A 144,179-nucleotide genomic window follows, 5' to 3' on the forward strand; every position below is an offset into this window, starting at 1 on the left:
GGCCAATCAACATAAGGACTGGGTGTTCTAATGAATGCAACCACAATGCAATGGACTTAATGGCGGAGAGGCTTTTCTTTGCTGTCTATGAAAAAGTAAGGAAATTTCACTAGAACAGCCAACGTTTACTGACTGCTCCCTAGGTGCCAGGGAATGAATTACTTCTAAAATGGGATAACATGGATACTATTATCAGTCTCCATTAAACAAAAAAGTATACCGAGCTTTAGAGATTAAATGCCCTTCCCAGGACCACACACGAGGAAAGTGAGAATGCACACCCAGCCAGCTGACTTCAAAGCCCTCATGCATAGTTACTAATTTATAATTGGTGAAAACTTAGAGAAGCGATTCAAGGTGTACAAGAATGTTATTTTAGGGAAGGCAGGCATGTGGTTTGAGAAAGAAGGTCATTTCTTATCAATGAAACATCTTGAGCACAGCCTTGATGTTATTGGGTTAATTGCATCTCAAATGAGTGAATGCAATCACTCGGGACAGTGTCTGATTCATACACACTCAATACATGTTAGTTATGGTATCAGTTCGGATCGCAGATAACAGAAAACCTGTAAACAATGGCCTAAATGAGTGAGGGTTTGGTCTCTGAAAACAGAAGTCCTCGGCTGTTAGAGGGGCTCAAGGAAATCATTAAAGATAGGGGTGCCTCAGGCTTCTTTCTCCATCATTCTCAGTGGTCACAAGATGGCTGCTGCAGCTCCAGGCATTGCATACACATTTTAGGCAGAGAGAAGAGCTAAGGAGGAAAGGCAAAAGCCTTCTCCTGGTAAGGTTTTGCCTTTTTGTTTGGTAGGTGACTCCCTCCCACAGGCATTGCTACCTACCTCTCAATAGATGCTCAACAGGCTGCAGGAGCAAATATTTCAGTTGGACACACTGCCACCCAGAACAAAATCGGTTTCTGTTAATTGGGAGAGAAGGAGGAATGGGTATTGTGTAGGTATCCAACAATATCCACCCAGGCTATTACTTCAATTAAAAGGCAAGCCTAAGGGACTAAAAGATGGAAGGTGCGGAGAGGTTGGTAGGTGAGAAACACAGAAGAGAATGCCTTACATTTTAAAGTTATTTTACCTTGGCAGAGTCTCTTGCTTCTGTTCTCTGCTTTCTAATCTCCCAAACCCCATCTCATTCCAGGCACTAACCACTTCTCGCCCAAGTAATCATGGTCCTCTTTTAACAGGAATCTTCCCTCTGCTCCTTTTCCTTTAAAACTGTTATGAAGTGAATCTCCCTGGCAACGTGGAATATGACTCCCGGGGAGGAATGTAGAACCGGCATCGTGGGATGGAGAACATCTTCTTGACCAAAAGGGGGATGTGAAAGGAAATGAAATAAGCTTCAGTGGCAGAGAGATTCCAAAACGAGCCGAGAGATCACTCTGGTGGGCACTCTTACGCACACTTTAGACAACCTTTTTTAGGTTCTAAAGAATTGGGGTAGCTGGTGGTGGATACCTGAAACTATTAAACTACAACCCAGAACCCATGAATCTCGAAGACAGTTGTATAAAAATGTAGCTTATGAGGGGTGACAGTGGGATTGGGAATGCCATAAGGACCAAACTCCACTTTGTCTAGTTTATGGATGGATGTGTAGAAAAGTAGGGGAAGCAAACAAACAGACAAAGGTACCTAGTGTTCTTTTTTACTTCAATTGCTCTTTTTCACTCTAATTATTATTCTTGTTATTTTTGTGTGTGTGCTAATGAAGGTGTCAGGGATTGATTTAGGTGATGAATGTACAACTATGTAATGGTACTGTAAACAATCGAAAGTACAATTTGTTTTGTATGACTGCGTGGTATGTGAATATATCTCAATAAAATGATGATTAAAAAAAAAAAACTGTTATGGACACTGCACCAGATAAATATTAAGAAAACTCTTCTTTATTATATCACATCCCTTCTCATAACCCTTGTACAGATTCCCCTTGCCTAGGACAAGACCTAAGCCCCTTAGATTACTATTTATGGTCTTCTGGAATCTGGTTGCTTCTTACCCATCCACATGTTTCTCCCTCTTTTCCCCTGCATGAATTGTGGACTGCACTCAAACTGGTCTGCTCATTTCCCTAGATAGAATTTGTGCCTTCCTGACACCATGTCTTTATTCAAGACATTATCAGTGCTGAGAAAGCCTTCTCCACCCTCATAAAAACTTCCCTTGAAGGCACAACTAACATCTCAGTGCACCTAAGAAGCCTTATCAAACCACTGAGCTTTGTAATTTTCATGTCCTCTGATCACAAAGGTACCAAAGTTCTGACATTCATCCAGGACAAATCCTACAAGCTTCTCCAGTCCCTACATTCACCAGGCATAAGTTCACCTTTAGAGTATTTGACAATATGGAGCTCAAAAAAGGAATGGCAAGATGTGTATACAGGACAACTACCTACATTTAATTTTCAACAAAGCAATTTGCTCTCAAAACTCAGTCTCAAACAGAATTGTAGGGAACACTGGAAGTAGCTTATTATATGAGCACAACCTTGATACCAAAACTGGAAAAGAACTTTACAAGAAAGGAAAAATTACAGACAAATCTCTCTCATGAACTTAGATGCCAAAATCCTACACAAAATATTAGCAAATGAAATCCAGAGATCTAGAAAAAGGACAATACATCCCAACTGATTAGGGTTTGTTCAGAATGCAAAGTTGGTTTAAATTCAAAATTGAATCAATGTAATTCACCAAATAAACAGAGAAATAGAAAAGTCAAAAGATCATTTCAATACATACAGAGAGAGCATTTAACAAAATTAAATTCCTATTCATCATTTAAAATAAATATCTCTTAGCAAACTAGGAATCAAAGGGAATCCTTTAATCTTAAATTTTTTATACTTCAAAAACCACAGCAAAAATCATACTCAATGGTGAAATGTTGAAAGCTTTTCTGTAGAAATAGGAAATGAGGCAATGATGCTATTGTTACTTCTATTCAACATTATACTGGAGGTCTTAACCAGGGCAATAAAGCAAGAAAAAGAAATAAAAGCATATGGAAATACAAGAATATAAAAAGCAAAAAGAATTACACTGTCATTATCTGTAGGAAACATGAGATGATGTATGCAAGAAATCTAAAAGAATTACCAACTATTAGAATCAATAAATGGATTTAGCAAGAATGCTGGATACAAGATTAATTTACAAAAATCAACAGCATTTTCATGTACCAGCAGCAAACAAATACAAAAACCAACAAAAATAATAAAAATAAATAATTCACACTTGTAAAAATAAACATTAAGTAGGAATAAATCTAACAAAATACTTGAAAGAGCAATATACTGAAAACTACAAAACATTACTAAAAAACTTCAAAGAGAATCCAAATAAATGGAGGGATATATCATATTCTTGGGGCAGAAGACCCAACATTGTAAAGGTGTCCATTTTTACTCAAATTAACCTACAGATTTAGTTTAATCCCAGTCTCAGTCTCAGTAGTTCCCTCCTCAAAATTCACAAAAACTGATTCTAAAATCCTAATGGAAGTGAAAGGGCCTAGGCAAGAATAGCCTAGGCAATTTGAAGAAAAAGAACAGGATGGGGGATTTATACTACCAGATGTCAAAACTTTTCTAACACTTTAGAAATTAAGACAGTGTAGTATTGGCAATAGGACAGACAAATTGCCCCATGGAACTAAGAGTCCAGAAATATAAATACATATATCCCCTTATTTATGACAAAGATGACCCTGAAGTGCAGTGAGGAAAGAATGGCATTTTCAGTAAATGTTGCTGGGTCAACTGAATACCCATATAGGGGGGAAAAGTGTCTATCTTGACATCTATTTCGTATCATACAGAAAATCAATTTTATGCAGATTGCAGATTTAAATGTAAAAGGCAAAACAATAAAACTTTCAGAGGAAAACATCTTTATGACCTAGGAATAGGCAAAGATTTCTCAAACAGGACACAAAAAGCCCTAACCATGAAGGAAAAAAACTGACAGATTGAACTATATTAAAATTATAAACTTCCATTCATCAAAAGACAACATTAAGAGAGTTAAAAGTCATCCCACAGAGTGAGAAAAAAAATGTCTGGAATATTCTATCCAACCACGACTGGTATCCAAAATAAAGAACTTCTACAAACCACTAAGAGAAAGTCAGCCAGCCAGTGGGAAGGTAAATTAGTAGAACCACTTTGAAAAACTGGATATTATCTATGATGACCCAGCATCTCTATACTCCTAAGTATAGAAATGAGTTCTGGTTTTTTGTGTTTTTTTTTAATCTGGATGCCAGTTACATGGGATGTGTTCATTTTGTGAAGAATTCCATAAGCTATATTCTTGGGAAATTAGGTACTTCTTTCATGTATCTTATGCTTCAATAAAAGTTTTGAAAAGGAATAGCATCACAGACCTCAAGGATTTATATTTATGGTTCAGCAGAATTACAAATTATTACTTCTATTACCTGTACTTGAACTTATGATCTCTCAATAAGATGCAAAACCATGAGTAATAAATTGAAAATATTCACCATACTTATGGTCTAATGTAGAATAGTGCTTACGTTTGAGGCTTTTGTGACAGAATGCTTGGAACTGAAACTCATCGCTGCCATTTGCTGTGTGACGTTGGGCAAGTTACTCAGCCTTTCTAGGCCTCTTGATTCCTCATTTGTAAAATGGATATGCTAATAATGGCACTTCAGTTACAGGGCTGTGTGAGCATTCAATAAACTAATAAATGTAAAGTGTTCGCTATTAACATTAATGTTTGTTTAATAAATTTTTATCGTTTCTTTACTCTGTTCAAAGCATAGAAGTGATTCTCACAGAGGGGAACTAAAGAAGAGAAAACCATAAAGTCCTGTGAACTGTAAGCTCCCTGAGAGCCTGGGGCAGGGATCCACACATGCTCCAGGGCCAATACATCTCACTGTTATTGCTCAGATGGCATTTAGGATTGGTACTTTCATTTAAATTACATCTTGAGAATGGAGAACCATAAACCCACATTTGATTTGTGAACTGGAAAGAGGTCTAACAGCAATGGCCCAAGAGCCTGGAGGTGGGAGACCCAGAAGACCTTGAAAAGTAAGTTAAAATAATGTGGGCATGCAGTCCCCAGGCTAGCATGATGCTTACAGCCCACAAGACCCAGGCTAATGAACTCAAGAGCTACGTGCAAAAACAATTTAAACAATACTACTTAGTCTTCTGGGCTTGGAGAAAATGGTCATGAGATACAGTTATGAAAAACGAAACTCTGAATGACCATGACTATTCTGACTACCTTTTCTAGATTAAGTCCCCTTTAACAACAAGCAGTATGCAGAACTCATTCACTGCGCCAAAGGCCAATCTCCCCTCAAGGGTCTGCGTTCTATTGATCCCTCTGTTCTTGGTGCAAACTCCCTCTACCCAAACTAAACGAAACCCACTTACTTTGAATGCACTATTGCCATGGTTTCAAAATTTGGAAAGCTCTTGGCATTAAATTTTGAGAGAAGTGATGGATGACTGACCAATTGATAGAACTCCTCAATTCAACATCAACAAAAAGATCCCAGGGCTCTACAGCCCCTCAGGTCTATGACTCCTAGTCTGAAAGACCCGAACCCAGACTGGTGGAGCTTAGTGGGCTGGGCTATTATTTTAATGGTTATGCTTTGTTTCTGGAAAGGCTTAATAGTTCACCTAAGGAAAACCAGCCACTGAACAATTGGTGTCACGTCAAAAGGAATGCCTCTCCTGATACCGGAAAGGATTCTTATAACCAGGGAAGGCTGAGGTGGTGAGTACACAGGTCTTTCTTAGGTTTCGCCAATTGCTCCTTTAAGGTATTTTAAGGGACAGGAGAAAGCTTCCCGCAGGTAGGCATCGGCTCCGCTCCAGCTGCACTCCCGGTCACGTGCAAGAAAAGGCTGGCTCCCCTTTCCCGCCCGCGGGAGGAACTGAGGAACCCGAAGGCCGCGCCTCCTAAGCCCCGCCCCTTCAGTGGGGCCCCACCCCCTTTCCGTGGGGCCCCGCCCAGAAGCTCCGCGTCTGTTCTCGGCCAGGGTACCGAGGCCGGGGGGCGGGGCTCACCCCTTGTCCTCCGGGACCGTCAGCTCCGCCAATCAGGGAGCGCCCTGTTGGCCGTCCGCGGCCACCCGCGCCACTCCCCCTCCCGCCGGCCTCGGCGGCCCAGAATCCAAGATGGCGGGGTTCAGGCGGCGGGGTTCACCGGCTGGAGTTCGGCCGTTGTTTTGCGCCTTGCTGCTCTCGCTCAGTCGCTTCGTCGGGGGCGACGGCGTGGGAGGCGAACCCCGAGCCGCCGGCGCCCCGGGCAAACAGGCGGCGCCGCCACATCGCCGTTTCGAGTACAAATACAGCTTTAAGGGGCCGCACCTGGTGCACAGCGACGGAACCGTGCCCTTCTGGGCCCACGCGGGGAGTAAGTCGGGGCAGGGGGCGGGTGGCCTGGGTCCCCTCCCCTGCAGTCCTTCCGCCGGTTCCTCTTCACCTTCTCTATACGGATAATTCTGGTGTTCTGAGGGCCCCATTCCAGGCGCTGCACATCATCTGGGGACCCTTCTCAGCAGCCCTTCTGTCTGCAAGGTTCCCTTCGCCTGCACCGAGGGTCTACCCACTCCCCAGTTGTCTACCTCCCCCGCTTCCTCCTGTGCTCCCTTCTTTGATCTCGTGGACTCTTTCTGTTTGATCTAGAGGTGTTTTGTTACTTCTACACTTCCAAGTTCTCACTCAAACCCAGTTCTAGGCATCATGTTTCACTCTAACGCCACGTCTCTAGGGGAAACGCCCCCACCCCCATCCCCAGTCTTCCCGTTAGATTTGTTCTAGCAATCCCTCTCCTTTCCCGCTTACCCCGGGCCCTCCCTGCTTGATTTTCTCCAGTGTTGGCAATGGTTAGTGCTCCGGTTTGTATATGATATCCCCTGACAGCTTCAGAGATGGCATATGTTGGTTTTAGAGTAACTTTTAAGTCTTTTTATGTCAGAAGAACAGTCTTATTAAACTGTTGGAAGGATTGCTTAAATTTGCTTCCCTCAGTGACTTAGTGTGTTTGTATTAACACATTATGTAACTTTATAGACACACTTGTCCCTTTATTCAGTAGGAGAAGGAATTTTTTTGGTATTTATTGTTTCTGAACCCAAGGCTAAAAATAGCATTATATCTTCAGATCTTTTTTTGAAAAATTAAAATAACCTGTATGCCACATTTTCATTCATACTGTTGTCTCACACACTTACAGATGAGAGAGCTTTGCTGAAGCATTTGCTTACATGAACAAAAACATATCTATACGTTTTAGTGCTGATGTGTCACTGCTGACTAAGGAACCAGCCATAAGCATTCCGCCTGCCATAAGCTCTGGTCACAGACTCTCAGATTCACCCTCTGAAACAAGTGGCAAATGTCTTTACTTGGGGGGAGAAGCTGTGACTTTGAATTCCATGTTCAAGTGTAACTAAGTAATTGTTTATGTAAGGTTTTATGCACATCATTTTAGATTGTCCTATGCTTGAACAAGCTGTTCCATTTCTAGCAAGTGACTGCTGAATAGGAAGCGCACTTTTAGGAAGGACCATTTCACTGAAATTAATGTGTAATTAAAAGGTATAAATTTCAATTTGACTTAATGACTAAGTAATTAAGTATTTGAATTAGAGTGTTATTTATTATGTGCCCACTCTCTGTGAGGGGTGTTGCTGGGCAGTTATCAAGGTTACATTGTTCGTGATACACAAAGTTAATACAAAGGCTACTAAACCCAGGTTTTGGTTATTTTTTTTTTTCCCCTTTTGGAATGATGATCAATATTTTAGTAGAGGTGATGAATTTGTTCACGTTTTTCACTGGGGCACTTCTCCAGTGCATGTCCGTTCTTTTCCTCTCACACACATTGATTAGGAATTTAACCAACTACTCAAATTAGTTACCTTAACTTTCTTTACAGGGCCTATAACCAACTAAGTCTGCAGCAGAAATGTTAGAAAAAGGTACCCTGGTGAATTAAACTTGTGTCGCAAGAATGAATTTGAAATAAAGGGATTAGTATTTAGCCATATCTTCTGACTGATCTTGGGAATCACAGTGTGGCTATCTCCCTTGTTTTCATTGTCACCATGATTTTTAGTCTTACTATTCTTTTAACTCGGTCATTTTTTCCCTTGTCATTTTGCCCTGAGATCCATTATTTGAAGCAGTTTAAAAATAGAGAAGTTTAAGATCTAGTATAAACATGACTCTTTACATTTGTCCCCAAATTGAGACCAAATCTATGGTATTTCTCTTTCTTAACTCTAATGTCCTTTTGTACTGTCACATACATCCTTGGGTCCATAAGGGCAAAAAATGATAACTACTTGTAACCCTTTATGGCTTTCAAAGCTCTTTCACTTTTATTATCTGATTTGGTCCTTAGTAGGCAAGGGAGTTGTAATCTGCTTTATAGATGAAAAAAACTGATGTTCAGAAAGGTTAAGGTTCTTGGAAAAGGTTACATAGCTAGTGATGTCAACAGAATAGAACTCAGACCTAGGTCTTCTGATTCTATGACCAGTGCTCTTTCCATGCTGCCCCCTCCCAAGCCTGTAGTGTTTGAAAGTGATGGTGACAGCAGTGGCTGATCTTAATAAAAATCTCAAATTTTGTATCAGTTTTTTTCCCCTACCTGCAAAGCAAAGTACAGTTGTTTATTTCCCAGCATTGATGTTAGAACTGGTTAATATCCAAGAGGTTTTTCTAAAATTGTTCACATTTCAGGCCTGTTAGACACTTTAATGATTATCTAGTCAAATAATAGAAATAGCTAACATTTATTGACACATTTATATGCACTTCTGTAGGCCCTTTTATGCCAGTGAGGTTATTAGGACACTTAGAGAAATGGAGTAACTTGCCTGAGATCAAACATCCAGTAAGTGGGGAAGCTGGGACTTGAACCTAGACTAGGGATTCAAACCTCCTTTTTAGGGATCACTGTTCTCTTTGAAATCAGCTGAAGATCAAGAAATGTTCACTGATTTGAAATTCTTTTGGCCCTCTCCCTAGAAGAATGTATATATGCACAAACTTTTGCCTATAATGTTGGGGTCTTTATGGAAGTGATTGAGCCCAGCCCCTTCATTTTACAGGTGAACATATGATGAAACCAAGAGAGTAAGAAAATTATTTGCTCAAAGTCTCATAGCTGACTGGAGACTAGGATTAAGTCTCTTGATTCCTAGTAGTGTGTTCTTTTCAGACTGGTTGAACTTTCAACATTTGTAAACATTTGTAAATGTAAAATACATTGCAACTTTTGAAAAATAATATGCAAATTATTTTTGAGATTTTTTAAAAGAATATTATGAGAATCAAATAGTTGGTTTGCCTTTTGAGCCATAACCTCCTTTCCTCTGCCCTTGAATTTTTAGTATATGGTAGCAGTTTTCATCTTTTTGCAGAGATATTTCCTTGTTCAAAAGATAAGGGGGAAGGGGTATTAGAAATCCCTAAAATTTAAAAATTGGAACTGCTAACATGAATTTCTTCCTAATAAAATGATTTAACAGGTTATTGAGTTAAAATTAAAACTCTATAGGTATCTGTAGCAGTTTAGTAAAGATTTATTGAATTTTACCTAATTATAACTTAAAGCTTTTTTCCTCTGATTTTTTGTTTTAGATGCTATTCCAAGTTCAGATCAAATTCGAATAGCCCCATCTTTAAAAAGCCAAAGAGGATCAGTGTGGACAAAGACAAAAGCAGCCTTTGAGAACTGGGAAGTTGAGGTGACATTTCGAGTGACTGGAAGAGGTCGGATTGGAGCTGATGGGCTGGTATGATAATTTCTTCAACTTGAAAATTTTCGATAAATGCATATACCATTAGCATCTAAATGTTCCTTGTTGTATATTTACAGGCAATTTGGTATACAGAAAATCAAGGCTTGGAGGGTCCTGTGTTTGGATCAGCTGATATGTGGAATGGTGTTGGAATCTTTTTTGATTCTTTTGACAATGATGGAAAGGTATACTTAATTGTTAGGACTGCTATTCACTTTAATACATCTGCCAGCAAAATTCGGCTATGGGAAATATAGCTTATTTAGCCCTTTGGTTGGTTTAATAGTAAAGAACTCCCCATATGTTAAATATGATGGTTGGTCTTTATAAAGCTCGGCATTTATAAATTTAAAGCTATGAGTACATGATTTATCATATACCAACTTGAGACCATAACGGAACCGGAACTCTGAGAACCTTGCAGTGTCCTCCCCACCTCCCCCACCCCATATCTGCTTAGTAATTTTGATGGTTAAGTGTGAATGTAGGCAGTGAAACCAGTAGTGTTTAGCAGACTATAACAGTTTGCTTTCATTAGAATGCCCATGTGTATTTTTTACTACTAGCTCACATATTAATTATCTTTTTATATATTGATCACTTTTTGATCAGACCAATTTCTCTGATGATCTCATGTAAAACAAAACATACTTACATTTTGGAAACAAAATACCTTGTACTTTAGCAGCCTTAAAATTGATGATTTTTGCTTCAGTTGATTGTTGTTTCTCTTCTGCTTTTCAGAGGTCATTATTAGCAATTTAAAGGAGAACTTTAAATTAATAACTTCTTGAACGCCGAGGTCATGTCACGTTTCTGTAAACCCTATGGTTGTGTCATGTTCACAGTGTGTCCTCAGATATATATATTGAGGTTCATTATTCAAGGATGTGGTACATTAAGAGTTTACTACGTTTTTTTTTTTTTTTTTAAATAGAAATGTCTTCTATTGGTATTATTAAAAAAAAATTTTGAATCCTCAAATTTTAGAGACAAGATCTTACAGCACATCCAGAATGATCTGGACTTTAAAATCAGTACATTTCTTTTTATTTTTAGAAAAATAATCCTGCTATAGTAATTATAGGCAACAATGGACAAATCCAGTATGACCACCAAAAGTAAGTGTGTGTTTTTATACCTTATTCCTAATTTCAGTTTTTCTTTGGAAACCTCATGAAATATTACTGCTACTAATCTGAACTCTTTCCAAATGAAATAAGGTTTCATTTTTACTTGAGATGTTTTTTGTAATTTAGTAGAAAGGTCTTGTTTTAATGTGTTTCAGTTTTAGAGTTCTTATTGTGGACCACCTCACATTTTTACCGTATTAATGTGTTGTTTTCTGTAACCTAAACTTATATGATTGGGGGGGAGGTTTATAGAATGTTCCTGGCTTTCAGTGATGCCACTGGTCATATGCTTTTGCATCTTTATTAAAAGGGAGCATTCAAAAATAAAGTTCAGAGCCTTGACCAAACTGATGGATAAGCAGTTGATGCCACCTCATTCTCCTTAGTATTGTTTTATTTAAAGACCATCAGTGGGTTTCAGCTCTTCTCATGTGTTTGCTTTATTTATATGTGTATGAGTTATGCGCCTACATTATTTGGTTTTTACATGTTTATGGTGAGAGAAATTACCTCTTAGTCAGTCAGTGAACTGTAAGAAAAATTACTTAACCATGCCCTATTACTGTTTCCTACTCAAGTGGTTTCCAGTCCTTGTAGTTCATCACAGCTTCCTGTGGAGCTTTTAAAATAGACACACCTAGGCCACCTCCTTTTGATTCTGCTTCAGTTGGTTTGGAGTGGGATTGAGGAGTCTGCATTTTTTTAAAGCCCCAGGAGTAGTTCTGGTCTGTCCCAGGGTAAGAGCAAATGCCCTGGGCACAGGTCCAATATTATAGCACTCTCCTCACCCTTAGTGCCTGGCAATGCTGGGCTGCTCATGCTATCCAGGGTTCTGCAAAGAGTCAGGCAGAATTTGCATGTCAACTTTGTGCCTTCTGAATAAATAACTTGAACTATCCCAAGACTTTGTTATAACTTAATAATATTTTAATCTTCCTGAACATTGATCATTTTAAAAAATGATTTTTTTTAATATTACAAAGCCTTCTTGAGTTTGTTGTTTGTTTTCCTTTCCTTCATACTATAGTGATGGTGCTAATCAAGCTTTAGCAAGTTGCCAGAGGGACTTTCGTAATAAACCCTATCCTGTGCGAGCAAAGATAATATATTACCAAAAAACATTGACGGTAAGTAACATGCATTTGGAGATAATTACATGAGCAATATTTTAGTATGATTTTTCATTTTGAATTCTTGATAGAAGTTAGATATACTTAAATCTGGATATTCTTCATTGTGTCATCAGTATTGCCAAAAGAGAGCGTAAGTGGCTTTAAAGCTTAGTGTAAATGGTCGTCTGTTTTAAATCCTTGCCAGTAAGTTTGCATTTAGTCAGTAAATGTTTAAGCACCTTGCTATATGCCAGGCATTAGGTAGATATCCAATAAGCCTTTAAGAATGCAAATATGCATAAGGTAAAAGTCATTCCCTCAAAGAGCTTAAATGAAAGAGATGTCCAAGTAACATTACTGTACTATGTAATGACTGCTATAACATAGATACCAATTAGGGATCATGGATTAGACTCCTGAAACTCTGCCTTGTGGGAATGGGGAAGGTCAGGAGCATTTTTTCAGATGAGCTTTATACTTGACGGAAGAGTAGGGATTTCCTGGATGAGGGGTACATATTCCATGCAGAGATGATAGGCATAAGGACTTGAGAGAAATTGAAGTATTTGGAAAGGCAAATAGTTTGGTCTGGCTGGAGCATAGAGGAGATTAGTGGGAAGTGAGGTTGAAAGTAATAGGTCTTGAACAGCTTCCTGTAGTGTTTCCTATGAGGAACTGTTAAAAGAGTTTCAAGCAGGAAAGTGAAATTATAAGATTTGCAATTTGGGAAAATGAGTTAGGCAACAGTATTCTTATAATGGTATTTGTGAAAGGAGCAAAGGATAGCATAAAATAGATTCCTTGCATCTTAATGGACCATGCCCTGTGCTTGGTAATTTATATGCAGTTTCTCGTTTAATATTTCCAAAAGCCCTGTGAGTTATACATCCTCATTTTATACATGGAGAAATCAAATATGGGAGATTTTAAGTAACTTGGATGGTTACTATTTAAGTACCAAATAAGTAACAGATCTGCAGTTTGATCCAGCTCTGTCTTAACTGTAAGACCCTAACTGTGGTCTGAACTAAGGTAGGACAGAGGAAGGGAGAAACTGCAGGACTTAATACCAGTTTGCTTTGGGGGCAGAGGGTGAAGGCAGAGGTGGAGTCAAGATTGGTTCCTGAATCTATGGCTAATTGGACCACTAACTGGTACCATTAACTGTGAAGGGGAAATAGCAGAAAAGCAGCACACTTGTTGATGCTTGTTTGGGGGGAGGATAATGAGTTCAGTTGTAGACAAATTGAGTTCAGGGTAACATTTCGGTGGATGTATCTATCTGGCAGTTTAAATAACCAAGCCTGCGAATGCAGTGTGAACTTTGTTTTTTAAAGGCACTACCAACACCTGGTGAGATGATAACTTACAAGTAAAAAATACTGTGTATGAATTTTTCTTTCCCTTAAATCATGAGCTAGCCTTATACTCCTGTGGATAAAACTATGAAAAAGGCAATTCTTTGAGAAACTTCATAGTGGCTCAGTCTTAAATTCCAAACTAATTTAGAGATCTTGGATTTAAGTTTCAATGTAGTTGTTATCCATCCTGGACTGTTTCATTAGGTCATTGTTAAGTCATGCTTACGGCACAAACCATGGCAAATCTCGATACACACTTGGGCTCATAGATTGCATTGAGCTTGCCCACACAGTGCAGCACGGTGATGCTTTGAGCCTGCCAGCATCTCCCAAACAATAGTTCTGCAAAATGTTTGCCCCAAAGGAGTTCCATTGTCAGTGAGATTGGACACCCCATGACTATTAGCATATGAAAGATTCTGGGAAGTCCTGCAATAAAGAAGCCCTTACTTAACTTCACATATTTCAGGCTTACTTGACCATGTAGTTCTTTTTGAACCTAATACCTAAGAATATACTGTAGAGTTAGTGTTCTGAAAAACACATTTTAGAGATACTTGGCTGGACACATGAATGTGACTTAATGATTTTAACCATTGGACATTTGTTCCATCTCTTGTCCCTTCCTGTGATAGTCTCTGCTTTTCTCTCTACCTGGCAGAATGGTACTCACCTTCCAACACCCTAGTTCAGATGCCTTTTCCCAGATATCTTGAATGTCAGCTCATATCATCTGTTTCCCCTAAACTCTTAGAATATTTTATTTCTCTACTGCTTATTTTGACTTTAAAGTATGTTGTCTTGAACTGCTGGTTAACTATGTGTCTATATGGCTTCTCTCATCATATGATTAGAGATTTGTCAGTACAGGCATTGTATCCTGTGGTCCTCAGAGTGCCTACGTTGCCCATGTGTTGGGTGCTCAAGAAATGTTTTTTGAATGAGTACTTATATCCTCAGATTTCCTCCCAGTCATTTCCCCACTGGAGTTCAAAACAAAGTAAGGGGAGGTTGAAAGCAAGAAGAGCTATTGGTGGAGGAAATGTAATCACAGCAAGAAATTTTAAATATTACAAATACAGTGTTTAACAATGCATTGAACCTATGAAATGATTAAGGAATGTCATTGGTGATCTCATAAATAAGAACCCTGATATTAACTATATCTAGGTTTTACAGTTAAAGTTCTAACATTCCTCCAAACTCATAGTATAATGAATATTTTATTTATTTATTTGTTGATTTATTATGAATTAGAATTAGAAAGTAAAGACTCCTGATAGCTTTTCAGATTGTTAGGATTCAAGGAAAAGAAATTGAACGTTTGAAAGTTTTTTTTTTTTTTTAATTCAGTTTTGTTGAGTTATATTCACATATCGTACAGTCATCTGAGGTGTACAATCAGCTGTTCATAGTACCATCATATAGTTGTGCATTTATCACCCCAGTCTATTTTTTGAACATTTTCCTTATACCAGAAAAAAAGTAAAAATAAGAAAAAAAATTAAAGTAAAAAAAAAACACCCAAATCACCACCCCACCCTATTTTTCATTTAGTTTTTGTCCCCAATTTTCTACTCATCCATTCGTACACTGTATAAAGGGAGTGTGATCCACAAGATTTTCCCAATCACACTGTCACCCCTTGTAAGCTACATTGCTATACAATAGTCTTCAAGAGTCAAGGCTACTGGGTTGCAGTTTGATAGTTTCAGGTATTTACTTCTAGCTATTCCAGTGCATTAAAACCTAAAAAGGATTATCTATATAGTGTGTAAGAATGCCCACCAAAATGACCTCTCGACTGCATTTGGAATATCTCAGCCACTGAAACTATTTTGTTTCATTAGTTGAAAGGTTTTTTGGTATTGGAATTAGAATGTGATTAACAACACTTTTTTTAATACTCAAAGGCCAGTGTCTTACTGATTGTTAATTCTGATTTGAAAGACTATGTAGCAGAGGACTAATTACACAAGATATAGACATTGCTGATCAGAGGAAACAGAAATATTAGGTAAAAATGACAAGCAACTTAATAAATTTGATAGTTCACATGTTGCCATCCTACAGTATACAGAAATAACTCTTCATATTGACAGGAATTTTATTCTCTTGCCAAGAAGTTGGACAATGCACTATAACATCTTACCTGTGTGACTTAATGTGAACTATCACTGATAAAATTTTGAATCTGAAGTAATGATAGAAATGCCCTTCCTCTAGTGTCATGTACCTACTCCTTTTGTTTCCACTCCTTATCTCAGTGGCTTTTACTTAGGGTGAGGCTAGTGATTGGGTTCTTAGAAATTAAAGGCATTGACGAGGCTAGCTTACCTCTTGACTGAGATAATGAAGAGCATCCATTATCAGGTGGCTTCCTTGCTTTCCTAGAATTGCAAGATTCTATTAAAAAATTTAGAATCATTACTTCAAATACACATTCTGGAGAGTAGTAACTTATATATCTTTTTAGTTTTGTCATATTCTGCCTTTTTTGTCAATATGACATGTCACCTTTGCTGTCTGCTAACTTGTGACAGTCCATTACTCCACTAATTTAATAAAGAGGAGCTCAGTACTTTTGAGGCAGTCTATTCCATTCTCAATCGGGTGTAGTTAAAATTGTAAATTTAACCTTTTGGTTTTATTTCTGTCTCTGAGGTTTCAGGACAAGTCTGATTCCTCTTCTCCATGAGCCATTAAAAGAGAGTAATCATGGTTCTCTAAGTTTTCTTGAGAGAAGGTAAACCGTATTCTATTTTGGAAAGATTTGCATTGCAAGTTACTAAATTTTTCTCTTTTTTAAGCTTTTGACTTAGAGTGGCGCAAAAGTTTAAGTGAAATACCTTATTGTGTAATGACAACAAGTAAATGAAGTTATTTAATCAGTGAGGGATTACCCTTTATAATAATGAGAGGAAACTCATTTCTGCTTTCTGGAAGTTGATCACTAGACAAGATATGAAGATTTAATAGTATTAGTCATAAAATTGACTAATTGCAATTCGCTTTACAATGTCTGTTGTAAAAGCTTCTTTTATAGCCTCAACTTTAAATGTATGTATATAATAATAACGCATGACAAGAATGTATGTAAACTGTATGTCCTTTTAGGTAATGATTAATAATGGCTTTACACCAGATAAAAATGATTATGAATTTTGTGCCCAAGTGGAAAATATGATTATTCCTGCACAAGGGCATTTTGGAATATCTGCTGCCACGGGAGGTCTTGCAGGTAAATCTTATCTTTCAATTTTAAAAGTTGGTGAATTGAATTTTATTGGGGATAGTATATTTGCAGGGTGTATAGATTGGTTTATTTTTAACGTTTTAATGCTACTTGGAACTTTCCCATAGTCTGGGGTTGGAGTTCCAGTCTTTCGGTTTGTTAAGTCTGTTAATTCTCTACTTACATTGTTCTGCATTTTTACAGTTGGCTGGGGCCAATAGGATTATGTAAACGAAAGCATCAGTTTGAGTGCTTTATAGTGGAGGAGACATATTTAAAGTCGAGGTTATAAAAGGTTAACTGCTTTTGGATCCTGAGAGTTGTCACATCATATATAAATGAATTTGGCAGCCTGAGGAAATATTTGGGGACTAAATTTTAAACAAGGATATATTTACCATTTTCCTACATGTGAAAAAATGTAGTTATTTGATATTGATGCCATCTTATGTCTATATGGTGCATTGTGGTTTTATATATTTTTATATGGATTGTTCTTTTTTAACAGCCCAGGGAGAGAGAGAAAATAGATTGCATTTTCCCTATTTTTGGATTAACTTGCTAAATCTTAGATTAAGGGACTTTCTGAAGATCACTTGGCCAGTAATGGTTAGCCTGTGACCTGGTTTGAATTTGTGACTCCTAGTCCAGTGCTACATTACACTACACTACTCCTTAAAGCTACCTAATCTGCACTCTAGTATTAAAATTTCCTCTTTAATCTGGCTACATCTCTAGACTTCCATAATAGGTTCAGAAAGCATAAAGATTGATGCACAATTACCTTTGGATTTGTCTTTTATTAGGGATTTTTTTTCTTCATGAAAAGTTTTTTTTTTTTTTCCAGTTTTATTGAAATACATTCACATACACAAACTTTCCAAAATATACAATCACTGGCTCACAGTATCATCACATTGTTGTGCATATATCCCCATGATCAATTTTAGAACATTTTCATTACTCTGGAACAGAAATAAGAATAAAAAATAAAACCCAAATCCTCCTATACCCTTAACCCCACCCTGTTGTTGACCTATGGTATTGGTGTAATAAATTTGTTACTGTTGATGATAGAATATTAAAATATTACTATTAACTATAGTCCATATTTGCAATAGCTATGCTTTTCCCGTATGCCCCTGTATTATTTTTTTAAATTTGTAGTAATTCATGCATGACTTTATTTGCTTTTGTAGTGTCAGTCAGTGACAAAATTGGAATCATCCACTTTCAATCAAATTCAACTACATATATGGCATTATTACTTATAATCCCAATAACAAGCTACCATTACCTCTGTCCATTCCCAAACATTTAAGTTCAAGCTTGTTAACACTTCTATATATATATTAGGTAACTGGTTCCCCTTCTCTAGCTTCTGTGTATCTCTATGTCTCCTATACTCTGAGATTATCTGTTCTAGTTAGTTCGTATTAGTGAAATCATACAATGTCCGTCCTTTTGTATCTGGCTTATTTCAATCAGCATTATGTCCGCAAGGTTCATCCATGTCATCAGATGCTTCTGGACCTCTTTGCTTCTTATTGCTGCATAATAGTCCATCATATGTATATACCACATTTTGTTTATCCACTCATCTGTTGATAGACTTGGATTGTTTCCATCTTTTGGTAATTGTGAATAATGCTTCTAAGAACATCAGTGTGCAGAGGTCTGTTCGTGTCCCTGCTTTCATATCTTCTGGGTATGTAACAAGTAGTAGAATTGCTGGGTCATAGGGCAACTCAATATTTAGTTTTCTGAGTAACTGCCAAACTGTCTTCCACAGTGACTATAACATTTTACATTCCCATCAGCAGTGGATGTGTTCCTATTTCTCCATATCCTCTCCAACGTTTGTAGTTTCCTGTTTGTTTAATAGCAGCCAATCTTATAGGTGTGAGATGATGTGTCATTGTGGTTTTGATTTGTATTTCCCTAATAGCTAGTGAAGGCAAGCATCTTTTCATGTGCCTTTCAGCCATTTGTATTTCCTCTTTGGCAAAATGTCTTTTCATATCTTTTTCCCATTTTATAATTGGGTTATTTGTCCTTTTAGTGTTGAGTTGTAGGGTTTCTTTATATATACTGGATATCAAACCCTTATCAGATATATGGTTACCAAATATTCTCTCCCATTGAGTTGACTGCCTCTTCAGCTTTTTGACAAAGTCCTTTGAAGCACAGAAGTGTTAATCTTGAGAAGCTCCCATTTATCTATTTTTTCTTTTGTTGCTTGTGCTTTGGGTGTAAGGTCTAAGAAGCGACCTCCTACCACTAGGTCTTGAAGATGTTTCCGTATTTTTTCTTCGAGGAGTTTTATGGTACTGGCTCTTAATATATAGGTCTTTTATCCATTTTAAGTTGATTTTTGTATAGGTTGTGAAGTAGGGGTCCTCTTTCATTCCTTTAGATATGGATATCCAATTCTCCCAGCCACATTTATTGAAGAGACTATTTTGTCCTAGTTCAGTGGAAGGTGGGGGCAAAAATCAATTAACCATAGATTTGAGGGTCTGTTTCTGAACTCTCAGTTCGATTCCATTGGTCAATATGTCTGTCTATACCAATACCATACTGCTTTGACTGTTGTGGCCTTATAATAAGCTTTAAAGTCAGGAGGTATAAGTTCTCCCACTTTGTTCTTTTTTAGGATGCTTTTGGCCATTCAAGGCCCCTTTCTCTTCCAGATAAATTTAATAGCTAACTTTTCCAAGTCTGCAAAGTAGATTGTTGGAATTTTGGTATTGCATTGAATCTGTAGATCAATTTGGGTAGAACTGACATCTTAATGACTTTTAGCCTTTTTAGGTCTTCTCTGATTTCTTTTAGCAGTGTTTTGTAGTTTTCGGTGTACAGGTCCTTTACATCCTTGGTTAAGTTTATTCCTAGATACTTGATTCTTTTAGTTGCTATTGTGAACGGAATTTTTTAAATTGTTTCCTCAGTTGGGTCATTAATAGTATGTAGAAATACTACTGATATTTGCATGTTAATCTTGTATCCTGCCACTTAGCTGAATTTGTTTATTAGCTCAAGTAGCTTTGTCATAGATGTCTTGTGATTTTCCAAATATAGGATCATATCATCTGCAAATAATGAGAGTATTACTTCTTCCTCTCTGATTTGGATGCCTTTTATTTCTTTTTCTTGCCTACTTGCTCTAGCTAGAACTTCTAGCAAATGTTGAATGACAGTAGTGACAGTGGGCATCCTTGTCTCATTCCTGATCTAAGGGAGAAGGCTTTCAGTCTATCACTGATGGGTGCAATGCCGGCTATGGGTTTTTCATACAGGCCCTTATACTGAGGAAGTTTCCTTTGATTCCTACCTTTTGAAGTGTTTTTATCAAGAAGGGATGCTGAATTTTGTCGAATGCCTTTTTGGCATCGATCGAGATGATCAAGTGATTTTTTCCCTTTCAATTTGTTAATGTGTTAAATTACATTGATTGATTTTCTTGTGTTGACCCACCCTTGCATGCGTGAAATAAACCCCACATGGTTTTGGTGTATAATTCTTTTAATGTGCAAGTATTTTGTTGAGAATTTTTACTTCTGTGTTCATTAGAGAGATTGGTCTGTAGTTCTCCTTTCTTGTAATATCTTTATCAGGTTTCGGTATTAGAGTGATGTTTGCTTCATAGAATGAGTTAGGTAGTGTTCCCTTTTCTTCAAAGTTTTGGAAGAGTTTGAGAAGGAATGGTGTTAGTTTTTCTTGGAATGTTTGATAAAATTCCCCTGTGAAGCCATCTGGCCCTGGGCTTTTCTCTGTCGGAAGATTTTTGATGACCGATTAAATCTTTTTACTTGTGATGGTTTGTTGAGGACTTCTATATCTTCTCTACTCAGTATAGGCTATTTGTGTGTTTCTAGGAAATTGTCCATTTCATCTAAGTTGTCTAGTTTTTTGGCATACAGTTGTTCATAGTATCCTCTTATGATTTTTAAAAATTACTTTGGGGTCCATGGTAATGACCTCCTCTCATTTTTTATTTTGTTTGCATCTTCTCTCTTTGACTTTGTCAGTCTAGCTAAGGGTTTGTCAATCTCGTTGATCTTCTCAAAGAACCACCTTTTGGTTTTATTGATTCTCTCTATTGTTTTCTTTGTTCTCCAATTCATTTATTTTTGCTTTAATCTTTGTTACTTCTTTTTTTCTACTAGCTTTAGTGTTAGTTTGCTGTTTTTTCTCTACTTTCATCTGTTGTTCAGTTATGTCTTTGGTTTTAGCCATTTCTTCCTTTAATATAGGCATTTAGAGCTATCAGTTTCCTTCTCAGTACCACTTTTGCTGCATCCCATAGGTTTTGATATGTTGTATTCTTGTTTTCATTCATCTCCAAATACTTACTGATTTCTCTTGCAATTTCTTCTTTGACCTACTGATTATTTAAGAGTGTGTTGTTTAACCTCCATATATTTGTGAAAGTTCCTTAGTGGTTATTGATTTCCAGCTTCATTACATTATGATCAGAGAAAGTGCTTTGAATAATTCCAATCTTGTTAAAATTATTAAGAGGTGTTTTGTGTTCCAGCATCTGATTGATCCTGGAGAATGATCCATGAGCACTAGAGAATGTATATTCTGGTGTTTAGAGGTACAACAATCTATATATGTCTGTGAGGTCTAATTCATTTATCATATTGTTTAGGTTCTCTCACTGATCCTCTGTTGGGTTGTTCTGGCTACAGAAGAGAGTGATATGTTGAGGTCTCCCGCAATTATTGTAGAAACGTCTATTGCTCCCTTCAGTTTTGCCTCATGTACTTGATTGGGTGTATAAACATTTATGATTATTATTTCTTCTTGGTGAATTGTCCCTATTATTAATATATAGTGTCCTTCCTTGTCTCTTATGACATCTTTACATTTAAAGTCTATTTTGTCTGATGTTAGTATAGCTACCCAGCATTCTTTTGGTTACTACTTGCATAGAATATCTTTTTCCATCCTTTAACTTGCAACCTATTTGTATCTTTGAGTCTAAGATGAGTCTCTTGTAAACAGCATATAGCTGGATCATATATTTTTAATCCATTCTGCCAATCTGTGTCTTTTAATTGGGGAGTTTAATCTGTTAACATTCAAGGTTATTACTGTAAAGGCAGGTCTTGATTCAACCACCTTATCCTTTGATTTTTATTTGTCACATCTTTTTTTTTTTTTTGGCTCCTCTCTCTTTTTATCCTATATGTTACCCTTATTAATACTCTTCAGTTCTGTGCTCTCCTCCATACTGCTGTCTTCTGTCCTTTTATTTTCAGCTGGCTGAACTCCCTTTAGTATGTCTAGTAGAGCAGGTCTCTTATTAACAGATTCTCTCAACATTTGTTTATCTGTGAAAATTTTAAACTCTCCCTTACTTTTGAAGGACAGTTTTGCTGGATAAAGAATTCTTGGCTGGCAATTTTTCTCTCAGATTCTTAAATATGTTTTATCACTGCCTTCTCACCTCCATGGTGCACAATGAGTAGTCAGCACTTAGTCTTATGTGGCTTCCCATGTATGTAGTGGGTCACTTTTCTCTTGCTGCTTTCAGGACTCTCTCCTTCTCCTAGTATATGTCTCTGAATGAATCTACTTGGTTTTATTCTATTTGGAGTTTGTTGGGCTTCTTTGGTTTGTATATTTATGTCTTCTATAAGGGTTGGGAAGTTTTTCCCAATTATCTCCTCAAATAATCTTCCCAAGCTTTTAATCTTCTCTTCTTTGAGACACCCATGATTCTTACATTTGTGCACTTTGTGTTGTCCATCATTTCCCTGAGATTCAATTCAAATTTTTCCATCCTTTTCACCATTTGTTCTTTTGTGTGTTCAAATTCAGTTGTATGTCCTCTAGATTGCTTATTCTTTCTTCTGCCTCTTCAGACCTTGTATTTTGTGTCTCTAGTATATATATATATTTTTAATTAAATTCACTTTTATTGAGATATATTCACATACCATACAATTATCCATGATGTACAATTATTCACAATACCATATATAGTTATGCATTCACCACCCCAATCTATTTTTGAACATTTTCCTTACACCAGAAAGAATCAGAATAAGAATAAAAAATAAAAAAAAAAGAGAACACCCAAATCATTCCCCCATCCCACCATATTTTTCATTTTGTTTTTGTCCCGTTTTTCTACTCATCCGTCCGTACACTGGATAAAGGAAGTGCGATCCACAAGGTTTTCACAATCACACTGTCACCCCATGAAACTACATTGTTATACAGTCATCTTCAAGAGTCAAGGTTACTGGGTTGGAGTTTGATAGTTTCAGGTATTTACTTCTAGCTATTCCAATACATTAAAACCTAAAAAGTGTTATCCATATAGTGCATAAGAATATCCACCAGAGTAACCTCTCAACTCCATTTGAAATCTCTCAGCCACTGAAACTTTATTTCGTTTCATTTCACACCCTCTTTTGGTCAAGAAGATGGTCTCAATCCCACGATACTGGGTCCAGATTCATCCCCAGGAGTCATATCCTGCGTTGCCAGGGAGATTTACACCCTTGGGAGTCAGGTCCTACATAGTGCGGAGGGCAGTGAGTTCATCTGCTGAAGTGGCTTAGCTAGAGAGAGAGGGCCACATCTGAGCAACAAAGAGGCACTCAGGGAAACTCTTAGGCAGAATTATAAGCAGGTTTAGCCTCTCCTTTGCAGTAACAAGCTTCATAAGGGCAAGCCCCAAGATAGACGGCTCAGCATACCAAGCTGTCAGTCCTTAATGTTTTTTAAGAACATCAGCAAAAATCCAGGTGAGGAAGTCCAACATTTCCTCATTTCCACCAGCTCCTCAGGGGGCCCTGCATGTATATTTTTATTCTCCACCCAAGTTACTTTGGGATGTGTCACTGTTTCACTCTAACCCATACAAACCTACCACATCTCAATTCCTATTCAGAGTTACATGTAATTGTGGTGTTTGAACAAACTGACTGTAGAAGTTACATTATTTAGAAAATACAGATCCTGCACCAAATAGACATCTGTTCCCTTGGTCTCACATGGAAGTTGAAGTTTTAACATACAGTGAGTTTCAGCCTTTACCCTTTGGCCCGATTTGCCCTAGTCTTAACCGGATCTGCTCCATTCATATCTCTAATTGAAGTCTGGACTCTTTCAGCTTTTTTTTTTTTTTTTTTAACAGTTGCTGTATGCACGAACACTGACATTCATATCTGCTGAGCTCTAGCTCTGAGTTTCAAGTGTCACACAGATACCCAGTGTTCCAGAGACCAATCAGGTTATACTCAAAGGGATCAGCATCTCAGAGTTTCGAGATAGCCATTACAATTCAGGAATAGATTTGACTGCTGTAAGAGCTTACAATCGAGGGACCATTACAATAATCACTCCCTTGGTAGGCTGTGCTCTAAGATTCAATTCTGAGTTTACACATTGTAGTTAGTTCATATTGGTGAGGCATTATAGTGTTTGCCTTTGTTTCTGGTGTACTTCACTCAAAATGCTGTCTGCTAGATCCATTCTCTTCGTTGTGTGTCTCACAGCTTCACTCCTCCTGGTTGTTCAGTATTCCATTGTATGCATACACCACAGTTCACCATTCTGTTCCTCAGTAAAGGTAACCTTAGGCACCTCCACCCATTGCCAATCATGAATACTGCCTCCATAAACACCAGTGTGCAAATGTCCATTCATGTCTCTGCTCTCAGACCTTCCAAGTGCATAACCTATAATGAGGTTGCAGGACCTTATGGCACCTACATACTTAGCTTGTTGTGGAACCACCATGCTGACCTCCAGAATGACTATACTATTCTGCTTCTTCATCAACAGTAAATAGACACATCCCTCTCTCCGTGTTTTCTCCAGCAATTTTACCCCTATTTATATTTTTCTGGTATATTTTTAGTTTGATCTACAGCATCTTTCATTTTCTTAAGATCTCCTGTTTTTCTGTTTATCCTTTCAAATTCTTTATGCTTTTCTAACATCATCTTGATATCCTTGATCTCTTTAGCCAACTAATTGAAGTTATTTAGTAGATTTGTATGAACATCTTTGATTAGTTGTTCCAAATTCTGTGTCTCTTCCAGTTTTTTAATTTGGTCATTTGGCTTGGCCATATCTTCTTGCTTCTTCATGTGCTTTGTGGTTTTTTTTTGCTGGGTTCTTGGTATTTGATTATCTTGATAAGGTTATTTTGAAAGTTGATTGCCCTCACTTATCTAAGATTTTGCAGTTGCTTGGGTTTGCATTGAATGTCTCCTTTGTCACTAAGTTTGTCAATATTTCCAGTAAAACCAGTGCTGGGGCCTCAAGGAGTTGCAACTCCTTTTGGAATTCCATTAGAGGCTGGGCAGAAAAGCAGCTTGTCAGGCTGCACTTCCCCTGTCTTCCCAGCAGATGGCACCCTTTAGCTACCTCTTTCCCACAATCTCGCCTCTCCCCAACCGTGGCAGGCCTCTGGGCAGGGACCTGAACAGGCAGCAGGCCATTCAAGGCCATAGGTCTCCGTGTGCACTGGAGGCCACTGACTCTAGGGGTCAAGTGTGAACACTGTGTGCATCTTGGCTGAAATCCCTCCTGTGGGCACAGTATGTCTGTTGATTCCCAGGCTCCCGAGTGGAAAGACCTCAGGCTGGGAGACTGAGAGTTCAGTTTCCCCAGCCATCAGCTGGCCCAGGAGTGCTCTGCTTTTCACTGGCTAGCAATACCTGCATTTGTTTTAAGGCACTGCTTTGACAGTTGGTTCATTTGTATTTCTTAGCTAAAATAGTTGGGCCTAATGGGGTTTATCCTGAGATTGTAAGATTGGTTCACCATCCTCATACCAAATATTTAATTCACCATATCAACATACTTATTCATGGGTGAAAATCTCAGTATTGTCAAGCATTCATTTTTCCTTGCCAATTTTCACATTTCATTCCATTTTAACCTAGGCTCCTGCGAAGGGTCCATGGCGGAAGGCGGGAAGAGGAGTACCTGGAACTGGCATTTTAGTTCAGTGTTAGGAAGTTTAATCTCTTGGGTCTCTGTTTCAGCTTAAACAGCTTGAAATTAATTTGATTTTTAAATGACTTCGGGGGAATAAAAATCATTAGTATCTGTATATGAGATAAAAAATATATGACTATGTAGAGTAACTGTACCATCTAAACCAGGGAGCTCTGAGAGTAAAAGGAAGTGCTATTGGTAATGGCAAGACAGCATGTATAAATCAAGACTGGCCCTATAAACCAGGACAGAGCCACATCAGGTCTTAACTGCAAAGTAAGGCAAAAGGGGTAAGTGCCGTAAGAAAGGCTCGGAGGCAGGTAGGAACAGGAAGCACCTGAAGAACAGGATATTGTCTCATTTGGCTTCAACATAATCCATGAGAGTTGTAGAAAAATATGGGAGGATCTTGGTACAAGGATTGGGAGATTTAGCATGTTTGACCTTTTATTTGTTCATTCCTTTACCAGACATTTTTTAAATGTTCATAATCACTAAACACTGTTAAATGTTCTGGTTTAGGGCTTAAGAAACTTAATGTTAGCTTATTTATAATGTAAATCTTTCAGATGAATTTTTGTCTCTAAGTTCACAGAACACCATTGCCATTTACCATATTAGAGCTAATTTTACTTCCTTTATTGTCATTTTTTCAAAGCAATAAATATCTATAAATTTACAACTATAAAAATAATCTATGATGGAACTATTATGTTGCATTTTTTTTTCAGTCTTTTTTTTTTAATTTGTAGATGACCATGATGTTCTTTCTTTTCTGACTTTTCAATTGACTGAGCCTGGGAAAGAGCCGGTAAGTGTGCACACTGTTTCTAAAAGTTTATTTTCAGTTTCATGGTATTGCCTTATGACTGAAAACTTGGGAAGACCTAGGTTGCTGCTGTGTGAGCTTGTGCTAATTGCTTAACCCCTGTAATGCTCCGTTTCCTCATTGTAAAACAGATGCTTGTCGTAAGTTTTAAAGGAGATAGCGCATTTGTGCCAAGCGCTCAATAAATGATAGTAGCTTGCTATGAGTAATAGTAAGAGTAAATTGACTATGATTTAAATGAGAAACAACATTTTATGTTAGCCTTTTAGCTAGTCATTGAGTAGTTAAAATGAGGAAGAGAACTTACATCGACAGTATCTTACTGTTTTTCTTGTTTTTTTGTGTGTGTGGTCTATTCTTAAACTCCAAAAAAGCCTACACCAGATAAAGAAATTTCGGAAAAAGACAAAGAAAAGTATCAGGAGGAATTCGAGCACTTTCAACAAGAATTGGATAAAAAGAAAGAGGAATTCCAGAAGGACCACCCTGACCTTCAGGGGCAGCCCGGTGGGTTGCGCGGGCGCGGTTCAGCTGCAGCAGGGGTTGTGCTTGTAGCAGGGCCATTGGGTTAGTGTGATGTAGGAACATAGCTGCCCAATCTCTAGAGAGTCTGGAAATTGGAGTTTTTACCAAGAAGAGTGAGGTAAAAAGTAACATGGTAATGTGGGTAGAACAGAGAATCACTAAAATGGAAGTTCTGTGATGACTGGGATTGTATTTGTTGTGTTTACTGTTTTTTCCTCAAAACCTGAAAAATCTGTGCTGACCTGGAGGTGGAGGCTTAGTATTTGTTGAATGAACCAATTACTATGTGAAATATAGTAATATAGAGATGGGAAATTATCCAAACTACTGTGAAAGTAATATAAAGTAAGAATCTGGCTCTGTTCCCCTTACTACTCAACAGAATGCTGGGCTTTAAAGGCTGAAAATTTTAAAAATTGGCTTAAACCAACACAATCAAGAATTTAAGCCTGTGATGTTAAAAATAAAACATGTGAAGGCCAAGTAGAGTGCATTTATATTATCTGCCGTCTTTTATTGTCTGGGTTGTTCCCCCCTTAGCATAAATAGTCATGGCCACATTTAATAAATTCTGTGGCTAGCATTTGAACATTGTGACATATGTGATCTTCTTAATGACCAATAGTATGATTCAGACTTAGTAAGGATAAAAATGAAAGATGTGTTTCATTCTTTTCTTGAATTTGTTTTAAACATCACCATATACAATTGTGAGTATATCCTTAAGTTTACGGTAGGGAGTCTTGGAACAAAATAATTTGCTGTTTTCAACTAGGTCAGGAATAAAAGACAAGTCAGCAGTTTTCTTCTACCCCATTTCTTAATCTTTTATATAAGTAAAATGCACAAATTTTTAAAGCATAGTTTGATGAGTTTCAAAAAATGTGTGTGCCTGTTTAACCGTCACCCAGATCAGGGCAAATATTTCCATCATACCAGAAATTTCCCTCATGCCTCATTCAAGTCATTCCCACTCTCTGCAGAGGCAAGCGGTATTCTAATTTCTTTCACCATAGATTAGTTTTTCCTTTCAGATAAATAGAATGATGCATATGTACAAAAGAGAAAATGATTTTAAGTGAAAAAATTCAGGCTTAATTTATAGTAAGTGATAAACCACCAGAGATGGCAAATACAAAGAGTAATTTAATCATGACTGAATTAATTGTCTACATGTTTACTATTTTGGAGATTATACCACACCACTGTGTTGGTAATGTTCTAATTTCAGTTTATTTTGGTACTTTGCTCACTTATGATATTTTGAAACCCACACATGTAGAGGTGATTATAACAATTTTGATTTGTAATTTCTTTTTCAGCAGATGAAATATTTGAGAGTGTGGGGGATCGTGAGCTAAGACAAATCTTTGAAGGCCAGAATCGTATTCATCTTGAAATCAAGCAGCTCAATAGACAGTTGGATATGATTCTCGATGAGCAGAGAAGATATGTGTCTTCCCTGACAGATGAACTGTCTAAAAGAGGAGCAGGAATCCCAGGGCAACATGGACAGGTGAGCTTTCAAATTATGCAAATATGTCCTATTTAGCTGGAAGAGAAGTAGAAAATAAGGCTACTGTACCGTGTGCTCCTATGGAATATAACTGAGCTGACTGGTCATCCTGTTTTTATCCCCAGATCACTCAACAAGAAGTAGATACTGTTGTGAAAACTCAGCATGAGATTCTGAGACAAGTAAATGAAATGAAGTAAGTATGTAAAAGTCACATCAGAGTATTCTGTGACATTTTTATCTTAAATTTGTGACTTCTCTAGGCATATAAGCACCTTATTATTGAAAGATTCCTGCATGAGAGGAAGAATCACTTTCTAGATTTATTTTACATTTAGAGAAATTAAAACTATAGGAACTTTTGATACTTAGAAACCACAAGTTTATCTAAACTTTTAAATTGTTCTAAGGTGGAAAAGAAAAAAAATCTTTAGCATTTTTTAAAAAGTAGAAGGTTTATCACAGTTCCTTGAGAGAGCCAGATATAAAATATAAAAATTATATATATTCTTTTCAATTCTCCAAAAATATATAAGGGAATAAGCATGCATAGCATTGTAGGACTGTAATACAAGAATAGGTGATGCAAGAACTTCTTTTGATGGAATGAAACCATTTTGAAGGAAATGTGCTGTGTGTGACTACCCCTTTCTGATTCACTTCTTATGCCCTAAAAAAGACTGGACAAAGAGTTGTGTCTCTTGGAGCACTGAACAATAAGTTTTTAATAAGAATGATTCATTTTTGCAAATAATTAACAGCTTTCAGTGCCTGGAGCAGAGAAAAACAAGCCACACTGTCAAATTTTCATGAACTTAAATGTGAGAGCACCTCTCCAACTGATAAACAACCCCTGGCCAACAAGAATGTCAAGGCAGATTAGTTAGGACTAGAAAGTTAAACAGTATTAGATTAAACAGAAAGTGATAATACCTCACATCAAGAGATTAAAAACACCTTTAACTTATAACTGCAAATTTATATTTCTTCAAGTTTTGCTTTGTGGCCGTTTTCTAAATTTTAAGTTCTGAAATCAGGATTGAATAGTTATAATGCTAAGTGAATAGTTAAATTTTTTTAATAATAGACTGGATCATGTACCAGGACATTTTTGTTACATCTTTTTATTTTCATTTAATTTTGGACTTAAAGAAAGTTTACAGAAATAGTACAGAGTTTTCATATATTCCTCACCCATCTTTCCCTAATATTAGCATCTTAAATAAATATAGTGTAGTTGTCAGAACTAGGAAATTAACATTGGTACTAATGATCTTATTAATTTCATGAGTTTTTCCACAAATGCCCTTTTTCTGTTCCAGTATCCTGTCCAGGATTACAAATTACATTTATTTGTTATTTCTCCTTAGACTCCTGCAGTGTCCATGACTCCTAAATGACCTTGACTCTTTCCAAGAGTATTGATCTGTTATTCTGTCAGATGTCCCTGATTTGGGTTTGTCTTGATGTTTATTCATGATTGTGTGGAGGTTGAGTATTTTTGGCAAGAAAACCACAGAAACAATCTTTTGTCCTCGGTGCATCATATTCATGTTCATGCTGTCCATATGTCTTATTACTGGTGATGTTGCCCTTGATCACTTGGTTTTGGTGGTTTCTTCATGGTTTCTCTGCTGTAAAGTTACTGTCTTTTCCTTTGGAGTTAATAAATATCTTGGAGATGATACCTTGAGACTAGGAATGTATCCTGTTTCACCTCCAACTTTTGCCCATTAATTTTAGCATCCCTTGAATGTTTCTTGCCTGAAACAATTACTATGCTGCTTGCCAAATGATGATATTTTCTGTTTTAATCATTCCTTCTACATTTGTTAATCAGAATTCTACTGTAAGGACTAGCTATCCTTTCTCTAAGTGGACTCATGTATATTTATTTTATTCAGTGGGTTATAATCCTGTACTGTCATTCTTTTGTTGCTCAGATTTTTCCAGCTTTGGTCATTGAGAGCTCCTTTAGGTTGGCTTCTGTGTTCCTTTGACAAGCGCCCATCTTTTTCTTGAGCACTTCTCTACTTTCTGGTACCAAACTATATTCCAGGTTCATCTTGTGTTTTCTCTGCCCCGGGGCTGGAATCAGCTTCTCCAATGAGCCCTGGTTCCTTTTATTGGCGGAATCTGGGTGCTGGATGTGCTTGTTATTGCTGATGGGTATCATTGGTTCTAGGCCCTTATACATATAAATATATGTATGTATACATCTGTATTTCTATACCCATCAATCTATATAAATATTAAAAACCATGAGATTATACTGAAACTTTGGATTCTAGGACAAGACCACAGAGTTGATTTTGGCCTTCTTCCCTTTCCTATTTAAAGTTAATCCAGAACTACCAGTTTTAACTTTTTGCCACATTTGCTGTATCATTCTCTGTCAATGTGTCTGTTTATCAGTCCAGTGTGGCTTGTTTTTGTAGGTTGTATGTATCACATTCCTTGAACTGCCATGTACATTTCCTAAGAACAAGGATATTCACTTATATAACCACCCTAAGTAGTTACCAAGTTCAAACAATTTAACATTGATACAAAGCTTACAGTTTATTCTCCAGTTTTGTTTTGTTTTGTTTTGTTTTTTTCATATGTCCTAGTAATGTCCCTTTGAGCCATTTCCCTTGCCCAGTCCCATCCAGGATCATATATTGAGTTTAACTATCATTGTCTCTGTAGTTGCTCTTTTTTTTTTCAAATTGTGGGAACATATATACAACATAAACTTTCCCATCTCAACCATTCCCAAGCGTGCCATTCAGTGGGATTAATCGCATTCACTTTGTGGTGGTACCCTCACCACCTTCCATTAACTCCCTATGTCCCTGGCCCCTGGCAACCTGTACTTTAATTTCTGTCTTGCATATTCTCTATTATTTTCTTTGTAGGTACTATGGGACTTTAATTTAACATCCTAAATCTATAATAATCTCATTTTGCTTTGATACCAACTTAACAGTGTACATAAACTATCTTCTTATACCCATCCACCTCCCCACCTTTATTTAGTTCTTATCACAAATTACGTGTGATAAAACCACTGTTGTCACATGTAATTTGAGTTCAGAACAACGGATTTATCGTTACATTTCATGTATTTGTCTTTGAGATCCTATGGGAAGTAAAAAGCGTGGTGTTCCAAACCAAAAATACAGTAGTACTAGAATTTATATTTACCTTTTTGTTACTCTTACTGGAGATCTTTATTTCTCTATGTGGCTTCAGTCTAATGTCTATTATCCTTTCCTTTCAACCTGCAGGACTGTTTTGCATCTTTTGTAGAACCAGTCTAGTGATGATGAACTCCCTCTGCTTTTGTTTATCTTGGAATGTCTTTTTGAAGGACAATTTTGCCAGATATAAAATTCTTGGTTCACAGTTTTTTGCTTTCAGCACTTTAAATATGCCATCCCATTGCCTTCTTACCTCCATGGTTTCCAGTGAGAAACTGGCACTTAATCTTATTTATGCTCCATTGTACATAACATGATGCTTCTCTCCTGTTGCTTTCAGAGTTCTCTCTGTTTGACATTTCACAGTTCTATGATAATATGCTATGCTGTGCATCTATTGGGTTCATCCTGTTTGTCGTTCATTGAACATCTTGGGTGTATATATTCATGTTGTTCGTTAAATATGGGAAGTTTTCAGCCGTTATTTCTTTGACTATTCTCTTTGCTCCTTTCTCTTTCCTCACCTTCTGAGACTCCTACAATGCATATATTAGTGTACTTGATGGTATCCCACATGTTCCTCGGGCTCCATTCACTTTTCTTCATTTATTCTTCCTTCTGCTCCTCAGACTGGATGATTTCAATTGTCTTATCTTCAGGTTCACTGATTCTTTCTTCCAACAGCTCCAGTCTGCTGCTGGACCTTCTAGGGAATTTTTTATGTCTTTTACTGTGGTCTTCAGTACTGTTTGGTTCCTTTTCATAGTTTCCATCTTTATGTTGATATTCTCTTTGTGTTCATATATCATTTTCCTAATTATTTCTAGTCCTTTACCCATGTTTTCCTTTAGTTCCTTGAGCTTATTTAGGACCATTTTTTTACAGGTCTTTGTCTGGTATGTCCCAGGTCTGGTCCTCCTCATTGATGGTTTCTAATGCTTTAATCTTCTCCTTTGCCTGGGCCATCACTTCCTATTTCTTCATGTATTTTATAATCTGTTGTTGAAATTTGAATGTTTTGATATTTTTATGTTATCATTAGTAACAGGTATTTTGTCCAGGAGTCCTGGTTTTTAATGGGAAATGGTATTCATAGACATTTTTGGTGCTGCTCAGCTTATTGCCACTATATTGTCATTGCTTTTAGGCCTTTTCAGTGGAAAGAGTTACAAATTTTCTTTCTCAACCTTGTCTTTTGTATATATTGACTTGTGTCATTTGTTAATTGGTTCCATTTTAAAAATTGAATTCAAAGTATAAATGTAATTTTGGTGATTAAGCAGGTAAGTTTTCTCATTTCATGTTTACCTTTAACCTAATTTACTGAATATCTTCTGTATTCTAGGCACTCAGCTAGATATTTTCACATAAGTATTTTCACATATTCTTTTGGGACCTTGCTCTTAATTATCCTCTATTCTGTATCTTTAACCTGTCCCTGTAATGGTAATATTTAAGCTGCTTAGCAATCTTTATTCATTCCTTATTGTCTCTTTATTCATTCCTGGTTACATCGTCTCATTCAAGATATTCACTCTTCTTAAGCCCCATAATTCAGCCCCCCACTAACCCTCTTCTTGGTAGATGATCTAGCCTCTTCACCTCTTTCTGTGCCCCAGGCACCCCCCACCCCCAAGTGTGTCTCCATCCACACTCAGCCTAAAGTTTCCATCCTGCTTCAAAGGAGCTGTAGTCTAGAGCAGTCCTTAACTGTGGATCCCATTCTCTCTACCATTTCTGTACATTGGTCTATGAATGAGTGATCTTCTCTCCTGTCTTTAACTTAGCCCTTGGTACTACTTTCTTCCATTTAATTTTTTTTCTTTCTAATCAAAACCAAACCAAATCTTTAATAGACCCTTTCTATTTCTTTAACTATTGCTTTCTTTTCTCTTCCTTTTTTTTTTAGCTAAACCTCAAAAAAGCTAGACCCAAACTACCTGTCTCTTCTTCCAAACCAATGGGTAATTTGAAATCATACCACCAGCCCATCCTGTCTACAGTCACCGGTGACCTGCTGATGAATGCCCTTCAGTCCTCATCTTATTTGACTCTGTAACAGTTGGCAGTTTGCCTATTCCCTCCGTCTTGAAACATTTTCCTTTCAAGACTTCTTTCATACTGTTTGCTCTTGGTATTCTTGGTTTCTTTTTCTTCTTCAACTTAGTTTTCTTCACTTACTCCTCTTCCTTCCATCATCCCTGGAGAGGTATTTTTCTAGAGTCCTACCCAGCCCTCTTTTCTTGAGCCTAGCTTAGAGTGCCCTCCTTTCACCACAATTCTGTCACCCGAAGGACCCTCTTTATGCTTTACCACCCAACTCTGACTGCCCAGCTAAGTTAAGTGCATCTTCCTTTGTAGAGCTCTAGATGGGCTTATCACACCGCCTTCCTTCTAGACTATTGGTACTTGCAGGGTAGGGATTATATTTGTCTAGCACAAAATTATATCTAAAAAATGCCTGGCTCATAACAGGTACCAAGTAAATGTTAGAATCAATAGGCAAATGAATGCATGACTGAATAGGAACACATTAAGGGACTCAATCTTTTAAAGAGACATTTACATGTAAGGAAGTTCATGTTTCTGAGAAATTCTTAAATGCAGATATGTAAGACAGTTATATATTCTGGGATATTTTATCCCTTAGTATTTTAGGTATAGTGAAATACCTAAATAATGGATTTTAATAGAAAAGCTTGGATTCCCATGAATCTTTTTAAGCATGTGTGCCTTTAAAAGAAATTTTGAATCGGCATATATTTAGAGACCACTTGAGATATTTTGTAGTTTTAAAGTCTTCGTTGCTGATATAACTCTAAAATATAATATTTTAAAATATAAACATAAATTTTTAGTTGACATTCAGCCTGATATTGTGTTACTTCTAAGTAATTTTAAGATTTGAATTCCTCTTTTTTCTTCTAGCAAAGCTTATTTTTTAAGCTAAATTTTACTGCAGAGAAATAAATTAGCTTATTTTTTCCTCCAAATTGAACCGTGTCAAAGACACTTAGGAAATCAGAGACATGATCCTTATTCTCAGCAAGCTTACGCTATATGAAGGAGATAACCTATATATGCAAATACAAAGTAGAAAATTGTAGTTTGTGTGTGTGTGTGTGTGTGTGTGTGTGTGTGTGTGTAGGGAATGATTGCATTTGTCAGGGAAACGCTAGCGAAAGAAAAATATGGAGGAGAGGGAGCATTTGAACTAGACTTCACATTTCAAGGACGGATCCTGACTAAAAAGCATGACAAAAACCCAGGCTGAGCAGTGAAGGCTATTCTCAGGGAATGTTAGGAGCCAAAATAGAGGAAAGGAAGTAGTGGGAGATAAAGTAAGAAAAGATAATGCTGCAAACAGATCATAGAAACTTTAAGCATTTTTAGACACTTTTATTATGACCATTTTCAAACATACACAGAAGTAGAAAGAAGAGAATAGTGAACCTCTTATTTATCCATCAATCAATCATATTCAACGATTATCAACATTTTGCCATTCCAGTCTTATTTTTTTCACAAAAAAATCCCCAGACTTGAAGATATTTTATAATAAGACTATTAGTAACATAAATCACTTGTTATTTATAGAGCTTTTTAACTGTTCCTAGGTAAACTAATATTTTCAGGTAAATTAAAACGTATTCATCCCTTTATTTGTTCATAAATAATGCTGTTATATTTCTGAGCATTTTTAAAGAAAAACATTTTGTAATCTCTTACTATCATGCTTACAGATTCATATCCAAAGGGCAAACTCAATGATAGAGCTCTTATTCTTAAACCTGAACAGTGTAGTCACATCTTGCATGGAACTTAAATTCTGAACTCAGTGTGTAAGGTAAAATGTTGTAAATGTGGCACCACCAAATAGGTACCACAATGGAGACTGTCATGTCACCTCTCAGTGATGCTGAATAGCCTGTTTTCCTTCATATTTGGAACAGATAGATGCTTCTTTGATTGGGTCCAGTTTAAATTTTAGGTTTGTGTATAGGGGCCATCTAATAGAACTGCAAGGAGAAATAGATTTATGTGGAAATCTTAGAAGGATTTCTCGGAAGGTCATTAAGAATATCATCCATTGAATTATTCAGTATTCATTTGTAATATGGGTTTTAATGTAGATTAAGTGATGTTTTCTATGTACTTATTTTTAGATGACCCTTAATAAAAGACAAAGGCATAATGTTTAATGGTAGTTTTTAAAATTATTTTCCTAATTTGTAAATAGTTCAATTTTTTAAAATAGTGATTTTCTTTACCCCCTTTTTTTTATTGATCTTAAAAAGGTATTTAACCATTTGAAAGCTGTGGCTGAAAGAAATAATCTTTTAGTGATTCCATTGTATAAAGGAATTTTCTGTTTCAGGAATTCAATGAGTGAAGCTGTCAGAGTGGTCAGTGGAATACAGCATCCTGGATCTGTAGGGGGAGTTTATGAAACAACACAGCACTTCAATGACATCAAGGAACACCTTCACATAGTAAAGAGGGACATAGATAACTTAGTACAGCGAAGCATGGTAAGTTTTTCCTTTTATTTTTATAATTGTCATAATCTCCTTTATGAAAAGAACACATTTTGTTTTATACCACTGAAAGTATTTTAACCCTTTACTTCTGCTAATGCTCGTGTTTCATGTTCAAGATAGAATTGGGGAGGCGGGGCAAGATGGCGGACTGGTGAGTTGTATGTTTTAGTTACTCCTCCAGGAAAGTAGGTAGAAAGCCAGGAACTGCGTGGACTGGACACCACAGAGGAATCTGACTTTGGGCATACTTCATACAACACTCATGAAAACGTGGAACTGCTGAGATCAGCGAAATCTCAATTACTCTAAGAAGCCCAATACAGAAAGCCTCAAAGACTTGCAATTTGGGCAGGTCAAGACAAGAGCAGAACTAAGAGAGCTCTGAGACAAAGACAATAATCCAGTGGCTGAGAAAATTCACTAAACACCACAACTTCCCAAGAAAAGGGGGGTGTCCGCTCACAGTCATCATCCTGGTGGACAGGAAACACTCCTGCCCATCGCCAGCCCCATAGCCCAGAGCTGCCCCAGACAACCCAGTGTGACGGAAGTGCTTCAAATAACATACACACACCACAAAACTGTGTGTGGACATTAGCCTTCCCTGCAACCTCAGTTGATTGTCCCAGAGTTGGGAAGGTGGAGCAGTGTGAATTAACAAAGCCCCATTCAGCCATCATTTCAGCAGACTGGAAGCCTCCCTACACAGCCCAAGAGCCCAGAACCGCCCTGGGGGGATGGCACTCACCTGTGACATAGCACAGTCATCCCTCAACAGAGGACCAGGGGGTGCACGGCCTGGAAGAGGGACCCACTCACAAGTCTCAGGAGCCATACGCCAGTACCAAGGACTTGTGGGTCAGTGGCAGAGACAAACTGTGGCAGGACTGAACTGAAGGATTAGACTATTGCAGCAGCTTTAAAACTCCAGGATCACCAGGGAGATTTGATTGTTAGAGCCGCCCCCCCTCCCTGACTGCCCAGAAACACGCCCCATGTACAGGGCGGGCAACACCAACTACACACACAAGCTTGGTACACCAATTGGACCCCACAAGACTCACTCCCCCACTCACCACAAAGGCAAAGCAGGGGAGAACTGTCTTGTGGAGAACAGGTGGCTTGTGGACGCCACCTGCTGGTTAGTTAGAGAAAGTGTACTCCACGAAGCTGTAGATCTGATAAATTAGAGATAAGGACTTCAATTGGTCTACAAATCCTAAAAGAACCCTAACAGGTTAAGCAGATGCCAAGAGGCCAAAAACAACAGAAAATTATAAAGCATATGAAAAAACCAGACGATATGGATAACCCAAGCCCAAGCACCCAAATCAAAAGATCAGAAGAGACACAGCACCTAGAGGAACTACTCAAAGAACTAAAGATGAACAATGAGACCATAGTACGGGATACAAAGGATATCAAGAAGACCCTAGAAGAGCATAAAGAAGACATTGCAAGACTAAATAAAAAAATAGATGATCTTATGGAAATTAAAGAAACTGTTGACCAAATTAAAAACATTCTGTACACTTATAGTACAAGACTAGAGGAAGTTGAACAACGTATCAGTGACCTGGAAGATGACAGAATGGAAAATGAAAGCATAAAAGAAAGAATGGGGAAAAAAATTGAAAAAATCGAAATGGACCTCAGGGATATGATAGATAATATAAAACGTCTGAATATAAGACTCATTGGTGTTCCAGAAGGGGAAGAAAAGGGTAAAGGTCTAGGAAGAGTATTCAAAGAAATTGTTGGGGAAAACTTCCCAAATCTTCTAAACAACATAAATACACAAATCATAAATGCTCAGCGAACTCCAAATAGAATAAATCCAAATAAACCCACTCCAAGACATATTCTGATCACACTGTCAAACACGGAAGAGAAGGAGCAAGTTCTGAAAGCAGCAAGAGAAAAGCAATTCACCACATACAAAGGAAACAGCATAAGACTAAGTAGTGACTACTCAGCAGCCACCATGGAGGCGAGAAGGCAGTGGCACAATATATTTAAAATTCTGAGTGAGAAAAATTTCCAACCAGGGATACTTTATCCAGCAAAGTCTCCTTCAGATTTGAGGGAGAGCTTAAATTTTTCACAGACAAACAAATGCTGAGAGAATTTGCTAACAAGAGACCGGCCCTACTGGAGATACTAAAGGGAGCCCTACAGACAGAGAAACAAAGAAAGGACAGAGAGACTTGGAAAAAGGTTCACTTCTAAAGAGATTCGGTATGGGTACAATAAAGGATATTAATAGAGAGAGGGGAAAAATATATATGACAAACATAAACCAAAGGAAGATGGCTGATTGAAGAAATGCCTTCACGGTTATAACGTTGAATGTAAATGGATTAAACTCCCCAATTAAAAGATATAGCTTTGCAGAATGGATCAAAAAAATTGAACCATCAATATGTTGCATACAAGAGACTCATCTTAGACACAGGGACACAAAGAAATTGAAAGTGAAAGGATGGAAAAAAATATTTCATGCAAGCTACAGCCAAAAGAAAGCAGGTGTAGCAATATTAATCTCAGATAAAATAGACTTCAAATGCAGGGATGTTTTGAGAGACAAAGAAGGCCACTACATACTAATAAAAGGGGCAATTCAGCAAGAAGAAATAACAATCGTAAATGTCTATGCACCCAATCAAGGTGCCACAAAATACATGAGAGAAACACTGGCAAAACTAAAGGAAGCAATTGATGTTTCCACAATAATTGTGGGAGACATCAGCACATCACTCTCTCCTATAGATAGATCAACCAGACAGAAGACCAGTAAGGAAATTGAAAACCTAAACAATCTGATAAATGAATTAGATTTAACAGACATATACAGAACATTACATCCCAGATCACCAGGATACACATACTTTTCTAGTGCTCATGGAACTTTCTCCAGAATAGATCATATGCTGGGACATAAAACAAGCCTCAATAAATTTAAAAAGATTGAAATTATTCAAAACACATTCTCTGACCACAATGGAATACAATTAGAAGTCAATAACCATCAGAGACTTAGAAAATTCACAAATACCTGGAGGTTAAACAACACACTCCTAAACAATCAGTGGGTTGAAGAAATAGCAAGAGAAATTGCTAAATATATAAAGACGAATGAAAATGAGAACACTACATACCAAAACCTATGGGATGCCGCAAAAGCAGTACTGAGGGGGAAATTTATAGCACTAAACGCATGTATCAAAAAGGAAGAAAGAGCCAAAATCAAAGAACTAATGGATCAACTGAAGAAGCTAGAAAATGAACAGCAAACCAATCCTAAACCAAGTAGAAGAAAAGAAATAACAAGGATTAAAGCAGAAATAAATGACATAGAGAACAAAAAAACAATAGAGAGGATAAATATCACCAAAAGTTGGTTCTTTGAGAAGATCAACAAGATTGACAAGCCCCTACCTAGAATGACAAAATCAAAAAGAGAGAAGACCCATGTAAACAAAATAATGAATGAAAAAGGTGACATAACTGCAGATCCAGAAGAAATTTAAAAAATTATAAGAGGATACTATGAACAACTGTATGGCAACAAACTGGATAATGTAGAGGAAATGGACAATTTCCTGGAAACATATGAACAACCTAGACTGACCAGAGAAGAAATAGAAGACCTCAGTCAACCAATCACAAGCAGAGATCCAATCAGTCATCAAAAATCTTCCCACAAATAAATGCCCAGGGCCAGATGGCTTCACAGGGGAATTCTACCAAACTTTCCAGAAAGAACTGACACCAGTCTTACTCAAACTCTTTCAAAACATTGAAGAAAATGGAACACTACCTAACTCATTTTATGAAGCTAAGATCAATCTAATACCAAAACCAGGCAAAGATGCTACAAAAAAGGAAAACTACCGGCCAATCTCCCTAATGAATATAGATGCAAAAATCCTCAACAAAATACTTGCAAATCGAATCCGAAGACACATTAAAAAAATCATACACCATGACCAAGTGGGGTTCATTCCAGGCATGTGAGGATGGTTCAACATAAGAAAATCAATCAGTGTATTACAACACATTAAAAATTCGAAAGGGAAAATCAAATGATCATCTCAATAGATGCTGAAAAAGCATTTGACAAAATCCAACATCCGTTTTTGATAAAAACACTTCAAAAGGTAGGAATTGAAGGAAACTTCCTCTATGATAAAGAGCATATATGAAAAACTCACAGCCAGCATAGTACTCAATGGTGAGAGACTAAAAGCCTTCCCTCTAAGATCAGGAACAAGACAAGGATGCCCGCTGTCACCACTGTTATTCAACATTGTGCTGGAAGTGCTAGCCAGGGCAATCCGGCAAGACAAAGAAATAAAAGGCATCCAGATTGGAAAAGAAGAAGTAAAACTGTCATTGTTTGCAGATGATATGATCTTATATCTGGAAAACCCTGAGAAACCGACGATACAGCTACTAGAGCTAATAAACAAATTTAGCAAAGTAACGGGATACAAGATTAATGCACATTAGTCAGTAATGTTTCTATATGCTAGAAATGAACAAACTGAAGAGACACTCAAGAAAAAGATACCATTTTCAATAGCAACTAAAAAAATCAAGTACCTAGGAATAAACTTAACCAAAGATGTAAAAGACCTATACAAAGAAAACTACATAACTCTACTAAAAGAAATAGAAGGGGACCTTAAAAGATGGAAAAATATTCCATGTTCATGGATAGGAAGGCTAAATGTCATTAAGATGTCAATTCTACCCAAACTCATCTACAGATTCAATGCAATCCCAATCAAAATTCCAACAACCTACTTTGCAGACTTGGAAAAGCTAGTTATCAAATTTATTTGGAAAGGGAAGGTGCCTTGAATTGCTAAAGACACTCTAAAAAAGAAAAACGTAGTGGGAGGACTTAGACTCCCTGACTTTGAAGCTTATTATAAAGCCACAGTTGCCAAAACAGCATGGTACTGGCACAAAGATAGACGTATAGATCAATGGAATTGAATTGAGAATTCGGAGATAGACCCTCAGATCTGTGGCCGACTGATCTTTGATAAGGCCCCCAAAGTCACTGAACTGAGTCATAATGGTCTTTTCAACAAATGGGGCTGGGAGAGTTGGATATCCATATCCAAAAGAATGAAAGAGGACCCCTACCTCACCCCCTACACAAAAATTAACTCAAAATGGACCAAACATTTCAATATAAAAGAAAGTACCTTAAAACTCCTAGAAGATAATGTAGGAAAACATCTTCAAGACCTTGTATTAGGTGGCCACTTCCTAGACTTTACACCCAAAGCACAAGCAACAAAAGAAAAAATAGATAAATGGGAACTCCTCAAGCTTAGAAGTTTCTGCACCTCAAAGGAATTTCTCAAAAAGGTAAAGAGGCAGCCAACTCAATGGGAAAAAATTTTTGGAAACCATGTATCTGACAAAAGACTGATATCTTGCATATATAAAGAAATCCTACAACTCAATGACAATAGTACAGACAGCCCAATGATAAAATGGGCAAAAGATATGAAAAGACAGTTCTCTGAAGAGGAAATACAAATGGCCAAGAAACACATGAAAAATGTTCAGCTTCACTAGCTATTAGAGAGATGCAAATTAAGACCACAATGAGATACCATCTAACACCGGTTAGAATGGCTGCCATTAAACAAACAGGAAACTACAAATGCTGGAGGGGATGTGGAGAAATTGGAACTCTTATTCATTGTTGGTGCAACTGTATAATGGTTCAGCCACTCTGGAAGTCAGTGTGGCAGTTCCTTAGAAAACTAGATATAGAGTTACCATTCGATCCAGCGATTGCACTTCTCGGTATATACCCGGAAGATCGGAAAGCAGTGACACGAACAGATATCTGCACGCCAATGTTCAGAGCAGCTTTATTCACAATTGCCAAGAGATGGAAACAACCCAAATGTCATTCAACAGATGAGTGGATAAATAAAATGTGGTATATACACATGATGGAATACTACACGGCAGTAAGAAGGAACGATCTCTTGAAACATATGACAACATGGATGAACCCTGAAGACATAATGCTGAGCGAAATAAGCCAGGCACAAAAAGAGAAATATTATATGCTACCACTAATGTGAACTTTGAAAAATGTAAAACAAATGGTTTATAATGTAGAATGTAGGGGAACTAGCAATAGAGAGCAATTAAGGAAGGGGGAACAATAATCCAAGAAGAACAGATAAGCTATTTAACGTTCTGGGGATGCCCAGGAATGACTATGGTCTGTTAAGTTCTGATGGATATAGTAGGAACAAGTTCACAGAAATGTTGCTATATTAGGTAACTTTCTTGGGGTAAAGTAGGAACATGTTGAAAGTTAAGCAGTTATCTTAGGTTAGTTGTCTTTTTCTTACTCTCTTGTTATGGTCTCTTTGAAATGTTCTTTTATTGTATGGTTGTTTTTTTTGTTTTTTTTTTTCATATAGTTAATTTAATTAAAAAAAAAAAGGAAAAAAATATGTAGAGCCCCCTTGAGGAGCCTGTGGAGAATGCAGGGGTATTGGCCTACCCCACCTCAATGGTTGCTAACATGACCACAGACATAGGGGACTGGTGGTTTAATGGGTTGAGCCCTCTACCATAGGTTTTACCCTTGGGAAGGCGGTTGCTGCAAATGAGAGGCTAGGCCTCCCTATAATTGTGCCTAAGAGTCTCCTCCCGAATGCCTCTTTGTTGGTCAGATGTGGCCCTGTCTCTCTAGCTAAGCCAACTTGAAAGGTGAAATCACTGTCCTCCCCGCTACGTGGGATCAGACACCCAGGGGAGTGAATCTCCCTGGCAACGTGGAATATGACTCCCAGGGAGGAATGTAGACCTGGCATCGTGGGACAGAGAACATCTTCTTGACCAAAAGGGGGATGTGAAAGGAAATGAAATAAGCTTCAGTGGCAGAGAGATTCCAAAAGGAGCCGAGAGGTCACTCTGGTGGGCACTCTTACGCACAATTTAGACAACCCTTTTTAGGTTCTAAAGAATTGGCGTAGCTGGTGGTGGATACCTGAAACTATCAAACTACAACCCAGAACCCATGAATCTCGAAGACAGTTGTATAAAAATGTAGCTTATGAGGGGTGACAATGGGATTGGGAAAGCCATAAGGACCACACTCCCCTTGGTCTAGTTTATGGATGGATGAGTAGAAAAATGGGGGAAGGAAACAAACAAACAAACAGATAAAGGTACCCAGTGTTCTTTTTTACTTCAATTGCTCTTTTTTACTCTAATTATTATTATTGTTATTTTTGAAGGTGTCAGTGATTGATTTAGGTGATGAATGTACAACTATGTAATGGTACTGTGAACAATCAAATGTACTATTTGTTTTGTATGACTGCGTGGTATGTGAATATATCTCAGTAAAATGAAGATTTAAAAAAAAAAAAGAATTGGAACACTTTGTGTTTCCATATGCTGTAGAATAGTTTTTCTTTTTCTTAAAAATTGAATACTATTCCAGTTAGTGGGACTGTCACAATTCTAGTTTTTATTTTCTAGATTGTCTTCTTTAAACCCTGTTTAAAAACATGACTCTTGTTATCAGCAATGATATCTTTAAACAGCTTAGAAAAAGGTAGATAAATGTCTCTTCATGGCAAACCCCTTTGTTAGATGAAGAAGAGCTGGTTAACTCATATTTCACTCTGCTAGGCTTTAGGAAACACAGATTTAAAGCTGTCTGGATAATGACAGCTTTCCTTAGGATTCTTCTCCTTTGAGCTCTTTTCTCTTCTTACCTAGTTCATATTTTTAAAGCTTTTTTACTTTATTTGATCTGTTTGTGTTTCTTTGTTTTTGTTTTTTTTTACTGCAAGTCCCATCTACATTTTTGGAAAGAGATTGGCTATATAAACATGAATATTAAAAACAGGATGCCTTTTGTTGAAGTTTCACATGCAGAAGGGGTAATATTAGAAGACAGATTTCTGGTATTTAAACATGTTGTGCCTTAATATATTTGCTGGCTTTAAAAAATATTACAAAATTCACAAATACTTGCAGCACCTACCCCTTCCCTTTCCAATCCAAACTCCCTGAAATAATCACCATTTAAAGTTTGATGTGGAACAACTCTATTTAACAATGGATTAAAGAAATGAATAGTATGTTTATGGGGAAAAAATGTAAATGGCTCTTAACCATGTAAAAGATGCTCAAACTGCATCAAAATGTAAAATAAATTTTTTTCTTACCCATTTGACAAAAATCCAAAGTCTAATAACATATTCTGTTGCCAAGGCTGGGGAGGAAACAGGCATTCTTTTACATTAAACAGTTGGACAATGTCTTGCATTGGACAGTTGGATCTAAACTAAGGATTGGTTCCTCAAATCTACAGAGTAAGATATATTCAGAGAAGTCTAGCTTTTATGCTTGTCCTTGCCACCTTGTTATTCCTCCCTTAAAAGGAACTGTTTGTTTAGGCTATACTTTATTCTTCTATTATTTGTTTCGTTTTTCTTAATTTGTCATAGCATATCTTCAGTAATATAATGACACTTAAGTGCTTCTGTTTTCCCCTTCTGTCCTTTGTGCTGTTGTTGTCATACATTTTAGTTCTACGTCTGCTATGAATCCACAATACATTGTGCTTTTTTTTTTTTTTTTGCTTTAAACAATTAGTTTTTAAAGGGATTAAAAATGTCCTTGATATTTACCCATATGTTTACCATTTTCAGGGTTTTCATTCCTTTATGTAGCTCAGAGTTTGCAATCTGATATCATTTTCCTTCTTCCTGAAGTTCTTCTAACGGATCTTGTAGTGTGGGTTTATACACTACAAATTCTTTCAGCTTTTGTTTGTCTGAAAAAAAGTCTTTATTTTGCCTTCATTTTTGAAAGATATTTGCACAGGGTGTAGAATTTTAAGTTGACAGTTTTATTCTGTCTGATGTCAGTCCATTGTATAATAGCTTGCATGAGAAGATAGTCATTCTTACTTATAAAATCGAAACATAGTGTTTCTTTTTTCTCTGCTTTTAAGATTTTCTCTTCAATACTTAGTTTCAGCAGTTTATGGTGTGTGTGCTTTGATTTCATTTTCTTGCTATTTCTTCTGCTTGGGGCTTAACATCTTGGATCTGTGTGTGTATAGTTGTCCTTAAATTTGAAAATTTTTGAGCCATTTTTTTTCTGTCCTCTCCCCCTTTTCTGATGTTAGATCACTTCTAACTATAGATCATTTCTACTGCCATGTCTTCAGATTCATTAATATTTTCTTCTGTAATATCTAATCTGCTCCTGTCTTCTTCCTTTGTGTGTGTGTTTTTTTAATCTCCAGAAGTTCTACTTCGGTCCCTTTTAACACCTGCCATTTCTTTCCTCATCACATTCATGTTTTCCTTTACATTGTTAAGCAGTTGGAACATATTTATATTTTTTTAATGTCCTTGTCCTGTAATTTCATCATCTGTGACATTTCTGAGTCTGTTTTTACTGATTAATTTTTCTCCTGGTAGTAGGTCCTATATTCTTGCTTCCTTTCATACCTGGTAATTTTTTATTGGATGTTGGACTTTTTAATTCTTATGTTGTTGGTTCTGGATTTTGTGGTATTCCTTTAAGTAGTGTTTGACCTTCTTCTGGCCTGCAGTAAAGTTTTTTGGGATTAGTTTGATCCTTTCAAGGCATGCTTTTTAAGCTTTCTTAGTGTGGGTCTAGATAAGTCTTTAGGACAGGGTTTCTCAATCTCTGCATTATTGATATTTTGTACCAGATAATTCTTTGTTGTGAAGGTCTGTTCTGTGCATTGTAGGATATTTTGTAGCATCCTTGGCCTCTATCCACTAGATGCTGGTAACATATCCCCAGGCATGATGATCAAAAATGTCCTCAGACATTGTTAAATGTCACCCTAAGGTGGAGATTTCCCCCAGTTGAGAACCACTAGTCTAGAGTTAATTCCTTCCCATTACTAAGATACACACTTCTGAGGAATCTACCTGATGCCCCTTGTGGTCTTCCCACTCTGGCTGATGGGAGAGCAAACCATTCCCAGCACTTTGTGTGAGCTCTGGGAATCGTTTGGCCTGTGGCTTTCTGGTGGTTCTTTCTACAGCTTTGTGGAATTTCATCCCATGCATGTGTAGGTCCATACTCAGCCAAAGATTCGAACAGACTCCTGCAATTCTCCAGAGTTTTCTCGCCATTTCATTTTCTGTCACACACATTTTATGCCTTGGCCTCTCTAAGCTGCAGGCTGTGTCTTCTCAACTCAGCAACACCACTGGGTTTTATTGGTGTTCCCCCTCCTGTTTTGCAGCTTAGAAGCTGCCTCCAGGCAGTGGGCTGGGGCAATCCTAGATCTCACCTTGTTTCCCTTCTCTCGGTTATCACTGTCCTCTAGCCCCGTTTTGCCTGTGTCCAGTGCCTGATAACACCCATTTCATATATTTTATGTGGTTTTCTATTTGTTTAAGGTGGGAGAACATTTCCTTTAGTAGCTCACCTTTCAGGGCAGAAGCAGAAGCTATTCCTCCTATCCCATGAGTTTCTTATATGTGGTGTTTATATTATCATTCAGTGAAAATATTTTATAATCTCCATTTTAATTTCTCTTTTGATCCATGTGTGGTTTTAAGTGTATTTCTATGCCCTGTTTTTAATTTCCAAGATCCTTATCCTATAAGTTCTTGCTGTCTTGTTAGCTTCCTTTGCCTTCAAGCAGGTTTTTTGGGGGTGTTTTGATTTGATTAGATTTGTTTCTAGCTCCCCTAGTTGTCTTCTACAAAATTGTTGGTTCAGATTATCTAGTCTATTTCACCAGAAGCAAAAGTCCCAATCCCTTATATTTTATATGAAGCTTTATCTTCTTAAAAGTTTTTTTGTTTGTTTGTTTTTTATTTTTTTTAAATATCCATCTTCCTTTAGGGAAAAAAGTTAACATGTTAAATCGACTTTCCCACTTTAGTAAGTGGTAGACAGGGAAGAACTTAGGTCTTCAACCTCTAATCTTGTCTCCTTTGTATTTTGCCTTTAGGTATATATACATGTATAGGCCCTGAATATACAATTTTTTCCCCCAAAATATGGCTTGATAGTTTTCTTACGGACCTTTACCCCTTATCTAAAACCTTATTATCTATTCCCTTATTTCTTTATGATGTCTCCCCACCCCCACCCCAACTTTAGCCTTCACTGCAGTGACCAAGTTGATGCTACAGGTAAAATATATGAACCAAAGAACTTTGCCCCATTGTAATAAACATTGATAATAATTATTCCTAGACACGGTGCTTTTTGGATATCTTGATGAAATCTTTGTCCCTAATATTTAATTGCTTCCTTAACATCAAAGGAATATTCTATTAGGAAAAGAAAAGTATTTCAAACACTGGTCAGTAACATTGAATGCTACATGATTAAAGAGGATGATGGTTGAGAAAAAGTCATTACATTTCTCAAGTAGTTTGGTGACTACATAGTGAAAAGGTAGAAGCCTTCCAGTATAAAATAGTCTTTCAAAAAGTTTGGCAGTAAAAGTTAAGGGGATAAAAAATATGAATAAATGAATGGAAATACTTGAATTTATATAATATACCATAAGTTTTCACATTTGCTTCTTTTTCCAAAGTATTAATTTGACTAATTGTAATAGAAAATTCTTTGTCTTATAGCCATCACATGAAAAACCGAAATGCCCAGAACTACCACCATTTCCATCATGTTTATCTACAGTTCATTTCATTGTATTTGTAGTGGTACAAACGGTGTTATTCATTGGTTATATCATGTATAGGTAAGTGTCTTGATAAAATTTTTCTGTATCTGTTTAATTTGAAATACTCAACCAAGTTATCTATGCCCGCTTTAGAACTTTCAATACCTATAAAATCGTTATACAAATGAAATATTATTTCCAATTTCAGTTCACTTGAGAGTGCATGTTTAGAATTTGTGATTAATGAAATTGCATAATTCAAAAAGGCATTGTTTATTTTAATTGTAAGTAATCCTTTCTTTGCAAAGTATGTAGAAATGTTTTCAGTTTTTCCTCCTTTTTTTTTCACCTTAGGACTCAGCAAGAAGCAGCTGCCAAAAAATTCTTTTGACCATCATTTTCACTTGTGTACATCATGTATGTATGTACAAAATGTCTTTTTGAGGGAATTTAAGTATTTAAATTGCTTCATAGTCTAAATTATTAAATTTTTTATAAAATAACTTTAAACATTGATTTGCAGTAAAAATAAACCTTAACACAAAAACGACTACATATAAAATTGTGCATAGTACATAAATCTATTTAAATTTCTGTGAATTTCTGGTCAGTAGAATGCAGCCAATGAACAGAATATTGATAAATAAGAAAGTAGGGGAAACCCCTCAATATGAATATTACCCATAATTCTATGATATTGGAGGTTTCTTTATTTAATATAAATGTACTTATCCTGTAACTTGCCTCCCCCTGCCCACCAATATTGAGGTCCAAGTCAGAGCTCCCCATCATGTTTATTTTGTAACAAAAGTCTTTTTTAGAGGTCAGAATTTCTTATAATCTAAAATCTAGTCCTGCAGTCCTTTAATTTTAATACAGCTCCCTTTGACTCAAAGAATATTTTTGTCTGAGAGCTTTAGGATCTGGATAATAGGCTTCTGAATATTTCTTGAAATATTTTTTCCCTCTGATTATTGATGATGTATTTTACTTTTAAAGGAAATTTTGGGGGAAAATTAAGAGCTGCTCTTTGCCTAAAACCATTTAGATGAAATGATTCTTCTGATAATGGTTTTTATGGGTATTTCGCCTGATAATGTATTCATTTCATGATTGCCCATATTTTTGAATGTCATCATTTCAATGATGTCAGTTCAGTATTATGAAAAAAACTATTTGCGTTTATATTTATAATTTGAGGAGCTTATGTCCAGTTTTGTACAGCATATAAATTCAACTCAGATTGTGTGTTCTGAAGATGTTCTAAATTCATAAAAGCCACCACTTTCTAGTTTACATAACTCTATACTACCTGGCATTGTGACTATTTACATACTCTTTAAATCAAGGAGACTCTAGTAGAAGCAGTTTCAAGATTTTTAAAGGCAAAATTTGAGAAATAGGGTTCATACTTCTGATTCCTTTCTTTTAATGTGAGAACAAAAACTTAATTTTGGAGCACATGTTGGCAAGCTTAACCTTGAAGTGCCGACAGAAAGAGGTTTTATAGTCTTTGTACATTGTTCTAGGTATTGTAGATACAGTCTGCAAATGACATTTAAGATGCATATTTAAGTTTGTTTTTATAGCTGATGTAAACTTACTTTTGCTAGCTTCAAAATACTTTTGACCTCTTTAACTAAAATGGTTGTCTTTCATTTGTTATAGAATCTAAAATAATACTGTTTCATAAAATACTACTATTTAATTCTTCCAAGCATTCACACATTTGCTCTCAAATGTCATTTACATATTGGTCTTGCTGCCTAAAATCTATACAAAGACTTTATGAAGAACTTTGCGTTTATAGCAATACCCGATTAGTACTATGTATGCTTTTCTTATTAGCATTTATCCTAGAACACTAAAGGAGAATATTCTAATGATGATTCACTCTGCTTCATTCACCTCAATGTAGAAAATGCTTCTCTAGTGTTTTTCCTTTACAGTGTTAACATTTTGAAATTCATTGTTTGAGAGACTATATCATCACAGAATTTACTCTTCTTTCATGAAAAAAATTTATACCCTCAGAAGAGTGTTTAAGTTGTAGACTGTGGTACTTGGGAAATCCTCATGAGATAAAAGGCTGCTAAGTCCAGTATTATAAAATTCATGGTTACATGTGCCTAAAACTAAAGGGATACCAAACCTGTGCATCTCACATTTGTGTCAGGCTAAAATTCAGGGGACTCCAGTCTGCTCATTCCTAATACAAGCGGAGACAGCTGTTAGGAAAGAGCATGAGCATGAATCCTTTTTCCTTTTAATTTAGTAAATTAACTTGCTTGAAAACTGTTCATGAAGCAGTTCACCCAGGGTATTCATTATATCATTTGAAGTTTTGTTGATTTTCCTCAAAATAATTGACTTTAACTCATTTCTGAAGAGAAATGTTTGCTCTATGGAATAATCAATCACTGCCAGGATTCTTTCATTTCTGTGCTATTTTGTATAATAATTGAATTTGTTCTCTTCTCGCACACCAGCAAGTATATTACAGTGCCTTGGATTAAAACAGAATTGATTTTACAATATTACTGTAAGTCATAGTGCTTATGATACCACTTTTAACAAGAAAATGCAGTTATCTAATGTACTTCATGTTCTAATTGTTTAAATGTTTTATTTAGATTGAAACCATACTATAAAGCCACAAATAATAAACAATATTTTGTGAATTAAAGGGATATCAGTGTCACTCAAAGTGTGGTGGCTTGGTAAGAATACAGACTCTGGGACCCCATTCCAAACTGCCTGAATCAAAATTTGGCAGGGGGGCTTCTGAATATTAGTTTTCAACAGGCACCTCAGGTGATTCCGAGTACACTAGAATTTTAGAACCAAGATGGGGAGTGGGAGAAAAAAAAAGGTTGTGTGGGGTTTTTTGGGTTTTATTTTTTGTTTGTTTAAAGCTGAGCTGAGAGCATAATGATATTATTGTCATTTGTGCACTGATTCTTTTATACTTAAAATTGACTTAATGTTCTTTTTTACTAAAATTCTTGGTTCATTAGCAACTGCAGACTAACTCCAGATTGTTGCCTGTAGCTCTTGGTAGTTTGGTAATGGCTTTTAAACTTTGAAAATTATCTTCAGATCATAGTTTAGCCATGAAAATTCTATCTAAATCCTGCCTGCTAAAGTTTTTGCTTTCTTGATTGTGATTGTTGTGAAATTTTATTTCAGACAACTGTACTTTTTGACAACTTGGGGGAAACAGAAATTACTTGAATAAGGGATTGCCTAACCCACTGCATTGCAAAGATACAGTGTTTATAAAGAACATAAATAACAGTTGTGAATATTAAGATGTGATTATCTTTCCCTGTTCTTGTGTTTATTGCACAAGGGATTATTTTATTTATAAGATTTAATGTAAAATCAACACAACTTTTTAGATCTGTATGTTGCCTGTTTAATATATTTCTTTTATTGATACTGTTGTAAAGTTTAAAAGGTTTTTCTATCCACTGTCAATTTCAATTGGATAACATTTTTGTCAAGCTTTTTTTTCCTGAATGTTATTTGATGCTTGCTGGAATTCAAGAAATGACATTGACCTTACTCAAATAAAGAATTATTTTAGTAAATTTACTTTTTCCTTTATTGATCTTCGATAAGAAATAGCTGTTGGCAAGTCAAAACATAATAGCATAAAAATATAATGTATAAATGATAATGGATTAATGTTTATTCTTGCTTTTAATGAAATATACAAATAATTAAAACAACATATTTAGTATTTTTCACCATTAATAACCAAATGCTGGTAAAAGTGTAGCTAGCCAAGCTAAAACTCTTAGTCATTGCTATTGGCAGTTAAAAAAAAAAAATGTTTAAATCTTTCTGGCAAGCACCTTTTGACCAAGTAATTCCAATTCTGAGAATTGGAATAAAGGAAAATGTAGGGTTCGGGAGTCAGATAAATTTGAGTTTGAATCTTGGCTCTGCTACTTACTAAAGGTAACCTTCAGTTTCTTCATAATACTTACCTCACAGGATTTGTAGAGTCTTTGTGGAAAGGATCCAGAAAATGGTAGACTAAGCTAATGGATCCCTCTTCTGTCATGAACATGCAGAGATGCTGGATAAAATAGAAATATAAGATTTAAATACATAGGTGGGTTTGAAAGAAACAGAGAGAACTTAAAACCTAATTAGTAAGCCTGCCTGCAGGAGGGAATAAAAAAGAACTAGACCATATATAAGCCCTGGAGACTATACATGGAGATTATGATGTTTATCTGGGGCAATGGGACATTGTCTTAAGCCTGGGGAAAAAGGCAAGTTTCAAACTGAGACATGGGATAAAGCTAGAATCTGGGAAGAACTGCTCCTTCAGGGGAAGTGGACTAAAAGTACCCCTCATCCCCACCTACAACATGGGATAAGGACGCTTCTCTGCCTGGGGCTCTGGGCAGAAGGACAGTTTGCTGTGAGAAATTGAAGTCCAGACTTAGGCTTTATGCCACTGTAGCATCCAGACTTCACTTGCATGGTGTGGAATTCTCCAAGCCAAAAACAATGGATGAGTTGATTCTAGTCTAGTAAAATCCAGGAGAAGGCAAAACAAAACTTTTCAGCAATAATTCCATAACTGAGGTATGTTAGACACACACAGAAAAGCCAGTCCTAACCGAAATAGCTCTAAAACTTACAAACCAAACCAATAAATACGAAAGAGTGATAGTAGACTCTAAATAGGAAACTTAGCACCTCCAAGAATCTAGAACAATAGAGCACTCTGAAAAAGGCTATCATATCTGTACACTTTAAAATGCTTAAAAAAAGGTTGGAAATATATAGGATTAGAAGTCATAAGGAAGGAATGGAACACTGGAAAATAGAACAGGTGGAGTTAAAAAGAACCACCCAGAACAGAACTTAATGTGGGGAATAGGGAAGGGAGGAATTAAACTTGTATATCAGATTTGACACAGCTGAAAAGAATTATTTAATTGGAAGATGGATCTGAGATTATCCAGAATGCAGCACAGAGATTTAAAAAGTGGGAAATAATAAATTGGGAATCAATGAGAAAGTACACATACACTAACAACAGGAGTTCTAGAAAGAACAGGGAAAATCATGATGAACTGTTCAAAGATATAATCATTGAGAATTTTCCAGGATTGATGCACAGATACTCATATTTGAAGAATCCTGAGTCTGAACCAGGTGGTAGGGGGATTAAGGGATCTTCCCACAGATGTTACCTGAACCATATCCCCCGGTATGTGTAGGCATTAGTGAGCCATGCAAATAAGGGAGGAAGGAAGAGAGCTCATCCCTAGCAGACAAGGGAACATGAGCAAAGCATGAAGTGGAGACACGTTCTAGTTTGTCTGAGGACCTGTAAGGTGTCCTGCTTTGCTGAAGAATAAAGGGAAAGATGGTTGAATAGGATATACAGAGGCCAGATCCTGGAGTTCTGTAAACTATTTTTTTTTCAATCATATTTGTAAATTTTATTAACCTATGGTAAGCATGTCAGTATTAAGTACATTCAAACCTGCAGGAGTATACCAGCAGCAACTTCATTTCCTTGTCACGCTAGGTCTACCTTTGTACATGGAGGAGAAAATTCTGTTCCATAGTCACTCTCTGACCTTGGCTCCTTCCAAATCTTGTACTTTCCCATCGTAAGTGCATGAGTCCCATGATTTCCTTCCCAAACGCTTCTTTCCATTCTGACAAGAGACAGGAGAACAAAATGAAATTTTGAGAGCTATCTTCAATGGGTCTGGTCACTGATTCCTACATTCCACTAGTTAGAGATTGGTGACATGATGTGACTTCGATGAAGGAGAGGTTAGAAAACTTAGCCTTAGTGTGCAACAAGGGAAAAGAGGAAAAGGTTACTAGTATATACTGAAGGATTTTCTATATCCTTTACTTTCATAGAGTCTCCTTGTTGCTGTGATACACGAAAAGGTCCAACTCAAGGTATTTTCTGCTGTTCTGAGAAAGTTGGTTTTGGTTTAGGGTTACAACCCACTTGTTACATTCTAGGTTTTCTCACTGGATGATTTCTCTCATCATGAAGGAGTTATGGATCCTGGCACGAAGTGTTCACATTATTATTTTCTCAGAAGTCTTCAAAACTGTGAGTTTCCTGAAGGCTGAGTTCACAAAGAATGTTTTCCATATTATTTTTATAAGGTTTCGTTCCTGGGTGAATTCTCTGCTATCCAATGAGGACTATACTCACACTGAAAGACATTCCGTGCAAAATATATTTCAGAAGTTCTCGTCCGTGTAACTTTTCTGATATTTAAAGAAGGTTGATATTTTGCCAAGGAACTTCCAATGCTCATTTATACAAAAGGTTTCTTTCCTGTGCGTCTCCTGTAGTATTACATGAGATATGATTTCCAGCTCAGAGTTTTTCCAAATTATTAGAATTCCTATGTTTAATCCTCTGTGTGGGCTTTCTGATGCTCTCTAAGGCTTGATTTCAGATTGAAAGTTTTCCCACATTCATCGCATTTGTAAGGCTTCTCCCCAGTGTGAGTTCTCTCGTGTATGCTGAGGCCTGATGTTTCGATAAAGGATTCTACACACTGATTACAATTACAGGCTTTCTCTCCTGTGTGAGTGCTCTGATATCTTAGAACTGAATTCTTGCTGAAAGATTTTCCACATTCATTACATACACAGGGTTTCTCACCTGTGTGAGTTCTATGATGCCTTGTGAGATGTGATTTCTGCCTAAATATTTCACACATTTATGGGGTTTCTCCCCAGTGTGAGTTCTCTGGTGTGTTCTGAGACTTGAATTCTGCCTATAAGATTGTCCACACTGATTACAATTATAGGGGTTCTCTCCTGTGTGAGTTCTCTGATGTTTTAGTAGACCTGAATTCTGACTGAAACCTTTTCCACATTCGTTACATTCATAGGTTTCTCACCTGTGTGAGTTCTCTGATGTTCTGTGAGATGTGATTTCCACCTAAAAGATTTCCCACATTCATCACGTTTATAGGGTTTCTCACCAGTGTGAGTTCTCATGTTTTCTGAGACTTGAATTCTGGCTATAAGATTGTCCACACTGATTACAATTATAGGGTTTCTCTCCTGTGTGAGTTCTCTGATGTGATCTAAGAAATGAATTCTGACTGAAAGCTTTTCACATTGATTACATTCATACATTTTCTCCATTGTGTGATTTCTGTGATGTTTTCCTAGGTATGAATTGTGTTTGAAATGTTTTCCACATTCATCACATTTATATAGTTTTTCCCTTTTGTGACTTCGCTGATGATTCCCTAGGTGTAATCTCAAGCTGAAAGATTTCTCACATTCATTACATTCAATGGGTTTCTCCCCTGTGTGAGTTCTCTGGTGTCCTATGAGGGTTGACTTAGAGTTGAAAGATATCCCACACACTGCATTCAAAGCCTCTCTCCCATGTGTGAGTTCTCTGATGTACTCTGAGACCATTCTTTGCACTAAAAGCTTTCTCATGTGTGTCACATTTATAGGGTTTCTCTCCTGTGAGTTCCCTGATGTTTCCTTAGTTGTGATTTCTCACTGAAAGTTTTCCCACATTCATGACATTCATGGGGCTTCTCCTGTGGGTAACTTATCTGATGCCTAATTGGATGTAAATTCACAGGACAGGATTTTCCAAATTCCTTACACTCAGGGTTTTTCCCTTATGTGAGTTCTCTGATATACACTGAGAGATGCCTGGTAGCTGAATGTCTCTCTACATGTGTTATAATCAGGGGACTTCTGTGTTGTGTAAGTTATCTGATGCACCAGAAGGGCTGAATCCTGGCAGAAAATTTTTCCATACTCAAATGGTTTCACCTCTACACAAATTTATGATGTTCTCTAAAGTGTGAATTTTGGGTGAAAGTCTTCCCTCCTATATCAATTTTTTGAAGGTGAGCAATCCTGCTGAAATTTATCCCATTGTCATTACATTTATATTCATTAAGTTCATCGTGACTCTTACATTCTTTAGGAATGTTCTGAGAGACAATACGAGTAGATTTTTCAGGCATCTTTTCCACACATTCATTGTATTTATACTATTTCATATTTGTGTGGGCATTCATGGATGCTAAAAAGGCAGCTTTCTGTAGGAAAGCTTTTCCATATTCAGCATCTTTAAAAGGTTGCCCCAAACTGTGAACTGTCTGATTCTGAATAACTTCCTTCTTTTGACTGAAGGCTTTCACATTTTTATTACAATGAAAATATTTCTCTCCAGTTTGAATTCTGCCATCATCAAAACTGTGGATCCACTTCTCACATACATTAAATTCATCAGCACTATCTTTTGAATACTGACAGTGTGAGGCCAGTGCACTTAGATCAAGGTAAGTAGGTCCTGCGATGTCATATTTAAAAGGTATTATTCTTGAAGGAAAAGTGTTTATGCCCAGATTACATGGTGTTCCCGAGATGTTCTCTTGCTCTGTAGTCAACATTTTATTGGTGAATAAAACTTGCCACCAATGTTTGCCTTGGTTTTCTGAGCTCTTATCTGTAAGTTCCTCATGTTGGTAGTGTTCTGTATAGCTCCTGCTTAGGAATCTTCCCTCTAATAACCATAAGTCTCCTTTTTCCAATGTCAAGATCAATTCTGGTTTTGTAAAGCAGTACCCCAACTGTAGGTGATCCTTTTGATTAGATTATTTCTATGGAGTGTGGCCAATGCCCCTTCAGGGTGGGTCTTGATTAGCTTACTGGAGTCCTTTAAAAGGACGAACTGAGAGGGACATTTTCGAGAGAAGCTAAGAGCTGACAGTGATGCTGACACTCAGAGATGCTTGGAGGCATTTGGATATGGTAGGCCTGAGTTTTCTCCAGAGATGCTCCAGACTACACTCATACAGGCTCTCCTGTGAAGTAGCCTTTCCTGGGCATCCTGCCTCTGGGCCTCCTCAGCTCACCTTGCCCTTCTCAAGGTTGGTCCACATCCTCCCGTCAGACAGTCTGTGGTAGCTTCTGGAGGTGGCAACATCGAGTTTGCTGCATTCTGGACAGGCAGATCAAGAACTGCTTTTGGCTGAGCAAATCAGCTGCTCCTCTGAAGCTCCTCTAACCCGTAGACACGCCTGAGGTCTCAGGAACATCTCAGGGAAGCCTGAGAGTACATCTTGAGGAGGCAGTGCTCCAGCTGCGCCTGTGCAGAGGAAGCCCAAACTTCTCTGTGAACTATTTTAAGGAGCTTGGACTTTATCCAAAAGGCAGTTGGGGACCATGAAAGTTTTAAGCAGAAGAGAAACATTTGCATTTAGAAAAATCTTTGCTTCTTGGAGAATGGATTGGAGGACTCGAGGCACAGACCAGCTGCAGTGCTCCAGGTGAAAAACATTGGTCTGAAGGAAGCAGAGACAGTGGAACTAGAAAAGTAGAAAATGTATGAAAATACTAGAGCATTTCTGACAGGATTGTTGAGTGCTCTTAGTAAGCAATAATGATTTGATGTGGGGAGTGAATGAGAAGCGTGTCATAAAATACTGTTTCTGGCTTGGGGAATTGGATGAAAGTGGTACCATTCCCTAAAATAGGGAACATAAGAAAAAGGATGGGAGACGGGGGTGAGGAGAGAGGTTGAATTCCATTTGAGACATAGATTTTTGCATAACTATCCCAGTATGAAAGGTCCAGGAGGCAGTGTGGGCTTAGAGTCAGGATAGATCTATACCTCAATTTTCCACCTGTAAAATGGGATGATGAGATAAACATACACCAAGAACAGAGCTTAGAAACAGGATACCATGTGGTCAGTAATGTTAGCTATTATTATTATTATTACATGGGTCTGGAAATCAGAAGGGAGCACTGGACTAGGAACATTTGCAACCCGGGCTTTTTGGCTCTTCCCCTACCTGTTCATGAGATTTCAAAGGGGAACAGTCCAAAGGATCAGGAGTCCCATCAAGTTCTGCAGGTACTCCCAAATTTATCTGACAGCTGCCTAGTCAGCTACCCTGTGGCATTTGTGTTTTCTTTTCTCTGCTCCTCTGAACCCCTTTTATTTCCATTGGGCACTTTGCCCCTCCCCCCCCCATAGCCTCATCTGCCTTTGTTGAATGTTCCTGTTTGTTCCTTAAGATTCTGCCACATTAGCCAAGCAGTGGCATCACTTCTGTCATGTGCCAACATGCACACCAGACCCCACCACTGCTGTGGGCCATGCTTCCTCTTTCCTACCAGACACTGCAGCCAGCTCTCTCATCAGGATCAGGCACCCTCACTGCAGCTGCTGCCCAGAGACGCAATGGAGGCTTCCAAGAGCCCATCTCTGGGGCAGTTTGTGGCCAGTTAGAGGAAAATGACTCTCACTTGCATGTTACTTTGTGTTAAGAAAATACTAAAATAGTGTGTGTGGGCCCCAGTACCAAAGTTTTAGGAAGGACACTTGTTAATATTTAATTACATGTCCATCATTATAGGAGAATAGAGTCTATGGGCCTTGACCAGGGTAAACCTGAGTGAAAGACACTATATTCAGAATTTCCCTAAGGTTCTGTAACACAAGCTTATTGTGTCTGCTTTGTTTTGAGTTCTCTCCTAAGATCCCTTCGTACTTTCTGCAAATAGACTAATTGCAAGCCACGCCACAATTCGCTACAATTTACCAAATATACCTGAACTTCAAGCCTGGACAGCTCAACTCAATCAAATTGGTCAGCCCTCTATAGAAGCAACATTAGGAAGTTAATCTTTGAAAGTTACCAACCCATCTTCCCCTTCTGTGTCAGAACTGACAGGGAGATTTATAACTGGATCATGGAGGCCAGCGAGTCCTGTTGCAAGACTTAACAACTACTGAATTTAATACCAACTTGCCACTTGACCAGCATTGAAGTTCTGTGGTAGACGGATAGACAGTGGAACACAGTCATTACCTCACCAAGAAGTGAGGCCTGTGAACTGAAACAGACTAGGCACAAGTGTTAACATGTAAATACTTGAGGGTTTTTGAAATAACTTCAGATACCACATTGCTGAGTATTACTGGAAAATGGCAGAAGCATTCCTAACCTAGGATGCATCTTAGAATCTCTGCACGGCTGGTACATAACCTTGGGCTTGTGCCTAAGAAAGTACCAACAAGTCCTACAAAAATTAAAATGAGCCATGCTATTTGCCCTAGCATTTTAATACAGTTCATCAAATATATATTAATATCTACTATGTACAGAACACCCTATAATGGTAAGACAAGAACCATTAAAATTTCCCCAGGATATGGTATGATTACAACTATATATTTAATTTGTAGTTTCCATAATGATCCTATTTCCCAAGACTTTTTTCCTTGTTATGCATTACTTCTTTTCCCAAATAGAATAGCAGTTGAAAATCCATGCCTTTGAATCTCATTGTTTGGTCATCTCTGCACTTAACACTTGTGACCTGTTTTCCTGCCAGTTCTGCTGACCTTCCTAAACAGTGATGCTTAGCTGCAAGGCTGCCCCCAAAATGCTGTCAAGCAGTATGAGGATATATAGCGACTGAGACAGGACAACCTACAGCCATGATGTCCTTGGGGAAGCTCAAAAAAGAAAATGATGCCACCAACCAATCTTAAATTACTGCAGCAAAGTTAAGAATTTAATGTGAAAAGAAAAATCCCAGGTGAAGGACCTAAATGGATTTGTGCTGTTTGAATGTGATATCTCTTTAAAATTCAGTTCCACTAATGAGATTATTGCTTCTTTCATAAATTCCTTGGGTCAGATGCCATCAAATTTTTCAAGCTGGGCATGGTCACAACCAATTAGTATTTATAGAGGAGATCCATTAAACCAGGATGAAACAGGATTTTTCAAAAAAAAAAAAAACCATAACAAATACTCCTGCCTAAAGATTAAACCATGAATGCGCCTTACTATCCCAGGTGGTGTCTTGATTACCTCCATTAAAGGCGAATAGCTTAAAAAAGAAAAAAAGGAAAAGGCATTAGTACTATTAAAGTGGCAATCATTCAATTTTTTTTCTTCAAGATTCTTATCAACCACTTCCTATGTGCCAAGCAGGATTCTCAGAGTGTGGGATACAAAGGTGGAGCAAAACTGAATTGGCCTAAACTGTTGGGGATCCTCTAGTGAGTAGACAGAAGGGAAACAACTAAATCAATGAAAATACGACTGCAGGTAAAGTTAAGTGCTGTGACGAAAAATATAGTAGGATGGAGAGATACAGAGTATGGAATGGTGGAGGGGAGGGTATTTTAGAGAGGATGGTCAGGGAAGTCACTGCAGGAAGGGGAATTTGAACAGAGTCCTGCATTAAGTGGGAGAGAACCACATCAGGGTGTGGGAGAAGAGCAAGGGTTTGCGCAAGGACAGAGGTGGTAACAAGCTTTGTTTAAGGGACAATAACAAAGTGATGATGTGATAAGAGTAGAATAAGCAAGGGGAATGTGGTAGCTGGGGCGGGCTGCGAAGGATGTAAGGGCCATGTCATGAAGGCTTTGCAGACCATAATGAGGAGGTGAAATTTCACTCAAGCCTGATGGGACGCTTATGAGGGGTAATACGTAATGGTCCAGTTCACTAATCCTGGGGTATTCTCTAAAGGAATGGAAGAATCTACAAACATTTCTACAAGATTCTAAAAACAGCAGCAAATAGTTGCTGAGTGTCTAAGAGGAAAGGCAATTATAATAAATTGAGGAATAAAAAGTTTTTTTAAGCATGACCACATTTGCAATGGAATTATCTGATAGGGATAAAACGAGAGATTTTATTTCATGAAAGCAATGCCAAGGGATATTCAGTTGCCACATGGGTGTAGCTTCCACCCAAGGGCCTCTTTAATACTTAACACCACACACACACACACACACACACACACACACACGCACGCAAGGACTGCACAGGCAGGGGCTGCTTACGAACTTTGGCTTTGTCGTTTAGAATTGGGCATACTCACCATTAATAATACTTCCTAATTCCTAATAAAATGGAATTTTATAATAGATTTTATAATAAATTTAAATAACTTGTATTATAAAAGGATTTTTATTTTTATTCTGTTGGGTTTTTATTTTTTTTCTCTAAGGGATATATTAATCTTCTGATTTGGACCTATAACTTAGCTAATATGAACTGAAATCCAGATTAGCTGTAGCTATAACTTTGGGGATTTCACTCTCTGACAAAACTATCATACAGGACAGATCTTCAGCAGATTGTCTTTTTTCTGTGGGAAATAAAAGTGTTTTTTAAGGTCATCAAACACCTGTCCAGTATTTTCTAAAGGAGAATTTTTGCCTGCTAAACTAGGAAAACAAAACAAAACAATAGACAAGCACAGAGCTTTTACTTTTTCTTCAGAAAAGCGTTGTGAGACCATGTGGATTAGTAGCAATCTACAATGGAGATGAAATAACTTTTATTATAAACTTGGAATTTAAAGATAACGGTCTGAATTTATTAAATCTAAGCAACCCATAAAAAATGAAAGTGGAGTTAAGTATTAATGTACATTCTCAATCAAGCGTAGCCCTGAGTAAAGTATATATTTTACCCTAATTATCTTTGTTAGTCTTTCAAATCGAGACCATTTTAGCAATGTTTTTAAATAAGTTAATAAAAGGGAAAGCAGATATTAAAATATATGAAACAAACATTTTAGGGGGAAATCCAAATTATGTAATTATGTAGAGTCTGAGAGATATCTATTTTCTGAGTGGGTTCATGCCTACTGATAAAATTATGACAAGCGTAAATTGCCAATAGCCTAGCCTACATCTCTTCCCTCCCTGCCCCACCCCTTTCTGGAGTGCTTTAATTAGAAAAATACTAACACAGATTAAAGTCTTAGCCATACTCAATTCCTCCCTTGACCTGAAGAAAACCATAGCCATTGAGAATCTTCTGCATTAAACAAAACAAACAAAATACTGTAAAAAGTTGTGTGACAGTATATATACCAGTGAGCTTAAATACAGCACCCAGAAAGTGGACTGTATATTTTTGAAAAAAGTGACTTCGCCACGTAACGATGATTTGACTCAAATATGTTCTTACCTTCCAGATCAGAGCATTGGAAGTGCCTCTGGATCATTTCCATGCAGGGAAAGGCCAAAATAATCTTCCAGATGTAAACTCAGGACCCCTGGCTTGCCCTTCAGATTTGCCTCGGTTTTGTATTTATGTATGGGACACAGTAACCAATGAAGCAGTGCAAACGGCAAGCAAACCCAAAAAAGCAAATCCTTACATAGTACTTAGAGCTCAATGAGATAAAATGATGGATCAAAAGGATTATTTTTGCTTAATGAAACATTCTGGGGTTTGAGTCTCATTGGACTCAGTTTTCAACAGGATGTGCTCCAGGGCTGGAATTTTTAAATTCCACTGCAGCTGTATCATCAGTCAGCTCTGATTAATTTAATGGAAACAGATCTCTTGATGAAGCCCTGCTGCGCTTATAATTAAAAATTTAGAAATGGGTATGGGAGGGAGGGGTAGAGAATGTGAGGGGTATTTTTCCTCTGAAATTAGCTCAGTGTGTTAATTCAGAAAGTAGTCAGTCGCATCTGATTGCACGCTTTAGTAATCGGAACCATCTGCCTCTTGTATGCTAAGGAGAGCTCTTTAATCCAGCTTATGCTGACAAACCACTCTTATCTTTATGCCCTTGAAGAGATGAGCCCGTGCGCTCCTTTGCTCTTAAAAGTGCTGCTGTCGTTGAGGGTATTTGGGTATTTGGGGTTTTGTTTTGTTTTGCTTTCAGATTTTGTCTGAATTTTGGTTTTATTTTTCTGGGGCAGAAATAATGGCTCTCTTTATGAAAACAATGATAAGTAACCAGGTAAAGAATTTAGGATTTGGAGGTGGGTCTGAAGAAAAAAAAGAAGAAGGAGGGACCTCTGATCCTGCAGCAGCCCAAGGGATGACTAGAGAAGAATATGAGGAATATCAAAAGCAAATGATTGAGGAGAAGTGAGTACAGACACCTTCGCTTCCCTTTACAAGCAAGAGAAAGTCATTCTGGCCACAGCTTCTGCAGTTCCCCAATTTATTTCTCTTGGCTTTTTAGATCCCTTTCCTTTCGTTGTTTACCTCTAACCTAAGGCAAGTATGTTCTCCTAAGGTGAACAATTTCCTAGCATTGTAAGCTACTATGTTCTGCTTGTATGAATGGAAATGAAAAACAGGAGATGAATTTTTATGTCATTCTTAAAGCAGTTTCACAGTTTCTGTGACCTCATTTTAATGGTTCAAATGAAAAATTTTGAATCTAACGCTCTTTACAGTCTTTTCACAGTTCATCCTCCTAGCAAACAGGAAGCTTTCAAATCATAAGAATTCAGACTTGACTCCTAGAAGAGGGCCTTAAAGAACACGTAGTACAACTTCTTTGATTTTATATGTGTAAAAAACAGCCCAGAAAGTGCAACATGACAATTATGCCATAAGGTTTGGCTTCTCAAAGACTATGAATGAATTTGTGGTCTGTTTAATATGAACATTTTTAAACATACAAAAAAGTAGAACAGTACATGAATACCCACATATACCCATGATGTAAATTCGAGTTAACATTTTGCTATATTTGCTTATAGATTAGATGGTATATATATATATATATATATAGAGAGAGAGAGAGAGAGAGAGAGAGAGGGAAGGAGGACTGTTTTAAAGGAAATTACAGACATCATTATGCTTCACCCCCAAATACTTCAGCTATTTACTACACACACACACCCCCCAAAAAATAAGGATAGCTCTTGGCTATATAACATGTAATAAAATAAAATACTAGCAACATTTTAGTTGGATATTATGAAATATTACCAAACACTTTTCACTGCTGAAGACTGATCCTTAAATAAGTGTAATCTATATGCAATTTTAAAAAAATTAAGGTAGACTTAATTAAACACTCTTTTAATAATCAACTGAGAACTGAAGCATTAACTTGAGGTTAAGTGTTCATCACATGTTACAAAAGAAAAGCATTTCTTTTTTTGTCACCATGACTATTTTGCTAATGATCAATTATATAATAGTTGCCTAAATCCGATTGCTAAGATGATTATAGGTGAAAAGGTTAATGACCTAGAGGAAACCAAGAAAGTACAAAGGACTACTTTTAGTGGAAACCTTGTCTATTGTATTTTTCTGAAAGTAACTGTGGCTTATAAATTACCTAACATGTATTATGCTTGACTGTGCAGGAGAAAGAGCCCAAATCAAAATAAATGCAACTACACAAATGATGTTGGTGCTAAGATAAGACTCGGGCAAAAGAAGCAGCATGCCTTGAATATTGGCTGATTTAACCTATGGCATGAAAATTTATACCGATTAGAAACTGTAAAAGAAAAGCAAGTATAATGAAGAAACAAAAGTAGAACAATAGCACCAAACTTTCACAGTTCAAATGAACTAATAAAAGGAAAACCATCAGAAATTAAGATTACATACCTGATCATGTTAAATGTTGTTTAATATGTCTAAGCAATATGCCTGGTTGCAGATATGGCATCTGCTTAATTAAATAATGTTCTAGATTTCCTTAATTTTATAGCTGGACAGACCAAAACTCAAAATCTCCAAATGTTATAGTCAGTGGATTGGGTTATTTGCCAACCAGTCAGCTTTTTGTGTATGCGAGAATATTATAAATTTATGTAGTCACCAAGTTAAGAAATAATAGCAGACAGTGGATCCAGCCTGCTTCCCATGGCAAGAGAGTTTGCGATTTCAGTCCATTGCTTGAATTTTCAAGAGCTTTATCACCTAGAATGCAACATAAAGAACAGGCATCAGAAAAGATTCATCAAAAGTTACATTGCAACAAAAAAAGTAGAGCTGTAGACATTATAGTATTTCTAATAAAAATGAATATCAGCAGTCCTCACTTTTTACAAAAGTTGTGGGATTGACTGTACTACTTACAAACTAAAAATTACTTCACAGAGCACTCTGTTGCACATTCATTTTCACTTTACTTCTGTGTTCAGGTTTGTTTTATTTTTCCACTACTGGTACCATTAATACCGAAAGAGCTATGGACCATAGTTAACAATAATATTTTAATATTGGGATGTTTTGGGGTTTTTGGTTTTCTTTGTTTTGTTTTGTTTTGTTTTGTTTTTGGAGTAATGAAAATGTTCTAAAATGGATTGTGGTGATGAATGCACACCTATGCGGTGACACTGTGAGCCACTTAGTGTATACTTTGGATGGATTATATGGTGTGTGAAAATATCTCAATAAAATTGTATTTAAAAAGAAAAAAAAATACTATAAGAGTATACATTTATACCTAAATAGAATATTTAGAAAGGTCTAAGTAAAACAATAGTCTGTTTATCCCTCATTTTTCTCAATTACATTAAAATGCCCCTTTAGCTTAGTTATGATACCAGTTGCCATGGTACCATTTTAAACTTGATTTTGAACTTTGTTTCATTTGTGCCTTGCATTCCGAGGGATATACTGAAATGGAAGATGCAGGCTTTTTTTCTGCAGGAATTTACACTCTTTTGGGGGATACTATAAAGCAGAGCAACCAGTTTTTGTGAGTGACTAATATAAACTGCTGCTGGAGGATTTTCTAAAATGAGAGTTTCAAAATGCTTCAAGCCAATTCATTATATGTACTCTACTTTGAAGGAGTTAAACTCTTGGTTTCAAAATAACCAGTTGCTGGACTTTAGGATGCTCCTTAGTACACGCCAAGATACATGGAAACAACATGGAGTAAACAGATTGAATAGAGTAAGATGTGAGTGTGTACACCATTAGGATCATCAAATAGGTCAATGGAACTTACACAGTCATTTGATTTTTCAACAAAAGTATCAAAATAATCTGATGGGAAAAGGAAAATCTTTTCAACAAATACTGCTGAAAAAACTGGAAAACACTGAACTGTGACCCCTACCTCACATTATTAATCAAAAATTAATTTGATATGGACCCTAGACCTAAACATAAAAGTTAGAATTATAAAGCTTTCCGAAGAAAAAAACAAACATAAGAATATCTTTGCAACTTGAAAGTAGTCCAAGTTTTCTTCCAAATGACCCAGAAAGCAATAGCCACAAAATTTTATAAATGATAAATTAGACTTTATCAAAATTAAAAACTTTTGCTCACCAAAAGACCTCATTAAGAAAAGAATCGAGCCCCAGACTGAGAAAAAATTTTTGTAAAACATATATATGACAAAGGACTGGTATCTAGGCTATAAAGAACTTCTACAACTCAATAATAAAAGCCAAAAAAAAAAAAAAAAGGTTTTTAATGGTCAAAAGAACTGAACAAATACTTCACAAAGATATGCAAACAGCCAGTAAGTACATGAAAAAAAATGCTTAATATCATTAGTCATCATGAAAATGGTAGTTTAAACCACAATGGGATACTACTACACACCCACCAGGATGGTTAAACTAAAGACTGACAACACTAAATGTTGACCAGAATGTAGAGCAACTAGAACTGTTATTCTAGTTGATGGGCTAGCTGTAAGATAGTAATAATCACTTTGGAAAGTGATCTGGCAGTTTCTTACAAAAGTAAACATAATCACCTAAATTGCATTTCCATGCCTAGATATGTACCTGAGAGAAATGAAAAGATAGGTTCACACAAAAAAAACTTATACACGAATGTTCATAGCAGCGTCATTCATGGTAACCCAAAACATAAAATAGTCCAAGTATCCATCAACAGGAGAACAAATAAACAAACTGTGGTAGTCCTACAGTAGAATATCACTCAGCAATAAAAAGGAAGAAATTACTGGTAAATAAAACAATGTAGACAAATCTCAAAGACATTATGCTGGGTCAAAGAAGCTCTACACAAATGAATACATAGTGTATGACTGATTTCATTTGTAAGAAGTTGTAGAATAGGCAAAACCAATCTATGGTGGAAAAAGGTCAGTGTTTGCCTCTAGGACTGTGGGGGCAGGGGTTATTGGGAAGGGGCATGAGGGAACTTTCTGGCCTCATGGTAATGTTTTTTTTTTGGTTTTTTTTTTTTTTAATCTTCATTTTATTGAGATATATTCACATACCACGCAGTCATACAAAACAAATCGTACTTTCGATTGTTTACCATTACATAGTGATACATTCATCACCTAAATCAATCCCTGACACCTTCATTAGCACACACACAAAAATAACAAGAATAATAATTAGAGTGAAAAAGAGCAATTGAAGTAAAAAAGAACACTGGGTACCTTTGTCTGTTTGTTTCCTTCCCCTATTTTTCTTTTTTTTTTTTTTTTTTTTTTTTTTTTTTAAATCATCATTTTATTGAGATATATTCACATACCACGCAGTCATACAAAACAAATTGTACTTTCGATTGTTTACAGTACCATTACATAGTTGTACATTCATCACCTAAATCAATCCCTGACACCTTCATTAGCACACACACAAAAATAACAAGAATAATACTTAGAGTGAAAAAGAGCAATTGAAGTAAAAAAGAACACTGGGTACCTTTGTCTGTTTGTTTCCTTCCCCTACTTTTCTACACATCCATCCATAAACTAGACAAAGTGGTGTTTGGTCCTTATGGCTTTCCCAATCCCATTGTCACCCCTCATAAGCTACATTTTTATACAACTGTCTTCGAGATTCATGGGTTGTGGGTTGCAGTTTGATAGTTTCAAGTATCTACCACCAGCTACCCCAATTCTTTAGAACCTAAAAAGGGTTGTCTAAAGTGTGCATAAGAGTGCCCACCAGAGTGACCTCTCGGCTCCTTTTGGAATCTCTCTGCCACTGAAGCTTATTTCATTTCCTTTCACATCCCCCTTTTGGTCAAGAAGATGTTCTCCGTCCCACGATGCCAGGTCTACATTCCTCCCTGGGAGTCATATTCCACGTTGCCAGGGAGATTCACTCCCCTGGGTGTCTGATCCCACGTAGCGGGGAGGGCAGTGATTTCACCTTTCAAGTTGGCTTAGCCAGAGAGAGAGGGCCACATCTGAGCAACAAAGAGGCATTCGGGAGGAGGCTCTTAGGCACAACCATAGGGAGGCCTAGCCTCTCCTTCGCAGCAACTGTCTTCCCAAGGGTAAAACCTGTGGTAGAGGGCTCAATCCATCAAACCACCAGTCCCCTATGTCTGTGGTCATGTTAGCAACCATGGAGGTGGAGTAGGCGAATACCCCTGCATTCTCCACAGGCTCCTCAAGGGGGCTCTACATCTTTTTTTTTTTTTCCTTGTTTTTCTTTTTTTTTTTTTTTTTAACTTTCCCTTCTTTTTTAAATCAACTGTATGAAAAAAAAGTTAAAAAGAAAACAAACATACAATAAAAGAACATTTCAAAGAGACCATAACAAGGGAGTAAGAAAAAGACAACTAACCTAAGATAACTGCTTAACTTCCAACATGTTCCTACTTTACCCCAAGAAAGTTACCTAATATAGCAACATTTCTGTGAACTTGCTCCTACTATATCCATCAGAAATTAACAGACTATAGTCATTCCTGGGCATCCCCAGAACGTTAAATAGCTTATCTGTTCTTGGATTATTGTTCCCCCTTCCTTAATTGCTCTCTATTGCTAGTTCCCCTACATTCTACATTATAAACCATTTGTTTTACATTTTTCAAAGTTCACATTAGTGGTAGCATATAATATTTCTCTTTTTGTGCCTGGCTTATTTCGCTCAGCATTATGTCTTCAAGGTTCATCCATGTTGTCATATGTTTCATGAGATCGTTCCTTCTTACTGCCGCGTAGTATTCCATCGTGTGTATATACCACATTTTATTTATCCACTCATCTGTTGAAGGACATTTGGGTTGTTTCATGGTAATGTTTTTTTTTTTTTTTTTTTTTTTTTTTTTTTTTTATCATCATTTTATTGAGATATATTCACATACCACGCAGTCATACAAAACAAATTGTACTTTCGATTGTTTACAGTACCATTACATAGTTGTACATTCATCACCTAAATCAATCCCTGACACCTTCATTAGCACACACACAAAAATAACAAGAATAATAATTAGAGTGAAAAAGAGCAATTGAAGTAAAAAAGAACACTGGGTACCTTTGTCTGTTTGTTTCCTTCCCCTACTTTTCTACACATCCATCCATAAACTAGACAAAGTGGTGTTTGGTCCTTATGGCTTTCCCAATCCCATTGTCACCCCTCATAAGCTACATTTTTATACAACTGTCTTCGAGATTCATGGGTTCTGGGTTGTAGTTTGATAGTTTCAGGTATCCACCACCAGCTACCCCAATTCTTTAGAACCTAAAAAGGGTTGTCTAAAGTGTGCATAAGAGTGCCCACCAGAGTGACCTCTCGGCTCCTTTTGGAATCTCTCTGCCACTGAAGCTTATTTCATTTCCTTTCACATCCCCCTTTTGGTCAAGAAGATGTTCTCCGTCCCACGGTGCCAGGTCTACATTCCTCCCTGGGAGTCATATTCCATGTTGCCGGGGAGATTCACTTCCCTGGGTGTCTGATCCCACGTAGGGGGGAGGGCAGTGATTTCACCTTTCAAGTTGGCTTAGCCAGAGAGAGAGGGCCACATCTGAGCAACAAAGAGGCATTCAGGAGGAGACTCTTAGGCACAAATATAGGGAGGCCTAGCCTCTCCTTTGCAGCAACCGTCTTCCCAAGGGTAAAACTTATGGTAGAGGGCTCAACCCACCAAACCACCAGTCCCCCATGTCTGTGGTCATGTTAGCAACCATGGAGGTGGGGTAGGCGAACACCCCTGCATTCTCCACAGGCTCCTCAAGGGGGCACTACATCTTTTTTTTTTTTTTAACTTTCCCTTCTTTTTTCAAATCACCTGTATGAAAAAAAAAGTTAAAAAGAAAACAAACATACAATAAAAGAGCCTTTCAAAGAGACCATAGCAAGGGAGTAAGAAAAAGACAACTAACCTAAGATAACTGCTTAACTTCCAACATGTTCCTACTTTACCCCAAGAAAGTTACATAATATAGCAACATTTCAGTGAACTTGTTCCTACTACAACCATCAGAAATTAACAGACCATAGTCATTTCTGGGCATCCCCAGAACGTTAAATAGCCTATCTGTTCTTCCTGGATTATTGTTCCCCCTTCCTTAATTGCTCTCTACTGCTAGTTCCCCTACATTCTACATTATAAACCATTTGTTTTACATTTTTCAAAGTTCACATTAGTGGTAGCATATAATATTTCTCTTTTTGTGCCTGGCTTATTTCGCTCAGCATTATGTCTTCAAGGTTCATCCATGTTGTCATATGTTTCACCAGATCGTTCCTTCTTACTGCCGCGTAGTATTCCATCGTGTGTATATACCACATTTTATTTATCCACTCATCTGTTGAAGGACATTTGGGTTGTTTCATGGTAATGTTTTATATTTTGATAGGGGTTGGGGTTACACAGGTGTGTGTATTTTGGGGCACTCATCAAATGGTACAGCCAGCCTTCTCAGAAATGGTCAGGATTGTTTCAAAATTTGGAGTCAAGGAATAGAAACCACCTTAGTCACCTGCAAATGAAAACAGAAGATATGTTTTAGGGATGCAAAGATGCTTCACCATACCCATGAGCAGAAATCCCACCAGGCCTCACATGGGCCTGAATCAGGAGCTAGAAGGCTGCGGGGAAACCACAAGCACATTTTTTTTCCATTTTTTCCCGTTGCTTCTGTCTCTGCGTGGCTGCTTCGTTTTTTCTCAGCTGCTAGCTCTCTGTCTACTACCCACACTTATGGGACAGGTGGAAAATGGCAGTCCAGGGCCTCCAAGTTCACCTGCTATAGTTCCAACCACACTGCTAACCCCTGTCTTCCTCAGTTCCAATCCCACATTCCCAGAGAAGAGATTCTATTTATCCAGCTTGGTCCAATCCAATCCAGCTAGAGGACAGGTCTTGGTAGGGGTTGGGTTACACAGGTGTGTGCATTTGGGGGAACTCATCAAATGCTACGCTTAAGGCCTGTGTATGAATTGAGCTGCCAATAATCCACTTCTATGACGGAATGGGTTCCAGGACCTGGGCAGGTAGGAGGGGAGGTGGTTATTTTGAGCCTGGCAGATATCCCCAAAGGTGACTGCTTTTGTCTGTATCATCATGAGTAAGGGAGTCGTTTCAAACCAGCATAACCACGAGTCCAATTGGGTTATCTCTGGAGCAGCCCCCCAGGCTGGTATGATGGAAATCTACCCCACCTTGTTTGCGGTGCCTCCTTCCAAACAGGGAAGGGAGAAGCTGTACCTAAATTGGGGCCTGGGGAAGGGAGACAGTGAAGGAAATGCGGTATTTTATTCCCAAATACCGCGTGTCCCCCAAGGATCCCTGGGTGCTGGATGCGAGGACCCTCTTTTAGTGTGCATAAGAGTCACCACACGGTGGGGGGTTGGGGAGAGGGCTTGTTAAAATGTAGCTCCCCCTTCCCACCCCCAGGGATTCTGATGCAGGAGGTCTGGGATCAGACCCAGGAAGCTGCGGGCATAACAAGCCCTCCAGGTGATTCCGATTAGGATGCTTATGGCCTCTAGACCACACTACGAGCAACTCAGCCTGTGGCTAACTGTACATTAGGAATAATCCTCCCGCGGCCTTCCAGTGTGCATGATGAAGAGATTCCCAGAACCGAGTTGTCTTTGGGACTTAGGATTCTGAACTGAGTTATGATAGTAGAAAGGCAGACGTTTTGGATGTAGGAAATCCATACTTCCCAGGAGTCTGCCAACAGTGGGGACTATGGTGGTGGAGCCCAGCATCCGGCTCCTCCGAGCAGTGGCTGGAAAGTTCTTCCCCCTCTATGTCCTTGTGATTGTTTATTCTGTTCTTTAACTTTTAGGATAGAAAGAGATGCCGCCTTCACACACAAAAAGGCAGAGAGGGCCTGCCTCAGACTTCATCTTAGAGAAAAGTACAGGCTTCCAAAGGTAAGCCTCTCAACATATAATCATTTCCTAAGTAATAAAAAAATGGAGGAGAATATGCAATTATTATCGGCAAGAGGATATGCCAATGAATATACATATACATATATGTATACATAATCTTCTCTTACCTTTAATTGAAGTGTTTGATATAGTGAAAAGAGCACTGAACTAGTTCATGAAAACTGGATTCCAGTCATTTAACCTCTATGAACATCCACTTCTCAACAAAATGGAGTTAATACCTTGTCTTCAGGCTGCCATTAACTAAGTACCACAAACCCAGCGTCTTAAAATAGCAGAAGTGTACTCACTCGCTCACAGCTCTGCAGACTAGATGTCCGAAATTGAGGTGCCATCCACGTGTCAGCAGGTGTCTCTCTCTGAAGCTCGGGGAGGTCCCCTCCTGCCTCCTCCAGCTCCTGTCATTTTGTTGGCCATCCTGGGCGTCCTTGGCTTGTGGACACCTCACTCTCCCTCCACTGTCACCTGGCCTTCTCCCTGTGCATCTGTCTCTGGGTCCAAATTCCCCTCTTCTTTTAAGGACACCAGTCATTTTGGATTTAGGGCCCATCCTATTCAGTATCATCTTAACTTGATGACATCTGCAAAGACCCTATTTCCAACTAAGGTCCCCTTCACAGGCACCAAGGATTAGGATTTCAACATATCTTTTTGGGGGAACACAATTTAGCCCATAACCTACCTATAGATGACATTTATGTTGAATTTATCTAAATAAAATAAAACAACTCTCCCAAACAGATGGGAAGAGTAACCATAGCTAACATTTATTGAGCTCTTTCTAGGTGCCAGTCACTGTTCTAAAGGCGTTGCATGAATTAATTCATTTAACCCTCCCAACAGCCCTATAAGGTGAGTTCTGTTATTATTTCCATCTTACAATGGAGGAACCAGACACATAGAGCAAGGAGTACCTGCCAAAGGTTGCATGGCCAGGAGCTGGCAGTGCCCAAGGTCTTCGCTTCTATGATATTGTCTCCTTTTAAAAAGCAAGTCAATTCCTTATTTTTGGAAATGATGCAGTAGTAATGATCTTTACCTAGCACAATTTTATCCATCTCAGCGTGGGCTGAAATGGACGAATGTCTGAAGGCTCTGGTTGAGTGAGTACTTGGTTTCTGGTGGGACGAGGATGCAGCTACCTGTGATGGCACATGGCCCTGCATGCACTATTCTAGGGCTTGTTGCAGGGCAACAGAGAGCCAAGCACTTTGACCCGCTTGTTCACTTCTTTTGTCCCCATTTTCCCCAATCTGGGGGACCACCCAGCTACTCTAAATGACCCTGCCTTCATCTTTTGGGTAGGTGTTCCATTTCATATTCGAAAGGCACACCTTCCCTTCTAAAACGTCTTCCTTCCAGAGAAGCCAAAGAAAAAGACCCCTCCAAAGTGCATGGTCCTCTCCCGAGTCTGAGAGCCATCTCCAAGTCTGCTGGGCAGTTTAGAACACTTCCTTCAGTGGGTTTCCTGTAGATCCCTGGAAAAAACTGACTGCAGAAGCTACACACACCCAAACAGAGAGAGAGCCCACTTTGCCTGCAGGGTCACCTCTGAAACCTCCAAAGACACAAACAGCCCCAACCAGAGGGAGAGGTTGATCTCAAAGATATCCAAGGAATTCAGGTTCTTCTCTCAGAGAGGGGAGGAAAACACGCAATAAAATTTCAATTCATTTTCATTTGCAACCGATGAATTTTGTAAAGAATGACCTTGCTTTTTGCCCCTTATTCAGGTCTAATACTTCTTCCCTCTGTTCTAGCATTTCCCAAACATCGTCCTTTGAACTCTCCTGGGCAAATTTCCTGAAATTCCCTAGGATGTCCCTGGCTGTCTTTAGCAATGTGTCCTTCTTCCCCCAAGGAGGAAGCCTGTGTCAGATTGACACTGCTGAACTGAAGCCCCTGATCCCACCCCCTTGGGTCCTTCTGATTAAAACACCACAAATATTTTTTGGAATGAAGCAGAAATTAAACACACACAAAGAGTGACACGATCAATTGGGCAAGCAGCTTCTGCAAAGATTGGGCATTTTAAAGATTTATTTTTGACAACTGTTTCTTTGTCCTTCTTTGGAGATCTAAAGAAGACTAGATTTCAATTCTGGCTCTGCCACTCTAACATGGTGCAACTTCGGATGGCTGTTTTTAAATATCTGAGCCTCAGTGTCCTCATAAGTAAAATGGGGGAAATGATAGCTACTTTGCCTGACAGAGTATACTGTAAGGGTCTGGTACAGTGCCTGACTAATGGTAAGAGCTCAATAGATGATAGCCATTACTATTGCCATTGTTATCTCTATGTGCAAATGTCTTATATCTTGATAATAACAACCAGGAGTCTTGATGGTAGCCTTGCCTCGGTAAGTGTGCTAGTGTGTGCAAACAGTGCAACAGCTCGAGAGCCCTGGACGTCAAGAATGTGAACTTTCTTCTCCAGTGGCAAATCTATAGTCTCTCTCATCCCCAGATCCTCAGTGGTGAAATCCCTTGGTTTAGTAGGGATTTGAACTCTCCTAGTTCAAAGGTTTTCACACTCTTTAGAGAAATAGTAATTCCCAAATCTCTGCGCCAATCTAGCCTTTGGGACAGGAGCCTTCCCAACAGAAACAATGGCAAGAGGAAAGATTTACAGCCATGAATATGCAAACGTAGATCTTCCCTGGAGAGGGACAGGCTCTGCAGAGGCTCCTGCTGCCTTAAGCCTGCTCGGGAAGCAGGGAGCATGAAGGAAGTGGATGAATTGTTAACAGTGGAGCGCAATAGCTTTCATAATTGCAGTGCATACTGACACTCATAAAACACAAATGCTAAATACTTCTTTCTCTATAGCTGTTTCAAATGTGCATTTGAGACCTCACCTGAGTTTTTCATGGACCCAGGAAAGCACCTCTGAGTTTGTCTAATAATCTGATGCCACTGTTGCCTTACACATGAGGAAAGTGCAGCCCAGAGAGGTTAAGTAGCTTTCCAAAGACCACAGCTACTGTGTGACAGAACCAGTTTTGGAACGTCGGCATCCCAACCATGAACAAGAGCAGATTAGAGAGTGATTTGAACACAGTTCCCTCTGGCCCCGAAGCCTGCTTTTTTGAATCTTAAAATTTGAGGTAGCCCTCAAGTCTCAGGGCAGTTTTAAGCTTCCAATGGCTTAAAACTGCACTGAGGCTTTTGGGACAACCTGCACTGCCTCCCTGTGTCACCGAATCCCACCAGCAGCCCAGACACGAGGCTTTCCCTTCTGTTGGGCTGTTAATGGCCTGCACCTGAGATCTGTGAGCAGCCGACTAAATTCCAAATATGATTCAAATAAATGGATGAGAATTTCACTGGAAATAATTATACACTTAATTGTTCATTATGGAGTTTATCTTCAGATAAGGGCCTCCCTAAGATGTTTTTATATTATGGTTACATTTTGTAAAACTGGATTCTACCCAAATGTCTCCAGGATTGGTCTATTGTGTGAAAAATACTAAAAATAATAACACAACTGCTTGCTTTTTGTAAAGCACGTGGAAATTCTAATCTAGGACACACTATCCATAAGAGTAATTAATGGCAATTATGTAATAAAAAATCAAGCAGATCATACTACACGTTGTCCAGTTATCACCAGTTGTGGCTAAGTTCCCCCACCTCAACACATCACCTTGCGCTTGAAGTCCAGCCTCCCCCTACGCCTCTCCGCAGGAACCTCCTCTGCCTCCCATGACTGTCACACGTGACCAGATCTTAGAGGACTCCCTCCCCACCCACCAACCCCACCCCCTTCCCCTGACAAGGATCTGGGTGCAATGGGCCTTCAATAGCCCACATGGCTAGAAACGAGGCCCTGGGAGACGGGCACATTTCCAGGCTAAATGCATCAGCTCGCTCTCAGGAAAACAACCCCTCCTTTCAAGCCAGACCCCAAGGCTTCAGCGGGGAAAATGGGGAGAGCGCAGCAACCGCTGCCCGCCAGGAACTGGAATCCCTGGTCCCTGGCGCCCTCTGGCGTTCCCAGACGCAGCCGCTCCCGCAGCTGCAAAATGCACCCGCGCCCTGCAAGCAGAGCAGCCCCGCGGGGAGGTTTTCTCCTCCGGGACTGTGGATTGCAGCAGGGACAGGAGCAGGGCAGAAATGTCTGGGGATGACTTTACTTTTTTAAATATTCATTCTTTTCTTTTTTAAACGTTCGTTTATTTCTAAAGCAGTTTTTGTGAGATATATTCATATACCATACAGTTCATCCAAGGTGGACAATCGATCTGAAGTGGATTTTAGTATAATCACAGAATTGTGTATTCATCACAATGAATTTTAGAACATTTTCACTACTCCAAAAAGAAAAGCCCCACACCCCTCAGCAGTCACTTCTCAACCCCTCTATCCTTCCCCAGCCCTACATAACTACTAATCTAATTCTGTCTCTACAGATTTATTTATATTTAAGGAATTCTAAAATATTACTGTTAACTATAGACCATAGTTTGCATTAGGTTGTATTTTCCCACCTATCACCCTATTATTAACACCTTGTGCTTTTTTCCCATAATTTTTTTCTTTTTTAATGCAGTTTTGTTGTGCATTCTTCAACACAATCAATTTTACAACATTTTCATTACTCAAAAACAAAACAAAACATCCCATACTCCTTAACCCCCTATTATTGACCCTTAGCATTTGTGTTGTACATTTTTTACTGTTGATGAAAGAATATTAAAATATTACTGTTAACTATAGTCCATCATTGCAATATGTGCATTTTCCCCATATCCTACTCTATTATTAACTCCTTATAATAGTTACATATATTTTTTCTGGTTCATGAAAGAACTTTTTTATATTTGTACAGTTAATCATAGTCATCATCCACCTTAGGGTTCATTGTGTTATACAGTCCAATGTTTTATCATCTAGCTTTCCTTCTGGTGACATACAAGACTCTAAAACTTCCCCTTTTCAACCACAATCACACACATAATACAGTGCTGTTAATTATGCTCATCATAAGGTACTACCATCACCTCCATTTAAATACAACTTAAACATTCTGCACATACAAGTATCTACTCCCCAACCTCTAGCCTCATTCTATCCCGTAGTAACCTATACTCTAGATTTTAGCTCTATGAGTTTACATATTTATTAGTTCCTATTAGTGAGATCATTTGTTCTTTCGCGTATGACTTATTTCACTCAACGTAATGTCCTCCAGGTTCATCCATGTTGGAACATGCTTTAGAACTTCATCCCTTCTTTCTGCTGAATAATATTCCAGCATCAGAATATACCATATTTTGTTTATCCACTCATCAGTTGATGGACACTTGGTTGTTTCCATCTTTTGGCAATTGTGGATAATGCTGCTATGAACATTGGTATGCAAATGTCTGTTCACATCTCTGCTTTCAGTTCTTCTGTGTATATACCGAGTAGCAGGATTGCCAGATGATAAGGCAACTCCATACCTGGCTTTCTGAGGAATTGCCAAACTGTCTTGTACAGCAACTGTACCATTTTACATTCCATCAGCAGTGGATAAGTGTTCCTATTTTTCCACATCTTCTCTAACACTTGTAGTTTCCTGTTTGTTTAATAGAGGCCATTCTAATAGGTGTGAAATGATACCTCATTGAGGTTTTGATTTGCATTTCCCTAATAGTTTGTGAAGATTGAGTATCTTTTCATGTGTTTTTAGCCATTCGTATTTCCTCTTTGGAAGTGTCTATTCATATCTTTTGCCCATTTTTAAATTGGGTCATTTGACTTTTTATTGGTGTGTTGTAGGATTTCTTTATATATTTTGGATATCAAGCCCTTATCAGATATGTGGTTTCCAAATATTTTCACCCATTGAGTCCACTGCCTTTTCATCCTTTTGACAAAGTCCTTTGAAGCACAGAAGATTTTGAGGACGCCCCATTTATGTTTTTTCTTTCATTGCTTGTGCTTTGGGTGTAAGATCAAAGAAACTACCACCTATCACTGGATTTTGAAGATACTACCCTACATTGTCTTCTAGGAATTTTATGATACTGTCTCTTATATTTAAGTCTTTGATCCATTTTGAGTTAATTTTTTTGGTATAGGATGTGAGATAGGGGTCCTCTGTCATTCTTTTGCATATGGATATCCAGTTCTCCCAGAACAATTTTTTGAAGAGACTGCTCTGACACAGTTGAGTGGACTTGGGAACCTTGTCAAAATCAATTGATTCCTTTTATCAGTGTATCTATCTTTATGCCAATACCATGCTGTTTTGACCCCTGTAGCTTTATAATATGCTTTAAATTCAGGAAGTGTGAGTGCTCCAACTTCATTCTTCTTTTTCAAGATGTTTTTGGCACTTTGAGGCCCCTTAGGCTTCCAAATGAATTTGATAATTAGCTTTTCTTTTTCTGCAAAGTTGGGTGATTGAATTTTGATTGGGAGTGCTTTAAATCTATAGATCAATTTGGGTAGAATTGACATCTTAGTGACATTTAGTCTTCCAAGCCACAAACACGGAATGTCCTCCCATTTTTTAAGGTCTTCTTTGATTTCTTTTAGCAATCAATTTTAGCAATACAATTCTATGTATAGGTGCTTTATATTCTTGGTTTAGTTTATTCCTAGATACTTAATTCTTTTGGTGCTATGGTAATTGGAATTATTTTCTTGATTTCCTCCTCAGATTGCTCATTATTAATATATAGAAACACTACTGATTTTTGCATGCTGATTTTTTGTATCCTGCCACTTTGCTGAACTCATTTATTAGCTTTAGTAGCTTTGTCATAGATTTCTCAGGAACTTTCTAAATATAGGATCATCTATCTGCAAATAGTGAAAGTTTTACTTCTTCTTTTCTAATTTAGATGCCTTTTATTACTTTTTCTTTCCTAATTGTTCTAGCTAAACTTCTAGCACAATGTTGAATAACAGTGGTGACAGTGGGCATCCTTGGCTTGTTCCCAGTCTTAGAGGGAAAGCTTTCAGTCTCACGCTGTTGAGTATGATGTTAGCTGTGGGTTTTTCATATATGTCATTTTTCATACTGAGGAAGTTTCCTTCAATTACTACCTTTCAAAGTGTTTTTATCAAGAAAGGATGCTGGATTTTGTCAAATGCCTTTTCTGTGTCAATCAAGATGATCATAAGCTTTTTTCCCCTTCGATTTGTTAATGTGGTAATTACATTAATTGATTTTCTTTTGTTGAACTACCCTTGCATATCTGGAATAAAACACATTTGATCATGGTGTATAATTCTTTTAATGTGTAGTAGGATTTGATGTGCAAGTATTTTGTTGAGGATTTTTGCATCTATAGTCATTTCTTGTAGCATCTTTATCAGGCTTTTTTATTAGGGCAATGTTGGCTTCTTGGAACAAGTTAGGTAAAGTTCTCTCCAATTTTTTGGAAGAGTTGAGAAATTAATTCTCAACTAATTAATTAAAAATTAATTCTTAACTAATTTTTCTTGGAATGATTGGTAAAGTTCACCTGTGAAGCCATCTGTTCCTGGGCTTTTCTTTGTTGGGAAGTTTTTGATAACTGATTCAATCTTTTTACCTGTGATTACTTTGTTGGAGTCTTCTATTTCTTCTGGAGCCAGTGTAGGTTGTTTGTTAGTTTCTAAGAAATTGTTCATTTCATCTACATTGTCTAATTTGTTGGCATACGGTTGTTCATAGTATCCTCTCGTGATCTTTTTTATTTCTTCAGGGTCTATCGTAATGACCCCCCTCTCATTTCTGATTTTATTTATTTGCATCTTCTCTCTTTTTGACTTTGTCAGTCTAGCTAAGGGTTTGTCAATTTTATTGATCCTCTTAAAGAACCAACTTTGGGTTTTATTGAATCTCTCTACTGTTTTTTCTCAATTCCATTTATTTCCACTCTAATCTTTGTTATTTCTTTCCTACTGCTTGCTTTGGGGTTAGTTTGCTGTTCTTTCTCTAGTTTCTCCAAGTATTCAGTTAGGTCCTTGATTTTAGCTCTTTCTTCTTTTTTATTGTCAGCTTTTAGGGGTATGAATTTCCTTCTCAGCATTTCCTTCACTGCATCCCATAAGTTTCTATACATTGTGTTCTCATTTTCATTTGTCTTGAGATATTTACTGATTTCTCTTGCAATATTTTCTTTGACCCACTGAGTGTTTAAGTATGCTATTTTACCTCCATATATTTATGAATTTTGCAGTTCTTCAGCTCTTCTTAATTTCCAGCTTCATTCCATTATGATCAGAAAAAAAGTGCTTTGTATAATTTCAATCTTTTTAAATTTATTAAGGCCTGTTTTGTGCTCCAGTGTGTCATCTATCCTAGAGAATGTTCCATGAGCACTTCAGAAGAATGTACATACCGCTGTTTGGAGGTGCAATGTTCTGTCTATGTCTGTTAGGTCTAGCTCGTTTATCATATTATTTAGGTTGTCTGTTTCCTTATTGATCCTGTTTAGATGTTCTATCTAATCAAGAGAGTGGTGTTTTGAAGTATCCCACTATTATTGCAGAGTCATCTGTTACTCCCTTCAGTATTGCCAGTGTTTGCTTCATGTACTTTGGCACACCTTGATTAGGAGCATAGATATATTTATGATTGTTATTTCTTCTTGATGAATTTCCCCTTTTATTAATATTAACATATAAAAATGTCTTTTATAACACTTTTTTGCATTTAAAGTCTATTTTGTCTGATATTAGTACTGCTACCCCATCCTTTTTTTTTTTTTTTTTTTTTTTACTGCTTCCACGGAATATGTTTTTCCAGCCTTTCACTTTCATATCTTTGGGTCTAAAATAAGTCTATTGTAAACAGCATAGAGACAGATCTTATTTTTTAATCCATTTTGCTAATCTCTGTCTTTTGATTGGGGAGTTTAATCCATTAATGTTCCATGTTATTACTATAAAGACAGTATTTACTTCAACCATTTTATCCTTTGGCTTTTATTTATCATCTATTTTTTCTCTCCTTTTATCCTTTTGGTTGCCCTTACATATAATCTTCATTTCTATACTCTCCTGCAAGCTTCTCTCTCCTGTCTTTTCTTTTCAGCTGGCAGAACTCCCTTTAGTACTTCTCGTAGGGCAGGTCTCTTGTTAACAAACTCTCTTGGCTTCTGTTACTCTGTGAATATTTTAAACTCTCTGTCATTTTTGAAAGATAGCTTTGTCTAGAAATTTTTCTTTCAGTTTCTCAAATATATTATACCACTGCCTTTTCATCTTCATGGTTTCTGATGAAAAATCAGCAATTAGTCTTATTTGGCTTCCCTTGTATATGGTGAATCATTTTTCTCTTGTTGCTTTCAGAATTCTCTTTCTCTTTGGCATTTGATTAGTATGTGTCTTGGAGTGGGTCTATTCAGATTTATTCTGTTTGGGATATGTTGGGCTTCTTAGATTTGCATATTTATGTCTTTTATAAGTGTCGGAAATAAAGTGGTACCTGTAAGGGAATAAACGCTCACTCGGTTTTGGAGGAGAAAAGAATTTATTTACAGTCTTGCAAGATAGGGCGTCCAGCCAAACATGTGGCAGGCTGGCGTGCCAGAGGAAGAGAATGGTGATTTTTAAATCTGCTACTCCTAATTCGCAAGTCCCTCCCCTGTTTCCCCATTGACTGGGTACTACAGAGGTTACAGCCTATCCGAGAACACTAACTAATTCATCTTTTGAGATTTTAATTTGTACAGACAATCCCAGAGAGCCAACTAGTTCATTATTGAGATTTTGAACTGATCAGCCTATCCCAGAGAGTTCATTTAGTTAAAAAAAAATTTTTTTTCTTTTTTCTGTGAGTTCCCCCCTCTGATTTTACCTCATATTTCTTTACATTCCAGTAACCATGGTTACTTTTCCATATAAGGGGCTGGCAGATTCTTTCTTCTCTTTATCACGGGGCTTGTTTAAACTGGTTTTGCCTCCATTTCCCTTATTCCATGCTGTCTCTATGTGAAAACTAAACTTATCCCTTTCTTACAGTAAGGGTTCAGAAAATTTCAGCCATTATTTCTCAAATATTGTTCCTGGCCCTTTTCCCTTCTCTTCTCCTTCTGGGATACCCATGATGAATACGTTTGTGTGCTTCATGTTTTTGTCAACCATTTCCCTGAGACTTTGCTCAAATTTTTCCATTCTTTTCTCCATCTGTCCCAATTTGGATGCTTTGTCTTCTACCTCACTGAGCCTTTCTTCTCCCTTTTCAAATCTGCTATTGTGTATCTCTAATGTATTTTTCATTTCATCTATAGTATCTTTAATTTCCATAGGATCTGTTATTTTCCTTTGTATGCTTTCAAATTCTTCTTTATGCTCACTCAGTGTATACTTAATATCCTTTATCTCTTTAGCCATCTCAGTGAATTGATTTAGATTTGTTTGAACATCTTTGATTTGTTGTTTCAAATTTTGTATCTCTTCTGATTTTTCAATTTTTTCTTTAACTAGGTCATACCTTTCCCTGTTTTAGTATGCCTTGTGGTTTTTTGCTGATATCTGGTTATCTGATTATTCTGATGGGTTTATTCTGAAGGCCAGTTTCTCTCTCTAGTCTAGGATTTTGTTGTTGACTGAGTTTGTATTAAGGCTCTTCTGTGACAGTTGGATCATCAGTATTTCCAATCCAAAACAGGGCCAGGTACCCATGCTGGGGGCATAGACCAGATCCAAAGGGCCCTGGGAGAGGGTCTGGAAAGATTCTAAAAGGCTTTTTTTTTTCCCCTTTCATGTCATCAGGCTGAACTTTCCAGCCTAACCAGGAGATGGCACTCTTTGGCTACCTACTCCCCTCAGCCTTATGAAGGCAGGGTGTGATGGCTCTTTGCCATTATGGTCAAAACAGTGGTGCCTGTCAGCATGTGACTAGGACAAGCTGAAACTGCAGGGATCCTGTGTTCTAACTTTGCCAACCAGTATCTGGCTCAGTGCTGGGCTATGTCCCCCTCTGTATTTGGGATGGAGGCCTCCCACAGCTGCTCCAGGCCACAGCTGTCCCCCAGGCTAGGATTGGACTGTGCGCTGCTGCTTCCCTCAAGGTTGGGGATGGGTGCCAGGAGCTGCAGACTAATTATTATTAAGTCTCTGACCACTGTTTCTCAATCTCTTTGTCCCACACTTCCCTGGATGTTGTACTGACTTCCCCTGGTCTCCAGATCCCCAAAACAGTTAATTTGGACAGTTTCTGCCTGGCTACTCTGTTTTGGGGAGATAAGTAGGTTCTGCCACGCCTTTGCTAATCCTCCATTTTGGAAGCTCTGTCAGTTTGGCTATATTACATCCCCCAGAAAAAGCCATGTTCTTTTTTTTTCTTTTTTTTTAAATTCAGTTTTGTTGAAATATATTCATATACCATACAATCATCCATGGTATACAATCATCTGTTCACAGTACAATCACATAGCTATGCATTCATCACCACAATCTGTTTCTAAACATTTTCCTTACATCAGAAAGAATCAGAATAAGAATAAAAAATAAAAGTAAAAAAAGAACACCCAAACCATCCCCCCATCCCACCCTATTTGCCATTTAGTTCTTATCCCCATTTTTCTACTCATCCATCCATACACTAGATAAAGGGAGTATGATCCACAAGGTTTTCACAATCACACTGTCACCCCTTGTAATCTAAATTATTATATGATCGTCTTCAGGAGTCCAGACTACTGAGTTGGAGTTTGGTACTTTCAAAAAGCCACGTTCTTTGATGGAATCTTGTGAGGGCAGACCTATTAGTGTTGATTAGGTTGGAACCTTCTGATTGAGTGTTTCCATGGAGATGTGACCCACCCAACTATGAGTGACACCTTTGATTAGGGTGTGACCTCTTGATTGAATGTTTCCATGGAAATGTGGCCCTGCCCATTCAGGGTCAGTCTTGATTAGTTCACTGGAGTCCTATAAAAAGAGCTCACAAACAGAGTGACATTGTGAAGAGGAGCTGCAGCTAAGAGAGGACAAAACACCCCAAGAGCAACATTTTGGAGAACGCCATTTTGAAACACAACCTGGGAGCAAACGGATGCCAGCCAGGTGCCTTTTTAGATAACAGAGGTTTTCCGGATGCCATTGACCAGCCTTCAGCAAAGGTACACTATTGTTGATGCCTTACCTTGGACACTTTATGGCCTTAAGACTGTAACTTTGTAACCAAATAAACCCCCTTTATAAAAGCCAATCCATTTCTGGTATTTTGCAATGGCAGCATTAGCAAACCGGAACAGAAGCTCCTTAAATGTTCATTATTTTGATATTAAGGACCAGATTATATATTTCATTCTAAAGTGGCTATGGCACTAGGAAGGCTGGAAGGGCCCAGGCTGTGTTCCTAAAAACAGTTTCCAAGGGCCTCACGAAGCATGAGGGGGCAGCACCGTGAAGTACCAGGGTGGGGAGAGGGAGGCTTCTGAGGATTGGGATACTCTCATGGTATATCAGGAGAAGGAGCTATAAAATAGGTGTTAGCTGCCTCTGGGATAACCAGGGTGGTGAGAGAATTTGAAATTTCAGCAGTTGAGAAAGCATTGAAGGAATTGGACATAGTCTTGAGAGGAGATAACTCTGGGGATCCTTATTTCCCAGAGCTTAAATGTCTCACTTTTTATTCTAATACTGTATCAAGCTAACCCACCTAGAGCAGCTCTGTGCTGCTGGTTGCTATTGGACTATATCTCTTAGATCTTTCATGGATTATGCAGAGGAACCCTTTAGAATGCCATGAGAAAACCACAACAGAGATCTGAGTTGCAGGTTTTCATCTGGGAATACCACCTATTAGGGATTCTTGTCAATAAGGGGCAAGGGGGGCCCTCAAAGATGAGCAGTGCCTGCCCGCATCCCTGGGGGCTGTGACTGAGAGAGCACAAGTCCAAGGGAATGTGCATAGTGGACTGGAGGGAAGGAGATGAGAGGCAGCAACAAAGGCTGAGGCTCCTCCAGCAGCCCAGGGGGAGGCCAGTGGAGTCCTGGCCTGGGGAGGAACTACAAGGTTGGAAAGGGGGCATCAGATCCTGGAGTCATTGCACAGATCCCCTCCATGGGGCTTGGCACCTGAGGTCATCTGCAGAACATGACAACCATCTCTTCCTCCCGCCATCCTAAGCTCTCTTCCTGGAGCATTTTCCATCAGCAGAATTCTGGGTTCCTCTACTACCACAGTACATTGACTCCTTGGCACCAGTGTCTGAGTGGTATTTATCTTTCTTTAAACTTTTTTTACACACAGAAAAGCACGTCATATGTATACCCTCGGTTCATAATCACTTAAGTGACTTTCCCCAGGTAAAGGAGCTGACCTGCATAAGGGATCTGAACCTCCTTATTCTTCAACAAGTACTTTTTTCCTGCTCTCTCCTCCCCAGGCCCTCTCTACATTCTCTATCTCCATCACAGTGGTAGAATTTACAACTGAACTCAACCATCTAACAAAGAAAATGGTGCTAGGTGAAAGTTAGTGGCACCAGGACCTTCCTGGGCTCCTAAGAACAACCTTCCCCTCCCATGTGGTTGGCAGATCACTGGTGCCTGTGCTGTCCTGTAAAATCCACATTGGGTGAGCAGCCACGATAGCAGTATTAACAGCTGTTCTAGTTTGCTGCCGGAATGTAAAACACCAGAGATGGACTGGCTTTTATAAAAGGGGGTTTATTTGGTTACACAGTTACAGTCTTAAGGCCATAAAGTGTCCAAGGTAACACATCAACAATCGGGTACCTTCACTGGAGGATGGCCAATGGTGTCTGGAAAACCTCTTTTAGCTCAGAAGGCACGTGGCTGGCGTCTGCTCCAAGTTCTGGTTTCAAAAGGGCTTTCTCCCAGGACGTTCCTCTCTAGGTTGCAGTTCCTCAAAAATGTCACTCTCAGTTGCCCTTAGGGTATTTGTCCTCTCTTAGCTTCTCCAGAGCAAGAGTCTGCTTTCAATGGCTGTCTTCAAACTGTCTCTGTAAGCTGAAGCTCCTCTCTCAGCTCCGGTACTTTCTTTAAAGTGTCCCTCTTGGCTGTAGCAAGCTTGCTCCTTCTGTCTGAGCTTATATGGCACTCCAGTAATTTAATTCAGACCCACCCTGAATGGGCGGGCCAACACCTCCATGGAAATTATCCAATCAGAGTCATCACCCACAGTTGGGTGGGTCACATCTCCATGGAAACACTCAAAGAATTACAATCTAATTAACACTGATAGGTCTGCCTACACAAGATTACATCAAAGATAATGGCGTTTGGGGGGACATAATACATTCAAACTGGCACAACAGCCCACAGGGAATTCTACCCATCCAGCATGTCTTCCAGTTAATGAGGGAGGAGGACCCCCTGGGTGCCTTGTTCACGCTTCCTCGGGGTCACCACCACAGCAGGTACCTAAAAGCTGGAATTGGCCCTGGACCCTTCTCTGACCAAGTCCAACAGAGTGCAGTCCTGAGGAAAATGTCTTCCTGGGAGCTGTCAGGTCTAATGAGGAGAACTATGTCACATTTTGGAATTAGAACTGTATTTTGTAAATAAATTATTTGGCTGGTGTTTCCTTTGGAAAAATAAAAGCGTTTCACCCCACTGCTGGGAGAAAGCAAACATGGGTTCTTTAAAAAGGAATAATGTAGGCCTAACCTTCTAGGCCTCATATCCCAAGTATATTGTTAATTGTTGATGACAGTGCCATTTGTCCTACTGAGAGATGTTCATCAATGACCATTTTTAATTGTGGTAATCAGATAAGTAGTCAAATAAGTGCAGTAATCACACTGCAGTCATTTGAAGTATAGAAAGTAAACCATATAAGTCATTATAATGTTCATGTACTCATGTCCAGCCTGTGTTGATTTCCTCTAGTTTTCAAATTACAGGTAACTAGAGGACTCAAAGTGCTTCAAGTAATCCATGGTGCTCATGTTAGATTTGGATCAAATTCCACTAATTACTCCCTCACCTATAGCTTCAATTTCTCCTCCTCTACTGGCCCCTCCTTCATTAAGGAGATCAAAACTCTCCCAACTAAAACCAAACAACAGCACTTCCTGGACAAAAGGGCCTGTCCAGGTACCTTCCCTTAAATGACTGTTTCCCCTACTCGGCTGAAACTTTCTCCTTAAGATGCTCAACAATCTGTCTGAATACCATGGACGTTTCCATAATTTTCTTTTTGGACCTCTTTGCTTTGTTTAGCACCATCAATTGCTTCCTCCGTGAAGCCTTCTCCTTCCTCAGCTTCTGTGACACCACTCTCTGGTTCTCATGCTCCTCAAACAAAATGTTTCTTCTCTTCTTTTTCACCGGTTGCCCTTCCCTGCCTGGCCCCAAACGTTGGAATATCCTGGGGTACTCCCTTGGTCAGACCTTTATCTCACTCAAGTCTGTGCCTTTTCCCTGAATGGCTGTGTCTTGCTGTTGGTTTCAGCTACTAAGGGAGGCTAAAGCCACTGAAATCTGTACCTCCAGCCCACATCTACTTCCGTGTAGACATTTATTTCAGTGAATAAATGTGTCCGGGTAGACATTTATAAATATAAATATAAATAAATATAAAATTATATTTATAAATATAAATATTATATTTATATTTATAAATATAAATAAATATAAATTTATAAATATAAATAAAAGTGTCCGGGTAGACATTTATTTCACTGCTTGTCTACCCCGACTTGGACCCCCACAAGTAGAGCCAGCTCAGAACTAAAACAGACTCACTTAGAATCCCCCTAAGACTGCTCATCCAGTACACCCTGCCTCCTTGGGGGTACCCCCAGTCAGCCCATCCCCCAGGCTGACAACTCAGAGTCACCCCCACGCTTCCCTCCTCCTCCAGCCTCACAACCAATAAATCACCTGTTCACCCTAATTTCATCTCCTAAATAGCTCTCAACTCATCCCCAAGTACAGGATCTCATCATTTCACACCTACGATACTGAAACGGCTCATAATACAACAATGTTTTAAAATCCTTAGAAAGCTTTTCTGCATTGAGTCTTGCTCCCCTCAAAACGCCAGAGTGAGGTTTCTAAAAGGCAAATCTTATCCTATTCCTTCCCTATTTTAAAAAAAATGATTTGCCATCACTTTTTAGAATAAAGCCCAACCTCCTTGACCTGTACCTCCTGCTGGGGCACCCATCTTTCCAGGCTGTCCTCTTGGCACTCCCTGCCTGGACTGTACCTCCCTCTTGCTCTGTCCCCTTCTCCCCATGGCCCCTCCTCTACTTGGGCAACCCCTATCCCTTCCTGTAAGACTTTGGTCTAGGGCCATGTCTTCCAGAACATTCCCCGACCTCCCTGCCCCCACCCATGCCTGGATTGGGCCACCCTTCTCCATGCTCCCACGACACCTTGAGTGCCCCTCGCCTGCATCCTCTTACCGCTGGGAATGCTCTCTCTGCAGGTCAGCCTTACCTGCTAGGCTGTGCGCTCCTTACCAGGGCCGACTTTTTAGTCTGTCCTCAGTGCCTAGCAGGTGCCTGCCATATAGAAGTTGCATGTGCCTGTGTGTGCACACGTGCACGCACACACACACTCACACACATACACACACACAAAGAACCAAGTATCAGAAACAGCAGAAAGAATTTATCTGCCATTAAAGTTATATTAAAATAAATTTTCCTGACAAATTTGGATCCAACATTATAATTTTGTATAAAACAGAAAGGTTGGCTTTATATTATAATTTAAATACCATATTTCTTTAGAGGAAGTAATATATTTTAAATAAAACGGCAAGATTCTTTCCAAAAATAAATGTGCCTCTCTCTTCAGCCAATTCAAAATGTATATGTAAGTCAAGCCAAATTAATATGAGAAAATGGTTCTCCAATGAACCCTAATCCTATTAACGCAATTGTCAATCTAGGTTAGTCACTGAAAAGTAATGTCGCGCCCCCTGCTGAGCTATATGATTATTTACACCTGGTGTTTGTCTGCTGTATTAAGGGCATTGTTCATTCTGAAAAAAGATCAATATTTTAAAAATCTGTGGATAACATTATCTTTAAACATGTCACATTGAAAGCGCCATTAGAATTAAACTTAACATTTGCTTCTTTTTTAAAAAAAAAAAAAAAAGATTCTGTGCTTCCTTTGCCAACCTCCATCAGATTAGGAGCTCGTGGGGCTGCCCAGCAGGGTCCAAGACACCAAACCTCCTGTTTGCCAGCAGCTGTTTCTGGTGGCAGGGCGGGGAGGCCGGGCAGACCCCGGTCGATGGCCTTCTCCCCCTCCCCCAGCCCGCCCTGACCACCTTCCGCTTCTTCCTCCTGTTCACGCCCTTGAAAGTGCACTGGACTGAACGTCCACAGGGCCGCGGGGAAGGGAAGCGTGAGCCGCTGAACAGGGGGGTAGCAGGAATTCCGTGCATGTTGCTTATACCCGTGCTGGCTGTTCGTTTAATCCACACAGCCCACCCTGTACAGCAGGTAGAGACCATTTCCCCTGCACAAATGAGAACATTGGCTCAGAGAGGGAAAGTGACTTCCCGGGGACACACAGCCAGGAAAAGGCAAGGCAGGATTTGAGCCCAAGCCCATCGGACTCCAATGGTCCTGTTTATTCTGCTAGACCATTCTGGTAGCAGCGCTAGCTCTCATCCCCTCACAAGCCAAATGGCATCTTTGCAAGTCTCTTCACCTCTCAGGACCTGGGTCACCTCATCTGTAAATGAGAGGCCTGGGAAAGTGACCTCTAAGAGCATCCTGAGTCTTATGGAGTGGCTTCATAAGGCAAAGAAGTTGAAGATGTGCATAGCTGCTATCTAGAAATTTTTATTCCATGTAAGGGCCAATATGTACATACTCATTGGTGAAGTCACATCTGCACCATCTGTCCTGTTCTCGGTGTGCTGAGGGCTCCCTGAGTAGCTGAAGAGGGAAAGACAACAGTGGTGGATCAGGAGGAGCAGCTAGCAAGTCCCACACAGGGGTCTCAGCACGGCCACACCTTAGAATCACCTGGGAAGATTTTCAAAAATCCTATTACCTGGACCTCACAGCAGACTGTTGAATCCAAATCTGGCCATTGGTATTTTCTAAGCTTTACCAGGGATTCAGAGGCACAGCGACAGTTGAGAACTACGGACCGAGAGAATATAAACTTGGCACTGCCCTTCATCAGCACCTGGTCAGAACAAGTAAGAATAAGTGTCTGCTAGAGCCACCCTGCAAGACTCATACCTGCTTCCCTCCTGTCTGGCCTGAACACCGTCTTATTTGGGGCATAGCAGGCCATGCTTGCTTTTCCCTTCTAGCGGTGTGTTTGTGGAATGGCTACATTCTTTTATCCATCCGCCTCCCACCCCGCGTCTCCCAAGTCAGTAGGTCCGTCTCAGATGGTGCGCTCCCACGGGACTGGGAGCCAGGTGCTGCTAAACTGCTCTGCCTGGGGCCAGCGCAGCCCCTCTCACTCATCCCCAGGACAGTGAGGGGGTGGTTTGTGAACATCGGTGATGATCCTCACAAAATATATCAACAAGGATTGCCAGCTCAACTGGTCGAGGTGAAAAAAGTCCATATGTCTAGTTGTTCAGTATCGTGTAGCCCAAAAAGAAATAGACAACCCAAAGACAAAATCAAATCTGGCTGGTAGCAATGAAACTGGTATTTGCTTATAGACTAAGCATAATTGCCTAGACTCTAGCAAGTTGTGAGTGCTCAGCTCTTTAAAAATATTCTCTCCCAAGATAAAAATTTATTATCACAGCTCAACTTTGATCAAAGATGAAGGCCCATTTATAAAGATCGAGAGAGTAGGATGTCTAAAGTTGTGCTACCCTTTGATGAAAGGGCAGGAATGATAGTGGCAGGATTCAGGGCTACTTAAATAATGGGGCATTCAGCACTGGCAATTAAGATAAGTCTGTGGCATAAAAATAATTAGCTCTTAAGACCCCTTAAACAATATCCAAAATTGATAAGATTTCGAGAAATGAGCAGACCTACAAAATGGAAGCTCTAAGAACAAAAATAGCCTATCTGTCCTCTAATAATATGCTGGCTCCCTTCCTTCCTTCCTTCCTTCCTTCCATCCTTCCTTCCTTCCTTCCTTCCTTCCTTCCTTCCTTCCTTCCTTCCTTCTTGTATGCATGCGTGTCTGCCTGCCATGGTTTCTAAGCCACCTCTCCTTCCTGGAGCCATTTTGGCCTGCAGTGATGTTAATTCATATGGGCTGTAACTGCTGTTTTATTTGGGAGACATAATGAGGAATTACTGCCTTTCCATGATGTGTGAACTGTGTCAAAATATTCCTGATCTCCCCAACCTAAGATTTGTCAATGGGCAGCAGAAAATCTGGACAAAACCCTCATTGTTTGGATAGCAGACAAGGTCCCATCAGCAGGGTGGTTCATTAGGAAAGCAGGAAACAAGGCTGCCCAGTGTCCACTGCACAAATCCCATTTATGCTCCTTTAATTGCTTGCTCTATCTCAAAACTTCCTCTTAAGGGCCAGTGCTCTCCCACCCTCAGTTTCACTGTCCATGCCTTCTTTATCCCAGGGATCCTTCCAGCAGGGAACTTAGGCTGAACACCCCTTTTCCTCTAAAATATCAATAACCACAGCTCCCATTCGTGCAGAGCTTAGAAGCTTTTCAAGGCTGTTTCATATTCAATCTGCTGAATAATCCTCAGAGTGGCCATCCCCTTGGGCATCAGAAGTGTAAAATGACTTGCCCCAGGTCAATATGTGGGTGAGAATGACAGAGCTCACACTTGAACCCAGGTCTCCCACCTCCAAACCCCACAATCTTTCCACTGTCATACGCGGCCTCTGTGGAATCACCATCTGGGTAGGCTACAGTTCTGACAATTGGGACATTTACACTGGGCCTATCCTGGGTCTGGGGCTAGCTCAGTAGCCTAGAACCCAGGGCCAGTGAGGCCGGGGGCACAGGTTTGGCTCCAGAGGGCTGGCCCTGGCTGGTTGCCCTGCCTTTTGTCATACGGTGTCCATGGCACAGGCTTTGGCTCAGGGCAGTCAGTTCCAGAACTAGAACCAGCACCTGAACCAGAGCTGCCCCTCCTCCGTCCACGCTCCACATGGGATGAGGAGTCTGCATGCCTATCCGGAGCCTACACCCTCTTCTAGGCCATCCTCCAGTTGCCTAGGACCTGGAAGTCCCTGCTAAATGCGTGCCAAGGCCTCACAGGCCTCATCCCCAGCTCTGTCCTCCTGACACAGCTGAGCCTGAGGAATGGGCTGGGGACTGTGGGGGTCCACACATACATGTACAAGGCCCTTCCCAGTGAGGGAGGGAGCCAGGGGCTGGAAAAAAAGAGGACCAGCTTGTGGGCCAGGGGCCTGAATTCATACTCACCCCAGGGTCCCACAAGTGTTAGGGGTGGGCCTGACTGGAGGAAGGGGCAGCCTGGGCCAGCAAGGGAGATTTCCCCCAGAACTGAGGTCCCAGTGCCCAGAGGGAAAAGAATAAGCCCGGGTTGGTAGGAGAGCCAAGCCGGGGGAGGGAAGGCCTTCTGATGCACCGAGTCGGGTTCCTCCAATGCAAATGCCCCTCTCCACCTCTGAGGGTTATTTTTATGAATAGCTACCATTTGTGGAGTGCTTAATATACTGTAAGTACTTCAGTTATCATCTAATTAATCCAATACAACTCTAAGGCAAATAATTCAATCCCCAATTTATAGATAAGGAAATAAATCTCAGGTTGTGCAACTTAACCCAAAGTGGTAAAGCTGACGTTCACACCCAGCTGATGTCCTTAACCTCCGGGCTGCGTTGCCCCAAGAAGTATAAAAATGAATAAGTCAGTAGCTATGAGAGCACTCAGAGCTCTTTAGAGCAAGGAGGGCCAACAGATGTAAGTTTTATAGGCCCTGACAACAGGCTTGTTGAATCATTCTGTAGACGTGTATTTCCTGCTCTACACACCAGACACACCACTGGGTTCCGAGACCCGAAGATGAGTAAGTCACAGCCCCTACCTTCGCGGAGTTTATGGTGTCGAGCAGGGGTTCTCAAACTTTTGCAATCATTGGAATCACCAGGAGGGCTTATGAAGTCACAGATTGTGGGGCAGACCCTCAGAGTTTCTCTATCAGCAGGGCTGGAGGGAACCCAAGGATGTGCATTTCTAACAGGGTCCCAGGAGACGCTGAAGCTGCTGGACTGGGGAACACTCTTTGAGAACCACTTTCAGATGTTGTGGGGATCAGGATTCCCTCCGTGAGCTTGAGGCAAAGTGGAATCCCATCACCCTCCCTTCCGTGGGCAAGTGGAACAAGGCAGAAACAAACCTCGGAGTCACCCTCCAAGGAGGAACGGCCCCAAAGCTTCTCCAAAGGCAGCAAGAAAGTAGAGGGCGGCCCGGCGGAGGTCACCGGGTCAGGGGAGGCCGGCGAGCAGCGCCAGTGGGTCCTCCTGAGGGCTCGCGGGCTCGCTCCCCTTTCCCTCCGGGTCCACAGCAGTCATTCTTTCCCATTTGAATCTGGTGACATCCACAGGGCAAATTCAGAGGGGAGGTGCCAGCCTCCCCAGGATTGCCTTTCCAAATCATTTTATTTCAGGTGGGTAACCAAGGGCAGCGGTCCCGCCTTGGCGTGACCTGGGAATCAGCAGGCCGAAATCATGCATTCCCTGCCCTGCCTGCCGAGGTGCCCAGAGGATGGCTGTCAGGGAGGCAGCCACTAGGGTGAGTACGTAAAAAATAAATAGGAATGGAAGATTGGCTGGGAGCCCCTGAGGATTAACTAACTAATTAATTCCCCCAACAGTTTGATGAGGAACTAATTAATCCATTAAGCATGTTGAGGGTTTAAGGCTCTGGCCAAGTGCAGGGGAAGGCTGTGCTCAGGGGGCTGCAGGGGGGTCTGTGTGAAGACCCAGCCTCCTGGGGGCCCTGGTCTCGGCTGCATCAGACATCTGCCTCCCAAAGCTCTTTCTGGAACCAGGCTCAGCCGTCACTCTGCCCAGGGAGCCAAGTGAAATAAGAGAGCTCTGGGGAAAGGCTGTGGGCCTCCAGCCTCTGCAAGGATCAGCAAGGGAAGTAGGGAGCCACAGAATGTTAGAGCTCCACAGGACCTTGCCGATCTGGTCCCTCCAACCCACTTCGCAGGTGGAGAGTAGAGTTTACAAATTCCCTCAGCACACTGTTTGGACCTAGAGAAAACTGATGCTTATTTCTGATCATCTCTACTCAAATCTCCCTTTAGGAATTATCTTAGCACCACCTGGGAAATCAGCAGGTGCCAAAATCTTTCTAAAATCAAATCGATTTGGTCTGACGAAGACATAGATGTTCATCTTATCTTTATGGGCTTTTTCTCAAGCTTTGGTAACAAATTCAAGGTTAGGTACAGGCAACATATTGAGGTGGCCCCAAACGTCTGCTTAGATATTTCCTGTCATTCACTTTTCTGATACTTTTTTTAGTCTTCTGTACCCCTGAAACCAGTTACCTCCTGTTACAACCTGATCTCAGAAAATTATCTGATCACAGCCATCTGAGAATTGAAGTTCCCATCTCCTTTCCCAGAGAACATCTTTTTAAATTCTCTTTTATTACAAAACAAAGGGCTCTGTAGCCTAGGTGGAAAGGAACGTCCAAAAAGGCATCATGCTCTGAGACGTTCTGTGACAGCCACTCTTGGAAATACAAAATGAAATGTGTAAGGCAAACTTTGGTGATAGCATAATTAGAAAAGTAGGCCAAACTGTCTGTCTGCTGCCTCAGAGGAGCTGCAAATGGTTCATTTAATAAACCGTTGTGTGCCAGAGTCTGTCCCGGGTCCTAGGGATGTAAAGTTGAATCCAACATGCATGATTTGGGGTCACACCAGGCTCCCTCTCTAGTAGAAGGGAAGAGAAGGGCCCTGGATAAGCAGAGGTTGCCACCAAAGTGTGACAAGTGCCCCGAGGAGCTCTGGCTGCCCCCTTGGGTACTGTGAGCTCAAGCCTGCCTCTACAGAGGGGTCAGCCAGGGCCATTGGGTCATGCCGAGGAACTGATAGACACTGCGAAACTTGCAAAGCTGCCCTGTAGGGTTCTCAAGCTTTCACGGGCATCAGCATCATGGAAAGGGCTTGTTGAAACACAGACTGCTGGACCTCATCCCAGAGTGTCTGATTTTGTAGGTCTGGGATGGGGCCAAGAATTTGTATCTCTAACAGTTTCCCAGATGATGCTAATGCTGCTATTCCAGGTACCACACTTTGAGAACCACCGTGCTATAATGTTCTGATCAAACCAAAGTACAGTGAAGGGTGGGCCTTACAACCAGGAGCAGGCTCCACGCCAGCACCCAGCTTAGGCTCTGCTGCCAGATGGCCAAGCACACCCTTCTCTTCCTTCGTACTGCTCAGGCCTTGGTTTTCCTTCTGCTTTTTGAATAAGTTAATGTATTTCTCTCTGTATTTATTTTTTATGTAGAGTGAAATGGATGAGAACCAAATCCAAATTGCTGGAGATGATGTGGATTTGCCCGAAGATCTCCGGAAAATGGTAGATGAAGACCAAGAAGAGGAAGAGGATAAAGATTCTATTTTCGGGCAGTTACAGAATCTCCAAAACATAGACTTGGATAGTATAAAAGAAAAAGCCCAGGCCACCATCACCGAAATCAAGCAGACAGCAGAGCAGAAGTGTTCTGTGATGTAAGGGAGCAGGGAGGGGAAGGGGGACAGGTCACTCGCGGAGAGGACCACCCTCCCGTGGAGCATCGAAAGCAGTGTATATTTTAGTGTAGTGAACACAGAAAAACCATGATGATGAAGCTCTCTACAAACAAGTAGAGAAGATGTGATTGTCCTAGATGTTCCTGGTAGAGCATTTAGCTAGTACCTTGCAGCAGGGAACATATTTTCTTTTTAGTTATAAATGTGGCTTAAGTATGATATTTCAGCTGTAAATGGTACAGAAGTCACATCTGCTTAAAGAGCTTTAGGACGGTCAGGAAGAAACCAAAACAAATGGGTATTTCCTTGCTGCCTCCTTCCTTAGAGTGTGAGCTCTCCCCCTGCCCAGCCATTATCATGATCCTAGTTCCCTTCAGAGAAAGATGTGGAGGGTCAGGGTGGCCACCAGGAGCTAAGGCTGCAGGCCAAAGGGCAACCAGAGATCACCCACCACCTCTTGTTCCCAAGCTCCTTGACCTTGTTGCTACTTCTCATCAAGTTGGGCACATGGACATCTCCAAGCCAAGGTGCAGTGGCAGGGATGCGGTAAAAGATGGGGGCAGAGAGCAGACCCCACCAGGCCTTTGCAGTGTGGGTCATCATTCTTGGGGCCACGTGAAGAATGGGTTTGGGGGTGTTTAGAGGGAGGGGGGCACTGAGAAGATTATTGCTATTTCTGAATTCAGGGCTATTTCCTCTTGTCTGAACTTGGTGATAGTAATTGGGACAAGCGCATGGACAAATACAAGTTAAATCAATCTCTCTCGCCCCCATCCCACCTCTTCTCCCCTTCTTGCCCCCTCTCCCTTTCTCTTTTCCTTCTTTTTCCTCTCATGCCCCTCCCCATCCCACTCCTTCAGACCAGCTTCCAATAAACCATCCTGTCATTCTGAGCCATAGTCTTCCAATGTAGAAACAGATTTCTTTTTTCTCACACCTGCTCTTTCAAAGGGTTATTATTCGAAAGACTTAGGACATTCAACTTTAAGACATTTAAAACTGTCTGACCAAAAGCAACCAAAACAAAACAGAACAAAACACTGGGTTTATCAGTGAATCTGTTTATAAAATAAATAGTGCTCAAAGAAAAATGTTATTAAGAAGAATGACATTGTCAAAGGAAACTGGAACTAAGACCAAAATTTAGGGGTTAATAATGGTACCTGGTCTGTACCCAGAGTTCCCAAGGGTGTTGTACAAGAAGTTTCATATTATGAAAATATTTAAGCAAATAAAACAAATTATTAGGAGTCCGGATCCTATGGCCTTTGGCAAAGTCTAACGCCTCTTGGAGGTTCCTGGGAGAAGCAGTGTTTGAGCCTAATTAACCTTGAAGACATGAGTCCACAAGCCCTAGATTCCATGGACACATTTTACAACTATGCTTCTCTTGTATTAGAACTGGCATGTGAGTTGTGATTTGTTTTATGGCAGAAACTTTTTTAAAAAATTCACAATTTAAAAAAATGATAAAATAATTTATTTTCATTGCAAGGGCTTTCTTCACCCTGATGCCTGGCTCTGCGCTATGGCTGATGGGATGGGATGGATGCATGGGAGGTGATGCATGTGGTCCTAAGTTTGTACATTTTGTTGTGATAGAAAATACTGTGGCTGCCAAATTATTCCACAGAACAGGTGAAGGGCGACATAGAAGATTTGCTTTCTTGTAAAAGATGCAGTCAGTTCTGCTGAAGAAATTACTAAGTTGGCATTTCAACTTGACAGCCAGAATTGCTCCAGTACATTTGGTTACTGTCCCAGGGGAGCAGCAGAGCTGCTAGAGGACTCTGCATGGTCATCTGTCTCCTTTCATGTCACAACACACCACACCATAACACCTCATACAATGCTTCAGCCCACCACACCCCAGCGCCACCCCACCCCAGTGGTCTCCATGCTGTATGATGTTAATGGGCAATATTTTACCATTAAGTATAATGTTATCTGTTAAACCTAGACCCCTACTTCACACCATACCAAAAAAGTTTATGCAAGGTGGATCATATTCTTCAGCATAAAATCTAAAACTGTAAATCTTCTAGAACAAAACACAGGAGAAATCTTTACAATCTTGGGGTAATCAAAGCTTTCTTCAGCAAAGGTTTTATTTATAACCATAAAATTAAAAATTGATAAATTAGACTTTATCAAAATCTAAAACTCCTGCTCATCAAAAAACTATTAAGAAAAAGTCAAGCCACAGATAAGGTATAGACTGGAAGAAAATATTTGCAAAACATATATCTGACAAAGGACTGAGATCTAGAACACAAAAAGACACTCTTACAACTCAATAATAAAATGGTAAAAAACAAATTTTAAAAAAGGGCAAAAATTTCAGCATTCACATTAACAAAGGAAGATATACAAATGGCCAAGCATATGAAAAGATCTTCAATGTAATCATCGGGGAAAGAAAATTGAAACAAACCACAATGACATCACCGCAGACCCACTAGAATGGTTAAAACGAAAAAGACTGACAACACCGAGCACTGATGAGAATATGGAGCAATCAGAATTTCATACATTATTAGAAGGAGTGTAAAATAATACAACCAGTTTGGAAAAAGTTATGGCTATTTATTATACAACTAACATATTAAGTTAAACTATCCTTTTAACCCAGCAATTCCACTCTTAGGACATGAAAGTGCATGTCCTCAAAAAGATGAGTACAAGAATGTTCATAGCAGTTTTATTCCTGATAATTAGGAAGTAGAGACAATCCAGGTGCTCATTAAGAGGTGAATGGAAAACTATGGAACATTTGTATAATGCAACACTACTCAGCAATAAAAATGAATAAACACTTGGGGAAAAAAAAGAATGAGCATCTAATACTCAAAGCAGCCTGACAAATTTCAAAAGCATTGTGCAGAGGGAAAGAAGCCTTGCACAAAAAAGTCTATCCTATATTATTCCATGTATATGAAGTTTCTGAACAGGTAAACTAACCCATGGTGACAAATAGCAAACTGTTTGCCTTTGCAGAATGGTGATGAGGACTAATTAGGAAAAGGCATGTGGGAATTTTCTAGGGTGATGATAATGCAACATATCTTGAGAAGGGTATGTGTTATTAAAGTATATGCATTTATCAAACTCATTAAATGATATACTTAAGAGTTGTGCATTTCACCATATGTAAATTTCACCAAAAAAAAGAGAACACTTTAAAAATATTGAACTCTTACCAATGATATGCATGCTGAAGCACTGGGGGTGAAATATACTGAAATCTGCAACTTACTTTAAAAAGCACACCAAAACATACAAGAGAGGAATAGTTGAATAAATCGATGTGATAGAGCAATATATCAAAATACTAATTTTAAAATCAGAGTGGTGGGTACATTGTATTTATAATCTTTTCAACTTTTCTATATGTTTTAAATTTTTCTTAATAAATGGTTTGTGTTTTATAAAATGTTGGGAGTGGAAATGAATGAACTCCACTTATTAGCACCTGTAGTGTAAAAGAAGCTGAAACAAACGGATGAGATAGAATTTGGATTCTTTAAGCCTTTAAAGCTTACAGTCTCTCCTCTCCCCAGTAGTTGAAACAATGGGCACAGATTTGTTCCATATTCTTGTGCTCATGTGTAGGGCTTTTCATTTCAGAGTTCAAAGCACTGAACAGTTCATATATAAATGTCACTCCCCCCACAAATGCAAATTGCTGTAAGAATTTCATGTTTCTTAATGCAATTAAAAATATAAACATTAAAATGAAATTAGTACACTCACCACACAACCACAGAAATTCTGGAAGGAGAATTTGTGTCTTGTTATCCTCATAGGCATTTAAAAGACTAATGTTCCCAAGTGTTCAAGTCAAGAAGAGCATTTCGTGTAGACTTCCAGATCTAGCAATATGGCGCCTCTGGAGCCTTTCTGTCTCTCTCTTTCACAGTCTCCTTCTCCTCTTCCTCTTCAGTTCTATGGCCAGGCCATATTTGGATCAGAATCACTTCACTATCAACAGATGTTACATCCAAATAAGTCTCTGTGATGATGTTATAGGTAAAAAGCATATTCCCATACGATTGCAACATAAACCCTTATAAATTCCCAACAAGAAATTCCTTCCCCAAGGCCACGATATGGTTCTTTCAAGTTACAATAAATTGAAAAAGCAAAGGAGAATCTGAACCGACTTTGAGGGTTTGTGCAGTAGAACTCAGAAGCTCCCAAGGTTTTTGACTACATTAGAAACAGTGGTTTTGAGAGCTAACAGAAATGAAGCTTGGAGAATGTAAAATAAAATGGAAATCATAGAAATTAAATTCAGATTCAGAAAGCTTGGATACTTTTGCCTTTTAAAAAACTTTTTAATATGGGAAAACCTCAAACCTAACCCAAAGTAGAGAAACTAGAATGACAAATCCACATGTACCCAAGTTTGACTTCTTTATCCATGGAAAACTATATCGTCCATTCATAAATGTCAACCATAAACTGATGACATTGTTATTCTTAAAAAGCAGCTATTTCCTGTGGATCCACAGAAAGATAGCATAAAGATAACAAAGTGCTGTTTGCTTGTTTTCTTACATCATTTCAGAAACCCTTAATGATTTCCAAGTTGTATGTCTTTAAAGGTCATTCATTTAACTTACAATGCACAGTCTGCAGTAAGTGCACATAAAGCTTCTGACACTTGGATGAAGATACTCAGGGAGCACCTTGAAAATCTCACTGAAAGCATCTGTTGGTTAAAAGGGGCTAATTAAATTCGTCAGGACTTATAGGATCAGCATTTTTAGGGCTTAAGGGGTCAGAGGAGAATGTACAATAAAAATCAACAAACAAATGTCCACAAGGTTGCAGTTAACCATAAAAGCAAATGGAAGTTAACAGTCTGCAGTGGAGTTGCAGGAACCACTTTAGAAAAAGAATGGCATCCCCTAAGATGGTGCACCCCACTAAGAGAGAAGCCTGGGGTGCGGTGGGGGGGTCTGGGCAGGATGGCCTCAGCATCAGCACGGGAGACCCTATCACCTTGTTTAATAAATGCTCACATCAAAGGGGTGGCAGAAACTTCAGCCTGCTCTGATGCTAACAAGACTGGAGAGGGCTGAAGTGCCTTTTGAAAGTGATCAACTGATTTTTGTGGGCTATATGGAATACAAGCAAAGCTTTTTGACCCATGGAAAATAATATGTTAGAAAAACTCCTGATGACTGATTATAAGAATGTGAAAGCATGTATACCCATGCCAGCCAATAACTGGGAGAAATTAGACAAGTGACTTAACCTGTTTCCTCATCTGTAAAGTAGACTTCCTCACAGTCACTCATTAAATTCAACAACCACTAAGTGCAACATATGTTCTGGGCACAGGGACTCCAGGAGACAAGGTACCTATTCTGAGAAGCTCATGTTTTATGAGAGGAGGCAAGTAATAAATGAGTGAGCAAATAACAAATAACAAAATTTTGGAGAGCAGTAGGTGCTATGAAAAAAAACGAAGTGCCGAGAAGGATCATGTGACTCTTTGGTGGAGGGCCTTTGAGGCAGAGAGAATAGCACATGCAAATGTCCTGAGGCAGCAAAGAGCTGATATCAAGATAAGAAAAAAGGGTCAATGTGGCCACAACTCAGTGAACAAGTTGGGAAGGGCAGGAGAGTGGTTGGAAGTGTTGAGTATCAAGGAGGTAGCTCTAATAGAGCAGTGAAAGGATTTTGGATTTTATCCTACATATAATGTAAGCCTTTAGAGGGTTTTATGCAGGGAGTGGCATGATCTGATATATTTTGAAAAAGGTCATCTGAAAGCTGAGTGGAAAATGGACAATAAATAGAGAACTGAGAGTAGCAGGAAGTTAGACGGTTAGAAGGTTAATTCACTACTCCATCCAAGCAAGCTAAGATGGTGTTCTGCACTGTGGAGGAGATGGAGAGGAGTAGGCAGATGTGAGAAAGATTTCAGAAGGAAAACCAATGGGTGTGGGGATGGACTAAATGTGAGGGGCGAGGCAAAGAAGGATTATCATAATACTACCTTACTGGGGACTATAAGAATGTAATGAGACAGCACATGCAAGGTTAACACATTACACTGGCAGATTCTGAGTGTTGTGATGTTATAGAGACGGTATGAAGTTGACAATAACTAAGGCAAGGAGCAGGAGAAGGGGAGGGGGAAGAAGAAGTTGGGGCTTACCTTTTCCTTTAGGACAGAGGCAAAGCAGCCAGGACCCATTTGACTTGCCCTAAAGGTGGCAGGAGTTTGCCTTCACTTTGGAAACAGGCAATGTCTACACTAAATTTGAGAGTGAAGAATACTGGAATATTTCACTGGGACTCTACAGTTTATTCTCTCCTTTCACAAACATTTAGTAAAGAGTGATGGGCAAACAAAGACCCATCACCTGGCCATATCCGTGAACTCAAAAAAGTTCATTCAACTCCCTTGACATTCACCAAAAGGCCATTCTCACCAAAAATCATCTGTGCCTTTCTTTTAGTATACTCTTAAAGACAGGCCCTTCCCAGAGATTTTTATGGAAGCATGATAAAGCTGTCTAGCTTTTTCACAAATACACCTGGGGCTATCTGTAAGAAAGTTGGCCAAAAGGGGAAGGGAACTAACAGTTTTGAGAATTTACTTTGTACAAGGCACTGTGCTGGAGTCTTCCCTGGACCCTGTGAAGTAAAGAAGTTTGGGGAGAACTTGTCCTACAACAGACCTAAATACACACACACACACACACACACACACACACACACACCTCTGCTTAGTTTCCTAAAGCACACACTCCTACAAGTGAAGGATGAAGTGGTAAGGAAAGGTGTGAAGGAGAAAGGGAGCTGAATGAGAACGATGGAAGGGGACAGCAGGGAAGTCTGCTGAGTAGCTGGGGTGGGGAGGGGATAATTCTTATGTGAATAATTCAACATCGATGCTAATACATTTCCAAAGCAAACAGAGGGCATTCAGAGATGACCTGCTACTTGCAGTTCTCTGTGCACCTCTACTTACCAGTATGGGTAATCAATTGCAACCATATTATACCATTCCTCTTAGTCATCTTGCTGACCATAACGTGTTCTACACATTCTATCCCCTACTTCTGGAAGTAGAAGAAGTAGTCCCAGCCTCTTAAGTGTTTATGTTTGTGAGTAGCTTATGCTTGATTTGTCAGGGGTTGGCTGCATTTTGTTTTATTCTTCACTCTCCAAATTAAAACCAAGAAAACTGAATATATTAACCTCCTATTTTAAGAAGAAGTTGTAAGCACCATTGGCAGAACAAAGAATGAGTGAGTTAACGTTGGAATAGAAGGGGGAAGTATAATCCAAATGATATGTATGGATCTGTATCCTTAAAACAGAGTTGTGCTATAATTATTTCAGGAAGTGGGAGAGTACCACTGTAGTGAAAATACAAGTTAATAGTTAAGAGGTAAATCTTTCCATGGGCGAGAACTTCCCTGGCTGCAAACTCGCAGGGTCCTCCCACCACATCATCTCAGCATTTTCAAATTCTGCCACAAGTGACCAGGATCCCTTTTTACAGATGAATCACCTGAAGCCATAAAGAGTCTATGGTTTATCCAAGTGATTAAGTGAATATAAATAATGTAATACATCCCCAAATTTAGTCCAAATTTATTAAACTGCTGTTCAGTTGATATTTCTCTTTAAATCAAATCACTTTTAAAAATTAATATATTTGTTTTTAGCATAAATGGAAAACTAGTATGCCCTAATGAGATAACTCTAAATATTAATATAAACAACACAAAGCTCTTCAATCCTAGCAGGTTATTGTTATCTGCTGAAGGCTGAGTCTGAGGTTCACTCCTTTGTTAAAAAGGATGTTTAGGAAGTGTAGGGAAATGTTAGTAACTAACCATTTGCAGAAGGACTTTCTTCTTTACTTAACAAAGGATTGAAAGAGAAATCATCATAGATCAAGTTCCCCAGGAAATGGACTCTGAGATTCTGAGATTTGTGTACAGGAAGTTTATTGTGAGGGAGAGAGAGAAGCAGGGTTGAGTAGAGGGACAAGCAGAGCTGAGATGCAGTCACATCAGAAGCCTCAGTCCGTCCCTGAGGAGCTCTAGAGCTGGACTGGCCCTGCAGAGTTGTCCTGAATTAAGGGAAGATGACCAAGCTTTTGCCCACCGGCCTCGGACACTCATTGGATGTGGGCTGCCATGGGAGGGGAAATAGCCATGGCTGAGGCGTCTCTCTCTAGCCACTCAGTGGAGAGCCATCAGCCACCAACACTCCTGGCCTCAGAGGGAACGAGAGCCTCACTGTTCTGGTTTACTTCCACTGAACAAAACAAAGGAAACAGACAAAATCTCTGCTTTCTTGGAGCTTAGAGTCTAGTAGAGGTGGAGAACCAAGACAATGAACAATAGACACAATCTATGAGTAAACAATGTAACATATTAGGAAATGATATCTTAAAAAAAAAAAAAAACAGACAGAACAAGGAAAAGGCCATGTCAGGGTATGGAGCAGCTTGCAGTCATTGAGAGGTCAGAATGGGCCTCCCTGATAGGAGCTGAGAGGGTTAGCCATGCAAAAATCTTGGGGAAATGCATTGCAGGCAGAAGAAACATCCAATGCAAAAGCCCTGAGGTCTGTTCCAGGGACAACAAGAGGGGCACTGTGGCTGGAACTGATCAAGCAAGAGAGAGAGCAGTATGAGCTGAGGTCAGGGGTTACCAGACCACGTAGGGCCTTTATGAAAGGATTTTAGGGAAATGGGGAGCAAGGATTATTCATGATCTAACTTATTTTCAAAGGGATCACCCTGACTTCAGTGTTAAGAAGAGACTGAAGGGTCCAAGAGTAGAAGTTGGAGCCAAGTAAGAAGCTGTTGCAGTAATTCTGGAGAGATGGGCAGATTGGTGGCAAAACATCATCAGATTCAGTTTATATTTTGAAGCTAGAACCAACAGTGTTTCTCACATACTGGATGGGAGAAAAAGAAATCTATGGCTTTTGCCCTGAGAAACAAGAAGGATGAAATACCCATTTGTAGATATGGGAAGACTGGGATGAACAGGTTCAGGAGGGAAATGTGATTCAGAAGATCTATTTTGGACATGTTAAATCGGAAGGGCCCAACTCACATCTGAGTGGAGATGTCAGATAGGCAGTCAGTTGAGTGAGTCTGAAGAGAGGCCTGGAGTGGAGTCAAAGAGGCCAAGCCCTGGGCCTTCCAACTCTAAGAGGTCAAGGTCAAGAGGAGGAATCAGCAGAGGATGCTGGGAAGGAACAAACAGTAGGGTAGAAAGAAAACCAGGAGGTCGTGAAAACCAGGAAGTCAAATGATTCTTAGTAGAATACCACCTTGCTTGGAAAACAAAGGTGATCAATCAATGCTTAGGAATGGAATTGGCTCCCTGATAATTGTCCTCTGAAAAAGAAGAGAGAAGGATACTAGAGAGTGGTAAACCCAGGGGGTCTGGTGGAGGTGATGCAAAATGGGCAGACTTGCCTTCTTAGCCCTTAATAGGATTGATGTGCTTCAAGACTACTGTCCCCTCAAGATAAATATCTCTTGTGCTTCCTCTTAGACTCTCTGAATTCAATTACTTCAATTTGAAAACAAGTAAAGGGGAATTATCTTAATATAGCTTTGCTCCTAGCAATTCAAAAAGCCCCATCTTAAGTGAAAATCCAAGCTTCCCTCTTTGTTATTTGCAAGTTCCAAGATAATGATGCAAATGTTCCATCTTTTGGCAAAAAGACGAAAATCACTTACCCAAGAGATCATGTTTCAGTTTCAATAATATTAAACACTTTCTGATTTCTTCCTTTTTAATGCAGAAGGAGCAGCGTTGCACAAGTAAATGTTTAAAAACCAGTAATCCTGGTGGAGAGAGGAGCCCTGATTTTCAGAATTTGTCAGTGTCTGTGGTGAAAATATCACTACTGTGGCTGATTTAAAGCTACTAATGTGACCTCACGGTACACAGAGCTGGGAAGAGATGTCAAGCATCCACTCTCAAGAGCAGTGGGAACCAGTTCCGGCACATCATGTATAGGAATATCAGCTGTTTGTGGAACTGCCCTGCCAGGGAAGTGTTTGCTCTGACAAAGAGGCTACTTTGATTTGCATTAGCTATAAAGCAAGCTCAGGACCAAAATAATAGGGTTGGTAAATGATGGGGGAGTAGCGGGAAGAGTAACTTCATTGCGTTTGAACTATAAACATATTCCTCCGAGATTCATACACAGAGTTACTCTAACTACAAGCCCTGAGATATCCCTGTGTGAGACCTTGAGAGCTCAGCCTGGCAGTGGCAAAGCCTCAGTGGTCTAATGGAGAGTATGGGGGTCTGGAGATTGGACTCTGGTCCAAGAGCTACCAAAAACTTTCCGTTCCATCTTGAGCAAATCACTTAATTTCTCTGGGACCACATTTCCACAGCTAAAAGATAAAAGTGGGGGCTAGAAATGAGAGAGCAGAACCAGAAAATCACAACGTTCCCCTTCTAAATCTTACATACATGGTCCTCTGAAATAACAGAAAACTAAATCAGAGATTAGTTTTATGTAATGTTTCCAGGAATACTGTAATTGGGAAACAATAGGAATGCCTAAGGAGGACAGACATCTTGCTAATTGCTAGATTGTCTGCAGAGAGCTACAGCCCCTATTATTATACAAAAAGAAAAGTCCTTCAAACAGGGTTTTATCACTGAGCAGTATAACAGTTCACCACTACATTTTATTTCATCCTCTGCTTAGATGAAATGTCTGCTTCCATATGCCCAGCTGAGACGGCTCTAAATTCATCCAGAAATGCCTACCCGAGGCCCATCTCTTCACAGGTTTATGGGATGTTAGCCACAACTATGTGATGGGGTTATTATTTACTACAATATCTTTATGTAAACAATTACTTCAATTTAGTATAAAATACTAGAGAATATTCAGATTTGCATGTTTAGTAAGCAAGGGCACAGAAAGTGTGTTTTATTTATGTGTCAATGTCATATATTTATGAAAGTGAGCAAGGATATTCATTATTAATTGCCTACTTGTAAAAATGAGGTTTCTGATTAGTATCCTTCAGAATATTTTTCTGATATACCTTCTGTAGTACTTCCAGTAGGAAAATATAGCATTGACAAGTAAGACCTGGTAATGAAAGACAAATAAGCAAAGAGTGTTTTTCTCTGTATTTATTATGTCAGTACTAAAGTATAAATAAAGTATAAAGGTAACCATACAGGTAATTATATATGCCAGTACTAAAGTATTTTTTTTTTTTGGTAATGCCACTTTTTACTTCTTACAGTTTCTAAAATGCAAATGAATAAAAAGTAATGATAAGTCAATGGACATACAAAGTACAGGGATATAATATGTGACAAGTACAACAACGAGGTAGGAGGATGAAGAGTATTTGAACAGAGTTTGTGTATGTTATTGAAGTTGAGTTAGTATCAAATCAAATGTGATTGTTATAGATTTAGGATGTCAAATTTTAGCCCCATGAAAACCACAAAGAAAATATGAAAAATATATACAGAAGGAAATGAGAAGGATCTCAAAATGGCACACTACTAAAAATCAAATATATATGAAAATAGGCATTAATGGAAGAATTGAGGGACTAAAAACGTGTAAGACATACAAAGACCCAATAGCAAAATGGCAGAAGATTACCAGTAGTCACTTTAAATGTAAATGTATTAAACTCTCCAGTCAAACAGCAGAGATTGGCAGAATGGATAAAAAAGTATGACCCAACTTTGTTCTGTTTACAAGAGACTCACCTTAAATTTAAAGACACAGGTAGGTTGGAAGTAAAAAGATGGAAAAAATATATACCATGCAAACAATAACTAAATAGGAGCTGGAATAAAATAGATAAAACAGACTTTAAGTCAAAAACTGTTATGAGAGACAAAGTGTCCCGGCCCGCGGGACGTTCAACGGAGGCTCCGAGTCCTGTGAGGGAAGAATGGTATGGGACACGAGACACGAAGAATGACAGCAAGACAGGTTTCTGATCAAGCTGCAAAACTTTATTGAAGAGGCAGAGCATATATACTCTAGGAGAAGGGGAAGTGGCTAGCAAGGGCTCGTGGCGGTCTAGGATTGGTGGTTGCTGTTGCTAGGGCAGATGGCAGATGTGGGGTTAGCATTTTTGGCGCGAACTAGCACTTTTGGCGCGAACTACTTCCGTAAAGAAGGCTGAGGGTAACTTAAGCTATTGTTGTATCAGCCCTGGCGGCCATGTTGCACATCTCCGGTATAGCTGAAGGTGGACTTCATGCATGCTACCTTAATCGCCCTCTACACAAAGAAGGTCACTATATATGGATAAAGAGCTCAATTCAACAAGAAGACATAACAATTATAAATATGAATGCACCTAATGGCAGAGCCCACAAATATATGAAGCAAATACTGACATATTTGAAGGGAGAAATAGACAGTTCTACACTAATAGTTGGAGACTTCAATACATCACTTTCAATAATGGACCTAGGAAATTGCAAATCAAAGCTACAATGAGATATTATTTCACACCCACTAGAATGGCTACTATTAAAAAAATAACAAGTGTTGGAGAGGATGTAGAGACAGGATCATCCATTCATTGCTAATGGAAATGTAAAACGGTGCAGCCACTGTGGAAGACAGTTTGGTGGTTCCTCAGAAGTTTACCATATGACCTGGCAACCCACTCCTAGGTAAATACCCAAAAGCACTGAAAGCAGGGTCTTGGAACAGATATTTTTTCACCGATGTTCATAGCGACATTATTCACAATTGCCAAAAGATGGATGCAAACTGTGTCCATCAATAGATGACTGAATAAACAAAATCGGTACATATATAAACGGAAAATTATTCAGCCCTAAACAGGAATGGAGTTCTGATCCATGTGACAACATGGATGAACCTTGAAGACATTGTGTTGAGTGAAATAAGCAGACCCAAAAGGACAAATATTGTATGAACTCTCTGATATGAAATAATTAGAATAAGCAAGTTCATAGAGTCAGAACCTAGAATAGAGATTACCAGAAGCTGGGATGGAGGTAGAGAACGGGAAGTTAATGCTTAATTGGTTGAGTTTCTGTTTGGGGCAATGGAAAAGTTTTGATAATGGATGGTAGTGATGGTGGCATGACATTGTGAATATAATAATTGTCACCACCCAATTGTGTATTTTTGGTGGTTGAAAGTGGAAATTTTGGGTTGCGTATATGTTACTAGAATGAAATTTTTAAAGAAACTGTAAGACTGTCCAACATGAGCAGTGAACCTTGATATAAACTATGGACCATGATTAATTGTACAATTGTAGTGATGTTTCATCAGTTCTTAAACAGGGGTGCCACACTAATGCAAAGTGTTGGTGAGGGGGAGGACCGTGTATGTGTGTGTGAGGGGGTCTATGGGGGTTCTGTATTTTCTGCATGGATTTTCTGTAAACCTGCAACTTCTCTTTCAAAATTTTAAATAAATAAAATCTTTCTTCCAACTTCAACTCTAGTCGTATCCTGTTCCTCCTAAATCACATGGAGCCTCCCGCTAGTAAGAGCCTCAAGCCTTAGCCACCCTACTCGCTTTACTTCTGGAAATGTTTCTCTGAACCATGCCAAATTTAAAGGGGTTTTAGCTGTGTCTAAGGTCAGCCAGCCCGTGGGGGCTGGGAGCAGGGAGTTTTCTTTGATCCATCTAATGAATTAATGAATTAAACAGAGGCAGAGTTCAGAAGCCAGGCTCCTTACTTTTGCTGAAGGGGGGCTGATTATGAGCTGGCCTAACTGCTGGAAAAATGCAGCTTCGTGCTCGAAGAATTAGGGACATGGCCGAGTCCATTCATCTTCCCTAATCGAGTCCTCGGGAAATACACATGTAGATTAGCCCCTAACAATGACCCCCGGCTGATTGCTTGGAGTACCCTCCACCGCGCCCACAATGGAATTGACAAGGCTTTATGCCCTGCACAAAGGAAGCCCCGGCCTCCCCCTCCTCGTCCTGCTTTGCCCCGTTTCCCTGTTGGCCCTCGCCAGTGACTGTTGAAGCCTTCGCTGCTTTTCTCCCAGGACTCTGAAATAAACAGTAAATAAAAGCCAACCTCACCTGGACCTATTAGGGAGAGCTGGGCAGTTCCAGAGGGAATTAACTTTGAAAAACAAGGCCATAAGCCCCTTAGCTGCGTGTGGGCAGGAGCTTAAGAAAACGCTGCCAATCTTTGTTTAGCGGTGATTACAGAGATCAATTTAATGTTGGGGAAGTTTACATTAAAACAGGGGGAACAACAAATACCAATTAATTATCCCTACAGCTGTCCCCTGGTCACCAGGGCCTCAGCACCCCAGCCCCCCCTGTTCTGAGTAACTGGTCTGGTACATTAGTTCTTGTGAAAGTGCCCCATGCTATTTGCAGGGCAGCACCTTTACTTAGAATGCCTGCTGAGAGGCTGGGGACAGACTTGGTCTGGCCGTGGGGGGATCCCCTGGGGGTTTGTTTGGGCCTCCTGAAGCCAGTGCCTGCACACTCTGACTTCATTTATTCAAGGAGCTAAACTGCCTCTGCCTCAGCCTCTTAGGTGCAGGACTCCGTCTCAGGGAGGGATTAAGGACTGACTGCGGCTAAGATGTGCTTTGATTCTTCTAAAAGATATCATATTTTACAATAATAATTACAAATGAGCTACAGCCCGAACACACTGGACAAGGAGTTAGCAAGTGTGAGTTCTAGTCTAGATCCTACCACCTAATAGCTGTACCACTCTGAACTTCAGCTTCCTCTTCTGTAAAATGGGAGCAAATATATCTCTCCTGCTCAGCTCACAGAGTTGCAAGGATCAGATGATGTTAGGAATGTGATAGGATTTGGAACACTATAAACTATAAACTGAAAAACGGTAAAGTAGATATTGATTTTCATTCATTTAGCTTTTCCTTAAAATTAAAAATATTTTCTGACTTGAATTAATAGCTCAATTATGTACTGGCTGAAGTACATGCTTGCTATTTCAATCTACCTTTTCATACATTTTATTAAAAGTAGACTGATTCGTGTAATGAACCCTCTCCAAATGCCCATCACAGAGATTTACACATGCCCTTCTAACACAAATGTAAAGGTGGAGGATCCGAAGTTGTGCGCTTGTTTTTTCCACGGTCTTGTCTCCCAGGCTGGACGTTAAACTTCTCTAGGCCAGCAAGCCTTGTCTTTCCTTTTGCGATGCTGACGTCGCCCACAACTGGGCTGAACCCACGCAAGGAATGCAGTAAACGCTTGTCTGAAAGCAAAAGGGAATAAATGAACGGTGGGGAAAAAGAAGACGCCCCTGTAGTGGAGATACAGAGCGCCTCCTGGAAAGGAGATTTTAGAATGCGGTTCCCTAGGTCCTTAAGTTTTATGAAAACATTTTAGTTCACGTTCAGGGAAGGCCAGGCGCCCCTCGGGTCAGGCCTCCGATTTGAGAGAGGCCAGTATTCGCAGAGACACTTCCCAACAGCACTCGCCACACAAACCATCTTTCCACTTGGCCTATGAGTCACTTTGAGCCACGGAAGCCTCCGGGGGCCCCCAAAGGGAAAAGAAATGCAAGCGGATTAAGACTATAACCCACAGGGAAGCGAGAGGCTTTCTTCCCGGGCGAAGGTCCTTCCCGGGCAGCCTGAGGTGGGGTCATCTCCTTGACCTGGAGAATTGTGGGGAGAAGAGGGTTTGGGGGGGGGGGGCGGGTTAGACGTCCCGGCACTTCAGCAAAGGACTCTCTCCTCCGGGAAGGACAAACTGCCCGGAAGAGAGAGGAGCCCCAAGCGGATCTCCCCCGGGGCCTGAGCCCGGCAGCGTGTCCGGCTCGGGGCCTCCCAGCCTCCAGCTGGGCCGTCGGGCGCTTGAGATCACCGGGCCTGCGGGCACAGATGGCCTCGCCGCCTCTGGGGCGGGCTCCCGAGCGAGGGAGCCTGCTCACGCGCCGGTCCTAGGAGACAGGGAGGAGTAGCTAAGCCAGATACAGACAGACAAATAAACCCCAACTCCGGAGCTGCGGCCACAAGCTGAGTGCCCACGGGGGTAAAGGGGGGAGTCTTTGGCCCGGTGTCCTCTTTTCCAAGAGACGCCCCCCACACACACACACACACGCAGCACTGGGGGGGGGGGGCAAGCCTGAGAGGAGAGAAGAATCGAGGTGCAAGGTGAGCCCCGGGCCGTGGGCCCCACTGAGGCAGGACTTGGGGATTGGACCCTCTGGCCAGGGACGCAGGTCTGCCCAGTATCCCGTCTCCGGTCCCGGGGGGAATTGGCGTGCTTGCGGTATTTGAGGGGTGCACCGTTCCGAGCGCTGGCGCGGGGTGGCCGGGCAACGACCCCGAGGCTGGGCGAGGGACGTACCCGCCCCGCGCGGAGGGAGGGGCCGAGGGAAGGGGCTGGGTCCGGGGCAAGAGGGGAGGAGCCGGGGCTCGCGGGCTCGTGCGCTTTAGCGTTAGGAGCCCCAGCTTCGGGGAGTCGGAACTTGCCGACTCTTGTGGGGACCCAGGCGATCGCGGGCCAAGCGCTTCGCAGCCCCAGCCGCCGTCAGCCGCCGTCAGCCGCCAAGCTTGACCTTGAGCCGGGACTCCTCGAGTTGGACAGCCGCACCCGGGAAGAGCCGACTACGGGCCTCTTCCCTCTGTCTCTCCGAAGCCCGAGGCTCTGCTGGGAGCGCGGGCCGCCCTCCACCCCCGGCCTCCCGGCGCTCCCCATGCACCTGCCCGGCTGCGCGCCCGCCATGGCCAACGGGAGCTTCTCGCTCGCCGGCCACCTGCTCCGCAGCCCGGGCGGGAACCCCTCGCGGTTGCACAGCATCGAGGCCATTCTGGGATTTACCAAGGACGACGGGATCCTCGGAGCCTTCCCGGCAGAGCGGGACGCCAGAGGCGCAAAGGAGAGGGATAGGAGACCCGCCTGCCCCAAGGCGCCCGGAGGAGTTGCCGAGCCAGCTCGGGAGTACGAAGGTGAGTGCGCACCCTGGGCTGCTGTGGAGCCATTCGGGCGCCCAAACTTAGAGCCCTGCAGGAGGAGAGCGCCCTTTCCTTAACTCTTTACCACTTTGGTCTGCGTTGCGCCAGCGCACAACTTTTATTAAGGCAACTAGGCGCGGGAGCTTCCAACTTGCATTTAGAGAGAACTTAGAGATCCCTCGCAGCCCTCACCCCCGACCTCCTCGGGCTTTGTCGGAGTCCGCAGCCCGGCTGGCCAGAGCCCGCGAGGAGGCGAGGTGGGCCCAGAGACGCTCCGGGGAGTGTCTCTGACCCTCCCTGGCCTCGTCGCCCCAGTCCCTCCCCCCTATTGCCCTGAGGAGCCCGGGGAGGCACGGCCGAGCCCGGGGCTGCCGATGGTGCCCGCAGTCGGCGACGCGAAGCTGTCGGAGGAGGAGGAGCAGCCCAAGAAGAAGCACCGCCGGAATCGCACGACCTTCACCACGTACCAGCTGCACGAGCTGGAGCGCGCCTTCGAGAAGTCCCACTACCCCGACGTGTACAGCCGCGAGGAGCTGGCCGGCAAGGTGAACCTACCCGAGGTCCGGGTCCAGGTAAAGCGCCCACCGAGATCGGGGATGGGGATCGGGAGGGCTCGAGGCCCAAGTGCAGCCAATGCCTCCCTGAATCTCCAGGCGTCCACGCAGGCCTTGCTCGACTTAGCTCGTCCGGAGCCCCAGAGGAGCGTCACAAAGCTTCCATGTTCCCCACACACTGCCCCTTAGACAGCCTGCTCGACTTTGTGGTACGGCCTGCCCTTTGGGGTCTCCCTCTTCTAAGCTACAAAGAAGAACTTGGAATGGCTTGCAAAATGAAAATCCATAGCTCATGAGACACAGGCAGGATGGGGTAGAGGAATGCTGCATGGGAAGGTCATGTAGGCAAGAGCTCTAGTGTAACTGGTTTGGGGCCCCAAATGCCATCCTCATCACTAGCTGGGTGCACTGTGTTGAAACAAAAACTCTGTCTCCTTGCAAGGGGCCTGGCACCCTCAGTTAAAGTTTCAGTGGATTTGTTTAAAAAACTGACTTTTGGTTCTCTGGTGCACATCCAACCAGAATTCCCACTGCAGAGGCCTTTCCTTTTTATTGTAAAGGGACTTTTCCTTTAATTAAAGCTGAATTATCTTTAATCCCTGATCATTAAAATATTTGAAAGCCTTAAATAGTTGCTAGTCATCTGTGAAAAATCTGGGAGGATTTCCAAATTGGGAGAGTTTACAGAGGCCTAAAGGGAGACACTGGGAACAAACTTCCCTGCAACTGAAAGGTAGTGGAACTAAGATGGGATTCTTGTATGTCTCATAAATTAGATTTCCAGGAAGTGAGGATACTCAGGTATTTGGGGCTTTTAGTCCTGTCTTAAAAGTAAAAGGTGACAAGATCTTGCCTTTTGTCTCTTCTGCTTAGTTCAGGGGTTAAAGTAATGAGTATAAAAGTCATGGCTTTAAAAAGTAGCTCCCTAATGTGACTCAAGATTATCTGTCAAGGACAATTCAAATTCTCCTAATTTGGGGCAGTAAAGCTGCAATGATTTCACTGAGGCGGTGGAAATTTTAGCACCTGTTTTCCAGGGAGGGTAGGTGGAGTAGGGAGAGGGAAAGAATACAAAAGATAAAGAGAAAAGAGAAGTAGAGCTTTTCAGTATTCCTACAGAATATTGGCAAAGCAGACTCAGTGGCTACCTTCATTCTGGAACCCATTTCCATCCCACCTTCATTCCTCCATCACTACTTGTTCAGGGCTTTCTGGCTTCTCTGCTAAGCCTTGAGATTCTGGAGAGGAGGGTCTGTGACTTCTCTGTGACCACACAACCAGCAGTGTCCAGCTTATGAGGTTCTTAATGCTCAGCTGTGATGTAATCAGGTGGGGAGGGAGGAGGAACTAGGCAGGATTTCCTATAGTGTTAAAGGCAGCATTAGAGCAATCTGGAAGCTTGCTATCCCAATCTTTAGCCTCCTGACCCCAGATACAAAGACTATAGTTGTGGGGGATGGAATGGGGCATGCAAGAAAGCAGAGATGGTGGAATGTTCTCTGTTGTTGACAAATATCTAATGTTTCTGGCAAATTCAGGGCCTCAGATGTGTAGATGAACATTTTATGGGAAGGGGGCAAGGTTACTTACATTTTTGTTCTCACACTCTCTTATTCCCCAAATCTGGCCTCACACACACTTGCCCTCCTCTGCTCAGGTGCTGGATTGCTGTGTTCTCAGCTTTCCTAGGAGTTTCTTTCTCCTTGGTTATAACTCAAAACTGCTTTCTCCCTTCAAGTTTGCAACTATTCCCCGCTTCCCTTTATAATACTGAAGACCCCAGTATGGCCAAAGTTCTTTCCAGATTCTCCACTAAACTAGAACAATTCTTGCTGATCTGTTTCCAAGGGCAATAACTTGCTGGTGAAATGTTAGTTACTTTCTCTTGTATGCTTGTCAAATCAGTAATGGAAGTTTCATCATAAAAAAAAAAATCAGACTTCACTACTCTTGGCAAGGACTTTCTATATGCAGAGGATAAAAAAAAAAGAACAAAAAACCTTGAACTCATTGAGCTAACTTCTTAGGATACATGTCCAAACGAATTCCATAAAGTAAAAGCAGATATAATAAACTTGAACTATTAAAGTCTTTGAGAGCCATTTAAAAGAAACATTAGAAATTCAAAACATTAAATAAAAATGAAAATCTTATTAAAGCAGCAATTCAAATATGCTTAGGGGTAAAATAAACCCACTGGCTTGGATCTGGTCATCATAACCAGTAATCCACGGACATAGCTGTATTTTAACATTCAAAGTTGCCAGTTTTAGTACATATTTATGTTTATAATAAAAACAATGGGTTGGTAAAGCACAATGTCTAAGAAAAAAACGGAGCAATTAAGAGCTGTGCCACACAGGGAGGAAGTAAAGTCTGAACTGAAGAATCAGGGTGGGGGTGGGGGGCATCACCCAGCAGGTCACAAAGAGCAGGAACAGAAATTTGGTGAAATCCGGTTTCCAGAGTCCTACAGTCCCATTCTAGGGTTAAATTCACTTTGTTCTGAGCGTATACTCTGTGTCAGGAGTTGGAAACAGATACAACCTCAGCTAGGAGTGAGATAAACAGGGAAAAGGGTAGGAATGCCACAGAGGACTTAGAGCTTCAGGAGAGCCAAGAGCGAAAGAGAAAAAGGAGAAAACGGGGACGGAAGGAGGGTGATAAAAGAAGGAAGATCTCAGTGCGGCTGGGCTGCTGGGAAGTTTTATTGGGGGGGCGGGAGCGGGTCGGCACTGGTTTGGGCCTCAGCCTCAGCCCCACGGCCGCTGTGCTGCCTCCCCCAGGTGTGGTTCCAGAACCGTCGGGCCAAGTGGCGACGGCAGGAGAAGCTGGAAGTGTCGTCCATGAAGCTGCAGGACTCGCCCCTCCTGTCCTTCAGCCGCTCCCCGCCGTCGGCGGCACTGGCGCCCCTCGGGGTGGGTCCGGGCAACGGCGGCGGGCCGGCAGGGGGCGCCCTCCCGCTGGAGTCGTGGCTCGGGCCGCCGTTGCCGGGTGGCGGGGCCACGGCGCTGCAGAGCCTGCCGGGCTTCGGGCCGCCGGCGCAGAGCCTGCCCGCCAGCTACACGCCGCCACCGCCGCCCTTCCTGAACTCCCCGCCGCTGGGTCCCGGCCTGCAGCCCCTCGGGCCGCCGCCAGCCTACCCATGCGGGCCTGGCTTCGGGGACAAGTTCCCGCTGGACGAGACGGACCCGCGCAACAGCAGCATCGCGGCGCTGCGCCTGAAAGCCAAGGAGCACATCCAGGCTATCGGGAAGCCGTGGCAGATCCTCTAGGAGCAACGGGGACCAAACCGAGCCAGGCGATCGTCCTAGGAGCAGACCCGAGAAGCTTGTGCAGTACCTGCACCTTCTCTCGCCGGGTCTCCCACTCGGCCACCTGCCAGCCGCGGCCAGGCCTCGATCTGGGACGCGCGCCTGCTCCTGACGCACCCGGGAGGGCTTCCCTTCTGGGCTGCGAGGCCCTCTCACCTGACCTCGGGCGCTACCGGCCGGCTTGATGACCCCAGATAACGATGACAGGAAGGGGAAGCGGAAATATAATTTGAGAAACTGTTTGTGTTAGTAGTTTCACAGCAGTTGGGAGGAGAATTAAAGATCTGCTTGGTTTGGTTTGACTCTTGTTTAGCGCACTCAGGACTGTAGGGGCGGTGATGGGGTGAATGGGGGTTCGGGTGCGAGCGGTGGTGGACGGGATGGGTCAGGGAAAGATGAGGCTGTGCGCGGGAGCTGCGGGTTCCCTGGTGCGAATTCTCCCGGGGGCGCTTTGCTGCAGAGAATCGCCCCCATCCGGGCTTCTGGACGAAAGGCTCCCCCGGCCCGCGAGTATGTGGAGCTGGGGATGAGTGAGAGGCCGAGACTCATAGCCGTCGCGTTCCCAGTTCCTTGTTACCCCAATAGCGGAGCGAATCCTGCTACATTGAAGAAATGACCCTATTGGGAAGCGTCTACACCACCATTCTGGGGCTGACAGCTGAGTGTCCTTCAGTCCCTGGACCGACTGCCCCGCTCTCCTCTTTCCCGCCCGCCGAGGCTCAAGGGCTGCTCTTAGATCATTGTCCGTGTCACCCGCTCGGTGCTAGCCCCTGACAAACCCAGGGCTAACGATGCTAGTCCTCTGAGCTCAGGCAGATACTCTTTTCCTTTTCTGAGCCTCTCCCCTCTCCAACTTTCTCCATATCCCTCCAGTGCACAGGGTCTGATTAACGTGCGCCGGGTTAGTCGCCGCGCCAGAGAGAGTGTTGCGGAGCGCGCATCCTCTGGGCGCGTCTTGGACAGGAGCTGCGGTTCTTGGCGCTGGCTCTGAAGTCCGGGAAGGAATCCAGAGGTCTCCTCGGGCTTCAGAATCTCCCGCGCCAGCTGCGGGGACTCCCGGCCCGAGGCGCCGCGGCCAAATCAAGAGAATAGGCGGTGGACCTGCCGCATCCACCGTTGACCCGGAAAGAACCAGATTCCCGCCCCGCCCCACCCCCACGCCCTTCCTACGCGTGCACCGGGAGACAAGCCCCCAAAGCCTTCGAATCCACCCGCTGGTGCCTGTAGATCCTTATTTAACACATTAGCGAACCTCCCCGGCCAGCTTTTCTCATCTAAACGGACCCTACTGCGCTGGACGCAGAGAAGATGGAATAAACTCACATGTAGAAGCTTTTTGTTAACTACCAAGGCCCCGGCATGAGGCAATACACATTGTAATCACGGTTTCCCAGTCCCTGCGAGATCCTCGGACTGCAGGCGGCCCTCTAGTTCCCGAGGAAAGAATGAATGTCCTGGGCTGGAATTGGCAGGAGTGCGGCTGCATCAGTCCTTGCCCTGCGGGTTCTGAGAGACTGTGGTCTAGTTACAGGCTTACCCTTAGCTCGCACGACCTCCTACCCGCAGGCAAGCGGGGCCTGTCTTCAAGCACAAAGGCGAATCCGGTCTTTCGCAACTGTGTACCCTCAACCCCCATCTGTGCCGTGCAGGTCAGTCCGGATTTACTGAACAGGTTATTTCCCTCCAAGAGGTGAGTAATACCTTCCCTTTTCCTCACAAGTGACTCGAATGATATCAGCTCCTGGCAGGAAAATAATAAGCAAGCTCAGGATGAATTTGTAAGTACGTTTCTTTCAGTTTGGCCTATCTTCACTTTATCCTTTAATGCAGATTAATAGAAGTTACTCAGAGACTTCCAACCTTACTCCCAGCTTCACTGGCCAGGGGTGAGTGTCACACTTGTTCTGCCCTTACTCTCCCTCCCACAGGCAAGGGCACCTGTGAGTGTGCCCATCTCACCATCAATACCTTCCTCACCTCCCTTAGATCATTTCCATGGTTATTCATTTTGTCTCCTTCTCTCAGCCTTTTCTCCCCCATTTTTTCTTTCCATCTGCACTTTTCCCTCCAAGTTCCCCTCCTCCTTTACTGTTTAGTTTAGTCTGAGATTGGAAATCATAAATAATCTCAAAGTGAGCCATACTTGGATTTCAGAGACAAGTCCTTGGAAAATGATCATAACAATATGAATAGCCAATGATCATTGAAGACTTACTGTGCGCCAGAGGGAGTGAGTTGCTGCAGTGGTGCCTTGTGAGAACACAGGTTCAGGGCACAACAGAAACTTTCAATAAATGATCGTTTTATTCCTTGCACAGTATAATGAATCCAGAAGAGCAAATAAGAGCAGGAAGAGTCCAAAAGAGTAGGGGGGGGGGGTTGGAATCCCACCACAGCTGGTCTCCCCTGTGGCCAGGGATTGGTAGATGGCAGCTCCCCCACTGCGCTTTGTGTTGGAGAGATAAACCTATCCATACTGTTTGAGTGTGGTTTTAATTCACCTGGGGGTGGGGGGGTGTGGTGTCTGCCACTGAGAATTCCTTTTCTGATAAGCATCTGGGGTTGTCTGTTCAGGTTTCTGGATTTAAGGGCTGGAGGGGCCTTTATCATTAGACTTAAGATTTCCCCCAGCTTGTGGAATGCAATAGAAAAGGGGGTGGCCCCTTGTTGTGTGTTTGTGACTTTTCTAGCGAAGGAGGTTAGGGGAGGGGAGAGTGGAGAGTGGGGAGTGGGGAGAGGGTGAGGGTTGGGAGATGGCCACTACACAGGTGTCTCTGACTTCCCTAACTGCCAGTGCTCTTCCAAGAGATCTGCATCTGCTGACTCATTTAAACTTCACAATAACTACCTGGAAGAAACTTTTACTTGCCTCCTTTATGCAAAGGGAAACTGAGGTTCAGAGTGGTTGTCCCAGTTTACACTTCTTTCAAGTGTTGAAGGTTGAATGACTAGAAGTGCGAGTCAATTCAGGATTAGAATGCATGTTCAGAAAATAGTTGCTAAATAAATGCTTCTTATTTGCATAGCCCTTATTTTGTTTCTTAAAAACAGCTCATTAGGCCATATTGGGAACTGAGATCCTGAGGGGTGGATGCTAGCATAAAGCATTATGAGTACTTTACTGGGCCCTTGGAGGCAGCCGCTAAGAAATGGTAGGGGTGGGGGGTTGGGACACCGGGACTACCTCGAAGGGCAGCTCCAAAGGGCAGTACATAGGGTGCAGGTGGGGCGGGAAGTCAGTCCTTAATACAACAGGCTCCAGGTGAGAGCAGCTTGTGATAAAGAACATTCAAGTCCCTGACGACCCTGAAACACGTGGACCGCGGCTCGGGCTCGCGGCTACATAAAGCACGTGGCAGAGGAGCGGGCCCAGGACCTGCACCGGCTTGCGAGAAACTAGACAGCGTTCGCCTCGGGTTGGAGGCGGGCACGAGCCTTTCTGGGGACCCGTATCACCCACCACTTGGGAAATGGTTCTGAAATCTTCCATAATGAGTCTGTGGTTTGGCTCAGGCGATGCCCCCAGTGTCCACTGAAGAGTGACGAGACCACCAGGTAAGACCGGCCAAAATACTGGCGGAGTCAGCTGCGAACGGGGTGGGGGGAGGGGCGGGGTGCCGGCGGTCCTGGGAGCGGCCATGCGACCCGGGCTGACCTAGAGGGCCCCAGTGTCCGCGGAGCTGGCCCCCCTCTACCCGCGGCTGCCTCAGCCACCCCCGCCTGGTGGGGGCGTTTCAACCTTTGCGGTTTTCCCCTTGAGGACGCGTCTGTTCCTGCGCCCGAAGGCAGCGAGTCCTCCCTGAGCGCCTGGGCTTCCAGCTTCTGGTGGCGATACTCGTCCCCCCAATTTCTCTCCCGCGCAGAGGTTGGGAACTGGGGTTCCGCCTCCCCCCTGCGGCGAGTCTCCGGAGCCACCGGGACCCGCGGCGTCCGCAGCTCCGCGGGGCCCCCTCTCTCGGTGTCCCGGGGCCCCGCGCTCCAGCCCCAGCTCCCGTGCAGGCTTGTCGGCCTTCGTGGGTTTCCGGATCTCGGAACCCGGCTCTGCGTCCTGAGGGTCCGAGCTCCCACCTCCGCTGCCCCGGGAGGGTGACGGGGCCGGTGTGTGGGGTGGGGTGGGGTGGGGGCTCTGGGGAAGGCCTCTCGGGAGGGGGCGGGCTTGGGCCAGCGATCTGCAGCCCAACTGGGGTGAACCCGCTGTATTTATTTATATTAAGCATCTATTTAACGTTTGGGGGATGGAAAGCGTCAAACCCGGGAACGATCCCTGCTCGTCCTCCACCCCGACCCCTGGTAATCTAGAATCCCGCGGCTCCAATCCCACCCCCTCGCGGCCAAATTCCTCCGGCGAATTTTAAAGTATTTGCGGAGTCCGCGTGCGGGAGGCGGAGGGAAGCTTGGGGCCGCCCACTCTGCTTCCCGCGAGCCCGCGTCCCTCCCGCGGTGGCGTAGGGTCAGGACATCCCGGGTGCGAACCCTGCCGCCCCCCGGCTCTAGACTTTGATGCGACGAGTCCCCCCTCTCCTCCACCCCGCACTCCTCGCCGCCGCTCCTGGGTCTCGGTTCCTGGCGCTCCTTTTCGTCAATACAATCTTGCCACACGAAGGGACCCAAGCCTCCAAGAGGCCGACAGAAAAAGACTTTCAGTAAAGAAAATCTTAATTAAGAGTGGGCACTTCCTCCTCCGCTCTGGAAGCGCGAGCTCCGCGCCGGCCGTCGGGGCGCGGACTGTGCGGTGATCCGCCTGAGAAAGAGGAGCCGAGCAGCGCCAGGCGGGCGCGCGGCGTTGCCGACGTCGTCTCGGTAATTAGGGACGGCCTCTAATAACCCGGCCTCGGCTTGTTAACTGTACAATAGTGGCAGAGTTAATGAGTCATTAGGGATTAATTCTTCAACCACTGCGTAATTGCTCGCTGTAAAACCCCTTTCCTAAAACGGGATTAAATCATGACGGTCCTAGGTCACGTCTCCCGCGGCGCTGGAGGAGTGCCGGGTTCTCCTCCGCTTTGGGCTGATCGGCAGGGTACGGGCAAGGTGCGGCGGCTGCTCGCCCAGCCTGCGAGTCAGTCCTGTGGGCCAGCCCTGGCTGTGACGTTGCGGGGCAGTGTCACCTTAAAAAGGGCACCCCTCCGTCTCCCTGTAAAACTGGGTGGTCTCCAAGATCTCCCTTCCTCCCTCATCACCGCACCTCAGATGCCTAAAATGTAACACCTCGTTTTAGAAGCACCCTCCCTCTGCTTTATACTTGGTATAAGTGTGTATTTATATTGGTAGATTCTGAATGGATAGCATGCAAGGCTGCCTTCCTGTGGGAAAATTGTCTGAGAAAGACTTGCCAATTCTAACAGTGGCTTGATTCAATAGTCTCCACTTGTTCTTTTTTTAAAAAATTAGCCCTTAGTATTTTTCATCTTAATTTCTTTGGGATCTTTATCTGTTCTGGAGACCGTTTCAAGGCATTGTGGACATGTAATGATGGATGAAGAGTTTCAACACCCAAGGAGCATGGCCTAAGGTAAAGGAAATAAGGACCCTATTGTATATATACTTTCATATGCCTACAGGTTTTCTCTACATGGGTGTCCCAGAGGTCTCCCCAAAACAAATGTCCAAAACCATGCTTATTCTTCTTCATGCTGTGGCTTCCTAAAACTCACCCAAAACCTTCTCCTTTCTGCATTCGTATTCGTTGGGTAGCTAGCCACAGAAAACTGAGAATCAGTCTTGACCCCTTGGGCCAAGTTATTTCCAAACCTCTTTCTGCCTTATTTCTCAGCTGTAGATCTTCTGCATTTTAGCTGATCACTTAGCTGCCCATAACAAAGATGTATGGCAGCTCCCTTTCAATTAGATGTCATTAAATAATGACAATGTCCTGTCAATCAAAGTAGTGGGAGCAACTTCTAGGAAGCATAGACTAGATCACTTCTAGGAAGTGGTTCTTAAAAAACGAGGCCTCCCCCTTCTCTTGCTCCTTGCAGTGCATAGATTATAACTCAGATTTGATGCCAACACTGGAGCAGCTTTCTTGGACCATATTATGAAGCCACGTGTTGAGGCTGTTGAGCAACAAGATAGAAGAGACCTGGGTCCCTGATTCTGTGGAACACATACTACCTCTGGACTCTTGCCTAAGATAATTTTTTCTCAAGTCTTTTTTTTTTTTTTTTTTTTTTGTCGTCACTGTCATCCAAACCTAAACCTATAATGAATTCACTCACTCCTTTCCTTAACCTCTGTATGCAGTTAATTATGTAGCTACATTGATTTAACTTCAGAATGTTTGTGAAGTTCCCCTATCCCTGCGTTTCTGCTGCCTGCCAGTGCCCTGGTGCAGGACTTCACTGCCTCTCACCCGTGCCTCTCACGTGTACGCACAGCCTCCCCTGACATGCAGTGTTTCTTTGATGGCACCTATGACATGTGGTCCTGTTTTTGTGATTATTTCTTTGCCCATTTACAATCATTTTCTGGGTTCTCATTTTTTTGCTAAGCTCTGGAACTGTAAAGACACAGCCTCTGTAGTGGTCTCCTTGTCTCCAAGGTTTCTCCTAATCCTTTCAATCTTTACACTGTAGCCAGAATTGGGTATCCCAAACAATTCCCCTGTTTTTTTAAAAAAAAAAAGATTTCTTGTAGCCTATGGAAAAAAAAGCTACTGAGCACAGCATTTTAGGCTCTTTTGGATCTGACTCAACCCATCTTTCCAGGCTTGTCTCTGGCATTCCCCCTTTCAACCCTCTTTTCCTTTCTTACTTCTGGTGAAGTGACAGTAGAATACTAAGCATTTCACTGGCCCTCCATGTGCTTTTCTGCTTTGGGGTTTTGAGTATGAATGTTTCTTCTGCCTGGAAGGACTTGCCATCATCCTACCTGGCAAACTCCTTCAAGACCCAACCCAGATGTTACTGCACTTACTGAAACCAGTCTGCCCTCCTTCAGCGGTGAGTTCTTTGCTCCTCTCTCTCCCAGAGCACTTTGTTGATATATCTATTCTAGCACTTATCCTGTCATCTTGTCTATGGCCCCAGTGAGACTGTAGGGTCCTGAAGGCAGGTGTCTAATTCTTCACTGTATCTTCAGTGCCTGACCCAAAGGAAGGATCCAGTAACTGATGAGCAATAACTAATAGAAAATCATGTGTTTCCCAGGGAAAGCACCATATTCTGTAACAAAGTTCCTCTAAACTGCAAGACTTCCCTGAGGAAGTGATACTAAAGGAAAAACAGGATTTAATCAGGGAAGACATTTGGGGTGTGAGGAGGTTACAGTATATGCAGAGAATGAGGGAGGAGTCCTGTTGTGAAACTGAAAAAGGCTGTTCTGACTGATGCCAAAGGCCAACTTAGAGAAATGAGCCTCTACATGGTCAAAAAAAAAAAAATTTGGAGGGAGCTTCCCCCAACATAGGTAGGGAGTCATAGTGTCAAAAATCTCTAAGGTCTACTGTAGGTGGTGACATGGTCATTTCAAATAACTTATCCTGAGTGCAGTATGGAGAGGGGCTTGCGAGTAAGAGAAGGTTGTAGAAGACCAGTTAGAAGTGAGTGTAGTAATGGGAAAAGATCATGAAAATTGGTCTAGGGTGAAGATAGTTCTCAAACCCATCCTTGTCTTTTTATTTAAGGAAATCCCCAAGATTTTTGATAATCTTGAATGTGAGGGATGAAGAAAAGACAGGTATTGAAAATGATTGGAAGAATGACTTATTGAGACAGGGAACACTGGAGGACAGATTTGAGGGTGAGTGAGGAGATTGTAATTTTAGTCTTGATCAAGTGAATTTGGGTGGAGATGTTGGGTAAACAATTCCATGTACCAGTTTGGAGCTCAAAGGAAAGGTCTGAGATGGAGAGCATCAGTGTATAAATGACAGATTTTTTTAAGGTTCCTCCATGTTGTCGCACATAAGAGAACTTCATTTCTTTGTATAACTGAATAATATTCCTATATATAATACATATGCACATACCACATTTTGTTTATCCATTTGTTGTTTGATGGACTCCTGGGTTGTTTCCATCTTTTAGCAATTGTGAACATAGGCCTGCAAATGTCTGTTTGCGTCCCTGCCTTCAGTTCTTCTGAAAATATACCTAGTAGCAGACTTGCTGGATCATGTGGCAGTTCTGTATTTAGCTTTTTGAGGAACTGCCAAATTGTCTTCCACGGTGGCTGTACCATGCAACATTCCTGCAAAAGGGAATAAGTGTTCCTATTTTGCCCCATCCCCTCCAATCCTTGTAGTTGTCTTTTTTTTTTTTTTTTTTTAAATAGTGGTCATTCCAGAAGGTGTGAAATGATATCACATTGAAATTTTGATTTGCAGTTCCCTAATAGCTAGTGATGTTGAACAACTTTTCATGTGCTTTTTAGGCATTTATGTATCCCCTTTGGAAAAATGTCTATGAGGTCTTTTGCCCATTTTCAATTGGGTTGTCTTTATCATCGAGTTGTACAATCTTTTTATATATCCTGGATATTAAACCCTTATCACATATGTTGTTTCCAAATATTTTGTCCCATTGAGTAGGCTGCCTTTTCAACTTCTTGACAAAGTCCTTTGCACAAGAGTATTCAGTTTTGAGAAGGTCCTATTTTTTTTTTTTTTTTTTCTTTCATTGCTCAGGCTTTGGGTGTGAGGTCTAAGAAACCACCTCCTACCACAAGATCTTGAAGATATTTCCCTAATTTTCTTCTAGGAGTTGTATGGTTCTTTTATATTTAGGTCTTTGATCCATTTTGAGTTAATTTTTGTATACAGTGTGAGAAAAGGGATCTCCTTTCATTCTTCCGGATATGGATATCCAGTTCTGCAAATGTCTGTTCTGTCCCATCTGGGTGAACTTGGCACCCTTGTCGCAAATCAGTTGATCACAGATGTGAGGGTCTATTTCCGAACTCCCAATTCTGTTCTATTTGTCAATATGTCTGTCTTTATGCCAATACCATTCTGCTGTTTTGTTTTTTATTTTTAACACTATAGCTTTGTAATATGTTTTAAAGTCAGGAAGTGAGATTCCTCCGACTTCCACTTTTCTTTTTCGAGATGTTTTTGGATATTCAGGGCCGTTATCCTTCCAAATAAATTTGATAATTGGATTTTCCAATTCTGTGAAGTAAACTATTGGAATATTGATTGGGATTATGTTGAATCTGTAAATCAATTTGGGCAGAATTGACTGTTAATGATAGTCTTTCAATCCATGAAAACAGAATGTCCCTCCATTTATTTAGGTTTTCTTTAATTTCTTTTAGTAATGCTTTGTAGTTTTCTGAATACAGATCCTTTACATCCTTGATTAAGTTTATTCCTAGATATTTGATTTTTTTAGTTGTTACTGTAAATGAAATTTTTTCTGATTTTCTCCTCAGACTGCTCATTACTAGTGTATAGAAACACTACTGATTTTGCATATTAATCTTGTATCCCGCCACTTAGCTGAACTTGTTTATTAGGTCCAGTAGCCTTGTGGATTTTTTTCAGGACTTTCTAGGTAAATGATTATATCATCTGCAAATAGTGAAAGCTTTACTTCTTCCTTTCCAGTTTGGATGCCTTTTGTCTCTTTTTTGTGCCTAATTACTCTAACTAGACTGTCTAGCATAATGTTGAACGACAGTGGTGACAGTGGGCATCCTTGTCTTCCCAATCTCAATGAGAAAGCTTTTATTCTTTTACGATTGAGTTTAATGTTAGCTGTTGATTTTTTTCATATATGCCCCTTATCATGTTGAGACAGTTTCCTTCTTTTCCCTAACTTTAAAAAAGTTTATCAAGAAAGGATGCTGAATTTTGTCAAATGCCTTTTCTGCATGAATTGAGTTAACCATGTGGTTTTTTTCCTCTTTGATTTGTTAATGTGGTATATTCATTAATTTTCTTGTGTTGAACCACCCTTGCATACCTAGGATAAAACCCACTTGTTCACGGTATATAATTCTTTTAATGTGCTGTTGGATTCAATATGCAAGTATTTTGTTGAGGATTTTTGCATCTTTATTCATAAGTGAGATTGACCTGTAATTTTCTTTTCTTGCAGCATCTTTATCAGGCTTTGGTGTTAGAATGATGTTGGCATCATAGAATGAGGTAGTATTCCCTCTTCAATTTTTTGGAAGAGTTTGAGCAGAATTGTTGTTAATTCTTATTGGAATGATTGGTAAAATTCATCTGTGAAGCCATCTGGTCCTGGGTTTTCTTTTGTTGGAAGGTTTTTTGATGACCATTTCAATCTCTGTTCTTGTGATTGGTTTATTGAGGTTTTCTATTTCTTGAGTCAGTGTAGGTTGTTCACGTGCTTCTAGGAAATTGTCCATTTCATCTAGGTTGTCTAATTTGTTGGTGTATTGTTGTTCATAGTATCCTCTTATTTTTATTTCTGTGCCATCAGTAGTAATGACCCCCTCTTCTGATTTTATTTGCATCTTTTTTCTTTTTGTCTTTTTCAGTGTAGCTAAGGGCATGTCAATTTTGTTCTTAATGAACTAACTTCTGGTTTTGTTTTATCTTTTTTTTTTTTTATTCTCCATTTCACATTTTCTTCTCTAATCTTTATTTCTTCTTGCTTTGGGATTAGTTCGCTGCTCTTTTTCTAGTTCCTTTGGGTGTGTAGTTAGGTCTTTGATTTTAGCTGTTTCTTCCTTAATGTGGGTGTTTAGGGTTATAAATTTCCATCTCAGCACTGCCTTCACTGCATCCCTTAAGTCTTGATATGTGTTCTTGTTTTCATTTGTCTCAAGATATTTACTGATTTCTCTTGCAATTTCTTCTTTGACCCACTGTATAAGTGTGTGTTGTTTCACCTCCATAAATTTGTGTATTTTCCAGGCCCCCCACCTGTTGTTGATTTGTAGCTTCATTTCTCTGTGATCAGAGAAAGAAATTTGTATAATTTGCTCTCTTTGTAAATTTATTGAGACCTGTTTCGTGGTCTATCATGGAGAATGATCCATGAGAACTTGAGAAGAATGTGTATTCTGCTGTTTTGGAGTGCATTGTTCTCTGTATGTCTGTTAGGTCTAGTTAATTTATCAAATTCAAGTTCTGTCTCCTTATTGATTCTCTGTTTAGATATTCTATCTATGGATGTAAGTGGTGTATTGAAGTCTCTATTATAGATATGTCTGTTTCTCACTTCAGATTTGCTAGTGTTTGCCTCATGTATTTTGAAGCACCCTGGTTAGGGGCATATATATTTATGATATTTCTTATTGGGGGGATTGCGTCTTTTACTAATATATGATGTCCTTCTTTGTCTCTTATAATAGCTTTACATTTAAAGTCTATTTTGTCAAATTTAGTCTAAATTACTCAGGATTTTTTTTGGGGGGGAGATACTGTTTTTGTGCAATATCTTTTGTCTTTCACTTTCAAGTTATTTTATTCTTGGGTCTCTAAAATGAGTCTCATGTAGATAATATATAGATTTTTTTTATTTTAATACCTATTCTGCCATTCTGTGACTGTTGATTGGTGTGCTGGTTTGGATGCATTATGTCCCCCAAAACTCCATTATCTTTGATGCAGTCTTGTGGACAGGAAATGTATTGGTGTTGATTGGGTTGGAGACTTTTGATTGGATGTTTCCATGGAGATGTGATCACTCAACTGTGGGTGAGATCTTTCATTGGATAATTTCCATGGAGGTGTGGCTCTGCCCATTCGGTATGGGCCTTGATTAGTTTACTGGAGCAGTGCATAAGCTCAGACAGAAGGAGTGAGCTTGCTATAGCCAAGAGGGGCACTTTGAAGAATGCACAGGAGCTGAGAGAGTAGCTGCAGATGAGAGACAGTTTGAAGACTGCTGTTGAAAGCAGACTTTTGCTCCAGAGAAGCTAAGAGGAAAAAAACCCAAGAGTAACTAGAAATGACATTTTTGAGGAACTGCAGACTAGAGAGGAACATCCTGAGGGAAAGCCATTTTGAAACCAGAACTCTGGAGCAGAAGCTAGCCACGTGCCTTTCCAGCTAACAGGTTTTCCAGGCCCATTGGCCATCTTCCAGTGAAGGTACCCAATTGTTGATGACTTGCCTTGGATACTTTATGGCCTTCAGACTGTAACTTTGTAACCAAATAAACCTCCTTTATAAAAGCTGATCCATTTCTGGTGTTTTGCAATCTGGCAGCATTAAACAAACTAGAACAAGTGGGGAGTCTAATCCATTAACAGTCAGTGTTACTTCTGTAATGGCAGTACTTACTTCACCCATTTTATCCTTTGGCTTTTTTTTTTTTTTTTTTTAATTCAGTTTTATTGAAATATATTCACAAACCATACAGTCATCCATGGTATACAATCAACTGTTCACAGTATGATCATATAGTTATGCGTTCATCACCACAATCTATTTCTGAACATTTTCCTTACATCAGAACGAATCAGAATAAGAATAAAAAATAAAAGTGAAAAGAGAATACCCAAACCATCCCCCCATCCCACCCTATTTGTCATTTAGTTTTTACTCCCATTTTTCTACTGATTTTTTTTCAATTTTTTAACTTTGTTTATCAAAAAATTAAAAACAGGCAAACAACAACCAAAAAAACCCCACAACATTTCAAACAAAGCAATGGATTAAGGAAAACAAATAACCTAAAATAACTACTTTGCTTCCAATATGTTCCTACCATACCCCAAGAAAATTAATAAACCATGTCCAAACAGAGGAGTAAGAAAAACAAATAATCTAAAATAACTACATTGCTTCCAACATGTTCCTACCATACCCCAAGAAAATTAACAACCCCTAAGAAAACAAAGGAATAAGAGAAAAAAAAAACCTAAAATAACTCTATTGCTTCCAACATGATCTTACTATATCCAAGAAAGTTTACAAACCATAATCATTCCTGAGCATTCCCATAACATTGAGATTACCCTCCATAGTTTATCTGTTCTTATTAGATTATCATTCCCCCTCCACTAATTGGTATCTCTAGGTCCCCTACATTCTACAGTATAAAACATTGTACATTTTTCACAGAATTCACATTAGTGGTAACAAACAATATCTCTCTTTTTGTGCCTGGCTTATTTTGCTCAGCATTATGTCTTTTTTTTTTTTTTTTTTTTTTTTAAATCTTCATTTCATTGAGATATATTCATATACCACGCAGTCATACAAAACAAATCGTACTTTCGATTGTTCACAGTACCATTACATAGTTGTACATTCATCACCCAAATCAATCCCTGACACCTTCATTAGCACACACACAAGAATAACAAGAATAATAATTAGAGTGAAAAAGAGCAATTGAGGTAAAAAAGAACACTGGGTACCTTTGTCTGTTTGTTTCCTTCCCCTATTTTTCTACTCATCCATCCATAAACTAGACAAAGTGGACTGTGGTCCTTATGGCTTTCCCAATCCCCTTGTCACCCCTCATAAGCTACATTTTTATACAGCTGTCTTCGAGATTCATGGGTTCTGGGTTGTAGTTTGATAGTTTCAGGTATCCACCACCAGCTACCCCAATTCTTTAGAACCTAAAAAGGGTTGTCTAAAGTGTGCATAAGAGTGCCCACCAGAGTGACCTCTCGGCTCCTTTTGGATTCTCTCTGCCACTGAAGCTTATTTCATTTCCTTTCACATCCCCCTTTTGTTCAAGAAGATGTTCTCTGTCCCACGATGCCAGGTCTACATTCCTCCCCGGGAGTCATATTCCACGTTGCCAGGGAGATTCACTCCCCTGGGTATCTGATCCCACGTAGGGGGGAGGGCAGTGATTTCACCTTTCAAGTTGGCTTATCTAGAGAGACAGGGCCACATCTGAGCAACAAAGAGGCATTCAGGAGGAGGCTCTTAGGCACAACCATAGGGAGGCCTAGCCTCTCCTTTGCAGCAACCGTCTTCCCAAGGGTAAAACCTGTGGTAGAGGGCTCAACCCATCAAACCACCAGTCCCCTATGTCTGTGGTCATGTTAGCAACCATGGAGGTGGGGTAGGCGAATACCCCTGCATTCTCCACAGGCTCCTCAAGGGGGTACTGCATCTTTTTTTTTTTTCCCTTGTTTTTTTTTTTTTTTTTTAAACTTTCCCTTCTTTTTTAAATCAAGTGTATGAAAAAAAAGTTAAAAAGAAAACAAACATACAATAAAAGAACATTTCAAAGAGACCATAACAAGGGAGTAAGAAAAAGACAACTAACCTAAGATAACTGCTTTACTTCCAACATGTTCCTACTTTACCCCAAGAAAGTTACCTAATATAGCAACATTTCTGTGAACTTGCTCCTACTATATCCATCAGAAATTAACAGACCATAGTCATTCCTGGGCATCCCCAGAACGTTAAATAGCTTATCTGTTCTTCTTGGATTATTGTTCCCCCTTCCTTAATTGCTCTCTATTGCTAGTTCCCCTACATTCTACATTATAAGCCATTTGTTTTACATTTTTCAAAGTTCACATTAGTGGTAGCATATAATATTTCTCTTTTTGTGCCTGGCTTATTTCGCTTAGCATTATGTCTTCAAGGTTCATCCATGTTGTCATATGTTTCACGAGATTGTTCCTTCTTACTGCCGCGTAGTATTCCATCGTGTGTATATACCACATTTTATTTATCCACTCATCTGTTGAAGGACATTTGGGTTGTTTCCATCTTTTGGCAATTGTGAATAATGCTGCTATGAACATTGGCGTGCAGATATCTGTTCGTGTCACTGCTTTCCGATCTTCCGGGTATATACCGAGAAGTGCAATCGCCGGATCGAATGGTAACTCTATATCTAGTTTTCTAAGGAACTGCCAGACTGACTTCCAGAGTGGCTGAACCATTATACAGTCCCACCAACAGTGAATAAGAGTTCCAATTTCTCCACATCCCCTCCAGCATTTGTAGTTTCCTGTTTGTTTAATGGCAGCCATTCTAACCGGTGTTAGATGGTATCTCATTGTGGTCTTAATTTGCATCTCTCTAATACCTAGTGAAGCTGAACATTTTTTCATGTGTTTCTTGGCCATTTGTATTTCCTCTTCAGAGAACTGTCTTTTCATATCTTTTGCCCATTTTATAATTGGGCCGACTGTACTATTGTCATTGAGTTGTAGGATTTCTTTATATATGCAAGATATCAGTCTTTTATCAGATACATGGTTTCCAAAAATTTTTTCCCATTGAGTTGGCTGCCTCTTTACCTTTTTGAGAAATTCCTTTGAGGTGCAGAAACTTCTAAGCTTGAGGAGTTCCCATTTATCTATTTTCTCTTTTGTTGCTTGTGCTTTGGGTGTAAAGTCTAGGAAGTGGCCGCCTAATACAAGGTCTTGAAGATGTTTTCCTACATTATCTTCTAGGAGTTTTATGGTACTTTCTTTTATATTGAGATCTTTGGTCCATTTTGAGTTAATTTTTGTGTAGGGGGTGAGGTAGGGGTCCTCTTTCATTCTTTTGGATATGGATATCCAACTCTCCCAGCCCCATTTGTTGAAAAGACCATTATGACTCAGTTCAGTGACTTTGGGGGCCTTATCAAAGATCAGTCGGCCATAGATCTGAGGATCTGTCTCCGAATTCTCAGTTCGATTCCATTGATCTATATGTCTATCTTTGTGCCAGTACCATGCTGTTTTGGCAACTGTGGCTTTATAATAAGCTTCAAAGTCAGGGAGTGTAAGTCCTCCCACTTCGTTTTTCTTTTTTAGAGTGTCTTTAGCAATTCGAGGCATCTTCCCTTTCCAAATAAATTTGATAACTAGCTTTTCCAAGTCTGCAAAGTAGGTTGTTGGAATTTTGATTGGGATTGCATTGAATCTGTAGATGAGTTTGGGTAGAATTGACATCTTAATGACATTTAGTCTTCCTATCCATGAACATGGAATATTTTTCCATCTTTTAAGGTCCCCTTCTATTTCTTTTAGTAGAGTTATGTAGTTTTCTTTGCATAGGTCTTTTACATCTTTGGTTAAGTTGATTCCTAGGTACTTGATTTTTTTAGTTGCTATTGAAAATGGTATCTTTTTCTTGAGTGTCTCTTCAGTTTGTTCATTTCTAGCATATAGAAACATTACTGACTTATGTGCATTAACCTTGTATCCCGCTACTTTGCTAAATTTGTTTATTAGCTCTAGTAGCTGTATCGTCGATTTCTCAGGGTTTTCTAGATATAAGATCATATCATCTGCAAACAATGACAGTTTTACTTCTTCTTTTCCAATCTGGATGCCTTTTATTTCTTTGTCTTGCCGGATTGCCCTGGCTAGCACTTCCAGCACAATGTTGAATAACAGTGGTGACAGCGGGCATCCTTGTGTTGTTCCTGATCTTAGAGGGAAGGCTTTCAGTCTCTCACCATTGAGTACTATGCTGGCTGTGGGTTTTTCATATATGCTCTTTATCATGTTGCGGAAGTTTCCTTCAATTCCTACCTTTTGAAGTGTTTTTATCAAAAACGGATGCTGGATTTTGTCAAATGCTTTTTCAGCATCTATTGAGATGATCAATTGATTTTTCCCTTTTGACTTGTTAATGTGTTGTAATACATTGATTGATTTTCTTATGTTGAACCATCCTTGCATGCCTGGAATAAACTCCACTTGGTCATGGTGTATGATTTTTTTAATGTGTCTTTGGATTCGATTTGCAAGTATTTTGTTGAGGATTTTTGCATCTATATTCATTAGGGAGATTGGCCGGTAGTTTTCCTTTTGTGTAACATCTTTGCCTGGTTTTGGTATTAGATTGATGTTAGCTTCATAAAATGAGTTAGGTAGTGTTCCATTTTCTTCAATGTTTTGAAAGAGTTTGAGTAAGACTGGTGTCAGTTCTTTCTGGAAAGTTTGGTAGAATTCCCCTGTGAAGCCATCTGGCCCTGGGCATTTATTTGTGGGAAGATTTTTGATGACTGATTGGATCTCTTTGCTTGTGATGGGTTGGTTGAGGTCTTCTATTTCTTCTCTGGTCAGTCTAGGTTGTTCATATGTTTCCAGGAAATTGTCCATTTCCTCTACATTCTCCAGTTTGTTGCCATACAGTTGTTCATAGTATCCTCTTATAATTGTTTTAATTTCTTCAGGATCTGCAGTTATGTCACCTTTTTCATTCATTATTTTGTTTATATGGGTCTTCTCTCTTTTTGATTTTGTCAGTCTAGCTAGGGGCTTGTCAATCTTGTTGATCTTCTCAAAGAACCAACTTTGGTGATATTTATCCTCTCTATTGTTTTTTTGTTCTCTATGTCATTTATTTCTGCTTTAATCCTTGTTATTTCTTTTCTTGTACTTGGTTTAGGATTGGTTTGCTGTTCATTTTCTAGCTTCTTCAGTTGATCCATTAGTTCTTTGATTTTGGCTCTTTCTTCCTTTTTAATATATGCGTTTAGTGCTATAAATTTCCCCCTTAGCACTGCTTTTGCTGCATCCCATAGGTTTTGGTATGTGTTCTCATTTTCATTCGTCTCTATATATTTAGCAATTTCTCTTGCTATTTCTTCTTCAACCCACTGATTGTTTAGGAGTGTGTTGTTTAACCTCCAGGTATTTGTGAATTTTCTAAGTCTCTGATGGTTATTGACTTCTAATTGTATTCCATTGTGGTCAGAGAATGTGCTTTGAATAATTTCAATCTTTTTAAATTTATTGAGGCTTGTTTTATGTCCCAGCATATGATCTATTCTGGAGAAAGTTCCATGAGCACTAGAAAAGTATGTGTATCCTGATGATTTGGGATGTAATGTCCTGTATATGTGTGTTAAATCTAATTCATTTATCAGATTGTTTAGGTTTTCAGTTTCCTTATTGGTCTTCTGTCTGGTTGATCTATCTATAGGAGAGAGTGATGTGTTGAAGTCTCCCACAATTATTGTGGAAACATCAATTTTTTCCTTTAGTTTTGCCAGTGTTTCTCTCATGTATTTTGTGGCACCTTGGTTGGGTGCATAGACATTTACGATTGTTATTTCTTCTTGCTGAATTGCCCCTTTTATTAGTACGTAGTGGCCTTCTTTGTCTCTCAAAACATCCCTGCATTTGAAGTCTATTTTATCTGAGATTAATATTGCTACACTGTAGCTTGCATGAAATATTTTTTTCCATCCTTTCACTTTCAGTTTCTTTGTGTCCCTGTGTCTAAGATGAGTCTCTTGTATGCAACATATTGATGGTTCATTTTTCTTGATCCATTCTGCGAATCTATATCTTTTAATTGGGGAGTTTAATCCATTTACATTCAACGTTATAACCGTGAAGGCATTTCTTGAATCAGCCATCTTATCCTTTGGTTTATGTTTGTCATATTTTTCCCCTCTGTCTATTAATATCCTTTATTGTACCCATACCGAATCTCTTTAGTACTGAACCTTTCTCCAGGTCTCTCTGTCCTTTCTTTGTTTCTCTGTGTGTAGGGCTCCCTTTAGTATCTCCAGTAGGGCAGGTCTCTTGTTAGCAAATTCTCTCAGCATTTGTTTGTCTGTGAAAATTTTAAGCTCTCCCTCAAATTTGAAGGAGAGCTTTGCTGAATAAAGTATTCTTGGCTGGAAATTTTTCTCACTCAGAATTTTAAATATATCGTGCCACTGCCTTCTTGCCTCCATGGTGGCTGCTGAGTAGTCACTACTTAGTCTTATGCTGTTTCCTTTGTATGTGGTGAATTGCTTTTCTCTTGCTGCTTTCAGAACTTGCTCCTTCTCTTCTGTGTTTGACAGTGTGATCAGTATATGTCTCGGAGTGGGTTTATTTGGATTTATTCTATTTGGAGTTCGCTGAGCATTTATGATTTGTGTATTTATGTTGTTTAGAAGATTTGGGAGGTTTTCCCCAACAATTTCTTTGAATACTCTTCCTAGACCTTTACCCTTTTCTTCCCCTTCTGGGACACCAATGAGTCTTATATTTGGACGTTTCATATTATCTATCATATCCCTGAGGTCCATTTCGATTTTTTCAATTTTTTTCCCCATTCTTTCTTTTATGCTTTCATTTTCCATTCTGTCATCTTCCAGGTCACTGATTCGTTGTTCAGCTTCCTCTAGTCTTGTACTATGAGTGTCCAGAATCTTTTTAATTTGGTCAACAGTTTCTTTAATTTCCATAAGATCATCCATTTTTTTATTTAGTCTTGCAATGTCTTCTTTATGCTCTTCTAGGGTCGTCTTGATTTCCTTTATCTCCCGTACTATGGTCTCATTGTTCATCTTTAGTTCTTTGAGTAGCTGCTCTAGGTGCTGTGTCTCTTCTGGTCTTTTGATTTGGGTGCTTGGGCTTGGGTTATCCATATCATCTGGTTTTTTCATATGCTTTATAATTTTCTTTTTTTGGCCTCGTGGCATTTGCTGAACTTGATAGGGTTCTTTTAGGATTTGTAGACCAATTGAAGTCCTTATCTCTAATTTATCAGATCTACAGCTTCGTGGAGTACACTTTCTCTAACCAGCAGGTGGCGTCCACGAGCCACCTGTTCTCCACAAGCCAGTTCTCCCCTGCTTAGCCTTTTTGGTGAGTGGGGGAGTGAGTCTTGTGGGGTCCAATTGGTGTACCAAGCTTGCGTGTGTAGTTGGTGTTGCCTGCCCTGTATATGGGGCGTGTTTCTGGGCAGTCAGGGAGGGGGGGGTGGCTCTAACAATCAAATCTCCCTGGTGGTCCTAGAGTTTTAAAGCTGCTGCAATAGTCTAATCCTTCAGTTCAGTCCTGCCACAGTTTGTCTCTGCCACTGACCCACAAGTCCTTGGTATTGGCGTATGGCTCCTGAGACTTGCAAGTGGGCCCCTCTTCCAGGCCGTGCACCCCGGGTCCTCTGTTGAGGGATGACTGTGCTCTGTCACAGGTGAGTGCCGTCCCCCCAGGGCAGTTCTGGGCTGCTGGGCTGTGTAGGGAGGCTCCCAGTCTGCTGAAATGATGGCTGAATGGGGCTTTGTTAATTCACACTGCTCCACCTTCCCAACTCTGGGACAATCAGCTGAGGTTGCAGGGAAGGCTAATGTCCACGCCCAGTTTTGTGGTGTGTGCCTGTTATTTGAAGCACTTCCGTCACACTGGGTTGTCTGGGGCAGTTCTGGTCTATGGGGCTGGCGATGGGCAGGAGTGTTTCCTGTCCACCAGGATGATGGCTGTGAGCGGACACCCCCGTTTTCTTGGGAAGTTGTGGTGTTTAGTGAATTTTCTCAGCCACTGGATTATTGCGTTTTGTCTCAGAGCTCTCCTAGTTCTGCTCTTGACTTGACCTGCCCAAATAGCAAGTCTTTGAAGCTTTCTGTATTGGGCTTTTAGAGTAATTGTTTTAGAAAAAGAAAAAAGGATTTAAAAAAAAAAAAAAAGGGCCCTCCTCAGAGATCTAATGGGTTATTGAAATGCTAAGAGACAAAGCAACCAGGGCCATTAAGGAAAGGTCCACAGGGCAGAGAGATCAGCTTTTCTTCAGGATTTGCATATGCGCCTCAGGGCCCTTCCCCTTTCTATATTCACCAGAACTCCAAAAATCCTCCGCTTTTATTTTGGAGTTTTTCATGTTGTTTTTTTTCTATGCCTGTCTCCTCTCTGCTGGGCTGGCTGCTCTCAGATTCTCTGGTGTCTGGTCTCAGTCTATCTATGATTGGAGTTTGGATCAGTAGAATGAGTTTCCGATAAGGGCTGCCACTGCAGTTCTCCCTTCTCCTTCCCGGAGCTGACAGCCCCTCCTCCCCTGGGACTGAGCCTGGCAGGGAGGGGCGCGGGTCCCCTGGCCACAAAAACTTACAGATTTCGCTGATCTCAGCAGTTCCACGTTTTCATGAGTGTTGTATGAAGTATGCCCAAAGTCAGATTACTCTGTGGTGTCCAGTCCACGCAGTTCCTGGCTTTCTACCTACTTTCCTGGAGGAGTAACTAAAACATACAGCTCACCAGTCTGCCATCTTGCCCCGCCTCCCTATCCTTTGGCTTTTATATGTTATATCTTATTTTTGTCCCTTTTTATCCTTTTTTTTTTTTAACCTTTTTTGATACAGTACTCTTCATTAGTACACTCTCTTCCAAGCCCCTCTGTCCTCTTCTTTCAGCCTGCAGGACTCCCTTTAGTATTTTTTGAAGGGCAGCTCTCTTGTAACGAACTCTGTTTCTGCTTGTTTGTAAATATCTTAAATTCTCCCTCATTTTTGCAGGACAAATTGGCCAGATGGAGAATTCTTGGTGGCAGTTTTTCTTTCAGTATCCCAAATATATCATACCTTCTTGCCTCCATGGATTCTGGTGAGAAGTCAGCGCTCAGTCTTATTGGGCATCACTTGTATGTAACAATCAGTTTTTCTCCTGCTTTCAGAATTCTCTCTTCATCTTTAGCATTTGACAGTCTGATTAGTTTGTGTCTTAGTGTGGGTCTACTTGTACTTCCAGGACATGGATATCTATGTCATCCATAAGAGTTGGGAAATTTCAGCCATTATTTCCTCAAATATTCCTGCGGCCCCTTTTCCCTTCTATTCTCCTTCTGGGATACCCATAATGCAAATATTTGTGTACTTCATGTTGTTGAGCAATTCCTTAGGACCCTGCTCAATTTTTTCCTTTATTTTCTGTATTTGTTCTTTCATCTGTTTGAATTCAGATGCTGTCTTCTAGCTTGCCGATCCCTTCTTCTGCCTCTTTAAATCTGGTGTTGTGTATCTCTAGTGTGTTTTAAATTTCATCTATTATGCTTTTCATTCCACTGTTCCAGACAGTTTCTGCCTGTCTCCTACTCATTTTTCTGGGGGAGAAGTGAGCCTAGCCTCTGCCTAATCAGCCATCTTGGATTCCCTATCCCAGACAGATTTTTGAATTGTTCATATTCAAGGATGGGGAATATTCCTTGATTAGGCTTGATTTTTGGCCCCCGGGAGATACTCCTCTAGTCCCTTTTCCTTCAAGGTCCTTGCTCACCCTTTAGAATACCTTCCTTTTCCTTTTTCTTTGCATGCTTTCCAATTCTTTATGTTCACCCAGTATCTTCTTAATATCCTTTATCTCTTTAGCCATCTTACTGACTTGATTTAGATTTGTTTGAACATCTTTGATTTGTTCCAAATTCTGTATCTCCTCAGACTTTTTAATTTGCTCCTTGACTGGGCCAAATCTTCCTGTTTCTTAGCATGACTCCTAATTTTTTGCTGATGTCCTGGCGTCATATTATCTTGGTCAGTTTACTCTGAAAGTCGGATTTTTTCTCTTGTCTGAGATTTTGTTGATTGGCTTTGTGTTAATGTTCTTCTTTGACACTTGGTTTGTCAGTATTACTCGACTAGGGCATGACCAGGGACCCAGGAATGGGTTGCATACCCATTCCACAGGGTCCCGGGGGGAGGGTCAGGTAAAGATGCCTAAAAGCCTTTAATTCTGCTCCATAAGTGTGCACATTCCTGGCCTGCCCAGCATATGACTCTTTGCCCAGAAGCCTCCCTAGGAAGTATGATTTCCTTGCCTGCAAGCACATGGCATTCTTTGACAACCTATTGCCCTCTGCCCTCAGAATTCTGGCTATTCTTACCTCCTTGTGGCTCCAATCAATGGCATAGTAGCCCAGGACTGGGTGGGTTGAAACACCAGGTCCCAGCAGTTAAAATTTGCCAGCCAAAAGCTGGAACAGTGCCAGACTGTGACCTGTACTGTTTTTGGGAAAGTGGACCTCCATGTCTCTCTCAATCTGTAGCCATGTGCCTGCCAGGGATTGGGCACTTCAAAGATTTCTGCCCCAAGAGTGGAGGATGGGTGCCAGGAGCCAGAGCTGAGGCAGGTTACTCATGATCTCTCACCACAGCTTCTTTGTCTCTTCATCCCACATATCCTGGGTGCTGCAGAGCACACCTCCAATCTCCAGAGTCCCAGAACCATTGTTCCAGACAGTTTCTGCCTGTCTCCTACTCATTTTACTGGAGGAGAAGTGAGCCCAGCCTCTCCCTAATCAGCCACCTTGGATTCCCTCTCCCAGACAGATTTTTGAATGGCTCCTATTCTAGGGTGGGAAAGATTCCTTGATTAGGCTTGATTTTTGGGCCCCCGAGAGATATTCCTCTAGTCCCTTGTCCTTCAAGGTCCTTGCTCACCCTTTAGGATACCTTTCTTTTCCTTTTTCCTTCTTGGTCCTACCTGAAGTGGGCATCATGTCAGTTCTCCCGAAATTAACTTATAAGGTACACGCAACCCTAATAAAAATTTATGGAGTTATACAAGTTTTGAAAGGTCATGTGAAAAACAGACATGAAAGCATTCAGGAAAACACTGAAAAAGTCTCCAGGGAGATAATCCCTGTGAGATATGAGCATCCACTAAAGTCTCTATAATTCAAACAGTGTGGCAGTGCTGCTTGAACAGGCAAATATATGAGGGAATTGAATAGAAATCCCAGGAAAATGGCCTCAAGTATGCATAGAAATTTGGTGTATATTAAACATGGCATCTCATATCACTGGGGCAAAGATACATTTTCTAAAAAATGGTGCTGGGAGAACTGGGTAGTCATTTGGGAAAAGCTTAACTTTCATCCATACTTCTCACCACAGACGAGAATAAACTCCAAATGGGTCAGGGACAAGAAATAAACATGAGTGAATTCCTATTTATCTTAGGTGTGGTGAAAGGTTTTCTAATTATGACTCATCCAAAAGCAATAGAAGAAAAGTTTGATAAATTGGATTACACAATTTTTTAAATTGCCATAAAGTAAAAAGACAACTGGCAAACTGGAAAAACATTTGCAACATTTAACAGAGACAAAGGGCTAATATCCATAATGTATAAAGTACTCTTAAAAATTGAGGGGAAAAAGGACTAGAAATTTTTTTTTTAAATGAGAAATACTGTGAACAGACAATTCATAACAGAAAATACATGAATTGTCCACAAACATGAAAAGGCATTCAAGCTTACTCATAATTAAGAGAAATGCAAATTAAAACAACATGGATATACCATTTCTCTTTTAGTGAGTCTGTGGGGGAAACAGGCACTCACAGGTGGAAATGTGAATTGGTACAATCTTTTTGGAGGGTAATTGGTAAGTATCTAACAAAACTACATGTGTGACCTTAATTTTTGACCCAATCATCCCAGTGCTAGGAATTTACCCTGAAGATATACCTTCAAAAAATACAAAGATATGTATGTATACGATTATTCATTGCTACGTTGCTTGCAACTGCAAATTAGAACCAATCTAAATGCCTTTATTCAGGCTAGCATTTGAAGAAACAATGGTGCAGCCACACAAATGGAGCATTGTGTAGCTCTAAAAAACAAATGAAGATCTCTGAACTGATGCAATGTGATTTCCAGGATAAGACTATTCAGTGATAAAAGCAGTGTGTGAAATAGTATCTATAGTATGGTAAATTTCACATAAAAGAGGCAAAAGAAAATATACATGTATTTGTTCTCCTGTGCAAATATACAGGCAGGGAAAATGAGCCAGAAACTAATGAGACTGATTACCTGGAGAAGGGGGTGAGTGAGACCAGGGTGGAAGTAATGGGACATGGAATGGGGTAGAAGAATGAGGGGAGTGACCCTCCTCTAATTATACCTTCTATTTAGTTTTTATTTTTACAATCATTGAGATGTCTTAACATACTCAATAAATAATTAAAATAAACCAGAATGGTGGTGGTGGGGGCAGTCAGAATACCAACAATAACAAATAAACCTAAATATATTATAAGTGAATAACAAACATAAGGGGGTGGGACAAAAAGGAACGAATCTAAACATAATGTTGGAAAACTGCATTTTGACTATACTGTGAGACTAAAAGATATATATATAAACACATATTTTACCTAAGTTAATAAATTTGTTTATTACAAGGTATTTTAGTTTCTTGGTTGCTAAAACAAATACTATATAATGGGTTGGATTAATAACAGGAATTTAATGGTCCAGGGTTTCAGAGGTTAGAAGGCTTACTTCCTCTCAGGATTGGTATCTTCTGGATGGCTGGCAATCTTTGGGGTTCCTTGGCTTTTGCATCACATGGCGACACACAGGGTGCCATCTACTTTTCTTTTCTGGGTTCCATTGACTTCTGGATTCTGAATGTTCCCCATGGCCTTCTCTCTCCAAGTCCAATTTCCTTTGCTTATGGGAACTTCAGCCATATTGCATTAAGGCCCACCCTCACTCAGTTTAGGCATCTTAACTAACAATATTTTCAAAGGTCCTATTTATAAATGGATTTACACCTACAGGACCAGGTACTGGGACCTGAATGTGCCTTTTTAAAAAATTTTTGCAATTTTATTGAGACATTCATACACAACACAAACCATCCAAAATATACAATGGCTAACAGTATCATCACATAGTTGTGTATACATCCCCATGGTCAATTTTGGAACATATTCGTTACTTCAGAAAAGAAATAAGTATAAAAAAACCCCAAATCCTCCCATACCCCTTATCCCCCTCTATTGGATAGTATTGGCATGGTATGTTCCTTACTCTTGATGAAAGAATATTAAAATATGACCATTAATTCTAGTTCATAGTTTGCAATAGGTGCATTTTTCCCCATTTGCCCTTCTATTAACTCCTTGTAATAGTGGCATATATTCTAGTTCATGAAAGAACTTTTTAATATTTTTAAATATTCATATAGTTGATATGAGTCATAGTCCACCACAAGATTCACTGTTATACATTCCCATGTTTAAACCTCAAGCTTTCCTTCTGGTGACACACATGACTTGACACTTCCCTCTTTCATCACATTCACACACCATTCAGTACTATTAGTTATTCTCACAATTACATGCTACCATCACCTTGATCCATTTTCAAACTTAAGTTCAACATTCTGCCCATATTAAGCAACCACTCCCCATTCTTGAGCCTCATTCTATATCCTGATAACCTATATACTATATTTTATGTCTGAGTTTACATATTATAATTAGTTCATATCAGTGAGATCATATTTGTCCTTTTATTTGACTTATTTCGCTTAACATAATATTCTCATGGTTCATTCATATTGTGCTGTGCTTTAGGAATTCATTCCTCCTTACTGCTGAATAACATTCCATTGTATGTGTATACCACATCTTGTTTATCCATTCATCTGTTTAACGGATACTTGGGTCGTTTCCATCATTTGGCAATTGTGAATAATGCTGCTATGAACATCAGTGTACAAATGTCTGTACACGTCCCTGCTTTCAAATCTTCTGGGTATATTCTGAGTAGGGGGATTGCCATATCATAAGGCAACTCTATACTTAGTTTCCTGAGGAACTGTCAAACCATCCCCCACAGTGGCTGTACCATTGTACATTCCCACCAGCAATAAATAAGTGTTCCTATTTCCCCATATCCTCTCCAACACTTGTAGTTTCCTGTTTGTTTAATAGTGGCCATTTTAGTAGGTGTAAGATGAATCTCATTGTGTTTATTTGCATTTCCATAATAGCTAGTGAAGCTGAGCATCTTTTCATCTGCTTTTTAGCCACCTGTTATTTCCTCTTTGAAGAAATGACTATTCATGTCTTTTGCCCATTTCTAAATTGGGTTGTTTGTCTTTTTATCGTTGAGTTGTAGGATTTCTTTATACATTCTGGATATCAAACCCTTATCAGATATGTGGTTTCCAAATATTTTCTCCCATTGAGTCAGCTGCCCTTTCACCTTTTGACAAAGTCCTTTGAAGCACAGAAGTGTTCAATTTTGAGGAGGTCCCACTTATCTATTTTTATTTTCATTGCTTGTGCTTTGGGTATAAGGTCAAAGAAAACTACCGCCTATCCTGGATCTTGCTTTCCTACATTTTCTTCTAGGAGTTTTATGGTACTGACTCTTATATTTAGGTCTTTGATCCATTTTGAATTAATTTTTGTATAGGGCGTGAGACGGGTCCACTTTTGTTCTTTTGGATATGGATATCCAGTTCTCCCAACACCATTTATTGAAGAGACTGTTCCGTCCCAGTTGAGTAGGAATTGGGAAACTTGTCAAAGGTCAATAGACTATAGATCTAAGGATCTATTTCTGAACTCTCAGTTTCATTCCATTTATCAATATGTCTATCTTTATGCCAGTATAAAGTTTTGACCATGGTGGCTTGATAATATGCTTTGAAGTCAGAAAGTGTGAGTCCTCTCATTTCATTCTTCTCTCTAAAGATGTTTTTGGCTATTCAGGGCCCCTTTTCCTTCCACATAAATTTGATAATTGGCTTTTCCATTTCTGCAAAGTAGGCTGTTGGAATTTTGATTGGTATTGCCTTGAATCTGTAGATCAATTTGGGTATAATTGACATCTTAATGACATCCAACCTTCCAATCCATGAATACAGGATGTCTTTCTGTTTATCTAGGTTGTCTTTGATTTCTTATAGCTATGTTTCCTAGTTGTCTGTGTACAGGTCCTTTACGTCCTTAGTTAAGTTTACTCCTAGGTATTTGATTCTTTTAGTTGCTATTGTAAATGGTAGATCATCACTAGTGTTAAGAAACCCTACTGATTTTTTTAATTCAATTTTATTGAGATATATTCACATACCATACAGTCATCCAAAGTATACAGTCATTCACGGTACCATTACATAGTTGTGCATTCATCACCACGATTAATTTTTTTTTATTAAATTCAGTTTTATTGAAATACATTTACACACCATACAATCATCCATGGTATACAATCCACTGTCCACAATATGATAACATAGTTATGCGTTCATCACCACAATCTATCTCTGAACATTTTCCTTACATCAGAAAGAACCAGAACAGGAATACAAAATAAAAGTGAAAAAAGAACACCCAAATCATCCCCCCATCCCACCCGATTTGTCCTTTAGTTTTTATCCCCATTTTTCTACTCATCCATACACTAGATAAAGGGGGTGTGATCACAAGGTCTTCACAATCACACTGTCACCCCTTGTAGTCTACATTATTATGTAATTGTCTTCAGGAGTCCAGACTGCTGGGTTGGAGTTTGGTAGTTTCAGGTATTTACTTCTAGCTATTCCAATACATTAAAACCTAAGAGGTGT

At 40.2% G+C, this 144,179-nt stretch overlaps 3 protein-coding genes across 4 annotated transcripts; all 3 read left to right on the top strand.

Moving 5' to 3' along the window:
* The first annotated feature begins 6,173 nt into the window (after window positions 1-6,173).
* LMAN1 (lectin, mannose binding 1) lies at window positions 6,174-51,525 on the top strand. 2 transcript variants are annotated; one of them, XM_037806173.1, is made up of 13 exons: window positions 6,174-6,436; window positions 9,676-9,830; window positions 9,914-10,021; window positions 10,896-10,957; window positions 11,997-12,096; window positions 16,560-16,683; window positions 26,403-26,461; window positions 26,854-26,986; window positions 28,327-28,520; window positions 28,646-28,716; window positions 36,084-36,237; window positions 47,901-48,022; window positions 48,299-51,525. In XM_037806173.1, the coding sequence occupies exons 1-13, from the start codon at window positions 6,199-6,201 to the stop codon at window positions 48,333-48,335; spliced, it is 1,557 nt and encodes a 518-aa protein (XP_037662101.1). In that variant the 5' UTR covers window positions 6,174-6,198; the 3' UTR covers window positions 48,336-51,525. The 2 variants fall into 2 exon arrangements, with proteins under 2 accessions (XP_037662101.1, XP_037662102.1); XM_037806174.1 differs by having other exon boundaries at window positions 28,330-28,520.
* Window positions 51,526-62,701: 11,176 nt separating this feature from the next.
* Window positions 62,702-95,402, top strand: CPLX4 (complexin 4). The gene is made up of 3 exons (XM_037806321.1): window positions 62,702-62,868; window positions 71,735-71,822; window positions 95,175-95,402. The coding sequence occupies exons 1-3, from the start codon at window positions 62,702-62,704 to the stop codon at window positions 95,400-95,402; spliced, it is 483 nt and encodes a 160-aa protein (XP_037662249.1).
* Window positions 95,403-112,121: 16,719 nt separating this feature from the next.
* Window positions 112,122-116,209, top strand: RAX (retina and anterior neural fold homeobox). The gene is made up of 3 exons (XM_037806356.1): window positions 112,122-112,374; window positions 112,696-112,952; window positions 115,721-116,209. The coding sequence occupies exons 1-3, from the start codon at window positions 112,122-112,124 to the stop codon at window positions 116,207-116,209; spliced, it is 999 nt and encodes a 332-aa protein (XP_037662284.1).
* Window positions 116,210-144,179: the final 27,970 nt, after the last annotated feature.

The sequence above is a fragment of the Choloepus didactylus genome, chromosome 16 (genome assembly GCF_015220235.1).
Source record: "Choloepus didactylus isolate mChoDid1 chromosome 16, mChoDid1.pri, whole genome shotgun sequence".
Classification (NCBI taxonomy): domain Eukaryota; kingdom Metazoa; phylum Chordata; class Mammalia; order Pilosa; family Megalonychidae; genus Choloepus; species Choloepus didactylus.

Coding starts and splice junctions, on each gene's coding strand:
- LMAN1 (XM_037806173.1), top strand. CDS start 6,199: ATGGCGGGGTTCAGGCGGCGGGGTTCACCGGCTGGAGTTCGGCCGTTG. Junction 6,437..9,675: donor CTTCTGGGCCCACGCGGGGA/GTAAGTCGGGGC, acceptor TTTTTGTTTTAG/ATGCTATTCCAAGTTCAGAT. Junction 9,831..9,913: donor GGATTGGAGCTGATGGGCTG/GTATGATAATTT, acceptor GTATATTTACAG/GCAATTTGGTATACAGAAAA.
- CPLX4 (XM_037806321.1), top strand. CDS start 62,702: ATGGCTCTCTTTATGAAAACAATGATAAGTAACCAGGTAAAGAATTTA. Junction 62,869..71,734: donor AAGCAAATGATTGAGGAGAA/GTGAGTACAGAC, acceptor TTTAACTTTTAG/GATAGAAAGAGATGCCGCCT. Junction 71,823..95,174: donor AAAAGTACAGGCTTCCAAAG/GTAAGCCTCTCA, acceptor TTTTTTATGTAG/AGTGAAATGGATGAGAACCA.
- RAX (XM_037806356.1), top strand. CDS start 112,122: ATGCACCTGCCCGGCTGCGCGCCCGCCATGGCCAACGGGAGCTTCTCG. Junction 112,375..112,695: donor GCCAGCTCGGGAGTACGAAG/GTGAGTGCGCAC, acceptor TCGTCGCCCCAG/TCCCTCCCCCCTATTGCCCT. Junction 112,953..115,720: donor TACCCGAGGTCCGGGTCCAG/GTAAAGCGCCCA, acceptor TGCCTCCCCCAG/GTGTGGTTCCAGAACCGTCG.